At 45.0% G+C, this 127,544-nt stretch overlaps 11 protein-coding genes across 12 annotated transcripts; 5 read left to right on the top strand and 6 right to left on the bottom strand.

Moving 5' to 3' along the window:
* Positions 1 to 14,686: 14,686 nt before the first annotated feature.
* Positions 14,687 to 15,161, top strand: LOC6597288. Its single transcript, XM_002022539.2, has 2 exons — positions 14,687 to 14,788; positions 14,854 to 15,161. Exons 1-2 carry the CDS (start codon positions 14,756 to 14,758, stop codon positions 15,073 to 15,075), a joined length of 255 nt encoding a protein of 84 aa, XP_002022575.1. The 5' UTR covers positions 14,687 to 14,755; the 3' UTR covers positions 15,076 to 15,161.
* Positions 15,162 to 24,825: 9,664 nt separating this feature from the next.
* On the bottom strand, positions 24,826 to 27,756 carry LOC6597286 (circadian locomoter output cycles protein kaput). The gene is made up of 2 exons (XM_002022537.2): positions 26,021 to 27,756; positions 24,826 to 25,956 (listed from the first exon to the last, which is right to left on the bottom strand). The coding sequence occupies exons 1-2, from the start codon at positions 27,377 to 27,379 to the stop codon at positions 24,997 to 24,999; spliced, it is 2,319 nt and encodes a 772-aa protein (XP_002022573.2). The 5' UTR covers positions 27,380 to 27,756; the 3' UTR covers positions 24,826 to 24,996.
* Positions 27,757 to 28,706: 950 nt separating this feature from the next.
* Positions 28,707 to 31,707, top strand: LOC6597284 (ATP-binding cassette sub-family F member 1). Its single transcript, XM_026990703.1, has 3 exons — positions 28,707 to 28,771; positions 28,847 to 30,001; positions 30,092 to 31,707. Exons 2-3 carry the CDS (start codon positions 28,849 to 28,851, stop codon positions 31,705 to 31,707), a joined length of 2,769 nt encoding a protein of 922 aa, XP_026846504.1. The 5' UTR covers positions 28,707 to 28,771; positions 28,847 to 28,848.
* Positions 31,708 to 31,943: 236 nt separating this feature from the next.
* Positions 31,944 to 32,348, bottom strand: LOC113566189 (replication protein A 14 kDa subunit A). Its single transcript, XM_026990704.1, has 2 exons — positions 32,112 to 32,348; positions 31,944 to 32,045 (listed from the first exon to the last, which is right to left on the bottom strand). The coding sequence occupies exons 1-2, from the start codon at positions 32,346 to 32,348 to the stop codon at positions 31,944 to 31,946; spliced, it is 339 nt and encodes a 112-aa protein (XP_026846505.1).
* Positions 32,349 to 32,991: 643 nt separating this feature from the next.
* LOC6597282 (copper-transporting ATPase 1) lies at positions 32,992 to 42,740 on the top strand. The gene is made up of 4 exons (XM_002022533.2): positions 32,992 to 34,387; positions 39,321 to 40,567; positions 40,630 to 41,418; positions 41,480 to 42,740. Exons 1-4 carry the CDS (start codon positions 33,385 to 33,387, stop codon positions 42,254 to 42,256), a joined length of 3,816 nt encoding a protein of 1,271 aa, XP_002022569.2. The 5' UTR covers positions 32,992 to 33,384; the 3' UTR covers positions 42,257 to 42,740.
* A 4,086-nt stretch (positions 42,741 to 46,826) lies between these two features.
* On the top strand, positions 46,827 to 48,161 carry LOC6597281 (L-asparaginase). The gene is made up of 4 exons (XM_026990680.1): positions 46,827 to 46,913; positions 46,977 to 47,191; positions 47,257 to 48,003; positions 48,057 to 48,161. The coding sequence occupies exons 1-4, from the start codon at positions 46,832 to 46,834 to the stop codon at positions 48,093 to 48,095; spliced, it is 1,083 nt and encodes a 360-aa protein (XP_026846481.1). The 5' UTR covers positions 46,827 to 46,831; the 3' UTR covers positions 48,096 to 48,161.
* A 1,576-nt stretch (positions 48,162 to 49,737) lies between these two features.
* Positions 49,738 to 53,112, top strand: LOC6597280 (nardilysin). Its single transcript, XM_026990731.1, has 4 exons — positions 49,738 to 49,892; positions 49,963 to 51,528; positions 51,610 to 51,894; positions 51,954 to 53,112. Exons 1-4 carry the CDS (start codon positions 49,771 to 49,773, stop codon positions 53,110 to 53,112), a joined length of 3,132 nt encoding a protein of 1,043 aa, XP_026846532.1. The 5' UTR covers positions 49,738 to 49,770.
* A 695-nt stretch (positions 53,113 to 53,807) lies between these two features.
* On the bottom strand, positions 53,808 to 59,588 carry LOC6597279 (gastrula zinc finger protein XlCGF8.2DB). 2 transcript variants are annotated; one of them, XM_002022530.2, is made up of 6 exons: positions 58,942 to 59,588; positions 57,450 to 57,788; positions 55,940 to 56,072; positions 55,689 to 55,873; positions 55,036 to 55,615; positions 53,808 to 54,966 (listed from the first exon to the last, which is right to left on the bottom strand). In XM_002022530.2, the coding sequence occupies exons 1-6, from the start codon at positions 58,978 to 58,980 to the stop codon at positions 54,710 to 54,712; spliced, it is 1,533 nt and encodes a 510-aa protein (XP_002022566.1). In that variant the 5' UTR covers positions 58,981 to 59,588; the 3' UTR covers positions 53,808 to 54,709. The 2 variants fall into 2 exon arrangements, with proteins under 2 accessions (XP_002022566.1, XP_026846493.1); XM_026990692.1 differs by lacking the exons at positions 57,450 to 57,788; positions 58,942 to 59,588 and adding an exon at positions 56,258 to 56,438 and having other exon boundaries at positions 53,809 to 54,966.
* A 270-nt stretch (positions 59,589 to 59,858) lies between these two features.
* On the bottom strand, positions 59,859 to 61,929 carry LOC6597278 (glycine receptor subunit alpha-4). Its single transcript, XM_002022529.2, has 4 exons — positions 61,916 to 61,929; positions 61,374 to 61,804; positions 60,795 to 61,301; positions 59,859 to 60,721 (listed from the first exon to the last, which is right to left on the bottom strand). Exons 2-4 carry the CDS (start codon positions 61,798 to 61,800, stop codon positions 60,021 to 60,023), a joined length of 1,635 nt encoding a protein of 544 aa, XP_002022565.1. The 5' UTR covers positions 61,801 to 61,804; positions 61,916 to 61,929; the 3' UTR covers positions 59,859 to 60,020.
* A 2,308-nt stretch (positions 61,930 to 64,237) lies between these two features.
* Positions 64,238 to 106,772, bottom strand: LOC6597277. The gene is made up of 7 exons (XM_026990750.1): positions 106,742 to 106,772; positions 90,675 to 90,723; positions 76,964 to 77,939; positions 73,220 to 73,787; positions 72,856 to 73,145; positions 64,366 to 65,382; positions 64,238 to 64,304 (listed from the first exon to the last, which is right to left on the bottom strand). Exons 3-6 carry the CDS (start codon positions 77,874 to 77,876, stop codon positions 64,427 to 64,429), a joined length of 2,727 nt encoding a protein of 908 aa, XP_026846551.1. The 5' UTR covers positions 77,877 to 77,939; positions 90,675 to 90,723; positions 106,742 to 106,772; the 3' UTR covers positions 64,238 to 64,304; positions 64,366 to 64,426.
* LOC6597275 (nucleolar and coiled-body phosphoprotein 1) lies at positions 98,782 to 101,286 on the bottom strand. Its single transcript, XM_026990751.1, has one exon. The coding sequence runs from the start codon at positions 101,262 to 101,264 to the stop codon at positions 98,892 to 98,894; it is 2,373 nt and encodes a 790-aa protein (XP_026846552.1). The 5' UTR covers positions 101,265 to 101,286; the 3' UTR covers positions 98,782 to 98,891.
* Positions 106,773 to 127,544: the final 20,772 nt, after the last annotated feature.

Raw genomic sequence — 127,544 nt, 5'->3', positions numbered from 1 at the left:
CTATCTATCTATCTACTATCTATCTATCTTCTATCTACTATCTATCTATATTTCTATCTATCTATCTTTCTATCTATCTTCTTCCTTTCTATCTATCTATCACATCTATATCTCTCTAGCTCTAGCTCTCTAGCTCTCTCTCATTGAGACTTCTACTTGAATTTCAATATTTTTCAATATTTCCATTGCATCGGATAGAGGAAAAATCTCTGGTTACATACCGCTCCACGAATGCAGCACTCCTCTCTTCTGCCGAGGGTATCCGTCTCTCTTTTTGAGCCAGAGATTTGTGCAAACAGTTTTTAGCCGCAAAATATACACACACACACACACACATATATATATACAGGATATATATGTTGGTATTGGGAGTGTTTACAACGGTGTGTGTCCGTGTGTCCGTGTGTGTTTTTGTGTCCTGTAGCCATTTCTGCTTTTTGCTTCCTTGGGCGTTTTTGTTTTTTGTGTTTTTGTGTTCCCTCAAGGGGGAAAATGGCAGCAGACCGACCCCGCCTGAAAGTGAAGCCTGGGCCCAACACTAAGCACTCTGCTTTCTCCCCCTCCCCCTCTCCCTCCCCCTCTCCCTCTCTCTCTCTCTCTCTGGGTGTTTCTCTTTCTCTTACACACAAAAAGAGGAAAAGGAAAACTTTTCTACCATTTGGAATCCCAGGCAGACAAATTCAATTTGTTTTCTCCTACAAAATGTTTCTTTCAAATGCCGGCAAGCCAAGGGCTGCCAAGCGGGGGGGGATTCCCGGCAAGGGGCCGGCTGGGGGCGTGGCCGAGAGGGGGGGAGGGAAGTCCCTCAACTATGCAGAAAGCTGCACACACGCTAAAAAGAGGGCAGCAAAAAAAAACTACAAAAAACAACAAATTTTAAACTTTTGGCGCACCAAAGTCCATATACCCTTGGAGAGTTTTTGTGGTTTAACAAAGTCGCATTGCCATAGATCTAAGAGTCAACAATTGGCTGTGGGCTAAGCTACACTGGAAGAGGTAGATAGAGTGAGAGATCGCGATGCAAGCGGGACTAAAATTGGTAGAACTTCGAACAGAGCCTGGAGCGTGGGTAGACTTCCTCTAGACTTGAATGTATTCGAAAGCCAGATGTTCAAAGAGCCCAGGGACAGCCGAGCCATACTTTTCTGATTCTCAAGCAGTGTTCCTCTGTATCCTCTGGAAAAATACGAAACACACTCGTACTCCGTCGAGTGTCATATCATAAGAAGTTTGCTCTAGCCTCCTTATCGACCTCCTTGTAGCCGGTGAGCATTTTTTCGGGTTGGGAAGATGGGAAGAAGAAGAAGCGGAAGCCCAAGAAGTGGGGAAGATGTGGCACAAGAAGCGGAAGATGATGTTGAGAAACAGAAACAGAAACTGAAACAACAACAAAAATGGGAAGTCGTCTCGCCTGTATATATGGCAATGGCAAAAGCAACAAAATTCTGCAGACAACAAAAGGGCAAAAAGTGGGGGGGAGCGAGCGCCAAAAGGAAATGTTTAATACAACAACAACAAAAGAAAAAAAGGAAAAACAGGGAAAAACAGGGAATAGGGAAAATCAATATATTTCGGCAGATACACACACACACACACACACACACAACCAAGGAAAGAGAGAGACAGAGAGAAGGAAAGGCAAACTTCCTGCCGGCGAAAACTTGCGCTTCGCATCGTCCTTCGTCCTTCGTCCTGCCTCCTTCTGTGTATACATACGCAATGTTTGAGGGGCCACACCAAAAACGATAGCGACAGAGCGACAGCGGGGTTGGGGTTGGGTGGAATGCCAGGAAGCAGACAAAAGCAGCAACACAGAGGAAGAGCGAGAGAGAGGGAGAGAGACAGAAGGCTGGAATTGTTGCGCAGTAAATGCCGTTAAATAAAATGTTAACAAACGCGCGAAATATTTGCATTTCCATGAATGAAGCCACGACGAAGGAGACACACAAACACAGAGAGAGAAAGAAAGAAAGAAAAAAGGAGAGGGCAAAAGAGAGGGAAGACAAGAGTCAGAAAGAGATGGCCGATTCCGCGTTCGAGGTAAAATCTTTACGCTTTTTTGGACCTACAATTTTGTGCTGTGTTCTTTCCGGACTCCGGTTTCCGGTTTTGCATGCCTCCGCCCCCAAATGAATTTCCCTTTTTCTTGTTTTCTTGTTTTCCCTCTGTGTTTGTGTGCGTGTACACATGTGTGCATGTTCCCATCCATTGACCCACTTGTTAGGTCAAAAACAAAACCAACAAACAAAAAAGGAAAGCGCTTATCCATTGATTATCCTTTTGCTGCCACCTTTAAAGGACATCCAGTACGAGTATTTGCACGAGTATTTCCTCTCCTTTGCACATAATTTTGCATAATTTAACACCAAAAAAAAGAGCATGAAAAACTCATTTAATTTGATATTTATTTATCAAACAAACAAAAAAAGCAATCAACGAAACAACTTAGACAAATTATAATTTTCAATTCATTTGCATATATGTATGTATCTATAAAAATATTCATTCTAGTTGAGTGCGTTTCTCTTTCTTCAAGAAGAAAGAAGCCTGGGGCTCCGTGCTTGTATGGTAAATACTAGAAAAAATACTGGCTAAAATAACGATACTAGAAATAGTACAAGAAACATATAAAAAAATTCTAGATATGCTATGATTGGAAATAACAGAAAAATACTGCAAAAATACTAAATAAATACCAGACAAACACAGTAAAAAATACTAAATAAATACCAGACTTATACTGTTAAAATACTAAATGAATACCAGACTTATACTGTTAAAATACTAAATAAATACCCGACAAACACTGTAAAAATAATAAAAAAATACCAGACAAATACTAAATAAATACCAGAAAAAAACTTTTAAACACACAAACAAAAATATCATACCCAAAAAAATACCAAGCGCACGAAGCTTGCTACCCAGCGAGCAGAAGAATGCTAAAACCAAACCGAAGACTGCTGCCGCATGACGCGTTAAATAAGCGGTTATTGCGGTTTCCGTAAAAACAATGAATCCTATGACCTAAAGACAGGGCCAGACATCATCCAGCTTGCATTTAAGCCTAATTTGGGGTTTTTTTTTTTAGGAAATTTAAGAATTTTGTCCTCTCATTTCGGCCTCTTTCAAGGGTCCGCCTGTCAAAAACATCCTTTTGTCTTTTTTTTTTGTTGTTGTTTGGTATTTTACCGTTTGGTCAACTGTTGACTGGCTTTTGGAAGAAGTTAAATCAAGCGACACTGATGCAATTAAAAGGCCAGCCCGACTATGAGGGCTGATGGGAGCAAATGTTGGGTGGGGCGCCAAAAGGGAAACCGGGAAAACGTGGTAACGGGATGTGCCCCCAAGGGCCTCGGATAGGGCCGGACCGGACCGGACCGGACCGGACGACAGCGCGACGAGTGAAAGTGGAAAATGAGGAAACACAGCAGTCATGGATACACGGTTACGGTTGGGCGACGGAGACGGCAGCCATCGTGGTCACCGATGGGCAGTGTGTGACAGGATGGGGCAGGATGGGTGTGCTCTGGAAACTGCATGTAATTGCATGGAAAATTAGCTGTGACACCGAAAAGGGGTGTGAGGGCGGAGGCGGCGGCGGCGGCGGCGTGTGTACTCTCCTAGGAGCCGAGAAGCAGACAGTCCAAACAGTTAATGAGGTCCTGGGTCCAGGCAGCAGGTGGAGTCATGCATACTTCAGTTTGATGTGGTCGAACGATCAATAAACATGGCACACTCTTTTGTGAAGAAATTTTCGTGCAAATCTACTACTGTTTATTCGGAACGAAATGGAATGGAACACAGCATGCGTCCTTTCGCTTAGGGGACATTGTGTACGGGGACAGTTTGTTTGGAACGAAATGGAATGAAACGCCTGTTTCTTTTCGCTTAGTGGACATTTTGTGCAATGCAACAAGGGTTAAAGTTTAGTATATCAGGATATCATCGGTGCTCAAACAATAACTCAACCTTTGAGCTCCGAGGCAATGCAATTTCCTTTCAGTGCATTTTCCTCCCACTCCATTTGTCTGTGACGGAAATGTTGACAAAGATAGCAACACAGAACGAGAAACAAAGAGAGACAGCCAGAGAGAGAGAGGGCGAGAGCAAGTCAGAGAAAGCTAGAAATAAAGGAGAGACAAATGCAATTTAGGGGCACAATGACAGAAGGAGAAACAGAGACAGAGAAGGAGATGGAGAGCATTAATGCCTAAGTGCAACGAGACGACACCCTACAGCAGGTGTCGTGTGCGACTGCTGCTGGTGGCAGGAAATTGCCAGGGAAACTGCCTAACAGCCGATGCGGAAATGGAAATGGAAATGCGAGAGCTTTGCCCCCAGTCCCAGTCCCAGTCCCAGTCCCAGCCCCATTGTTGCATTTGCATCTGCCGCCTCGAGGCGCTGGCCCTAATGAATGTCAAATGGATGCCAACGAGTGGCATTTTTTGCTCTCCCATCCAAAAGTTCGAAGTGCAAATGCGAAAAGTTTGAAGAAAGTTCACCCAATCGATGGGAACGATGGAATTGAACGCTTGAAATGACCAAAGTTCTTTAATTAATTAGTAAACTGGATAACTTTTTGGGCCCTAATTGAATTCAGTTCAGTTTTTCAGGCTTCAATTCAACTTTTGCTTCAAGCAAGTCCTTCAAACCGAAATTTCACACTATTTTCCTCACTGTACGAGGTTACCCTAAACGAAAGGACACACACACACACAAATTGGAATTGGAATCCTCCCATCAATCAGTGCGTATCAAGTGGCAGGCGGTGGGGGCGCAGGTGGGGGCGGGGAGGATTCGTGCAATGATAACAACACTCCTGAAACGACAATCAACAGCCGACATTCGACATTCGAGAATGACAACAACAGCAGCGGGGAAAAGCGTCATTCAACAATGAGGAGGGCGACAGCTGTCAAAGCAGACGATAAAATCAACGGCAACAGCAGCTCCAAGAAGGACGAAAGAGAGAGACAGAGGGAGAGAGAGTGTGTGGGAGGAGTGGTTGGAAAGAGAGAGAGGAGAGTCAGAGGTGGGGGCAGAGAAAGGTGGTAAAAAGGGGAGCTAGCAGGAAGCTAAAAGTATGCCAAAGTCGGCTTCTCGTATACCTCTTTTTCTTCGGATACATCAATCGAAATAATCTCACAATCATGTACATCAAACATACAATAATCGTACATGAAAAATGGTTGCATCAATTTTATATCAAAGACGGAGCTTCTTTCATTTTGCAGAGCAATGGAAAAACTCTACTCAAAAATAGCTAGATCCTTACATCATTTGTACATCAATCTAGAGCTTTAAGCAACTCAATCTTTCGTGCACAAAGCAGTAACAGTAGAAAGAGCATTCATCATGGAATGAAATGATATTATTGATGTACATTTCATTCAAACGCATTTGCAAAAGCTTTCTAAATTACATCATGCTTTTTGTACGGCTTTCAATCGTACATCAAGGGCATACAATTTTCCATCAATCGTACATCAAGTGTATATAAAACATTCTATCAATCGTACATCCAGTTAATGCACAATATTCATCAATATCGTACATCAAATGAAAACCAAATGAAACATACATCAAATCGTACATCAAAAACTGATGAAAAGACATTCAATCGTACAATCCACTAGCATTTATGAAACGTACTTCTAGGGCATATAAAAACGTACATTCATTAATCATACATCATACATAATCATTCATTTTACATCAAAAACTGATGATGCGAAACTCAAACGCTTTTTCCAAGGCACAATCCCAGGTTCTACTTATCCGATGTATATAAAAGGTATGTACATCAATCTTACATCGAGTTTAGATGAATATACATATGACTATCTCAAGGCACAAGTCATACCCTGGAATTGCTGCAACTTTCGACCAAGCCATGGTCTCTATTCAACCACAAAAACAGCAACAAATAAAGGGGGGAAAACCTGAAGGAACTACAAATTTTCCTCTGACCAAATCACAATAACAAGTGCGAGATAGAGAGAGGGAGAGGGAGAGGGGGAGAGAGAGCGATAGCTCTCCTCCCCACCTCCTGCTGGGGAAAAACCTCTAAAAATTAAGTGGAAATTTCAAGGGAGGGTGGATATGCCATCAACAATTCTGTAGAGAGAGAGAGAGAGAGAGAGAGAGAGAGAGAGAGGGAGAGGGAGCTCCCATAACGACAACTGGCGGCATGGGGCACTGCCCACCAACGCAGCTTCCTCACCATCATCGTCCATCAGTGGCATCTGTGGCGGGTGCGGGAAAACAGGGGCTGGAACTCCGAATGGAGTTTGGGGGCGGTTGTCTTTAAACGGATTTCATCACATCTCAAGCTCTGAAGCTCTCCGGCTTTGGCATGGCATTCAATTGAATTTATCAAGCCAGAGAGGCGCAAAAGTAAAAGTCTGTGGAAAAAGTCAGAGAACGTCAGGGATTCAACCCTCAGAAAAGTGTAAGGTTTTTCCTGGACGTTTTTCCACCCAGTCTGTAAAGCAAATGCAATTAATCATTTTCCTTTTAGCGCTAGCTTTTTGAAAATAAATCTATTTTGAATATGTACTCGAAACACGGCGGGGGATGCTCGGGAATCGGGGGATTACAAGGGGGACATTTGTTGACAATTAACTGTAACCGATTCGAATTTTCAAAGCCCCTCAGAGCTTAGAGCTCTCACAACTCTATTAGTCTGCCAGATGGAAGGAGAAGGAGAAGGAGAGAGAAGCAGCAGAAGCTGCAGCAAATTCACAAATTGGTGACCCCGACAACGGCCCAGAAGGGTTGCAGCCAGTACAGATGTGCGTGTCCTGCCATCTAATTAGGATCATTTGCATATGGACCTCATCCACACCCATCCCCCAATCCGTCGCTTTGACCTTCTGACTTTCGACTTTCCACACATTGAACGATGGGTGGCAGGGCATGGCGTTTCAGTTTTGCGGTCACTGCATCTAATTCTTTTCTGGTCAGCCGCATGAAAAAGGGTTGCAGCATGAGGTTGCAACCCGATACTGCCACCACTCTATCGATCCCCCTTTCAATGTTTATTTTAAAAGCGATTTGAGGGCTTTAAATTGCTATTTGATTGGGTGGAAGGGGTGTGCAGGATAACGCATCATCAGCAGGGAGCAAGCTTATTTTATATTTAAAAATACATTTTAAATTTCAATTGAATTCAGAGATCTATTGCATAGCATGTCTATATCTCTTTCTATGTCTAAAAATCATGGAGTATATTTGTATTTTTGTACTTTTTCCATCATTTACAGCTTTAGGCCCTTGTGTTATGGTCTTTGGCGTTAAATTATGTGTCGTTATGTGTGCAACGCGTCATACAACAGCTCTCCTCAGTCTGAGAGAGAGAAAGAGAGATGCTGGCAAGCCAGGAGAGTGCTACCTGGAGTGTGGCATAAGCCTTAAGGATACCCGGGAACGTATAGATCGATTTGATCGGGGGTTTTCTTCACTCACTGATCCACCCTGTCTGTCTCTCCCTCTCTCCAATATCATTGCACTTTGGTCATGGCCAATTGACGCTCCACTCAACACCTCTGAGGGCTGGAGAGAGAGAGAGAGAGAGAGAGAGACATCGAAATAAAGGCAGACGAAGAGGAAGAAGTTCAGAGCGGGAGGACAGTGGAATGGAGAGAGTGAAACAATGATTAACTGTAAATGCATTGAGTGCATGGAATGTGGAGAATGGAAATAAATTTGTTTGTTTGTTGTTTGTTTGCTGTTTGCGACAAATGCCAGATGCTCCTCTCTAGCTGTGGCCTCTCTAGCCTTTGTGGGTGAACCAGAGGCAATGATGGTGGCAGAACGACTCCAAGAGCACCAGAGCAGCGACGCAGCAGAGCCACAGCAGCCGTAGGAACAGGAACAAGGAAGAAGCAGCAGAGGCAGAGACAGAGACAGAGGCAGCGGCTAGGGAAGAAACAGCAACAACAGAACCTGCTGCTGGCAGAGGCAAAGAGCAAAAGCAAAAGCAAAAGCAAACGCAATGGAAGCAGCAGCAGCAGAGGGAGCAAAGGCAGCAGCGGCCGTGCTCTGCAGACAGAGAGAGGGCCCGAAGCATCAGTCGCAGCAGCCGAGGGGCCAAGCAGAGAGGCTGCAGCTGCGGGCAGAGCAGAGCGCAAAAGCTGCTGCTGGTGGTGGTGGTGCGGTGGGAGAGCCGTAGGCAGCGCAGCAGCGATTGCTGGCAGAGAGAGAGGGCAGCAGCAGAGGCCAGAAGCCAGAAGCCAGAAGCATTTAAAAAGCGGAAATCAGGCAGACGGCATAAATAAACCGCATTCGCATTCGCATTTCTCGTAGAGAAGCACACACACACAAGTAAACACTTAATGGCTGCATGTGTGTGTGTAAGAGGGGATGTGGGTGTAGGGTGTAGGGTGCGGGCTGTGGGGTGTGGGGTGTTGGGCGGTTTGGGTGGTTTGGGTGGTTTGGGTGGTTTGGGTCTGTGTTGTGTGCGGCTTAAGACACAAAGTGCAAAGTGGAATTTAGAGAGGAAAAACCCCAAGAGGAGCCACGAAGAACAGAAGCTGGAGAGAGAGAGATAACAGTTAGACATAGGGGCGTAGGGTAGGAGGGGCAGGGGGACAAGACCCTCCTCGTCCTTAGCTTTTGCCTGTTGCTAAAACTGAAGAGCTCTCTTATCCCCCAAAAAGAGCTTCCAGAGGTTAAGGCCGCCGGCTCTTTTTTCTCACTCTCTCTATCTCTATCTCTATCTCTCTCTGTGTTTTTTTTCTATGGAAGAAAGATTGAAACTTTTAGTCTTTAAATATATTGAAAAAAAAAAATGTATTTCACTTAGGGGAAATTTGTAGAACCAAAACTATTGGCATTGGGTTAACATAAGTTCGCTCGTTCATTTTTGTTCAGTGAACTGATTCGTTCATTTAGTTCCTTCTTTTTTGTTCGATTCCCGCCCCTCGGGAACATGGAAATCACTGTTTCGCCGCCGCAGGGCCGTACACAGGCCCTCTGCAAACGACGACAATTGGACAAGCTTGGACCATGTGCGATCCACTGGCCATCTACTGGCCAACTTCTGGCCAAGTATTCTTATGAAATAGACAAGGACCTGAAGCTGCGTAAGCCCACCTTTCGACCTTTAAAGGCATCGAGTTCAGATCACCCTGGCACAGTGTCTACAAGGCATCTTCTTGCACGCTAGCTCTCAGAGTGCCACTATCTTGTCCGCGCCGGAATGGTTCTGTTCTCCTGCACCTATTTGGAATGGTGGAATGGGCCTCCTTGTCCTAGTAGCCTTTGTGGCGTCCAGTGATCTTTGGCTTTACTAAATACTCGTCAATCATTTGCAGCTGACCTGCCAGGGCATCGTCACCCAGATGGAAATGGCCATCTTATTCACAAATTAAAGCCACAAAGGAGTTAGCCACGAGTTTCACAATGAATCGCAATCGTTCGAATATAGATATGCATTTCGATCAATATTTAAATAAAACTCAAAGACAATTCACAGTCCCACAATTCCACAATTCACATTTGAAGCACACACTCGACAAGTGTTTGAGTTGTGCCCAAGGGCTGAATGCCAGACTGACTGCCCGCCCGTTTTCTGTGGCTTTTGTCTTTCGTTTGACAATAAATCTGAAAGCTGAAAGCTTTGTGCAACAATGGAAATAGCAAGGAATTTCCGCCAGTCATAGATTACATTCATAGACTCTCTCTCTCTCTCGTGTCTTGGTGCTTGTGTCGCAGATACCGAGCACTTGAAGAGGAATCCAAATGCTCCATCAGCCCGAACAACTTACAGAACTCTACTCAGCGTCTCCTCCTCCCCTTAGGGGGCATCACACACTCCAATGGGAGAGTACTCACCTGAAATTAAAGTAAAGAAAATACGTGAGGTAAAATTAGTAAAAGCTGTGGTTGGGGATATCTGTACGAGAAATGTATCCAAACAAATGTCCTATAAGCAAACAGCTTCAGGCGTCTCAATCCATTTCATTCCTATATATTACATATTCCCCTCAAAAGAAAGTCTGTTGCATTCCACTTCGTTCCATTTTATGGTGGTACAAAATACCCCTAAGTGAACTGACACCTTCGTTTTATTCCATCACGTTTTGGAATATTCATATCTGTATAAGTTCCCCATAAGAGAAAGAACACCTCATTCCTCATTCTCATTCCGAACACTGTGGATATTTATTCATTTGGTGCAGAAATTTCTCATAGAAATAGAAATAGAGGAGGCACCATCATCATCAGCCAACAGCTTAATCGAATGTCATGACCAACTGCAGGCACAAATTGTTATTGCCTCATTATACGTAATCCCCTCCAGAGGCACAGCCACCCTCCACTCTGTCTGTGTGTAATTGCTCTAAGCATTGTTAATGTCATTTGTTGTAGAACATTTAACCCCCAGCAAAGAGAGAAACAGAGAAATACAAGAGCCAAAACTAGAGCATAGGAAATATATCTCAATTGTTTCCGCTGGTGGTGGCGGAGCACCAGGCCAGCACCAGGCCAGCACCAGATGGATAGCAATGGGATTTTCGTTGAATATAATATGCATAAATAAATTAGCATAAACCTGCCATGGATATGCCACCTTTTGTCAGCAAGGGATATTTGCCCACAGAAATTAGTGAGGGCTTGACATCGGGGGAAGTCCCATATGGTTTGCCCTTACGATTCCATATTTCCAGCCTTATTTTTCAACAGATGTTTTCGAGACTTCGGATATGTTTGTTTCCCTTTGGGTTGTTCTCCTTTTCTGTTGTTCTGCTTTGTCTTTCGATCTTTCGGGGTTTCCCTAAAAGGGGGATGGAAAAACGGGCATGGACTCTCGTGTTGACAGGCCATGCCAGGGGCCAATCGAATGCCAATCGATATATAATAAAATGCCAGGGCCAGCCCCGATCGGAACCATCATCCACCCCCAAAAAGATGGCCCTCTCCTTCCTCCGTCGGGTTATTCCACCCTTGGGAAAACCCCCGCCCTCCTCCCAGGGGAAAATGCGTGCCAAAAAAGTGTTAAAAACGCAATCCACCATCGTAGCGGGCAAGGCAATAGAAATCTGCTTTGATTTCTTTATATACTAATAAAAGCAGGACATTGCATGGGTTTTCCCTTCCATTTTCCCATGGGATGGGGCAAATATCCAGGTATTTTCCCTTGGAAATTTCATCGTCTCTTTTCATACTCTGTTCTTTGTGTTTTTTTTTTTAGTTTTTTATAGTATTTTCTGTTTCTATTATTGAAAGATCACGTGTCCCGCGACATGCGCCAGCGTCCCTCTGTCGGTTGAACGGATCTTCGGTATTCTTCCGGTATCTTCGGTATATAAATTATCTATGATCTGGGAATCTAGGATTTTCTGCTATTTTTTTTCAGTATATTTACGGAATTATTTTAATATTTTGAAATATTATTTATGTTATTTCCCAGCTTATAACTGATTTTAAATTAATATTTCCAGCATACATTATTTTTTATTATTTTTCTGCGAATATTTCTAGTATTTTATTATTTTTATTCTATTGTTCGTACTCCTATGTCTAGTATTTATATGGTATTTTCTAGAATTTGTATTGGTACTATTTCTGGTATATTTTTTTTAAACTTTTTTTCTGGCTATGTTTTAAGACCATGGCTGATTTTGTGGTATTTTTTTCTGAAAATAACTATAGTATTTTTGTGGTTTTATCTGGTATTTATCTAGTATTTTATGGTATTCTTTCTAGAACTTTTCCAGTGCATTAAACACTTCATTGCACTCCCATCGTAGCGGGCTTTTATTTTTACGAGAAAAAAGATCATAAAAAGGCCATAAAATACTTTTCCAGGAGCTGGGCGCACACACACACACACGCACACACGTGTCGAGGCTATTAGGCCATCCTTTTTGGGCAAATGTGCAATTGAATGGCAACAGAATGACTTATTCCATATCTTTTGATAATTTTATTGGCAAACTGCAGTTCCATAAAGTCCGGCGAGCACTGCCAGCACCACATTTCATTTCTGTACTTCTGTATGTGGCAGAGAGGAGCCGTCATAAGCTTATTGCAACGTTTAGGTACCTAGTCGACTGCTAAAGCCCCCGATGGGGATTAGGGGATGCAATCCCTCTCACTGTCTACATAACTTGCGGCAAATTCAATTTACAGTCGAGACGAGAGTTGACTCTCCCACGCAGTGCACTTTAGCACGTAGACTTCACCGCCAGTCCCAGCCCCATCCCATGGACACGTACTCCGAAGGGGAGCCAGAGAAGGATGAAAAGATGGACAAAAAGAAGAAGGAAAAGAATGTGGAAAATGTTTATGCAAACAGTTTAAGCCATGGAGGAGGCACAGGGGGCACTAGGTGGCTGTGCAGAAAATGTTGCCATTTCCATGCTAAACGTTATTTAGCGTCTAGTTACATGCTTGTGCCACACGTGGCACGGCATCCTTTGGCAGGGTGTTCTGAGCCGTGGCGCCTCAATTACAGGAGTCCATGAGAGCTGCAGGGGACCAGTGCTACAGGCTGATTGGGTTACATGCTCGTTTTACTCATGCGATGAATACACAGAAATACGCCTCATCCTCTCTTCTTTTCGAGGATTCTCACATCGTTTTGGATACCACTTGAAAGAGTCCTCTTTTCGCTTTGGCTTTCACTTCTTTATACAAAATTGTCGAAAGAAATCTTTGTGGAAAGTAGTTGGATTGATCGTTTTACGTTCAACGCGGGCTTGGGAATTCTCAAACAAATATTTCGGGGCCCTCTCCAGATTTGCATTTAATTATTCCAAAAATCCCATACTAAATCGATGGTTAGACACAATTTAGTTGGAGTTTCCTTGGTTTTTGCTTGAAATATAAGAAAGTACATCAAAAACTATTCATGAAAACATTTGATATCATGAGGAATTATAGAATGTTTGGAATATATTGATCTGTGATCCAATTATAAAAGAGAAATCCATAAGTAGATCGATCTCTGGATCTCTAGATAGATCTCGCCCACTCCTTGGGCTATCACATTCTTCCGTATCGTTCCCTGTGTCATCTTTGGACAAGACTCTCTCCTGTCGCTGTCCATTCGGTCGCTAATTAAATTGATGGAACGTCTGGAGTGGATTAACTTCCTTTCGTATTCCGAGGACCAACCCCCGGCACTTGGATTCGATTGAGTTGAACGTTTTGCTTTTGAGGTTTCCGCATTCCGACTGCAATCGTATACCCAAGGTCAATGGAAATGCGTGGTGCGTGGTGCGTGGTGCCTGTTGTGTGGGTTCAGGGGATGGATGGATGGATGAATGGGACACTTTTCCACCATATCCACCCTCACTCTCGCTACGCATTTGCCGGAAAATAGAAACAACATTTCGTTTCGTTTCGTTTCGTTTCCCAGCACAAAACTAATAATTAAATCGACAAATGAATTCACACCCTTCTCTATCCGAGCGAGAACCCAGAAATTACGATCTATGGAGCGGTCTATCGTCTATGCGCCGCATCCCCTAATATCATTTCTTTTTCAAGGCCAATGACATTGGTCATCCCGTCCGTCCGTCCGTCCGTCCGTCCGTCTCTTGTATTGATTCATTGATGGGTTTCCGAAATTCGTCAAGAAGTGTGAGAGATTCTGTTTCCTGTCTTCGCGACTTTAATCATTCAAGTGGGCTTCTATGGGATCGCTAGAAAACTAAAGACTCGTACAATCATGATTTTCGGCTGCTTCTGATGTTCCGCGTTTCTTGAGACGTCGTGCGGCAGAGCCCCTCGGCTGCTTGAGCCGATTTAAAACTTTTTCTACTATTTGTATGGATTGCTATTGGGTCTCGCGTAACAATCTTCATGTCTAGTATTTTTCTGGTTCGTTATATACATATCTAGTATTTATTTTAGTATTTTATGGATTGTATCAGTGGTAAGTCTTAAGCAACTATGTAATATCTGTTGGTATTTTGTTTAGTATTTTGTAATATTTTTTACTTATGGGATTGCTATTCAATCCTCTTCAATTTCGCAATATTCTTTCCTTCCTTCTTTCAAACAAAAGACCCCATCCACTCAACTGATTTAAAAGCCTGGAACAACATTGTAAGAATTTCTCATCTGTTTGGAAGAGTTCCAGCGACTTCCTGGTGCGCCCACCCGCCCTTTTCGAGGAGTGTGTGTGTGTGTGTGTGTGTGTGTGTGGGGAGGGGGGGGGGCATGCAGCATGCACTGCACACACATTCCCTGGGATCTGGGGGCTCCCTCCGTCGCACCGCGGGGCTAAAACAATTTACGACGCGCAGTCAATAAATTTCAATTAGACACAAAAACAACACAAACCGAAACCAAAGTCTGGGGCAGGGGCACAGGCAGGGGCAACCTTCACCCTTTCTGCCTGCCTTTTTCCGAGTGCATCTGCCCTTCGTCTCTGTTTTTGTTGCATTTGCATTTCGAAACTCCCATAAAATACCAGAGATATACAACCAGAAATCAGAGGATGGAATCGATTTTATGCTAGTTTTTGGGAAACTAAAATTTCACAGAAAGTATGCCCCCGAAAATCTCTCACATTTCTTAACCTTTTTGTCATATATCGTTGAAAAATGTTAGTTCGTAAAAACACGATAAAAGATACAGATCAAAATTAAAAATCTCAGTTAAACTTTTAGTAAATTTTGAACAACAAATTCCAAAACATACAAAATCTTTGCTAAATATTTTCGGTAGAAAAACAAAATAGGCAACATTTTCAGTACAAAAAGAAGTGGAAAAAAGTTTCCATCTACAAACAAAAATGCCCAACAACTCACGAGTGCAATATTTTCCGGTGAGTACAAATATTTTCGAAATTGAAACTATTTATACGTTTCTCCGGTCGTTTGTTCCTTGCAGGGCGGCCTGAACATCCGCACCTGCGAGCGGTATCCGCATCAGAGGCAAACGGAGTTCTACCGCACACCCGAACCGCGCCCCTCGGCCCAGGGCCAGAAGGCGGAACATGACGCAGAACGATTGAATCGTCCACCCGGTCCTGAGGCACCCGTACGGGGTCCCCGCATCCAGCCAGCGCGAACCTCGGAAACACGAGCATTTCGCAATGCCTACTTTTCCTAGTGCGGCGAATTGGCACATCCACCTGATGCTTGAAGAAATGCTTATCCTTTTTGTAACATTCTTTGGAAATGAAGCTTAAGAACGGATTGTTTTTTGTGGTGTTATTTTCGTTATTTCTTGTAATTTCGTTTGAATAGCAAACGATTTCGATGATGCGTAAAGCGCGTCATGCGGCAGCGTTCCTCTGCTAATGGGGCGGGAGTTGGTTTCCATTTTTTTTAGGCATTCACGCGGAAATGCATAAATATTATTTCTGGTATTTGTCGGTTATTACTTATGTCATTCTGAAATTTCGGGTATTATTTGTTGTATTATTGTGGTATTTTTCTAGTACTGGATAACGGTTTTCCTGTATCTTTCTAGTATTTTTCGGTATTTTCATGGTATTAATGCTAGTATTTTTCGGTTATTACTTGTAATATCATTCTGCAATTTCTGGTATTTTTTATTGTATCATTGTGGCATTCTTTTAGCATTGGATAACGGTTTTCCTGTATCCTGTATACAATTTTTTGGTATTATTTTTTGGTATTTTCTATGTGGCATAACTTTTTGTCAGCCCGTTTAGAAATATTCGAATATTCATTGAAAAATACTTTGACACCGTGTGGATGGCGCCTGTCCTGCCATTGAATGTCGTATAGAATCGTGACCTCTGTGTGGGGTTCAAGTAATTAGTAAACAGACATTTCGTGTTATTCCCCCCCGAAAACTTTGGCCATATAAAAATGATGACTTTCATAATGCAGCGCAAAGAGAAGGAGTACAAGGAGGAGGAGGAGGAGAAGGAGAAGGAACTGCTGCAATGGTGCCACCACCCCTCACGTACTATAATTCATATTGTAGTTTTCCCTTCTGGGGCATAAACCTACCCACCCAGAAGGGAGAAGTGGGAGTATTCGTTCAGTATTCGTTATGATTCATGGCTACTACAACAGTAAACTAAATATTAATGACACACACACAGACACGCAACCGAATGTCTGCGAGTGGAGTATATTATTTGGAGGACAGAAAAAGTCACCCTCAAAGGAGAAGGAAACGACGCCTCACGGAAGAGAGGCATTTCGTTTCTTCCTTTCGCCGAACCGAACCTGTGTTTTCTCCCCTCTCCTCTTCAGAGTTGATTTTGCTTCCGATAACCGATAACCGATCGTGTTTATGGCACGGCAGCGTTGCTTTCTACAGGAGTTTTCCCCTATTTTCCACCAATCAAACCTGAAAATGTTTTTCTTTTTGCTTTCTGCATTTCCGGTATTTGCTGGCAGCATCTTGTTGCCGTTTGATGTTTTAGATGGAGAGGAAGAGAGTGCGTGAAGCATCAACAAATTCGCTGTCGGGAGATACTATTTTTAGAGAATTTTCTGCACAGATCTGGCGTTTGCGAGTTCATGGGAGGGGGATGTGGGATTTCAATGGGTTTCAATATTTGGTTTCCATTTCTTGAGCATTTTTTTTGACAGAACTTCTCAAGAACTCCTTCTAAAGGTCGCTTTCGAGCGCCAGTCACTTTTGATTCACGCATTCCTTGAGATGACTCATTCAGTCCACTCAAATATGAATTATTGATTCACATAATGTTTTAATTAGACATTCCACAAGAGGTTTTTATTCAGCACTTTTCCAGGGTTGCATTTGAGTGTTTTTCGAACTCTAATTCTGTTATCCTTCTCTTCCCATTCCCCTTCGTTCCATCAGAGTTTTTAGCTACGGTTGTGCCACGTGCCACCACGGTGATGGACACCGAATGGGTGTGGTGCGGTGTGCTGTCTTATCTGCAACTGCGGCAACTGGCATCTGCGAATTTGTGCCCCTGCATTTAATTGCCCCAGCATTGGACCCCCTTCCCCCCTTCCTCCGCTCGACCTTGCTGCCATGATAATTGTTTTTCTTTAAGCCTCGTTTTGCGCTTCATTTACGAGAGGCGTGGGGCGTGGGGCGTGTGGCGTGGGGTGTGGCGGCGGCCATCTGATTGGTATGGGAGTCTTTTCTGGACTTATATTCAGTTTCAGAGTACTGTCGAGTATATATCAAAATTTATGTACTAAATCATCTTGTGTGGGTCTTTTTCGGATTCTCTTTGGAATTTCCACACGAAAGTCTGCTATAGAATCGAGTATATATTCACTGCTTGATTTCTGTTGGAAATATCATCTATAGAATTATCCACTTAACTTTCCAATTGATTTTTCGTGCTGTATCGAGGAAAATGCATCAAGAAATTACATTCCATTCCCCAATCGGTTGCTCGTTTTGCACGTTTCAGGGGGTTAACTATTTTTTATTGTCTACAAAGGGGGAGCCCCTGCTCCCCCTATTACTCTGGTATTTTTACATCAATCGAATGTGAGATCCGGTCGTCTGTTGGTCAGGGCTTGGCTCCAAAGATTCACATTTTTGTTGACAAAATCGTTGACGCGTAACGCGACACCGTCGGGGTGGGTAGGGGGGTGCAGGTTGGGCACCCCACTCCCTTTTTTTTTGTAACAGAAACCTGTTGCTTTTTGGTTTCGATTTCAATTGAAAGTTCGATCGAAAAGAAGGGATCCCACTCAAACGCCATTCCAACGTTCTAGCATTATTATTATTTTTTTTTCTGTTTTTGCTTGAGCTGTTTTTGTTTATTTCTCTTAAATATTCCGGCATAAAGTCACATGCAAAAAAATGATTTAGTTGGAGGGAAAAATGTGTACTCGGAAAAGTCACGTCTCGGGGTAGTATTCTCTATTTATTTACCGAAAATAGGGGAACACCTTTGGGGCTTAGACATGATCTTCAAACGTTGCCCAATAAAATCGAGACAACACGAAAAAAATCAATTGGAGAGGAGTGCAAAAACAAAACTGAATCCTTGTCACTAATTAGGACTCCACTCCATCTCTCTGACATAGAGTTTTTCTTCTTTGTGTCTCTGTGGCATTTATAAGCCTACGATTTCCAAAATACCCTTTCTCTTTCAAAAATACCACCTTTTCTGCAGGATACAATGGATTTCCAAGCAATTTAACAGTCTTCTTTCTCTCCCTCGCTCTGTCTCTTCTTGCGCTGCTTTAGACGAGTGTGAGAGAATGCAAGAATGCTGATTAATGTCTCTCTCTATCTCTCCCTCTCTCTGTCTTCAAGGCCAACGCAAAAGCTTTGCATGCGGATATGCGGGTGTGTGCGGAGCGGAGCGGGGAGAAACCAAAAACACGATGCGAAATAATTGAATTTAATTAACATGGGAAACAGTGACACAGAGCGACGCACACCGAGTGCCAGCAGCGGCAGCGGCAGCGGCAGAGGAGGAGGAGGAGGCTGTGAGAGCGAAGGAGAGACAGGGACAATCATACATCACTCCACTCCACTCCCATAGATAACTGTTGTTTTCTCATACAATGTTGTCTTTCCGTTTTTTTGTTTTGTTTTTGTCGTAAAAACACTCTTTCTTGAAAAATTTGAAAGTTAATTAAATAAATGTATTTATGTGATATGCAAAACCATAGAAAACAAGTTTGACAATCGCGGATTTCAAAGAAGATCTCTACGAAGATTGAGAATGAGAGTGGTTTGTCCAGAACCAATATCCAGTATTCATAGCTCGGAAACCTTTTGCTACTCTGGCTAAAACTATTAACTGTAATTTGGGATGCATCTTAGGCTGCAATTTTGTGAATAAACAAAATAAATAAGATAGACTTTAACAGATAGACAATTCGATGGAACATTCATCGAATGTTGAGTGCTGTTCAAAGTTCCCATAAGCGAATGGGCCACCAAACATTCATCGAATAATGCTGTACAATTTACCTTGTTTTTTTTATATAGGATACATATGTCTTTCTTTCAATATCCGTTCAATAAAAACCATAAAAAGAACGTGATCCGCAGGAATAGTTCTTTTATATCTTATTTTGTCTTTTGTTTATGAAACTTAACTTTTATATTTCCATTTAAACCATTTTTAAACAAGATAAGAACAAAAATTGAAGTCGGTTTGTATTTTTTTAGGCATACAACATTTTGCTTTATACAAATTTTGGAATCTTTTTGTTTTGCTATATTTCTATACAAAACTGTATACGCTTTCCATCATAATAATGACACAGAAAAAATATATACATATATTCATGGAATACAATTTTGAAAAATACGAAGAAAATATGCAGTTTCAATTATTTTGTATTTCAGGGCTTCCAACTTCTGAACTTCTTTAAGAGAATAGGTATACCATTTGGATGGATGGATTTTTGTGTGGTTTTGGATATAAATGATATGACTCAAGACTCTATAGAACTGAACAAACCAAGAAATGAGAGGCACTAGTTTTTTCTTTATAACTTTTCCAAACCCCAGGAAAAACAATAGTGCTTTTTACTTTTCTTTGCTTTGCTATCTTTTCAGATTGACTTTTAGCACCCCCCACCCTCCCCTGCAGTGTGGATAATATCTGTAGATTTGTTGAAGAATTCTCTCGCTCTCTTCTGCAATCGTATGGTATGTCTTACCTGAATGATAAATGCTGCCAGAAATGCTAAACTCCATAGCCATAAATGTTGTTCAACGGCTTTTCTGGTTGTTGTTGTTGTTGTTGCTGCTGCTGCTGTTGTTGCACGTTGGTGTTTCTGCTGCTGCTGCTGCTGCTGCTGCTGCTGCTGTTGTTGTTTTTGTGTTGTTTTTTGCCTTTTGAGTCGAATTCTAGTTGTTGCTTTGCTTAGCTGGTACAACATTTTGTGGCCGTCGTTTTGGCTTTTTTGTTGTTGCTGCTGTCTGTCGCTTCTCTTCTGTGTGTGGCTCTCTCTCGCTCTCTCGGTAGCTGGTAGCTGTTTGTTGTTGCTGTTGCTTTTGTTTACACTCTGAATTGTTTCGTTTCTTAGTTTCTTTCAATTTTTGGCATTTTCAGCACGAGTTTAGTTTTTACTTTTATTAAATGCATCATTTAAGCAATTTCTTTCGTTTTTAGTTGATTTTTTGGTTTGGTTTGAAATTCGATGGCTTTTTCGGGGGGCTGTCTGCAAAAGAGAGACTTCCAATGAGGTAATGGTACAGGGAGAGCGTGAGCGCGAGAGCAAAAGAGAGAAGAAAAAAACAGCAGTTTTCAAGCTGAGCTTTGGTTTGCTTTGGTTACGGTTGCCAAGCTTTCGCCTTACGATCAGATCTCTCTCTCTCTCTCTGTGTTTTTGCTTGTGCGTGTGTGTAGAATACCCTCCACCCCCTTTTTGCACACAGAAATACATAGTCGTTAATTGAAGTGCACGCACCATCCTACAGCCACTACCGCCCCTCGCCCAGAAACACCTTCAGTCTTTGGCTGACGTCAGCGAAAGCTTTGCTTTTATGAAATATTTAAATGCAAAATAAAAAAGGAAACACACAAGTATAAATAAAATAAACAAACAATTAAAACACTAAAAGCAAAAACCAGTTTTGCAAGGGTATACACTTTGCAGACCCAAAGAGGGTCACATGATTTGGAGTCACAGCTTGGGGATCACTCAAGAAGTAATTTTTGTAAGGAGCAAAAAAATCAAAAGACTTGTTTTTTGTATGCAAAAAATTAACGTTTCTGTTGGCTTTCTAAGCGCCCACACTTAAGACCGCACTTAGTTGATTTATAACCATTAAATACTCCTTTTTGCATTTGACCCAAATCGTCTGATCTGTGCAGGGTATCTTAGTCTTCGGTTTGCCTCAAAATCAGGTCTTTTCCTTTCCTTCGTTTTGTGAAGTGTGGCCTAGGGTCGTGTTTAGGTTTTTTTTTGTGGTTGTTGTCGCTATGCTAAAAAAAAAACAACACCAAAAAGACCTTCAACTTAAGTTTTCTGCTGAGAGCCGACACACAGAGAGAGAGAGAAAGAGAGAGAGCGAGGGAAAGAGAGCAGCTTGAGATGGCATTGCCAGAGATGGAAGATTGCATTGATTACGGCACTGATTGATCTTTGGGATCTCTAGCGTGGAGCCACAAAGAGAGACAGATGGAGAGGGAGAGCTGGCAAGCATTGTTCAGCTATGAAGTGCAGTGAAAAACAAAAATAAAAATCTACCTACAAAAGCTCATTAAAATAAAAAACTAAAACAAGTTTTAGTTGTGTGCTCTCTCGCTCTGCACCAGGTATAATGTTTATTCCAAGAGGAATGGCATCTACAGGAACTACATATAAACCTACTAAAGCTATGGAACTTCAATGGAACCCTTCCTAAATCCCTATAGGCTTCCGACGATATCTGCAAACGGTATCTCCCGACTCATCTCTCTTGGGCCGCTGTTCCTCCACCTGAATGTGGGACAGACAGAACCGGAGGAGACAGACAAGTTTCTGCATTATTATGGATTATTTATCATTCATAAAAAGTTCATGGACTGTGCTTTCGGCATTTCTTCAATTACCAAAAAACAACAAAAACAACCACGAGAGACAGGAAGTGGAGAAATTTTCATTCAAATTCAAGCACACACACACGCACGCACACACACACACACAACTAATGGAACACAGAGAAAAAGAGAGGAAAAGACAATTGCTAAAAACACGCTGGTTGTGGGTGAGGAGAAGGTGTGCAGGCGGAGGAGGATGAGGATGGATGCTGGGCAAATGGTAGTGAGAGAGGGGGGCAGGGCGAGGGTGGGCGCGAGAGAAAGCAACGGCATGCCAAAAAACGACTGCCGCCGGGTTGCGTAGGTGTCGCTACTTCTGTTTTTGTTGTTGCCGCTGCTGCGACGCACTGTAGACCGCACACACACATACCAGTCTGAACCAACAAAAAAAAGAAAACAACTCTCAATTTCTGCTTTTACTTTAAGCTTAATTCAGCGTTGCGTTTCGTTTCTTACATTTTCCAATGCGCAACAACAACAACAAATGATTCATGTATTAACGGGCCAAAAAACCAGGTTGTCTTAACCCTCTCGCGACATCTTGGGATTCAACAAACACACACACCAATATTAGTTGAACAAAATTTTTTGTACATTTTCGCGTTCAAAACATTTCTGTGGTAAACCGTTGAAGACGAAGAAGAAAACAACAACAAAAAAACGTACCAACACGAACACACACAGACGTAACGCGCGCGCACACATACACTGGCATAAACAGCGTCAGAGTCGGTGAGGGGACGGACGGGACGACGACGACGACAACGGCGGTAACAGCAGAAATTTAGAAAAAAATTCGACACTATTTCTGTGCTTCCATGTCCGCGGCCCGTTCATTCATGTTCACATTTGGGGGGCTGCAAGGCCGTTTCATTCAAATCCGCCCGCTGGGAACTTGTTGTGGAAAAGAGGGTATGGACAGCAAGCGAGACGGCCTAGAAAATGCAACGTATGCTACGTAAAGTCCACCCTTTTTCATAATATACCATGGAAGGAAGTTTATAAAATTTCCCCAATGGGAAATTTCTGGCAAAAAATGGGGTATGGACAACAGGGAAAACGGTCCAGATAGTGCAACGCATGCAAGGTAAAATCGACCCTTTCTGCCTAACATACCATGCAGCAAACAATAAGTCCGCCCTCATAGCATATTCTTGATCAAGAACGGTGAGGTGAGGTTCGTACGAGCAATGAAATTTCCCTTCGCTGTATTCGCCTGTTGTTCATACCTTTCCACAGACCAAAGAGAGCGTTTTTACTTATTTTTGCGTTTCAAATATGAGCTCACTCATATTTCAACATGCTGAAACCGTTCATGGCATATCAGAGTCTAAGATGAAGTTCGAATAGCATGATGTTTATGTTGCTGGGATGATATTGATGCCTTCCATGATGATATAATACAAGGTGGTGTATTGCCTGTATTTCGCGTCTTATTTAATATGTTTGTTTTCTATACTTTTCGTTCCTTTTTGTTGCTGTGAAATATGTAACATCAAAATACAAATAATTTTCATGTTGTTCTATTATAGCTTATATTATATCAGCATGTTAAAGAGCGTGTTGTTCCCTACCTTTTATTATTCTACCATGTGTGTTGTTTGGCTGATCGATATTTGTTTGAATAACGATAACGATGAATGTTTATTGGCGCGCCGGGTCTTGGTTTTGAAAGCACAGGTCTATAACGTTTTCATAGGATTCATAGGATTCTGGCAATAAAGCTAATTTGGTTTACAACTTTGATACGGAGAAAAGAACTGAAAGCCCGTTCGACTTAAAATTTAAAATGGTTGCCAGCGCGCCAACTCAGATTTCATATGTGGAATAGTTGTGCTCTTCAGACACGCATCAATCAACTGCGCAAGCTCACCCCGCTCAGAGTTGCTTTCTCGACGGCTGGTATCGATACATTGCGATGTTTCGTGGCGGGCTTTGAGATAATTTAAATTGACAACGAAAAAAAAGAGTAAAAAGTCGCATATATTTATAATTTATTGTTTATTAACACACACTCATTTGTGTGAACTGTTGTTTATGGTAATTATGAATAATTATTGTTAATTACAGGCTATGCTTTAGTTGCTAGAATTTAGCAAAGTTCCTAAACAAAAATGACATTACACAATAATATTACATCGATTTTCACCGTTCCGATACGTTTTACAATTATTTCGACAAAACCAATTACGACAGCGCAACCAAAGAAAAAAAAACAAGAACAAAATTAATATTAAAATAAAAGTATGTTTTTTTGAAACCGAAAAGTGTTTAAAGAGCACAACTCCGTTCCGTACCCAAGGGATCGTACGATTCGCATTTTCAATGAACATTACAATTACGCACTAGGCAAAACGAAACGCTCTAAAATAGAAGTAATCAAAAAAAATGATTAAACTAATAAATTGAGCTACGCAAAAAAATATTTAGTACAAGTTATGGATGCAAGTATTATATAAGAATAACTATAAACATTGAATTTCGCTATAAAAAAAAACACGCACAAAATCAAATAAAAACAATAAACGTGGCCGTGACAATCCCCCTCCCTCCCTTCCCCCCACCCCCCACATTCACCAACTAAACTCTTCCAAAAAAAAAAAAACAAACAAAACAAACAAACGAAAAAACAGCCCATATCTGATAAGAACACCTTCTCTCTCTGCCTCAAGGACAATGGCAAAGGCTTTGATAATGAGTGGTGGTGTGGGGCTGAGGGGGGAGTACGAAAATCAGCCTTGGTCTCAATTTCACTAACGCAACATTTGATCGGAACATTGGAAATTACAAATGAATTGATTATATTGCTTTTTAAGCATACAATGTTGTCCAATTTTCGAGATAATGAACTTGAAAACAAGACTCAAATTTTGAGAGAGATATGCATACTAGTGAAATTCTCCATAGGAAATACTATGGCTCCGGCATATATATTTCGACCATTTCTTTGTAACGTGCCTTTCCTCCTGCTTTTTGTATGGCTTCCATGGCAGACTGTCCCTTAACAGGGATATTTCACTGTACTCCTCTCTATCTTTCTCTCTCTGCCCCACTGGCTGACCCCCCCCGCACACCGACAACACCTGTTCGTTCTCTCGCTCTCTCTATCTCTCACTCTCTCAGTGTTCGGATGAGTATTGCTTTGACATCTCTCTGAAGCCAGGCTTCGGACGTGGGTTAGAGTGAAACGGATGGATGCCTGGACTGGACTGGGCTGTGTGTGGGTGGGTGGGTGGTGTGATTGATGCGATAGCGATAGGCTCGGATCGATTGGCCTCAAATCGATGTTCTAACTGTTAATGAGTAGATATTGGGTGGTGGAGGGGAGGGAGCGAGGGTTCGTGGACCCGAACACTGGACGCACACACACACACACACACTCACACATTCATGCATACATATATACACTATTCTATTTATTACATAACGATGCTAACAAAGTTTTTCTTTTCACTTGGAAGGCAAACAAGCATTTCACAACACTGGACATGGATCTTCCTTGGCCGCCACCGTCGCCTCCTCCTCCTCCTCCCGCGTCTTGCTCCTCCACCACCTCATCCGTCTGGTCATTGCAGCGCACTCGTCAATGCCGCCCTCAGCTGTGTGGTTGTGGGCGTGGCCGGTGACTTGTGTAGCACACTGGGCCTCGCCTGAACAGCGGACTGGGACTGGGACTGGGTCTGGGGATGGGTATGGGATTGCAGATGGAGGTGGAGAGGAGGCGGAGTATTACTATTGGGATCGGGGGTATCCGGTATATCACCGCTGACACTGCTGGCGGGTGAGAGCATCGAGCTGGTTTCCGTCTCGCTTAAACAGCTGCTCAGCTGTCGAATGACCCCAGTGCCGGATTGCTCGCGCTGCAGCTGCTCCTGCTGTTCCTGCTGCTCCCGCTGATAGAGAAACTTGCGAGCAGCCGTCACATTGACCACACTCACCGACTTCGAGATGGAATTCTTTACAGAACTGGGTGCTGGCGGCACCAGGGCCAACTGGTTCTGCGACTGGGACTGTGTGGGCGATGGGGCCATCTCCTCCAGGGTGAGCATGGTGGCTGACGAGGAGGCCGGTGAGCTATAGCCGTCGTCCAGCATGCTGGTATCCATCGGCTGCACACCCCCGGACTCGGACTCCACGCTCTTTTGCAGATTCTCAATGAGGTACAGGACAATCCGTTCCAGCTGTTGGGGCGCCTGGGAGGCGGGCAGATCCGGACTGCTGCTCTGTGTCGGCACGTCCGCCTTGATGATGGTCGAGAACTTGTTCTTCATCTCCTGCACCTTCTGCCGTCCGGCCTCCTCGTCGAGCAACGTATTGACGCACAGGAATGAGTGCACCTTGTTGCTGCCGCGATCGATCTCCAGAAATCCCTTCGTATGCAGGTAGATGAAGCGTCCATTGCGCGACAGCAGACGGTAGCAGCTCTCGCCGTAGTCGCTGTTGCAGTCGTACATCTGCCGCAGAGCCACAATCACCCAGCGGACATCGTCCAGATGCATGAAGCAGAAGGGACTGAGATTTCGCACCTGCAAAACAAAAGAGTGGTTGGTTTGGCGGGATTTTGGGGGGTTTGGTGGGGTGGCACATTACCTCATCCTTCATGTAGCCCGCCACCAGGCCAATCCTTTGATCACAGTCAATGATGCTGCCGTCGATGAGGTGCCGCGTCCGATACTCCAGCTGGTACGGTTCCGGCTGGCGGTAGAGCAGACTGGAGCCGAAGTCCTCGCACTCGGGCGACTCTGCCCGTACACGATCCTCGCGCAGCACACGGGCCATGGCCACCAGGACGATGTCGTTGCCACTGATGCCATGCAGTGCCGCCTGGGCAATGGCATCGTGCTGGGGCAGGCAACCGGTGATGGCCGCCGCTGCTGCTGCTGCCGTCGCCTCGGCCGCTGCCGCCGCTGCTGCTGCGGCCGCTGCCAGCATATTGTTGTTGCGCGACCTTCGAATCAGCTGCGAGACAATTGGATAATTGGCGGCCGCCCCGCCCGTCAGCGAGGAGTCGCTGCGCCGAAAGCAGCCGTCGATCTTCACCAGCTCGTACTGGCGGGTCGCCTCGGCGCGGGTGGAGGCGCGTGCCACACGAATGGTGAAGCAGCGCCGGTCCGAGCGTAGCCTCTCATCGATGGCCGCCAGATGGGCAATGGTACGGGGGCTGGGGCTGCCACGCTGGTAGAGCTCTTCGCAGTCGTCTTGGTCATCCGCTGGCATATCCTCGTTGTCCGGGTCCGCCTCCTCGTCGGCATCCTCCTCCACATCGCTGTCCGAAACGGAGACCGATGTGGACGTCGAGCGGTGCTGCTGCTGTGGCTGTCGTTTCTGCGAATGCGTCGTCTGGCGCTGTTGATAGAACAGCGTCTCGATGTCGCGTGGAATGAGCTGCTGTCGGAGCAGGGCCTGGTCATCCGGATGCGTGATCTGCAGCAGATTCTGCCCATACAGATCCGACTGACAGTGGCCCAGCAGCTGCTCCACGCTGGAGGAGACCAGCACGATCTGGCCATTGCAGGTGATGGTAATGAAGCAGCTGTCGAGCAGCTGCATCAGTGTGTCCGTCAGATGGAGACTGGGATTCTGTGTGCCGGCTGCCGCTGGACTGCCGCTGCTCGACTCCTGCGACGACACACCCTTCAGGCAGAGTATCCTCCGACGCCGTGTGGCCGACTTCCCGAACACATACTGCAGCCGGAGGCCGTGGGTGGCGAAGCGCAGGACGGCCGTCTTGTCCAGGCGGCGCGAGGATTCGGCTGCATGTGGCACCATGGTGGCCAGCTCCTGGATGCTGGCATTGAGCTTGTCCCGGCGCTGCTTTTCGGCCAGATTTCGGGCCTCTCGGCCATTGGCTGCCTCCGAGGCAGCCGCCGCCGCTCCTGAGCCGGAGCCCACGGCTGCTGCTGCGACGTCTACGGCGGCAGCGGCTGTTGCTGTCTCTGCTGCGGCCATTGCGCACGTTACTAGTTTGAGTGTGTGTGTGTGTGTTCTGGTGGTGGTGTGTATGTGTGTGTGTGGGGGTAAATTGTTTTTGCCTTGCTTTTGATTGAAACGTTCTTATGGTTTTCCACCGTTACCCGTTACCCGTTCCCCTTCGCTAATTGGCGCCTTGCGGAAAATGGAAATCGTCACTCTCCATAACAGGATGGGGAGTGTTCTCTCACTCGCACTCGCACTCCCTACTTCCACTGGTACTGCTAGTGCTGCTGCTGCTGCTGCTAGTGCTGCTGCTGGCTGGCTCTCTCTCTCCCTCTCACGATGTTTCTATTTCTTCTATTAGTTTTTAATATTTGATATAAATATACATATATACATACATATGTATATATATTTTTGCTTTTCTTTAAAGTTTTCAAGGTCTCGCTTATGCTGTCGTGATGTTGTTGCTGTTGTTCTTGTTGTTGTTTTTGTTATGGCTAACCACCTTTGCCTACGACCCTCTCTCGCTCTCGCTCGCTCGCACTGTCGCGCGCGCACACCATCAAAAGTCACTCTCTCACGCAACGTTGTACATATGTTTTCTCTTTTTTTTGGGTTTTTTTTTTATTACTGTTTATTTGCCTCAGCTGAGAATTATTCTTTTTCCGTATTTTTCCGCTTTTTTCGTATTGTTGTTGTTATTTTTAATTTATTTATTTGTTAGTTTTTTTCTAGTTTTTGTTGTATTTCTGATTGCGTTGCAAATTTACGTTGTTTTTTTGTTATTGTTGTTGTTGCTTTTGCTGTTAATATTATGTTTGTTGTTTTTGTTGTTGCGGATCGTCGTAGGTGAGTGAGGTAAGTGCTGCTTTGCTGTGCTCTCGCTATCTCTCTCGTATGGCAATTTGAGCTGCGTTTATTTTTACATCACACATATACCACTATTCGCACTAGTTTTGTTTATATTAAGTGATTAATTGTTTATTAAACAATTATGTAGCGCACGACGACATTTGTGGTTGCGTATCGATATATCGATCGATGACATGCGATATGTTTTGCGAAACTGCACTGCCATAATCGGTATCGGTAGTCGGTATATTAAATTTAATTTTCAACGGTATATAGAAATGCAATAAAAGCAATTATTTAAATTAAGCCAATCAAGTAGAAAATTGATTCATCAATCGTATAACGTTATGTGGGCATGGCTAAATGTTTTATATAGCTAGTAATATTCCACGGAATATACAAATCGAGGAATATAGAACTTGAATTTTTGAGTCAGTATATTTACGATATATTTTTTAAATGAGACGGTATATTTCTGAGGGTTAGACAGTATATTTTATCGATAAGGCCACCATACTGCCAGCTGTGCACGTGAAATCTCTGAAACATCAACGAAGCTTTGGATTTCCTAAAGTAAGCGTAATAGTGATCCCTTTCGTTTATTCAATCCTTGTTACGAGACTAAGCCAGCCAACCACTTTCCCACAGATATGTCTAAGGCCAAGGGAAAGAAGAAGGAGCGCTTCGATGACGACGACGAGCAGCAGCCCGAGAAAGTGGTTGTCCACGAGAAAAAGCAGCCTAACAAGAAAGGTGGCAAGAAGGGTAAACGTGGCGGTGGCGACTCCAGCGACGAGGACCAGCTGCCTTCCAAGGCGAGCGGCGGCAACAACAGGGATGCCGAGGATCTGGAAAGTGTGGCCTCCTCCAATCAAAGCCGCCAGCAGCAGCAGCCGAAGAAGGGTGCAAAGAAGGGTAAGAAGGGCAAGAAGAACGACGACTGGAGCGATGAGGATGAGAAGCTAGTGAAGGGTGCTCCTCCGCCATTGGCCAATGATGATGAGGACGATGACGAGGATGCGGCGGCGGCGGCTCCTGTCGCCAAGACCCCGGCCAAAAAGCAGCCACAGGGCAAGAAGAATAAAAAGAACAAGAAAAAGGCTGCCGATGACTTCAGTGACGATGAGGAGGAGCACGACCTTCAGCTGGAGGAGGACGACGATGACGAGGAGGAGGCGCCTCAGATGATAGCCAAGCCCTCGGCCAAGAAGTCCAAGAAAAAGCAACAGCAAAAGAACAAATTTGCCATGAGCGATGACGAGGAGGATGATCTAGAGGATGCGGTGGAGGAGCCTCCACCAGCAGCCAAAAAGTCCAGCAAGAAGCAGCCGAGGAAATTGTCCATCAGCGAGGACGAAGAGAAGCTCGAGGATGAGCCCGAAAAAGAAGTAAAAGAAGATAAAGTCGCTGAGATAATCAGCGAAAAAATAGCTGCCGTTTCACTCAAGGAACCCGAAGTGGTGGAGGTTCCACCCGTCACTAAGGCGGAGCCCGAACCGGAGCCAGAACCTAAGACCAAGGTGCAGGACGAGTCGGAAGAGGAGGCGGAGGCCACACGCAAATCCAGCGAAGAGCCTTCGGAGGCCAAGGAGAAAAAGCTCACGCACAAAGAGAAGAAGAAACAAAAGAAACAGCAGGAATACGAGCGCCAAATGGAGCTGATGACCAAGAAAGGCGGTGCCGGACACTCGGATTTGGATAACAACTTTACCATGTCGCAGGTGCAAAAGACCGCCGGCCAGCAGGCGGCCCTCGAGCATGCTGTGGATATAAAAATTGAGAATTTCACAATATCAGCAAAGGGTGAGTCATCATTCGAAGGTTTCCTATTGATATCGTGATCCCATTGCTGATTTCTCTCTCTCTATCTCTCTCTCTCTGTCTGTGTCTCAGGCAACGATCTGTTTGTGAATGCGAATCTACTGATTGCCCATGGCCGCCGCTATGGCCTGGTGGGCCCCAATGGACATGGCAAGACAACGCTGCTGCGTCACATAGCCACACGTGCCTTTGCCATACCGCCCAACATTGATGTGCTGCTCTGCGAGCAGGAGGTGGTTGCCACCGACAAGACGGCCATTGAGACGATCCTGGAGGCCGATACGCGTCGCACTCAGACGCTAAAGAAAAGCGAAGAGCTGGAGAAACAGTTCGCCAACGGCGACATGAGCGTCCAGGAGGAGCTGAACGATATCTTTGCAGAGCTGAAGGCCATTGGCGCATACTCCGCCGAGGCCAGGGCGCGCCGCATATTGGCAGGTCTTGGGTTTAGCAAGGAGATGCAGGATCGTCCCACAAACAAGTTCTCGGGTGGCTGGCGGATGCGTGTCTCGCTGGCCAGGGCTCTCTACCTGGAGCCCACGCTGCTGATGCTGGACGAGCCGACAAATCACTTGGATCTGAATGCCGTCATCTGGCTGGACAACTATCTGCAGGGCTGGAAGAAGACACTGCTGATTGTCTCCCACGACCAGAGTTTCCTCGACAATGTCTGCAACGAGATCATCCATTTGGACCAGAAGAAGCTGCAGTACTACAAGGGCAACTATTCCATGTTCAAGAAGATGTACGTGCAGAAGCGTCGCGAGATGGTCAAGGAGTACGAGAAGCAGGAGAAGCGTTTGCGCGAGCTGAAGGCCCACGGCCAGTCGAAGAAGGCGGCCGAAAAGAAGCAAAAGGAGACGCTCACCCGCAAGCAGGAGAAGAACAAAACTAAGCAGCAAAAGGACGAGGATGAGGGCCCCCAGGAGCTGCTCGCCCGCCCCAAGGAGTACATTGTCAAGTTCCGTTTCCCGGAGCCCTCGCAGCTGCAGCCCCCCATCCTGGGTGTGCACAACATTACGTTTGCCTTTGCCGGCCAGAAGCCGCTGTTCATCAAGGCCGACTTTGGCATCGATCTGAGCAGCCGTGTGGCCATTGTCGGCCCGAATGGCGTCGGCAAGTCAACGTTCCTCAAGCTGCTGCTCGGCGAGCTGGAGCCCCAGCAGGGGGAGCAGAGGAAGAACCATCGCCTGCATGTGGGACGCTTTGATCAGCATTCGGGTGAGCATCTGACGGCCGAGGAATCGGCTGCCGAATATCTGCAGCGACTCTTCAATCTGCCACACGAGAAGGCGCGCAAGGCACTGGGATCCTTTGGATTGGTGAGCCACGCGCACACCATCAAGATGAAGGATCTTTCGGGAGGCCAGAAGGCACGTGTGGCACTCGCCGAGCTGTGCCTCAGTGCACCCGATGTCCTCATCCTGGATGAGCCCACCAACAATCTGGACATTGAGAGTATTGACGCGTTGGCCGAGGCCATCAATGAGTACGAGGGCGGCGTGATTATAGTCTCCCACGACGAGCGACTTATACGCGAAACGGGCTGCACTCTGTACGTGATTGAGGATCAGACCATCAACGAAATCGATGGCGAGTTCGATGACTACCGCAAGGAGGTGCTTGATTCGCTCGGAGAGGTCGTCAACAATCCCAGTGTGGTGGCCAATGCAGCCGTACTGCAATAGGCGGCCCCAACCCCCGACCATCCCTCCTCTCCGCCCCCCAAACGAATGTCTCAAGCCTAGTCCCCGGCCATGGCTATGGCCTCTCTGTTGATTATGTCGCATTGTTAAATGGATTATCCGCTAGTTAGCCTTTTTATACCATATATAATATACAATTAACAAATTGTGAGACAAACCAAAAAAAATGCTTATATTTTATTCAAAGAAAAATACATTAATTATAGGGAGGACTCTGATCAGCCGCTGCGGTAGAACGATTTGACATTGTTCATTAGATGTGCAGCACCGTTGTAGCCATCCGTATCAAAATCAATGTCCTCGCCGCCGAATTCGATGACCTGCAAACGAAAAAAAGAAACAAATGAATGTTCCATTAGCATGTCTAAGCGGGGAGGGAGACTCACCTCCTTGGCGCGTATGGTATCAGCGCCATGGGGGACTCCAATCACCTCCACCCAAGCACCCTGGGCGGCATCCAGATCGGTAGGCAGATTGATGCGCAGCTTTTGATTGTCCGTGGAATTGGCCAGCAGCGTGGACCCGGCGACACTCTCCACGCGCACCATAATGCTGACGGTCTGGCCGGCAAACTGTTTCATCATGCTGCCGTTGATGATGGAGCGTGGATCAAAGGGTTGCATCATTTTGTTTGATTGATTTTTTAATTTTTTTTACAAACAAACGAAAATTGCTGCGACAACAAGAAAGACCGCCAAACAGTGTGACCAGTGGTGGTACGCGCAGAACGATTAGCCCATTGTCGACCAGTGTGTATATGAATACCCTCCACGCAAATTATGAATCTTGAAGAATTTCAGCGCAGTTCAGGTGAAAGATGCCGTGGTAATTTTGTTGAGTAAAGCTGAAGGAAGAATTAATACTACTATTATTGCTGTTTACCTCACCTTTTTATTCTGTTTAAATAAAGGGGGCTTTTATCGATATATTTGAGGTATTTCTGAGGCTCAGACGGTCACACTGCTGCTCTCTCCTGTGACGAAAAAATGAGTCGTACTTGGGAATGGGCTATAAAAAGGGTATCGACAACAGGCAAAAACAGCCAAAGTAAAGTGCATGGTTCGTACGAACCTCACCTCCCGTGTGAGGACAACATACCTTGAAGTCGAATTGACAAGGTATATTGGTCAACGGAGGTGGATGTCACCTTACATGCGACTGCATTTTCTGGGCTGTTTCGCCAGTTGTCCATACCCTCTTTTTCCTTCCATTATGTAGTAAATATGTAGTAACCGTGTAGGGATTATTATAGACTATAGTCTTCTTTGGTGCCGCGCGAACAAACGGGACCGAGAAGCAACAGCACCAGCTGGTCGCGCTAATTGGAAAATTAAACATGCCTAATAAAAACAAATACTCGAGAATTTTTTGGTGTTTCGTGTGAAGTTTGACAAATTGATAAGTGAGTGTCCAGACGGGAGTTGTACGCAAATTCGCTTTGGTCATCAGCTCGGACACAGACACACACACGCGCAGAGTTTTGTAACAATAGAAGAGTGTCCGCGATAGAGAGTCTGGTCTGTGGGCTGTAAGAGAGAGTCCCGCAATAATTACACACACACAGGCAAAATCAGTCGTGCTGAAGTAGATCCTCCTCCCCCGCTCGGGCAAAGTGAAACAAAAGAAATTTCCAAATAAATTTGGAAATGCGAATGCGAAATGAATGACGAGGAGAACGCCAGTAATGTGCCCAGCGCCGCCCAGGCGCAGAGTACGGAACCAGAGTTGACCAGCCATGCGACTCCCTCCCGTATCCGCCTACCCATTGTGGGCATGACATGCCAGTCCTGCGTGCGGAACATACAGGATAACATTGGCAAACGGCCGGGAGTGCTCGTGGCTCGGGTGGTGCTTGAGGAGCATGCCGGCTATTTTGACTACGACGCCAGCCTCATCGACCCGCCGCAGATAGCCGAAGCCATCGACGATATGGGCTTTGAGTGCAGCTACAGCACGGCCCTTACCAATATCCGGGTGGTGGGCATGACCTGTCAGTCGTGTGTGCGGAATATCGAGGGGAATATTGGGACCAAACCAGGCATCCAGCACATCGAGGTGCAGCTGGCGGCCAAGAATGCCCGCGTCCAGTATGATCCCGGCCAGCTGACGCCCGACCAAATAGCCGAACTCATCGATGACATGGGCTTTGAGGCGAGTGTGACGACGGCAGCCACGGGGGGCAGCGATAGTCGGGTGTCAACCACCAGTCCCGCTTCCTCGCCGAGGCAATCACCCCGCAAAGAGATGATGCCGGAGAAGAAGCCCACACAGAATGGCACGGCCACAGCGATACCCGTAGAGCAGGAGGCGCTCACAAAGTGTTTCCTTCACATACGCGGCATGACCTGCGCCAGCTGTGTGGCGGCCATCGAGAAGCATTGCCGGAAGATTTACGGCCTGGACAGCATCCTGGTGGCCCTGCTGGCCGCCAAGGCGGAGGTCAAGTTCAATGCAAATGTCCTAACGGCGGAGAACATTGCCAAGTCCATCACGGAGCTGGGCTTCCCCACCGAGCTCATCAACGAGCCAAACAACGGGGAGGCGGAGGTGGAGCTAGAGATTGGTGGCATGACCTGTGCCTCGTGCGTCAACAAGATCGAGAGCCATGTGCTCAAGGTGCGGGGAGTGACGGCTGCCTCGGTAACGCTGATGACGAAACGCGGTAAGTTTAATCACAACGTTTAATCCAACAAATACACAAACACACATGCATACGTCATGAGGGATGTGTGTGTGGGTGGGGGGGAGGTGCTGCGTTCCAGTGCGTGTCCACAAGTGCAATTGATCCATTGAGCCTCGATTATACAACAATAAAACCGAGTAGCACCCTCGATGTAGAGCACCTGGCACGCCACCAACAGCCGGGCCACCTGTTGCGTCTTCCTCCCCTCCACCCCCCAACCACCCAATACGAACAGCTGGCAGAATTTTTGTTTGTTTTGTGGCAGCAGCCGCTGGTTCCCACATAACCTCTTTGCCGCGGGACAGACAGCGGCAATCGAACACTGAAATCAGAGCTCTGCCATTAATTGTTTATTGTAAATTACATGGAATTGTTTTGTTTGTTTTCGATTGCAAATGCGTTTTGTTTAAGCGAAAATACATACGTATGTACAAACAAACCCAAGGTGTCATGGTTGCAGGGTGGGGTATTAATTACCCCTCTGCTCTCTCTCCTGCCCAAAGTCTGAAATGAGAGGCGCTCTCTGGCCTGGCAACCTAACACTAAACCGCCTAGAACGAATCCAGATTAAGGTATTGACAAGTATGTGTGCTCAAGTGTGTGTGTGTGTGTGTGTACAGCTATTTGGGTTAGTGAATGCTTGACAGAGTGCGTTTGACAAAAAGAGAGGGCAGCGGGAGCAGCAAAGCAGCCCAGCGATTATCTCACGAGTGAGTGAGAGAAAGGAACAGCAGTCGGAGAGAGAGCTATCAAGCGAGAGCGGATGACTGATTGCATTGAGAGGAGAATGGGTGGGGAGTGAGCGGGACAGTACATTATAACGCAATTAAATAGGATCAAAAAACGATTAAAATTGTTGTTGTTCATTACAAGCCAACAACAAAGCGTATGGCGTGTGTGTGGAGTGGAGTGGAGAGTGTGTTCTTTGTTCCTTTTACTCGTGATTTGGCAATCGAGTTATTGAAAGTTAAAAGAGCCCCGCGCCGCCACGCCCAGCGTCAGACCCCGCGTCAGCGACAACACACGCCAGCGCATAAGCCTTGAAATCAAAAGCCCAACTTTTGCCCGACACAAAGGCAAATAAAAACAACAAAAACAAAACGAAAAAGTGAAAGAGTCTCAAGCATCGTACAGCAGCGGGCAAAATAATTGGCAGCACTTAAGAGTTTTATCCCAAAAACAACCCCAATACATATGTATATATGCACTTAAAGTAAAAGTAAAACCCGAAAGGATGACCACAAAGTCTTTGATATCCCAGCAGATCGATCCACTGTAGGCTATAAATATTATTAATACTATTATTTTGACCCCCACTGTGCGCAACAGTTGCTCTCGAAGTAAAAATAATCGCTCCATCGTCTGGCGAGAAAGAGAGGAGCCTTCTCTTTCTCTTCCGCCCCCCACCTCCTGCCCCTGTAGCTCTTGTTGCTGTTCAGATGCGTGACCACGAAATGAAGCCATTTCCAACATCACTTCCAAACTCCACTTCCATTTGTTCCAGTTCCATTCACCTTCACTCTGATTAACAGCGTTTTTGGAGTCTGTCTCTCTCTCTCTCTGTCTTGGACTTGCAGATTTCTGCTCGATTATGCAATGGCTTTGACAAACTTGGTGTTTGATCCACACATCGATTTCAAATTCTTGTTGCCCCCTTGAAATCCGCTTTGCGTACGTGCGGCGGTGACAAAAAAGAAAAATAATAATAATTTAAAAATAAAAGTAGAGCTTATGTATAGTCGCGTAGAGCAAAAGCAAAATATAATTACGATTGCAATATATGTAACTGGTTTCCATTCGCATGCCTTTTGCGCGCGTAGCGTAGCAGTTGTGGAGCCTCGTCTCCTCTCCTCTCCACTCCCTTTAAGTTTTCAATCTTTTTGCTCACTTTCGTTTGAAGCGGAGTAAAGAAGTAAAAGGGCTAGAAAGAGAAAGAGCGAAAACGAATTATGGAACCGTTAATGGTTAACGGCCTATCCCACACTCACACACTCTTGCGGAGAGCATTTAAGGAAGTCAATCTCTCTCTCTCTTTCAATAGTTTCAACATGGTCTCACTCTCACTGCTCTTGGGTCGTATTACATATGTATGTCTGTATGTTACATATGTATATGCGTTCTAGAGCGTACTTCGGGGTCTTCCAGGATGTTTCTTTCTATAGATATACATAAATCACTCTCTGGCAAATGATCTCATGGGCATAAAGAAAATCCAAACAAATGTTTCTATGTAGAGGTTCTGAGAGAACCTAAAAATAGGATAAACATTTCGCATGATTTTCAGATGCTTTTCACAATGTGTTACAGAGATAGAAACCATCGCTTTTAAACTATCCTTTGGTTATAATAATTCTTTGAAGTTGTAGCATCCCAATGTGGTCCAATCTCTATTCCAAATTGAAGCAGAACTAATCATACTTATATAATTAGAATCGTGTTTAGCGCAAACTGGAAATGTTGTTTAGTTCTCTCTGTTGGGCTTGTTTGCTATTTGTTTCGGTTAGTGTTCCACTTTAACTTGCACTTATTTTACTTTCTGCTTGTTTTCCATCCACTCTGACAGTTCGGTAGTCGGAATTGGGCTTGTGAATTGTTGGGTACAACATATGTTTTGCTGGCGATGCTTATCAGATGGGGCGAGGAGTCGCGGTATCGATAAGGGATGACGACGCTGTTGCTTGGAAACGGGCCGGAGCAGGGGCAAGCAACTTGAATTGAAAATGTTCCAAAATTGTATCAACAAATCGCAGGCGATAAGATGCGAAAATACTTAAACAAACACCCACCCACAAACACACAAACACACACACACACACAGATACGAACATGGAACTGTAATCTAGAGCCTGTTCCCTGCCGGGATTGACATCGGGGTGGGCGATCGGCAACGGAATTTTGGCCTTTGGAAGATTGATCGATGATCATTATCGATGATAATTAGCATTAATTGTCATTCTTCTAATGGAGATAGCAAACACTATAATATCCGTCCAATCGTTCTACGATTTTTGCACACGACCCCCTTTCGTCTGTCTGGGGATCTCTGATTGACCTGCTAATTGAACGATAACGAAGTTATTTCCTATATGTAGTATCTAATATGATTCATGGATATTGTATTATTTTTCACAATATAAATAAAAGAATTAAAATCCTTGCTGGAATTCTATAACTATATTTGACCCATGCTTGACTTGTGATAAAGATTTCATAAGTATACTCTTAGAAAGTTCTAAGAATTCGAAACTAATCGAAGGCTATCGGTATATTCCTTGGATATTGTCAATATTTTAGCCTGGGCTTCAATATCGAATGCATTTAACATTCGTATTCGCGAAATGCTTTACAGGATATTAATAATTATCGATTATAATCATAATCCGAGTCGTAGATAATCGAGAGAATAGATATCCCATGAAGAAACGTTTAACGATGATTATTTCTAGTCAAGAACAAATCTAGTGAATATCGATAATTATCGATTATAATCCGCGGTGCACTAATATTAATAGATTAATATGTACATATATGTTGCACAGAAATTCAAACACTTCTTCTCAGGGGAATACCTGCACATGAACATATCTCATTTGATTTACTGAGACAACGAAACAAAATTATTCGAATGACAAATTTGCTAGGGAAACGGGGAACTACTCGGATTCGTATTCGCATTCATTACGGAACTACAGAGCAGATGGCCAAAGAGATTCGCAATTTCAATTTTATTGCGCTCTGGAAACATTTTAATTATCGACAGCAGCAAAATACAAGCAAGCAAAGCACTGCTGCTGCTGCAGTCAGCCAAGGTTGACAAGGTTGAAATTTTATCTTATCGATGGCAGCTACAATTACAACAGCAACCTACCGATGTATTCCACGAACGGAAAGCGGGCCATGGAGGAGCTTCTGGGCTTTGGAGTGGCTTTCGCTCCGATGCCAGCCACATGACGATGCATACGACAAGTCCCCACCAGAAACAATCTGGCTAGCCATCCCGATCTCAGATCGAACCGGTTAGGCTCTAAGCATGCTCCAGTTTCCAGTTGGAGACTTGGCACTAGGCCATTCCTCAGATTAAACCCCAGTCTAGCACACAGGCGTGTCCATAAAATAGATAACAGCAGCCAGTGCCTCTGATTCTCTGATGAAATTCTAATACTACATGCATATATGTATATATATATGTACATATAGTACGTATGTATAATCGTTTCTGGAAATTATAGTTGCCGTTTGCATAAGATAAGGAACAATAACTAGTGAAAACTATTTAGTTAGTTTAAATACACCCCTTGAATAAATAGGGGAGATTGTATGTAGAGAGTCAATGTGTAGAGATTAATTTTCACAATTCCAATTTCACGGGTGTGACTGTGCTTACTTTTATGTCTGGGACTGTGTGGTAATCGAATGTGCGAGCATGCCAGTTTGTATGCCCATCACTGTGGCGCAAAGACAGGCAACGGATATTAACGGAGATTTAATTCAAGATTTTAGGCCGGCACAAATTTGATGACCGCTAGTGTTATCTGGAGGGTCATGAAGAATGCCCTGAAGACCACCACTGTAGCTGAATTATTTTATAAAAAATAAAAACAGAATATCCCTCTGATTTTTTGAACGCATTGCCATAAAGTGTTTTTTTTTTAAATATATTTTTTTACTATTTTGTATTCTATTATTTTAAAGTTTTGGTTTTTTTTTTGTACTAAGATTATGATAGTGTAATTCTTGTGTACATTTTTGAAAAATATTAAGCTCATTTTTTTGCATATCCACTTTTTGTGACCATGACTGTCAGCAGTAGATAAACAACTGTTTACAGTTTTATTGCCGCCACTGCAGCTGGACACTATTTCGCCCACTATTGTACTCTCTCTCTCTCTCTCTTTGTGTCTTCCGCTAACAGGCAAATTCCGCTACAGCACCGAGGAGACGGGGCCGCGGAGCATCTGCGAGGCGATCGAGGGACTCGGGTTCGAGGCCAAGCTGCTGACGGGCCGCGACAAGATGGCCCACAACTATCTGGAGCACAAGGAGGAGATACGCAAGTGGCGGAACGCGTTCCTCGTCTCGCTGATCTTCGGGGGCCCCTGCATGGTGGCGATGATCTACTTCATGCTGGAGATGAACGAAAAGGGTCACGCGAATATGTGCTGCCTGGTGCCGGGCCTCTCGATGGAGAACCTGGTGATGTTCCTGCTCTCAACGCCGGTGCAGTTCTTCGGTGGCTTTCACTTCTATGTGCAGTCGTACAGGGCCATCAAGCATGGCACCACCAACATGGATGTCCTCATCTCGATGGTCACCACCATCTCGTATGTGTATTCGGTGGCGGTGGTCATTGCCGCCGTCCTCCTGGAGCAGAACAGCTCTCCACTCACGTTCTTTGACACGCCGCCAATGCTGCTGATCTTCATCTCGCTGGGACGGTGGCTGGAGCACATTGCAAAGGGCAAAACATCGGAGGCACTGTCCAAGCTGCTCTCCCTGAAAGCCGCCGATGCCCTGCTGGTGGAGATATCTCCGGACTTTGACATTATCAGCGAGAAGGTAATCTCCGTGGACTATGTGCAGCGGGGGGACATCCTGAAGGTGATTCCCGGCGCCAAGGTCCCAGTCGATGGCAAGGTTCTCTATGGCCATTCGACCTGCGACGAGTCCCTCATCACGGGGGAATCCATGCCGGTGGCTAAGCGCAAGGGGGCTGTTGTCATCGGTGGCTCCATCAACCAGAACGGTGTACTCCTGGTCGAGGCCACGCACACGGGAGAGAACACCACGCTCGCCCAAATCGTGCGCCTCGTGGAGGAGGCGCAAACGAGCAAGGCGCCCATTCAGCAGCTGGCGGATCGCATTGCCGGGTACTTTGTGCCCTTTGTGGTGGTGGTGTCCAGCATAACGTTGATCGTCTGGATTGTCATTGGATTTGCGAACCCCGATCTGGTGCCCGTCGCCATGGAGCACAAGATGCACATGGACCGGAACACGATAATCGTTAGCTATGCCTTCAAGTGTGCGCTGAGTGTCCTGGCCATTGCCTGTCCCTGCGCGTTAGGCCTGGCCACACCGACAGCCGTTATGGTGGCCACTGGCACAGGAGCCATCAATGGCATTCTGGTGAAGGGTGCCACTGCATTGGAGAATGCACACAAGGTACGCTTTTCTAGGGGATTCCCTAGTTTCCCGGTTTCTAAATCATTTCCCGCTCTTTTCAGGTGAAAACCGTCGTGTTCGACAAGACGGGAACTATCACCCATGGCACACCGATGACCAGCAAGGTCACCCTCTTCGTGCCGCCCCAAGTGTGCAGCCTGGCCCGTGCCTTGACCATTGTGGGAGCTGCCGAACAGAACAGCGAACATCCCATTGCCTCGGCCATTGTTCTCTTTGCCAAGGACATGCTCAACGTGGGACCGGCTGCTGCCGCCCAGCAGGGCGGAAATTTCGGCAAGAGTTCACATTTCCAGGCAGTGCCGGGATGCGGCATTCGCGTGAGCGTCTCCAACTACGAGCAGACACTGCGACAGGCCTGCAATGCAGAGCGGATCATCAACTATGAGAATCTGTACCGACAGCATCCACAGAGCTCCATCAATGTGGAGAATGGGGCCACTGTGGAGCATCTGATGCCACAGCGGGATGTGCGCAAGTCCATGGAAGTGGCGCAACAGCAGCTGCTGGCACTCGAGGGCGTTGTCGGCGAGGAGCAGCCGAAGCTGATCGACGGGCCGGAGATACGAGTGCTGATTGGCAATCGCGAGTGGATGCAGCGAAATGCCATCGAAGTGCCGCTGGAGATCTGCGACTGTATGACGCACGAGGAGCGCAAAGGCCACACGGCGGTGCTGTGCGCCCTGAACGGGCAGTTGGTGTGCATGTTCGCCGTCTCGGATATGGTCAAGCCGGAGGCACACTTGGCCGTGTACACGCTCAAGCGGATGGGCATCGATGTGGTCCTGCTGACGGGCGACAACAAGAACACGGCAGCGAGCATAGCAAGAGAAGTACGATCCTACCATTAAGCGTTTCCCTGAATCCTAAGTCATTTACCTTTTTCCCCCACAGGTTGGCATTCGGACAGTGTATGCGGAGGTGCTGCCATCCCATAAGGTGGCCAAAATCCAAAGGATCCAGCAGCACGGCATACGCGTGGCCATGGTCGGGGATGGTGTGAACGACAGCCCGGCACTGGCGCAGGCCGATGTGGGCATCACGATAGCTGCGGGCACAGATGTTGCTGCCGAGGCCTCGGACATTGTCCTGATGCGCAACGATCTGCTGGATGTGGTCGCCTGTCTGGATCTCTCGCGGTGCACAGTGCGTCGCATACGATATAACTTTTTCTTTGCCAGCATGTACAATCTGTTGGGCATACCGCTGGCCAGCGGACTGTTTGCCCCATATGGTTTCACCCTGCTGCCGTGGATGGCCTCGGTGGCAATGGCCGCCAGTTCGGTGAGCGTTGTGTGCTCCTCTCTGCTGCTGAAGATGTATCGCAAGCCGACGGCCAAGACACTGCGCACGGCCGAGTATGAGGCGCATCTGGCCGCCGAGCGGGCGCGTCGCAATGGCTCCTCATCGGAGTCGGAGCTGGACAACCTGTCGCTGCATCGGGGCCTCGACGATCTGCCCGAAGTCGGTGGCAAGCGGCTGGCCTTCAAGCGTTCAAACACTTCGCTCATTTCGAGGATCTTTATGCAGGGAAACGGTGGCATTGGCAGTCACGCGTCGACGGACAAGCATGAGGAGGGACTCCTCGATCCCGAGGACCAGTACGACGGACGCGCCAAAATCGTGAAGAGCCGATACCTGAGCGACAGCACAGAGCTTCAAAAGCTGTGAATTGTACACCCACACAGGCCACAGGACAAAACAAATTTGCAGTGTAATCATTTTTGTAAAGTAAAAACGAAAAAACGAGACATAATACATATGTATATATGGTATATACAACGTATATAGAGTATATAGAGCATATGCATGCAATAATACATGGTTATTGAATTCTTGTATTTACGACAGACTCCATCGAACTCACATCCTATCATCCCTTGGCCTCCCTCATCATTATAATGTTTATATATCCTTCGCTTTTTTTTTTTGTTTTTGTTTATTTTCTCTCCCCGTAATTATTATATGCAAGCATAAGGCCTTCTTTTTTTTTATATATCGTAAGTTATATTGTACTATTTTTAAGTTCATTTGAACAAAGGAAGGGTCGAAAGGCACGAGAAAGAGACATCAAAGACATGAACGATTGTTACTTATTGTTAATTTGCACGATCATTAAACCATTAATTAATTAAATAAATAAATATAAATCAAACACAACAGAAATGGAAAGCATATTCGATAGGGTTTTGGTGGAACATTCTGGATCCAAGAGTAAAAGCGTATCCTTTTTCCTACCGCTAACCCGAGAGCGAAGCATAACTCTCCTGGAAATACTAATGGCATATTCTTTGGACATTTCAAACTCTGAAAAGAACCAAGCGGAAGAGGCGCCCAGTGAACGGAGCATTCTTCTTAGATCCAAAATCATCCGATATCATTAAACATTACTGTTTCTATAGCATACATCCCCAATTTGAATAGGAGAAAACATTCTCCTGGCAGCCAACGTGTACGCCACAATTTTTTTCTAAAGCCTTTTGAGGTTAGGGAGCAGTTCACCCACAGAAAACCGTACCTCTTTGTGACACAGACACGGCGTAAGTTTTTTTATTGCATTCTCCGGACCGATATTCGGGCGGGAGCATCTTTGTTCGGCCCCGTGGCCCCGAAAAACACAGAGAGCAAAGACTTACTACAGCATACAGGTTCAATAGATGAAAGTTGAACCTTTATTTTATTTCTTTGGCAAAGTTGTTTCGTCTATAGAGTGGTTTATTGTGTTGGGTATGACACGTTCACTCCGGAGTAGGAAAATTTGCTGGATCAGTCATCTCTACATTGATGACTTGGCCGTTTTGCATACCCAGCCCCCCGGGTGTGTCCGCTGCCTTGATGATATGCCCATTGTAGATGAAGCGCATGCCATCCATGGTGACATTCCCGCGCAGAGTAGCAGCGCGCATAAGTTGGAAGAACTCGGTAGTTTTGTCAGTAATTAAATGACCAAGCTCAACATTATCAGTGACTACTTTCAAAATAATACGTTCTTGGTTCGACATCTTGTTTTAATTTTCAATTCCAATTTCTAGAAGAAAAACGTGAGCATTTTGTTGGGATTGCCGTTGCGCATGCTCTTCTAAGTGTTTTGCCACTTACTTTGCTATCAATGACACAAAAAAATGTATGCTCCTTCCTCAAAGCGTTGCGTTTTTTCTTTTGTGAAAAATCCAAGCAGGACGAACTTTAAGATGGCGACGTTTGGCTTCGATTTCTGGCACTGGGCACTGGCTTTTGCGAGTATCGAGTGCAACCGTGTGGACCCGACTGTTAGATATTCAGATAGATATCGCCTGAGCCGACTTTTATCCGACTAATTTATTGTCTTCCCTAAATAGGCCTGCTAAGTCAATAGATAAAGTACTACCACTAACCATACAGTATATACATAGATGTGCCAGCTCATACAACGAAAGTGTCACACACTGGCTTGCGTGATCAATACCCCAGAGTGACGTCATCATGAGAGAGAGAGCGCAGAGAGAACATCTTTGCATGTGTTAGTACACACGCAATATGTTTCGACAAAAATATGTGATTGTATGCTTTTTCAGATTTTTTGAACTCTCTCAGGTCTGGTTCTGTTTTGCCACCAGCATGTTTTAGTGTATGGGTGCACATGCATTCTCACGTACTTTGCGTGTGTGTGTTTAGTATTGCTGGCCGCTAGAACTGAAATTTGAGTTTGGTTCTTGTTTCGGGTCTTTCGATGGACTGACCTACCGCCACAAAATAAATGAAGAATGGGCAGGGGGTGGGGGTATGGTACACTAGGGCGCGGGAAATGAAATAAAAGCTGTTATTTGTTTGATTTATACCACAAAATATAAAATATTACAATAATATAATTACACATTTATTTCCTTATTTCAAACAGGATTATTATAAATTATAAAAATTATGCAAACGCCGTCGGTTCTCGACTATATACAATAATATAATTGCACATTTATTTCCTTATCTTAAGCAGGATGATTATAAATTATACAAATTTTGCGTCGGTTCTAGACTTTTTTGTTTATTATAACTAAAACAATGATGTATCTAAATATACAATATAAGAAAATATAGATACACTCCCCGACACTTGAATACGACATACTAAAATGTACACTTTAGGCACCAATATTTCCGGCACAAGCCATAGAAAACGGTGAATTTGAATTTTCCTCAAATCTCTATTCAATTTAGCATAAATTAAAAAAAAAATAATAGCAATATTCATCAAAGTAGATTGAGAAAAAAAATTTAATTGACATAACTCAAATTTCCGCTCCCAAAAAATGCGACACTTGAATACGACATTCACATTGAAAAATTTTTTATTTTGGATGTGGTCGCGACCGGACATTGAATAAATTCTCAAAAATCAATTAGGGTGTCCTTATTACGAGAAAAAAATGTGGGTTATGGTAAGTCCTTTTCAAAGGACGAAAGCTCCACAATAAAAGCCTCGAAGGAAGTAGGTCCATCAATAATGAAAATAAGTGATGAAATTGGTAAAACTAGGTGTGTTCTGAGTGATTTCATAAAGAACGGGTCAAATTATGGCAAAAACATAAAAAACCGAACCAAAATTGCTACTTCCGAGACCTCTATGAGATCTCATCTGCGAGCCGCATCTAAAAAACACGACTAAAACTCGATTTAAAAATCTAAAACTGTACTTTAAGCTAGTGCTAAAATAATAAAACATGTTTTTTCGAAGACTCCACACCATAAGGGACTGTAATTAATAAAAAACCCCTCAACTTTGTTGCATATTTGATAAACTCGACTTAATGAAAAATCAACTGGTCCACGCCGTTTTAGGATCTTGCTCACCACAGAATAATAGCGCTCACACTGCTGTGAAAACTATCCAATTGTAATTCTTCTTTACTCCTCACTTCCTTTACTTCCTTGAGTCCTTATAAATATAAAAAAGAAACCCTTATGACCCTTCAAATTAAAATTTTTGTCCCTTTGAAAATGCTATATAGCGACAGTCTCTACTCCACGCCTATTCATATGCAAAAGTACGGGAGTATTCTAAGTTTTCGTCCGTTGACTGAGGTTTTTTATTAATTACAGTCCCTTATGGTGTGGAGTCTTCGAAAAAACATGTTTTATTATTTTAGCACTAGCTTAAAGTACAGTTTTAGATTTTTAAATCGAGTTTTAGTCGTGTTTTTTAGATGCGGCTCGCAGATGAGATCTCATAGAGGTCTCGGAAGTAGCAATTTTGGTTCGGTTTTTTATGTTTTTGCCATAATTTGACCCGTTCTTTATGAAATCACTCAGAACACACCTAGTTTTACCAATTTCATCACTTATTTTCATTATTGATGGACCTACTTCCTTCGAGGCTTTTATTGTGGAGCTTTCGTCCTTTGAAAAGGACTTACCATAACCCACATTTTTTTCTCGTAATAAGGACACCCTAATTGATTTTTGAGAATTTATTCAATGTCCGGTCGCGACCACATCCAAAATAAAAAATTTTTCAATGTGAATGTCGTATTCAAGTGTCGCATTTTTTGGGAGCGGAAATTTGAGTTATGTCAATTAAATTTTTTTTCTCAATCTACTTTGATGAATATTGCTATTATTTTTTTTTTAATTTATGCTAAATTGAATAGAGATTTGAGGAAAATTCAAATTCACCGTTTTCTATGGCTTGTGCCGGAAATATTGGTGCCTAAAGTGTACATTTTAGTATGTCGTATTCAAGTGTCGGGGAGTGTATATACTTAAATAAATATGCACATACTATATACATAAATGGAATTGGTTTTACATATATGTATTTCAAATCAATTGTCAATCGCGCGCTTTCCGACGGGAATCTGCAAAGTACAAATTTAGATGCCGGTGGCGTCCATACACTAAAACATGCTGGTGGCAAAACAGAACCAGACCTGAAGAGTTCAAAAAATCTGAAAAAGCATACAATCACATGCAAAGATGTTCTCTCTGCGCTCTCTCTCTCATGATGACGTCACTCTGGGGTATGGATAGCGCAAGCCGGTGTGTGACACTTTCGTATAACCACTAACCATACAGTATATAGATGTGCCAGTTCATACAACGATCAATACCCCAGAGTGACTGTATGGTTAGTGGTTTCGATTAGGTACGAATCTACATGAAATAATTTACGGGGAAGGACAGAATTTTTTATTTTTTTTATTTTATGGGTAGCAGGTCTATTAGGTTGAAAAGATAGGTTCAGTGCTTGTTTGCAACGCTTTCTGATCGGTACAAATGTCGAAGTGTCTAAATTTTAAAAGAGTCCTTGTCATCTATACTGGTGGCACCATTGGGATGACTCCCAACGACAATGGTGGTAAGAGGCCTCCAAGTGCATACGGATAGCTCCAGTTCAGTGTTGTGTTTTTGAATCTTTTAGTATTAGTGCCAGAACCGAAAGCTTTTGAAAGGTTCATCCGGAAGGATGTCAGTCTGCATGACCCCAGCCTACAGGTCCCAGACGGCTTCCTGGCGCTGCCCCTGGTAAAAGGTCAGGCAGTACGGGTTATCTACCAATTCATAGAGTACGATCCATTGCTGGACTCCAGTAATATGGCCGGGAAAGATTGGAAACGCATAGCCCAAGATATTGGTGTATGTATTACAAATAAATTTAAATGAAATACATATATGCATCTCACAGAAATCGCTAACTCCAGAGGACGTACGATTTGTTCGATGGGTTTGTTGTACTCCATGGCACCGATACGCTGGCGTACACCTCCTCTGCCCTGTCGTTTTTCCTAGGAAATTTGGATAAGCCGGTGGTCGTTACCGGGTCAATGATACCCATCTACGAAACACGCACCGATGGCAGGAACAACTTCGTCTCGTCCCTGATCATATCCGGCTGCTATAAAATACCGGAAGTGTGCGTGGTCTTCGCCAACAAGCTGCTTCGTGGCAATCGAACGGTCAAGGTCAATTGCAACTCTCTGGATGCTTTTGATTCTCCCAACGCTCCACTGCTGGGCACGTTTGAAGGTGACATAATTATAAATAATTTCCTGGTACGCCCAGGGCCCGGAGCTAGGCCACTCGCTGTGACAGGCGAATTTCAGATGAATGTGGCCTCCTTGAGAATAACTCCGGATATGTCACTGGATTTGATTCGATCGGCTCTGGCGGAGCCCATTATGGGAGTTGTCCTGGAGTCCTATGGCTCTGGTAATATACCCTCAAACTGGTCCGAGATAACTTCTCTTCTACGGAGTGCCGTTAATCGCGGAGTTATCATCGTCAACTGCACTCAGTGCCTGTCCGGCTCCGTAGCAGCAATCTACGATGCTGGAGCAGTGCTTAGCGATTTGGGCGTTTTATCTGGATCGGACATGACTTCTGAGGCAGCGTATACCAAGCTAGCCTATGTCCTGGGCACTGATTTACCGCACCATAATAAGATTGAGGTAAACTGCAAATGAAAGCAATTCACATAATATAATAAAATTTGTTTTTGTAGCTGATGAAGATGAATTTGCGTGGCGAAATCACGCCATGAATGCGATCATCGCAAACCAAAATTATAAAATATATTATATTTTTTGTAATAAATAAAGGGATTTCCCCCTATTTTCACCATGCACTTTAACGCTGTATGCAATATATGTATTTCATATCAGTTTTCAGAAATAGATTAATATTCGCTCCCAGAGAGCTCACTACGACAAGAGGAGAGCGCAAAGCAAGAAATAGCGAGTGCAAATTATTGAGAGCACGAAGCAGATCGGCGAGAATTTTAGTCCAGTTGCGGAACAAGACGCGGAACGACGCTCAATTTCAGTTTTGTATTTAATCACTTAACAAAAACTGCACAATAATACTTATTACTCAATCGGTGGACATGTGCAGCAAGAAAAATAAATGTCTATCAACTAAGAAATGAATTTGACTCTTGATTATCGTGTTTATCTATATTTGTTTGTTCTCTCCAACCAAAGAATGATGGTAGAACTGTTCTAGGGCCCTTTACCAAGCTACTTTGCTTTTTACCCTTAGGTAGAAGTTGTCCCACTTACGCCACCGAGGGCTCTCAAATATCGACAAGCGCTACGAGATATGTACATATATACATGTGTATATTTTTAACATGTTACGTGACTTTGATGCCCATTAGTGTTTATATGATGAAGTCGGGACTTGGATGAAATGCCGCAACTATAGCCATATACATAAATAACCATAATCTATAGCCACAGGCAACTTGCAGGCCTTCTGCCCAATGCCCAACGCCAGCCAATGAAAGTGTTTAGCGTGTGTCTAATTAAAAATGTCATCAACATAGCTTTATAAAAATTAAATGCCTTTTTAAAACGCTCATCAATGAGCATTGCTTTGCATAAATATTGCAAAAATTTGTTTTTCAGTTCCATGAATGCCTTCTAACATACATATGTTTAACTAACAAATCACCCAACCTTGTAGTCTCGCCAATTTTAGCGACTATTTGTCAAGTCAATATGGGATTAGATTAGAACTTTCAATTTAACTGTTAATGAATCATTCAATAAATGCAACTTAAAAGTGTAATCGGTAGCTCGTTAATACCTACAAATCAATATGCCATGTAAAAAATCGAGGAAGAGGAAGAGGAAACAGCATTTTTACAAACCAAATTCGTCGTAGTCGACCTATGAGCAGGCGTCGCCAATTTCCAATTGCTAATTAATAAACCTTCACCACTGTTTCAACACACACACAACCTCTTATGAATTCGAATCAAACGCTCGAACGCTCGATCCAATTTACGGGAAAGTACAAAATTAGTATTTGTTGTTGCATTTCCTTATTTTAGAGTGGCTGTCGAAAGATCAAGTTCAGTGCTAATTTGAGAATTTGATACCCAAAATTAGATCATAGATTTTCGGAATCTAGGGATTTCCCCCTATTCGATACATGAATCCCATCTCTCGTCAGTTTAGGCACTAACCATACAGTATATAGATGTGCCAGTTCATACAACGAAAGTGTCACACACTGGCTCTGCGCTCTCTCTCTCATGATGACGTCACTCTGGGGTATGGATAGCGCAAGCCGGTGTGTGACACTTTCGTTGTATGAACTGGCACATCTATATACTGTATGGTTAGTGGTACTACCATCGATTGTTATGTCAAAAATATAATTTGACTTATATTGTAAATCGGTGAGCATCGGTTTTGAGTACACAAGTAGAAATGGCGGAGAATGTAGACATAGAAAGAGAGAATTTACAAGTGGCAATAGAGCAGGTATTAAGCCATGAAAATCTAGAGACGGACGTTCCAGATCAATCGGAAAACGACAAAAAATCGTACAAGTAAGTGGAAACACATGAGATGGGTAGAGGTACAGAACCTTGTGCATTCCTGATTGAGCCATGATTGCAGGTCCATTTTGCTCCAGAATGGCCTGAAAGCCTTGATCGTTTCGGACCCTGATCCAGTGAGCACGGGGGACTCTGTGGGCTACAAAACGGCCGCCCTTGCCCTGACGGTCGACTGTGGTTCGTTCAAAGATCCGCAGAATTATCGCGGTCTGACGCACGTTTTGGAGCATCTGCTCCACATGGACGGCATCTTCACGTCGCATGTGAAGCAATGTGGGGGCTTCAGCAACGTCAGAGCTGATTGCGAGGAGACGATGTTCTACTTTGAGGTGCCCGAGCTGCACCTAACCTCGACTCTGTTGCACCTGACGGCCCTGCTGATCAAGCAGGATGTCCTAGAGCGCGAGAGGCTGCCGATCATAGCGGATCTGCGGCAAGAGGTCGAGGACTACAAGGCGCAGCGGAATCTGCTGCTGGCCAGCCTGGCCGCCGACAACTATCCGCATGGGCTGTACGACTGGGACAATTTGGCCGAGCTCAAGGAGAAGGATCCCGAGGATGCCCTCGCAGCGATGATCCAACAGCTGCGACGCGACAATTATGCGGCCAATCACATGCACGTATGCCTGCAGGCAAGCCTCTCCCTCAAGGAGCTGGAGCAGATGATCTGCCGCCACTTTGGTGTGATACCAAGCAACGGCATGGCGTCGGTAAATCTTACACGGTTCGATTATCGCACCGCCTTCCGTCCGGAGTTTCACGAGAATGTGTTCTACGTGACTTCCTCGGATGGCGGATGTCGGCTGGACCTGACATGGCTGCTGCCCAGTGTCCGGCAGTATTACCGCAGCAAGCCGGAGGCGTTCCTGGCCTATTTGCTCAGCCAGGAGGGTCCTGGCAGTCTCTGTGTGTACCTGCGGCATCGCCGTTGGTCGGTCCATCTGCTGGCTGGCGTCGATGATAATGGCTTCGATCTCAACTCCATCTATTCGCTGTTCAAGCTGTCGATCCACCTCACCGACGAGGGGTACAAGCACATCGATGGGGTGCTGGCCGCGACCTTTGCCTATATAAAGCTCATCGCTGCCTCGGACGCGGCGGTACTGCGGCCTTTGTATGACAAACAGCAGTTGATTGAGGAGGCCAGATTCCGTTTCCAGACCCATCGTGCGGCCCTCTATAACGTACAGGATCTGGTGCTGTCCAGCAAATATTATCCGGGTAAGGATGTGCTCACCGCCAGGGGCCTCTACTACGAATACAGCGACCAGCACATGTCCGAAATGATTGGATTTGTGAACAAAATGGACTTCAATATGGTGATTACTTCGGGGGATACGTACGTGGGCGACAGCCCCAGCCCCATGCCCGACCAATGGAAGAAATTGTGGCACGAATTCAATCCCATCGAGGAGCTGTGCCTGCCAGAACCCAATGCCTTTGTTGCCGAGGATTTTAGGATATTTTGGCTGGAACTGGGCAAACCGGACCTACCGCCGTGCCCCAAGAGGCTGATGAAGACAAAAATCTGCGAGCTGTGGTATCGTCTGGACGACAAATTCGGGGAGCCCAAGGCCAGTATGTCGTTCTATTTCATTTCGCCGCTGCAGCGTCAGAGTGCCAGGAAGTAAGCGAACACTCCAGCGACCCTCAGCATTGCTTGAACCACCTCAATTCTATCCTATCCGATCCGATCCATCCCCCTCAGAGGTGCCATGTGCTCTTTGTACGTTGAGCTAGTGGAGGTCCATGTACTTGAGCAGCTCTATGCGGCTGCCACTGCGGGCATAAGCTATGGCTTCACTGTCGGGGAAAAGGGTCTTGTGCTCAAGGTGCGGGGCTACAACGAGAAGCTCCATCTGGTGGTGGAGGCCATTGCCCAGGCGATCGTGAGTGTGGCCGACAGTCTCGAGGAGTCCATCCTAAATAACTATCGCGACAATCTCCGGGAGCTCTATTTTTATGAGTTGATCAAGTCGCCGTTACTTTGTAGGTGAGATAAACTGTTTCTTACTCTAGATCTGGAACCGGTATATTCATTTGATTTTTTAGGGACATTCGCGCATGTGTGATTGAGGAGTCTCATTGGCTGACCATCGACAAGTACAAGAGCATCAATGGCATCACTTTGGAGGAATTCAAGGCCTTTGCTCAACGGTTCCCTCAGGAGCTGTACATTCAGGCCCTCATTGAGGGCAACTACACGGAGCTGTCCGCCTGCAGTTTGTTAAATACGGTGATCAGTCGCCTCCAATGTCGGGCCATTTCAGAGCCCCAATTGCTGGAGGACAGTGTGAAGGAATTGCCACAAGGTGGCCACTGCATTCTCTGTAATGCCCTCAACGATCGCGATGCCAACACGGTGATCATGAACTACTATCAAATCGGACCGAATACGATCCGAGTGCAGAGCATCCTCGATCTGATGATGCAAATCCTTGAGGACCCCATCTATGAATATCTGTGCACACAGGAGAAACTGTGCTACGAGGTATACGCCAGAGTACGGCTCTATTATGGCATTGTTGGGTACTCCATTACTGCCTCGTCGCATCAAACGAAAAAGGGAGCCAAGAATTTGGAGCGGGGCATCGATCAATTCCACCACGCGATGCTACAGATCCTCAACAAAATGCGCGACGATGAGTTTTTGCGCTCCAAGGAGAAACTCATTCAGGCGAAGCTCGCCCCTGACGAGAACCTGGCCATGGAATCGGATCGCCATTGGGAGGAGATTATCAATGGGGATTTTCTGTTCGATCGGAATCAACAACAGGCCGATGCCTTGCACAATATCACCAAAGAGGAGATGATTAGCTTCATGGTAGACACGGATGCCGCACATTGTCGCAAACTTTCGATTCAGGTGATTGGAAATCCACCCACCGAATGGGCCTACGACTGGGCTTCGGAAAGAACGAATTACAGCAGCGACGTCTTCCTCGAGACCCATCAGACGCCGAGCTCTGTTTCCGTTTCAGACGATCAATTCGCCGATGGGAGTGAGAATGGGGATGAGAAGTCCACATCATTCAGTTGGGAAGAAAGTCTGTACGAGGATCTGGGCAGTCGACTGAACCTTGTACTTCTCCCCAGAGATGGCGACGATATGCACACCATTGTGGATATTGATGAATTCAAGACGAGCCTCGACACGTACCCACGCAAGTCGATCAGGTTCCAAAATGCCCCGCTTACAGATTTCAAATGAAATGTTATATAACAAAAAAGAGATTTATATATTTATATTTTATATTTAAAAATCCTTCAATTAGAATTGGAATTCAATTGCAAATCAAAAAAAGGCATCTGTTTCCTAGATGAGTACCGGTGTATCTAGATGTTGAGGCACGTGTGCCTCCTTAGGAAAACATTGCAAATGGTTCCTACTGCAAAAAGTGTCTTCAAAAGTGGATGCAGAACGAAGATATATATAATCGTAGCTCTGCAATCAGCACAAGGGGGCGCCATGACGAGCGCTGTTACATTTCTTATGCTTATACTATACGATATGTATTGCTCCCCACACAAGGGAGGGGGCGGAGCGCACCGTTCGTCAAGACTGTTGATGACAGGCTGCAGCCTGACGTAGGTGCGTTTCCAAAAAGTGCGTCATTGCGGAACGATTCAGTGTCTGTTTGTGCGTCAACGTGTTTTCCTTAAAAGGTCAATATACTCCTACGCATCATCGTGACCTCAATGTCGCGGGGGGGGGGGGGGGGGGGGGATCCAAGGGTGTCCCAACAAACTGCAGGCACACATCTACACATTTGCTCTTCTTCATTCAGGTTCTTTTGTTTATTTTAATGTATTTATTAAAAAAAAAAAAATAAAAACACTTAAACTAATGCTTACAACATAAATAGATCCCAAATTTAATCAAATATTGTTTTTTTTTTCTTTTTTTGCATAATTACTATTCATTTTAGGTAATTGGTTTCTGTCTGTGTGTGTGTGTGTGTGTGTTCGTGTTTTTGCATTAAAATTACAATTTAAATGTCAATTCGATTTGTATAGACTGGTTTTCCCCCTGTTCTTTTTCGTGCTTGAAGTCCGTTTTGTCCTGTCTGTTGATCTCCGATGCTGTCAATGCTGCTTGAAAATACCCTTTTGCAGAAGAGGGGGGCGGCCATGAGCCATAAGAACTTTTACAGAGTGAGTTACTAGCACTCAAGGATACACATCCATCTCCCATCTTTATCAAAGAATTACAATTTGCAAAGCCAAATGAAATGGCTATATGGAACTGTGGGGGCAGCGACAATATCTCCGACGACATGTCGTCGGAAAACGTCCTAGCTCTGCGCGGAGATATGTCGTTTGTTAAACGGCGGAGACATTTAAAGCGATATATCTCCGAGCGGGGATATGACGCTTTCAAACGACAAAAGTCCTCCAGAAAGGAGGCAGTTCATGAGCTATGTCTTCGGTATGACACTATGCCGGAACTGTGGCTTAGGACAGATTTCTCTCATCATCTCATTGATTTTACTGCAAAGGGTATTTGAACTTCGGCCTGCCGAAGGTAGGTGGCATTTATGCGATTTTGTTTTTTGTTCCTGTCTTGTGATGCATTTTGGCTTTTCTATTGCTTTGGTTGGGCAGCGGTTGGGAGACAGACACCAAACCGAACCAGCAGCTTGCCGCCGGACTCACAAATCTTGTATCTATGTATCTTTTACATATGGATTGATTTATAGCAAACTGGGGAGGATATGTATTCGGGCTATGGCGCTAGCTACTAGCGGAGTTCAAGCAACTGCGAGGACTGTGCAGGAGGGCTAAGAGAGAGAGAGACTGAACATTATCTACTTGGTGGGTATGAACCGCGCCTTGACCGCCTGGCCCATGGACAGATGTAGATGCTGCTGCTGTTGCTGATGTTGCTGCTGAGCCTGCTGTTGCGCCTGCTGTTGCATGTGCTGGTTGATCTGCTGTTGGATGGAAAGCCCACTGGCACTGCTGATGATATGCTGGCTGTGTAGCGGCTCATTGATCTCAATCTTAATAGCCGTGGCGGCCAAGGTGCCGGTCGTTTTGTTCTTATTTTTCGGCGGTCGTCCACCTACAGAAAAAATAGTAGCAAAGAGAGTCCTTGAGCATGTTGAGATTCTAGCAGGTAACTAATACTTACGCTGCCCCGTCGTGTGCTGCAGAGAAAGCGGCTGGCCGATCATCGCCAGTGGCTGTTGTGGCGACTGCAGCGTTACCGTCTTTTTGGAGCGCTTCGGTGGCGGTAGCTCGTGATGGGAGTGATTTGTGAGCAAATGCTTGGACAGGTGCTGGCGTACGGCGAACGATTCCGTACAGTTGGCCACTGGACAACTGAGATACCGACCCTCGACATGCCGCTGCACATGCTTCTTCAGCAGCGACTCTTGGTTGAAGCTGCTGGGACAGATGTCGCACTTGAACTTGAACTCGTCGTGCATCTTCAGGTGCTGGTCGAGGTGAGCCTGCTGCAGGAACTTCTCGTCGCACTTGCTGCACTCGTAGGGGAAGGCCAGGCCGTGCGATTTCATGTGCGTGTGCAACTGTGACTGCAGCTTAAAGTTCTTATCGGGACAACGCGGACAGAAGTAGCCGCTGACACCGGCATGCGCCTGCAGGTGCTGGTTCAGTGAGGTGACCTGAGTGAACTTCTTGTTGCATACGTTGCAGCAGTATTGTTGCACCTTGTGGTGTGACTTCATGTGATTGTTGAGGTTGGTCACCTGCAGCAATTGAAGGGGTTTTAGAATGGGATTCAAATGCATATGGGATGAGGATATGGATATGGATGCTTACCTGGGCGAAGCTGCGCCCGCATTCGGGCTCATTGCAGACAAAGGGCCGCTCGCCGGTGTGCAGGCGCCGATGATTATTTAGGTTCGTGATCTGTGTGAAGGTCTTGCCACAATCGACGCACTGGTACGGACGATCGTTCGTGTGGATACGTTCATGATTCCGCAGATTGGCCGCCTGGGTGAAGCCTTTGTGTCACAGAAAGAGGAGTCGAATCGGTATTAAGAGTGGTAGGCGGCATAAGACACACTTACCTTTGTTGCAGTATGTGCAAACAAATTTACGCTCCGCCGAGTGGTTCCGTATGTGCGTCATCAGCGAGGATTTGCGCGAGAACGTCTTATTGCAAAGGGGACAGGACCCCTCCTCATTGAATATCAGATCCACCTGTGACGCGGGCAAGAGCGAGAAAGAGAAAAAAAGACGCACATAAGCAGTGAGCAAGTGATTGCGTGGGAGGGGAACACGGGTACGATGGAGTGAGGGTGGGGGGAGTTATAACTGTAAATTTTTGCAAACACTGTTGCACTCCCTCTCACACACACACACCCACACAAACACACAGAACTCACGCTCAACAAGCTGGCGGCCAAAAATATGGACTGCAAGTCCCCGTGCAAATTCAGTTTGTTTATTTCTAATTGTTTTCCCTGTTGCAAGTCTATAATTGTATTTTTTTTTTCTGCTTGATTTTGTGTCGCTGCATGCCACGCATTGCATGCCACACACCCGCACACCGAAAGCGTCAATCGAAAAATGAACTTTTTCCGCCTTAGATTTACACACAGCGCGCACAGAAAACGCTGAGCGTCGACGCTGGCATCGACAGAGCGCAGATATTAATGAAAAAAAGAAGAAAAAAATAACCATATATATATGTGTATAAATATAAATATAAAGGAAAACAAGAAAATGAGCAGCCAAGTGTACAGCAAGTCGAACAGTGAATACCCTCACTATGCGAATGACACTCCACTCGATTGCTCTTGTACTGGCGAGCGGTAATATCTTACAGGGGAACCATTTCATTTAACTGAAACTTCTTACACTCGGATGAAAAAATCCATATTTGAACAAATTACAATTGATAAATGATTTTTTTCACAATATATCTCCATCACGGGAGATGTATTCGTAGAGCATTCGTATGGCGGATATTGCCAAAAAAAAATCTGCAGAGCTCAGTTGCATGGTGGAAAAAGAAAGGCACAAGAACGAGCAAAGAAACGGGGAAAAATAAGAAGTGGGTGAAGAAGAGAAGCAAAAGAAGGAGCCGAAGCGACGAATGTGCAAGCAAATGTACACAAGTATTTCTATATGTATGTATATATGTGTGTACATGTGTGAGGATATTTATGTGCTGCCGCTGATTCTTGTTTGTGTGTGTGTGTGGGAGTAGCATGTGCAGCTATGTGTAAAGAGGAAAGAAAACAACAACGAAAAAACATAATAATAAACAGTCAAGTGCAAGGTGTATCTACGTAAGGTGAGGAATTCCCGCTGTTCTGAGTTACCTATTTTTTTGATCGATCTCTCTCAATATCTTTGTATCAAGCGACGAATAAGGGTATATGGAAAAATATAGTTTACGTTCGGAACGGTATTCGGTCGGAATGCTTCACCTTACATTAATACACCTTGGGCAAGTGCAGTAGGAGTCCCATGTGTGTGTGTGTGTGTGTGTGGTAGGATTACGTTTGTCAACACTGTCACATTCAAAAAGAACCATTTCTATCCGTCTCGCTTTTATCAGCATAAACTTACATCTTCAGAATCGTCCTGCGATTGTAGATTCTCGGAAGAGCTCGATGATTGCATTTGTTGTTGCTGTTGATGCTGCTGCTGCTGGTGTAGCTGCAGCACTGCGACGGCAGCAGCATTACTGCCGTTGGTCAGCTGCTGCGCCACTGCAGCAACGTCGCTATCACTGGACGTCGATGACGATGCGACGGCGGCGGCGGCGGCTGCTGCAACGGCCGCAGATACGGAAACAGCCGATCCGCCTTCTGCCCCCCGCACTGCTTGATGGAAGTTTGAATTGTTTGTCAGCTGTTCGGAGCAGCGTACGCACGTGGGTATGCTATAGCCGGGCACTTGGAATAACTGTAAATTAAAAAAGGAGGGGAGAGAAATAGATGAGTATCCAATTGGACCAAAATGGAAAGTGCGTTTTGGCTTTTTCTTTTCGCTTTGATAAAAACAAAAATGTAATAATCATAATACGTTTTATTTATTGTATCCCTCTCAGCCCACCTAACCAGCCAGGCACCAACACATTTGCTCCCCACCCTACAAAAAATATCAAGCAAGATGATAAACATACGCATACACACATGCACATCGTGCGCTGGCAGCAAAAGTTCAAGGTATAGTAATAAGAAGGTAAGGAATTTCACTAGAGCGTAAACAAATGTTCAGCAGTATAGCGGAACTGCCTCACCTTATATTTAATATACTTTGCGCAAGTAATTTTGTTGCTGTTTTCATTTCATGTTATTTCATTTTCTTTCTTCTTCATTTTGTTATTCTTTTGCTTTTTGTGTTTTGTTTTGACTCTGCCAACGTCGAGAGTGCAGAGGCGTACAACCTGAAATCACTAAAAATGGGGTTTGTTTGGAAGCGGAGCTAGGGGTTTTATGCTGTTGTTGCAACATTTGCTTGATAGCCAGATTCATATTGGATATTGTTTCATACATTTTTTTTGTTACCCCTGTGCCGCTGTCCCTGTATTTCTTTATGTGCGATTGTCGGTGGAAGAGCGCGACGTGTGGGGACAGTGGAACAGAGGTAGGCAGAGAGGTGAAAAGGAGTCAAAGTGAAAAGTAAGCAGGCCAGCGCAGGCAGTGCGCAAGCAAAATGTAAAAATAATATTTTTTCAAGTTGTCGGCTTGAACAACTTTTTTTGTGTCTAAAAATAAATATGTTCGGCAATAGGTTTTTGGGGTCGCATATGTGTATGTATGTATGTATGCAAGTGTGGTATGTACATACATATGTGTGCGAGCGATCAAAATATTTGGCTGTGGATGAGAGACGCATGCGGAAAGCACTGCGCGCGCTTTTCAACCCCCACCCAATGCCCAACCATAAACAGCAGCAAAGCAGTGCCGCAGTAGCAGCGGTTGCCGGCAGAGAAAAAATTCAATTGTTTAAACTCCCCATAAACATTCCCCCACATCTTTGCAAGCAGTGAAAATCAATACTTAAAATTTAATAATTTCTAATTTTACTCTCTTCGCTCCCAGGAAACACTTACCGTTGCTGTTTGAAAGCAGAGTCTACAGATGGTGTCCATGACGCTGCTGCTCCTCCGGCTCTTCCAGCTTGATGGGAAAGGTGTGGGCGGGAGCAGGACAACGTGCAATCACAGATTTGGTTCTCTCACTCTAGCTCTTGCTGCTTTTGTTGTTGCTTTCGTTGCGCGAAGAAGAGGGACAAGGAAGACGTCAACTAAAGTTACCGGCTCGCATTTATTTACTTTACTGTTCTGATATTTGTTTTCTTTCAAAACAAAATTGTTATTGCTTTTAAATTTTCCTCTTAAAAAAAGTGAGTGATCGTTGCGATCCAAGAAATACATATAACTCGATATAACAATAATTCCGTTGTGGGTTTTTTTTTTCATAAAAACAATGGCAAGCTTGCTAGCTGCTCTTCTTATTGCTCTTGCTTTTACTTCTCTCACTTCTTCCCTTTACCGTTGTTTATGATTGCCTTGCACTTGCACATGCCACTGTTTTTGTTGTTGCTTTTGAGTTTGCTCCGTCTTTTTGTTGCTTAATTTGTTTCCTTTTCGGCACAGGGGTTACAATCACAGAAAACAACCAAAAAATAAAAAAAGGCAGCACTCTTATTCCTTTTTTGTATTTTTTTTCATTTACAATTCACGACGAAGTTTGGTCTCCGACGTCGCCGAGCGAACGAACGTTTTTTTTGGGCCCGATGTTATTGTTTCGCTGTATGTGTGTGTATGTGGGTGAAAAGAAAAAAAATGAATATCATATATTTTGTGATATAGTGGTGCTGCTCTAACACACATGATTTTGTATAGTGTCGGCCTTGTCTCAATAACGCCCCAGAGACCTGTTTCCACTCGTTTCCCAACACTCCAAGCGAATGCGCAACAGCTGGGCGCGCAGTTTGAACTGTTTAAAATATATTTTAGGTTAGCAATAAGAAGCGATTATACAAAATATATTGATATAAACAAGGCACAAGGAAGCACAAATATAAAGTATTTTAAGTACACAAACACTTGAAAAGTACATAAAAAAAAACAAAAATGTTATGGAACAAACAGAACTTTTAGAATAAATTTAAAATAGATTTAAACCATCAAATGCAGTAGACAAATGTCCAGAAGAACATGTTGAACACCAGGAAGGCCACAGGGAATACCAAACGAGCACGACTATCGATCCACATGGCAATCTCCTGAGATGTCAGCGTTGTCCATCCAGTAAAATCCATCTCCTCCGCTCCAGCGCCCATGCCAACCCCCTCGGATCGATTGTTGTTGTACATCTGAGAGTTGGCCGTTTCGCTGACGGCGGCCGCTGACTGCCCCGGTGCAAGGCCTCCACCTAGTGGTGGTCCAGCAAAGGCGCTCTCCACAAAGGATATATCCAATTTCTGGCCAGAGGCGCTCATTGCCTGTCCGCTGGTCTTCCGCTTCTCGCTTTTAAAGCCTTCCCGCATTTGGCCCAACACCTGACCCTCTGTGATCGTGGTGATGGGTAAATTTACGGTCAGATAGTTGTTGAAGCCAGCCCCGGCCAGCGAACTGGTGTCCGGCTGGCGCGCCATTCCCGAGAAGGAGCGGGACCGGGCGTGACTGCGGCGACGCAGTAGATGGGGCGACAGAGTAGACTTAAGAATGTGCTTGCTGTTGAGTTTCTTGACGGGCACATTCTGCTTGCGGCGCCAGATGGTGTTCACAAAAGCAAACTCCACCATGCTACCGAAAATAAAGATAGTGCAGCCGAGGAACCACACCTCCGAAACCTTGATGTAGCTCACTTTGGGTAGCGTTTTGCCTGTCAACGAATAGAACAATGGTATCAGATGAGATTCCTCTTGGGGCAGGAACAGCCCCGTCAATGAGCTCACCCTGCGCCGAGGCCAGCGTTATGAAGGTCAGCATGGTGCTTGTTCCAAGCGTTATCCTTGGCGGAGCCTGATCCGCCTGCAGCCAGAAGGACACCCATGATATGGCCACAATCAGCATCGAGGGAAAGAAGTAGTCCATCAAGTAGAAGCCCACCACGCGCGTCAGGTGGACGGTGAAGCTAAGCGAGCTGTAGTTACCGGCAAAGGCGCCATGCCGCAAATCACTGAGATCCGCATTGATCACCGTCTCGTTAGACCAGGAGCGCTGCAGCAGAAACTCGGTAAGGTGCAAGGCCGGATCGTAGGTGATGGGTCGCTTCTGCTCCCAGTGGAGTACCAGCTCCGAGGTATTGTACATCCAACTCTCGAGCACAGTAGAGCAGTCCTGCTCGTCAAAGGGGAACTTCTTCAGGTTCAGCCAGCAGTAGAGCGTGGCCTTGATGCGGTTCGAGACGATGACAGTCCCGTCCGGCGAAATGGAAGTGAGAATATCCTTCTCCGTGGTGCCTTAAGTTCGAGAGAGGATTAATTGTATTAATTGCCCAATAAATGGGCGATATGCACATGCAGCCTACCCACCCAGAATGCTGGAGTCACGCTCGTTGGCCAAAAAGATGTGCGGCATCCAGAGAGAGTCGCGCAGCTGCTGCTCCCCCAGGATGGGCTGCCGCCGCTTGGGGCTGACGTTACGAAAGTTCAGGCGCGGGTCCAGGTAGCGCAACTGCAGCAGGGCGTAGATCTTGAACTGCAGATCGTGGGCCTCCAGGTTCTGCATGAAGTAGATGTAGGCTCGCATGTAGACGTCCACCGGGAGGCGTGTGCCCGTCTCAGTGTAGGTGATGGGCCGCTCCAGACGGTCGTATCGGCAGCCGTGCGTTAGGCGGTCCAGTAGCTGTGTCTGCGACAGGCTGTCGCCGTCGGCCAGCGTGGGGCAGTCTTCGTCGAAGGCACTATGTCCGCCCTGCAGGCAACTGATCAAAATGGAAATAATCAGCGACCAGTTCATGGCGCTGCAACAATTAAACGAACAACAAGTGTGAAAAAGCCACGCTAAAAATTAATTCAACTTTAACGGTTAATTTAATATGGCTGCCAATCAAGTGTTGACTAGCGTACAATACCTATTGCGAAGATGGGAGGAAAATAAAATGAAAAATTACTTTGCTTCCAATAGGTAATATTTACTAAAATTTAAAAATTAATAGTCTGCCAATTTAATAATATTGGTAATTTTGTGTTACTGTTAAGTCCTCAGTGATGCGCCTAACAGCCCAATAAATTCATAAGAGAGCTGTTGCGCCCACGTAGAAATTGCATCGATTCGTTTCAGTAGTGAATAACAGAAACATGTTAGATTGATGTAACAACTAAAGGTACATATGTATGTCTATGTATTCAGAACTCTTGAAGATGATAACAGAGAGTATAACAGAAGCAATTATATCGTTACAGTACTGAATAACATAATCTTGTTAGGTTGCTGTAAGGATAAACAGTCGAAAATCTGTTCTTAACAGCATGCGCATAACAGCACCATCCTAAACGCACCTTACAGCACTATGCTTGCAACGAAGTAGTTTCGCGACCAATTCAAACACGGCTGCACTTAACGCTTTTTATTGAGTTTATTTTGCTGCTGCAGTTGTCACAAATATACATTTACTTAAACATTTACAAAGTTTTTCAAGTTTTCTGTTTTTTGTTTTCCTTTTCTGTATGACTTGGTTTACTATAATTTCTGTTGTAGTTTTTAAACGTTTATTTTTATTTAAATTTATGAATTTGAATCCACTGATAATATGTATGCATAGTTTACTTAATTTCTTTACTTTACTTTCATTTGGGTTTCTGCTTATTGCAATTACAAAAAAAAATCATCCATTTACCCATAGATATAACTATTATATATATACATATATGTATATATATATATTTTGTATATTTATATCATTTATTTAGTACATTTATTTATTTAATTTTACTAAGCTTGAGTTACGTATAAAATATGTGTGTGGGCCTTTTGTTTTTTTTTTTGTCGATAAGGTATATGTATATGTATGGGTTCTGTTCTGGATATTGCATATGTGTAATTGTGTGTTTCTGCTTACGAGTACATACATACATACATATAAAAGACGAATTTCTCTATTAATCATACCTATATATTTATATACTATATTTAATTGCAGTTGGAAATGTTTGGGGAAAGCTTTCACCAGAGCGAAGATTGAATGAGAAAGAAGGAGAGAGGGCGAGAGGGTGCTTTCTCTCCATCTCTGTTGCTCGGCTCTGCTTTTTGGGGTGATGGGATTGTTTTGAGCACTGGCCAAACCACCAGACAGCAGCCTTGATTTGTGCCGGATCCCACTGATAGACGCTTGACACTTCTTACTTTTCAATCAACAATGGAATCTATTCGGTCAAACTTCTGTTCTTTAAGATAGAGGTTCGAGTAATAAGTAATTTGAAGCACTTAACCACCTACTATATGCTTCTGCCATTCACATATCAGATCAAATCAGTGCACAGATCAGATTTGCATATCGTTTGGATCGTTTAACAATATCAACACTCGTTCAGTATCAACTTTCCATGAAAATGATATTTTCTTGTAATGCATAATATTGATATTTGAATACCCAAGGATAAGCTTAGATCGGGATCGGGGCAATCATGATCTGAACCACTGAGAGAGCACCTCTGGCCAAATCCTATTGTATCTGATTTTGTATTTACTTGTAGTATAACGTTTATCTTAATTCTTATTGGTTTTTGGGTTTTGTTTTTGCCTGGGCCTTTTTGCAGTGCCCCTAACATTGACTAGTTCTTTTTTGTATTTTTGTATTTTTTTAGTATCATCTGCTTAGGAGCTATGGAAATGTATCTTCCTTCGACCCAATGCCTATATACAATACATTGATAGTTCTGCTTATGATCTATGATCTCCGCTGTTCCAGCGGTAGATGCCAATTACACGGGGGAAATTCCTTATAAATTTAGACATACAAACATCCAAAAAAAACAAAAAAATAGTCCAACACACATTTTACATTCGACATCGACATTCTCTCAACCCAGGGACTATGTCTAAGACTATGTCTAGGGACCTGTGTCTCGCGCTCTCTCTAAAATACTGAATTTTCGTCTAATACTTTCTTTCGTTGGCTTTGCGGCCTTGGGATCGCTAGATCTAGATCCTATCCACCTGCGTCTCTTGCAGCTCAATCTCCGTCTCCTCGGTGAGGGTGTACACGCCCGAGGCGGCCGCCTGTGATGTTGTGGGTGTATTGAGGACATCCAGCAGCGGGCTGTTCAGTGAGGAGTAGCCCAGGGCCGAGTCGCTGCCATGGGCGATGCAGCTGTTGCTGGGCGTGGTCACCTCGCAGGAGGTCACCGTGGGCGTGTAGGCGGGGGCAGGGGCCAATCGTGGGGCCCCGTTCGGGTCCATGGTCAGGATGGGTACCAGCTCGTGATTAACATAGTCCTTCAGCACTAGCGATGTGGGTGTGTCTGAAAGAAAACGAAAGGATCGACCCAGATCTATTTGGAATCTAAGACTGTGGCCACTCACCTGTTACCAGGGTCTCTTCGGTGGGATTGCGCTGATAGAGATGCGCCCGTCTCTCGTAATGTCAGGAGGAGGCCGGGACATAGTACTGGCCAGCATCATCGGGTCCCAGGTCCATCATGGAGCCACCGGAGCCAGCGCCAGCGACGATTACAGGTCCGCCTGGGGGCAAGCCGGTGCTAGAGTTAGCCAAATCGGTTTTCTTGAAGTCGACAACAATGCGAATGCGATGGACAATCTCCTCGTGGATGACGTTGAAGCACATGGCCGTGAGGGTCATGCCGGACATGATGTACACCGAACAGAACCAGGTGGTGGTGTTCGACTCCCGCCGCAGTCCCGGCAGCATGTCTCCGAATCCGATGGTAGAGAGGCTCATGAAACAGAAGTAGATGCCATCGACGATGGGCCAATTTTCCAGACGGTACAGCACCGCGGCACCAAACACAATATAGATGATCATCATCGAGAAGCAGAGGAGGATGGGGGCCATGATGCTCAGGCCGTGCATGGAGCCGCGCGACTCGCTGGCGCTCAGCGAGTCAATGTCGTTCGGCAGGGATGTGGGGGGACCGCCAGCAACGCCGCCGCCGCCACCGACACCGCCAACACTAATGCCCGACAGTCCGCCCGAGGAGTTGGACACCGAGGCCACCGTCGCCGGCGGGGCACCGCCCCCAGCGGCCTCTGCCTCCGCCTGCTTCTCGGGCGTGGTATGGTAGACATCCCTCACGTAGTACGGTTCCTGCATTGCCGCCTGCTGCTTGCGTAGCTCCTCCTGCTGCCGCTTCCGCCGCATGCGCCGCTCCTTCTCCGCCATCCGCTTCTCGTCGTAGCAACAGTAGCCGCAGTTCGAGCACAGGCAGCAGCACAGAGCCTTCGAGAACACCTCCCTGGCGATCTTGGCCAGGATGCTGCCGGTGCTGCTCAAATATACCAGGGTCAAGGGAATGCCGAAAAGTGCGTAAACCAAAGTCACGATCCTGCCCAGAGTGGTGCGTGGCGCAATGTTGCCATAGCCTAAAAAAGGGGAAACAAATACAATTAGATGTGTGTTGGGATACTTCTAGTCAAAGTGGTGTGGGTTGTTTCTTGGTAAATAGTTCTGGGAATGGCTAATAGCCGTTTTTCACCGCCATCTGTTATTAGTGGTGATAGTCTCGCCGATAGGCAGAAAAGCGCACAAATAATCGAGTATTCCGACCAGACTCACCCGGTTTTTGCCACCACTAGGCCCGCCTTGTCTCCGGCAAGAGAAAATTAAATCGTTGCAAGTGAACTAACCCGAAACAGTGTCAGAAGCAGGCCAAGGACCAAGCAGCGCCACTAATAGCAACACTAAAGGACAACCTGCGGCAGGACTAAAGCTGACTACAAAGCACAGGCTCGTACAAACTGGCGCCAGAACTGGTTTCCAGGTTCCGGGTTTCGCACTGCACCGTGGACATCTTCGCGCTTAACCTCGAGACCCTCTATTTGGCTGTAAAGATCGTGGACATCTATCTGACCCGCGAAATGACCAACAAGCAGATTCCACAGCTCTTGATCGAGGACGGGGGTCTACAGGTACGACGAACTGGTCGAGATGGAGCGCGAAACGCGGTGCATCATCGACTACATTCTGATTGCTCCGCTGTCCTACGGCCACTGGCATTTGTACGCCCGATGTGCCAAGGTTCACATACGGCTACATACGGGAGCTGTCACTGATGGATTGTGCCACAATTCGGCGTAGCCACAGGCCTGGACCTCGACTCTCGTCCATTGCAGGGGCTTACAGCTGCAGCTGCCCCGCAGAAGGGGGCCAAGTGGCCCTGCAGGGCTCACCTGCTCAGACCGTAGTTGATGACGCGCAGCTTCAAGCTCCATACTGACCATTTCGTCTTGGTGCCGAATAGTCTCCTCCCATGAAACAATGACTGCAGGCAATTAAGAAAGCAGTGGGGGCTCCTCTGCTCCTCAATGTTGATCACATCGCGGAGCAAATAGAGATGGCAAAAAAGGGTTAACAGATTGCTTCAATATCAGTTCACAGTTGAGCTGTGCAGACCCTGCCAGACAGAGCCGAGCGTTTAGAACTGTCCCCAAAAATTCGAATGGGCAGTATTAAAGTCTTGAACCTTTTCATGCTACACATCTCTCGCAGTAAAACTATTCACAAAAAAATTCACAAAGTAGGCTGATAGTTAAGTGAAGCTATTTGTCGTATAAAATCTATAGTTTAGGTTCTATGTGAGAAAATACAAGCTTTAGTATTGTATAATTTGCATTAGCATCGGCATTTTATTCGAAAGAATTTCCCGCTTGCCGATTAAAGCATTCCTATCGCTTTTTACCACACATTCATTAGCCAGAATGTCAATTTGAATGGCTCCCGTGGGAGATGCGACTTATCGACATTACCCAAATGAACCGTAACCCTCTTCGTGCCATCGCCATTGCCATTGCCTCTCCATCTCAATCTTAATTCCTCTCCGGCAAAGGCAATAAAAATTCTTAACAAGCTTAAGGCAGGCAATTCCCTGGAGAGGGGCATGGTTTTAGGTTTGGTTCTCGGAATGTGGGTGGCTCTTGAGCAGGCGGAAGCACACACACTCTCACACACAATCGTCGTTGTCGTCGTCGTCAGGTGTCTGATGCATAAATTTCGAAAATTTCTCAATTTTATTGTTTCCTCTTTTAGACGGGATATTATGTTTTTGCAAAGAAGTAAAAGTGTAGAATGTAGCTGATGTAGGAGCTAAAAATCGTTGATTTCCTTAAGAGACTGGGACTATTTCTTTTTTCAGAATATAATGTTTTTTATAATTCCAGATTTTTTTGATCAAATTAACCAATAAATCCCAGAATCCCTCGTGGGGAATGGCTTCGAGTGATGGCCTTTCGATTATGGGAAATTTAAACAGCGAATGTATTGTGCAGCCAAGGAATCTGCAAGGGTATCAAAAGCTTCGACCCCCGATGGAAGCTGGGCTTATATTTTTGGATATTTGTGTTTATTTATCGGTTTCATTGGGAGTGTCTTTGAGTTTTTTATGGACCAAATGCCGGGTGGCGGGGCGTGACCCCGCCACCGTCTCCACCCCTCAATGAATCGAATCAATCGAAGGCGGTGCGGGAAAATCACATGTGGATAAGACCACACGAGCACACGCCTGGAGGTCCTGTCACTCTCACATCCGGCAGTGGAGAGAGAGAGACCGAGATGGAGAGAACCTGCAGAACATTTTTGGGAACTGTAGCTGAAAGAGGAAGCGGATTTGGTGAGAGACCCTGGTTACCATGTAATTGCGTTGACAGCAAATTTAAATGAAATCCCAGCCCCCCAACACACACACAGCCCCCATGCCCAACCAGCCCCTCAAGTCCTCTCTAAAGAGCCAAAATGTCAATGTGTCACAAAGCAGACGACAGCTCCAGCATCCATTGCCCCCAAGCCCTGTTCCTTCCTCGTCCTTCCCAGCACAGTGATCCATTGTATGATGGGGGGGAATAAATCAAAAGTGGCAAAGATTTTTGGCAACATTTTGCTGATTTATTTGAACCACGGTGCTGGGGAGCCGAAGAGCAGGGAGTGAAGAGGTTGGGTTCCGAGAGGAAGTGTGGCAACAAAAGACCTTCCCCATCCCATCCCATCCCATCCGATCCGATCCCATCCCATCAATGCCGGAGCCAATGCCGATGCCAGCATGGGTGTGGGCTAATAATATTGCCATTGACCCGACTCCGACTCTGGGGGGCTGTGAAATTCAGCTGGCGCACTGTCAATTTGCTTGCCTCTTTGGGAGCAGAGTGTCTGTGGCAGGGTTTGTGTCTGTGTGTGGAACAGCATCTACATATTTTATTGAAAGATATTGAAAGATTTCAATATTGACAGACAGCACAGCACACACACACACACACACACACACACACACACGTATTACGTATGTAGGGGTGTGGCCATGCGTTTTCGGGTTGAATGATTTTCATCGCTCGTCCGGTTTTTTGTGTGTTTGCGTCCGAAGAACCCGCTAATAGCCATCGCTTTGCTACCCCGCCAATACAGAATGTAGGCCAGGATGAGGCATTGCCGTTTTGGGGGCCCATTGCTGTAGGCCAAATGCAGTCCATCGAGTGATTTGTGATTCGATGGCCAGGTCCATTAGGAGCTCGCAAGTGAATTATGTGAATACATATTGAATACATCCACATATATCACTATATCCATAGCGAGCCTTAACATTTATCTGCTTACCTTTTTATTATTATTAAGCTTATATCTCAAAAATGTAAGCCCAAGAAATATACGAATTTGAATGGTGGAATAACTGTGAAACTCATGAAACTTGAATTAAAATTTGTTCAAATACCAATCATTTCATAGTAGCTCCAAACATTGAAGAACTCTCAACGATTTGCAGTATATTTTCAATATAAAAGGGCAGTATTTCTTCAAGTTTTAGCATTTTCAAAAAGCATCATCCACAGATCTCTTAAGGATTGTCAATAGATGGTAGATATTTTTCTTGTAATTTCCTGTATCATTGGGGGTGTCTAAGGATACACTAATTGATACATTCCATAATCTTCTATCTTACGTGCCTAACTATTTATAGTATCTCTACGTTTAAAGCATCTACAGAATGTATTGCGCAGCTTATCGAGCGCACAATCGAGGCGACAATCGGAGCCCAAGTGCTCTGCTATTACCATACTGTGAATCGAATTTCAATGGAAGCCCGGCCCCACATTTGTTCCCATTATGAATATCTGCTTCACACACACAAACAAAGATCAATTGGGGTACCAGCGATAGGAATCTATCGGATGGATGGGCGGGGGAGGGCGCCATCGATCGATTAGGCAAACGTATATAAATCGCACCGAATGCGAGTGTGCGGACAATAACCATGAAGCTAAGCCGATAGGCAAGTGAATTATTTATCGAATATGCGTGCAGGCGAGTAAATACCATTACCACCCCACCTTAAATAAACGCTTCCCCCCACCCCTCTTCCCCCATAAACCACTAGTCCTAATCTGCTTCTCAGTGGGGTCATGGGGGGTCCTCCACCGAGACGGGGAGATTCCTTACTCCTACTCGCACTCGTATCGATATGCCTCCTCGCACACATAACGCCCCCGAATGGCGAACGGCGAAGGGGCATAAAACCGAATCGCCTTGGAGATGCGCAATTGATGATAGTGGATGTGGAAATGGAAATGGGAATGCCCTGTGTGTCTGTATATATATATATATATGTGTGTGTGTGTGTGTGTGAAAATGGAAAATGAAATTTAAAATTATTTTGCAACTAAATTACTTGTCTTATTGCTGTCCAGGGGATTGGCCACGTTCCGGGGGCCCTATTTATTGCATCAGCAGCGTCAGAGGATGCCTATAAATTCGCATTTATGCCCAAGACAATCATAGCAACTCCACGGCTAGAAAATAGTCTGAGCCTGGAGCCTGTCGTTGAGTATGGGACAGGTTGGTACCCTGGTTTCAAGACTGGCCTAGCTTTAGGCTTATGTTTGGGGGCTTTGAAAGGTTTGTTTACTGCAAACATAGTGGAAAACAAATTTCCAGTGCTTCTAAGTTTTCAAAAGAATGATTCTATTAGCCATTGATTGCATTTCAATGAAAATAATTCAAATTTATGCTAGAGTCCAGCATAAACATCGATGGTTGATTCCTCCTCAGGCTCTCTTCTCCCTAAAAATATTCATTCTCCATGAGGAGGTTTTGGTCGAAAGAAGGAGAGATCTATACAACAAATAAAAACATTTTTTTACTCAATGAAGTTCCATGTCATGCAGCAAACCATCACATGCTGTCTATGAACGAGTACAGGGTATTTGGTATCGGATACTGCAGTGAAGTGGCTTAGTGGTCCTTTGGCCAGAAGCTGGACCAATAATCATAATCATATTGTGTTGGGGTGCCTGGTGGCCAGAGAGAGAACAATGAAGCCCCTCGTGGTTGGAAAAATACACAACCCACAGAAAACAATAATAATAATCATAAGCAAGGACAAGGACAAGGACGATGAAAAGGACGAGGACAAGGGCCAGTGCGAGTCGGCAGGAAGGCAGGAAAGCAGGAAAGCAGGAAAGCAGGATGTCATGTTAATACAAATGTCCACCCCAACAGTCTGCTGACTAACGCAATTGCAAACAGCCTTCCCACGCCGCGCCCCCGCCCCGCCCATAGGACTCCCACGCCCTAGACCCATGGCCTAGACCCTATCCGGCGTCCACCGCCTACCATTCCCTATATTTGCCTACATTAGAGCTTTTTTTTATGCTCTCACGGAAAGGAACAGGAACCGAAAAGAGAGAAACAGGAGAAAGAAACGAAGTCCAGATTTACGGAACCCCAACCATAGGATACCCTACCTATACCTAACCTATATATTAAAACCTACAATTTAAAATTATTTCCCGCCAAATAGGAATTTGTATGATAAAATCTACTGTAAACCTTAATAGGTTAATAATAAGGAAATACTAACTATTATGAGATACCAGGCAGAAACGCCACCGACCGAGGGGCACTGCTGCATGACAAACACCACCTATGCTGTAATCTTCTTCATAGATTTATGAAGGGCTCAACTATTAAAAAGTCTTCCCAGTTCAAAGATTTCCCCCAACAGAGCTACTTTATAGGCAGTGAATAAATTTGCATCAACTTCAAAGTATGGAGACTCCCCTTTTTGGAAGCGGAAACTAAACACCAGAAACCCTCTTCCGTTTCGTTCCCAAATACTTGTCCAGATCAAAATGCCCTTAAACAAAAGGAGAGTAAGTGGAAAATGGAAAATGCAGTAGAAAAGTACATAAATGTGGAGGCACAGAGCAGATGAGGAGGCTGTGGTGTGCCAGTGTGGGTAATGATGTGCTCTGGCAATGGACAAGGGGCGGGAGGGTGGTTGGGTGGTGAAAAGTGAAGGTCCTGGAACCTGGAGGACCCTAGTCCTATATTTGCTTTCTGGCCTTTTTCGGGGGCAGCAACTTTTTTGGCCAAGATCAGCACAAAATTTTTGCAAATTTTATTTTATATGATTTTCACAAGTGGAAAGTCGTGTCGATGTATTGTATCTATCTTTACATAGAACATACCCTATGTGTGTGTGTGTGTGTGTGTGTGTGTGTGTGTGTTTATGTGTGCTTATTTGTGTATGAGTGTGTGGGGGTGGGGCTTGGGATTGGGGGTCTAAGCAAATAGCCTCGTTTGTTGTTTTTCTCTATCAATATTTGACTTTCGGCTTGGGGTTTCTTTTTTTTATCTCGGGCCTACAGAATTACCGCTCATATATATGTACATGTGTGAGTAAAAGAGAGAGGGACAATTGATAGAGAGAGATAGATAGGACAGAGAAAAACGCACACGGCAGCATTCGGCAATGGAAGAAGAATGCATATGTATGTATTTTTCCTGGGAAAATGACAACTGGTTACCAGGGCTGGGATGCTAGAAGGGAGCTTAAAAGTTTCCCCCCGAACAAAAGACCCAATATTTAAAATCAGACAAAATCAGGCTACCGTTTTGGGGGCATGTGGAACAATGATACAGGGTCCTGCCAAGAGGTGGGTGTTGTTGCCTCTGACAAAATGCCAATTGAAAAAAATTGATAAAAATCTTCTGTCGATTGAAGTCTTATCGAATTAGTTTTTGTTGTGTTCTTTCTTTGGGGCCAACGAGAAAGGTAGGCAGTCAGGCAGCTTGGGAGCTCGTAATGAAACGAGCTTTGAGCGAGTATCGATTGCATTTTGGATACGAAACGAGCGAAGCAACAAATTGTGGCAATAACTTTTAGAGCATAAAAAAAGAGCCTGGAATTCAGAGTAAGCGAAACGAAAGAGCTCCAAAAACTATTTAGGCCACAGCCTGATAATCGACGGTGCTTGTCTCCACTCGATAAATAATCGTTATGCAGCTATCGATAACGATAAGGCTTGAGGCCGCACCATCAATCCATTAATAAGTGGAGTTTTTTGGGCCCCATCATCATCATCATCAGCCTCTCTCCAGCATCCTCTGCAGTATTCCTTGATGCAACAGTGCGGACTGCCTGCATTCCCTTCATCACAGTGGACTGCATCCCGCAAATGCACTGATGCGATGGTGTCAAAAGGTGTACGCGGGTCATGTCCTCTTGCTATGGCCATAACCCCTATTCCCTAGCCCCTGACCCCTTTCTCTACTCCGTTTTCGGGCCCCGTATATGGCCTTTGGTTCGTTTCGTATCCTGCAACACAAGAGCACCACACTTTGGGGCAGGCACCATTCGCCATTCAAGTAAAACAAATTTCCGTCGGGACGGAACATCAAATTTATGGCCGAGAGCCAGAAACCAGAAGCCAGAGAGGCACAGCCACCCATTGTTTCTATCTCTCTCGTTCTCAGGACGGGGCAAACCCCGCTCGCCGTCTCTCCCCCCTCCACTGTCGCTGTCTGTCTGTGTGCAAGCAGAAGGCCATCCATGGTGGCCATGTGGCACTTACCAATTGTGGTCAAAACGGTCAGCGAATACAAAAACGCTTTGGCAAAATTCCACTCGTGCGGAGGGCCACCAGTGCCGCCGGGAACCACTCCTCCGCCTGCGGCACGATGATGATAAAAGTGGGTGTGAAGTAGAACGGCTTCCGTGGCTGGATTGTTGCCGCTGCCGGAGGCGCCACCGGCCCCGACGCCTGCGTTGGCCATATCCTCGTGTGATAATTGCAGCATAACATCCTCGTTCAGTCTCTTGATTAATTGGTCCTGAAACTTGGCTATTTCCAGTGCTGCCAATCTGTACGGGCGAACAGAGGCAGAGAGTGAGAATGTGCCAAAAGGAAAAGAGGGAAAGCTGCTACTGCGACTTACTTTGTCCAGTTCTCCTTGTAGAGTATATTGAGCGATACGGTTATGTCCCAGATATTCTCAATGGTCCGCTGCCTCACATCGTAAGTATCCGGCGAGATTCCCAGTCCGAGTCCGAGTCCAAACTGCGGCATTCCTCCAGCATTCTCCTGCATTTCTGCCTCGTCTGCCACATCCACGCCATAAACAAAGTCATTCGATGATGCTCCCTGTGGGGCCATGCCATAGGAGGAGGTACCACCGCCATGTCCTGGCAGCAATCCCTGGGCGGCAGCCACTGCTGCCGCCACCGTGTCATTGTCCACAGTGTGTTGTCCTGGTCGATGATGTCGTTGTCCTGCCTGCTGCTGCTGCTGCTGCTGTTTCTGCAACTTCTGTTTCTGCTGCTGCTGGTGGTGCATCTGCGGCGACCTTTGCTGGTGTGGCGACTGCTGCTGCTGCTGATAAATGCCATTCCCTATAGCACTGCCAGTCCCAATCCCCGCAAGATTACGCTTGGTGCTTGCCAGTGTGTGCTGCTGATGCAGCAGCGCCGAGTCCTCGTTCTCGATGGTTAGAAATATGAAGGAGCCTGCAACGAAAAGGAAGGAAGCCAAAAACATTAGCATCATCATCATCTTTATCACAAATGCAGCATCATGGTCTGTCCCTGCCCCTGCCCCTGCCCTCTCCATTCTCTTCAGGCTTCGGGCGGCAACAAAAAATATGAGCAACGGCATCTCATTAGTTTCTGTTATGGATACCCTATCCAAGGCCCGAAAGGAGAGCAAGGGACGGGCGTCTGCGTAGTCTCTGAGGTGTTCTTCGGTTACTGATTGGAACACACTTCTGCTCCTTAAACAGGGGCACTCTCTTCGAGATTTTTATCAGCAAAGAGATGCTTGATATTCGCCAAAATGAATATTAGAAAATATAGATTTAAGATTATGCGGCCCGGCCTTGTTGCCTGTTCCGTTGATGATGTTTATTCTTCTAAAGAGGTTATTGCATGCAATGCACAGGAGGAATAATCTTTATGAATCGGAGCCCCCAAAGATGCCAAAAAATGGCTGGAATGGCATAGAAGTAGTGGAGTAAGCGAGTGGCTTAGTGGTTGACGAGTAGACAAGTGTCACAGGATATTTATAAGAGTTCGAAGAAACTAAAGGTACAGCTGAAGTAAACGTTGTCGGACCTAATCGTACGCCTCACTCACTCATTCATTGTCTGTCTGTGTGTGTGTGTGTGTGGGTGGGTGTGTGGCACGCCTCTTCAGGGCAGGGGATGGTGGGTGGGTGGGTTAGGGGTCTAGGTCTATCATGGGTGACATGGGTTCCCCCAGTATCCCCAATCGATGCTCGATTCCTGTCCTTTGGGGGTCCTTTCGTGTTGATTCTTGTCACTCATTTAATGTTAATGCATCGCCAACTAAAAAACACATTCATACATCATTCACACAGAGATTCACACTGATTCACACACACACACACAGACACACACACAGATGTGGCACACATTTTGTCAAGTTTTTTTTTTGTTTAGAAAAGTTTTTCCTGCTCAAACATTTGAGGAAAGTTTGCGCCTGAAAATGATGTCGGATGTAGGGGCGATGTATGCTGAATGATGACTCCTGACGATATGTCCCCGGCGGGAGCTCTAACACATGTCAAAGTTAAAAATAATACAAACGGGAAGGATGCGGAGAGTGGAGCACCGAGTGGGAAGTGGGAATGCCAAATGGACACAGGGGTCTGCGGAGAAGAGTTCCCCAACTGCTACCCTGCTATAAAAAAGCATCGCTATTTTCTATCAATTATTCTAGGGTAGGAATACAAACCACAAGCCTCGCATCCGCTGCTAGCCAGGAAGCTCTTTCTTTCCCACGATAATCTCAACCATTACTCATCAAATATCAGTTGAATATTCAATCAAGGATCTCTTCTCTGTCCGTCTTGGTTTCTTTTCATTCTGTTCCATTTTCCATACACCTTAAGCGTCTTCTATTCGTATTTTTATCTGGCTGCGGCCTCCTTCCAGCTCAGAGGGTAGCGACAAATATGACCCCCTCAAGTGACTTGGCGACTTGTCATTCTTGATGCTCTCCCTCTGGGAAACTTTCGCTGAAGCATTAAAAGGCTGGCAAATGGGTTGAAGGCTGATGTTGAAGGTTCGACCAAAAGCCAAGTATCCGTCCGAGAAGTAGAGGGAAAAATGTCACCGTACAGGACAAGCAGCATCAGAGGGGGGGAGGGGGAGAGAGAGAGCAGCTGTCATGTGACGTCACCGGCGGACGCATCTCTCACGCACGGCCTAGCCAAAAGTTGAATAATTGTTTGTGTCATTTTTGATGATTTCCTCTGAACAAGGGATAACTTTTTCCGCCCAGCTGTCGCACACACACACACATAAGTGAAAATTTTCCGATTTGTTTAAAGTATTTCCCCAACACACACACACACACACACACACACACACAGACACACACACATACGGGCACACCCGGACACGGCATATGTCGCCTTTTTCTCTATGCCGCTATTTCAAGCTCTTGTCAAAACAGCCGTCACCGTTGGAGAGCATTAGAGCGCGACAACAGAGAGGAAAGGACGAAGCGAAGAGGCAGAAGGAACCAAAAGTGGAAAGAGGATACGAAGGAGACGAAGAAGCAGCCGAAGACGCTGGAAAAGACTGAGATGAAGTAGTATCCGGAAACGAAGAAGGAGAGCTCGAAAGAGGGGCGAGAGCAGGGGGAGGTGAAGTCAAAGCCGCCAAGACAGAGATGGAGCTGCGCGTCAAGCGTTTGTCGGCTGATGTCGCCTTTTGGTTTTCTAATAAATATGACAGCGCTCAAAAGTATGCTATGCTACGAGAGAAACATTCACCCACTCGAACACACACGCACACTCGCCACACTCGTGGTAGACATAAGTTTTTGGCTCTGCGGCGGCCATTTTGACATTTGTTTGCCGGCATCCGCACACAATGCTCCACACATCCGCATCCGCATTGGCTGGGGGTAACAAAATGATTAATTAAATTTATCACGTTGTCGTGCGGCGGCGTTCCACCCACTCTTCCTGCTGTTTTTGGTTAATTTAAACGTCGAACTCTGTGACAAGACACATTAAGCATCCACCATCGCAGTGGCTGTATCTGCAACTGTTTCTGCAGCCATAGCTGTATCCGTATCTGTATCTGGCACACACTCGGCCGTGCAAAACGACAGAAGAAGTCACGTTAATTAGGAAAACAACGAAATGGCAGGAGCAGTCAACAGACAACACCCCAATACGAATGATATATGCTTCTTGTAGTACTTATTATTGTACGCGTATATCCTTATTATAGTATATCCTCCAACATGCGAATACGAATATAGGACCAGAAAATATCGATCAGCTTTTGCTTCGGATTCAGAGTTGAGACTGTCTGTGAAGTGCACAAAGTATTTTCATTGTATATTCAATGCTTTTCGTTTAAATAAAGAGTACTTCAAGGATAAAGATATATTTATGGGTTTTCTGTTAAATTCTTCTGTAAAATTCTGCCTTTTTCTGGACTGCTATGGCGCAATAGTATAGAATGTTTCGTAGGCGTTCATCAGCACTCAGAACACGAATGATGACTCCTGATACACGATACAGTTTGACTCCTGCCAATCACCAAGCAAAAATATCTTCTACAGCCATTCCATGGCTAAGCCCTTAGATCCCTCTGGATTAAGTTTTGATCGAGCCGAAAGTCCCCTCCGTAGACGGAAACACTTACCCAACAATGTGTAGGCCAGAAGGAGCATGCAGATGCCCAGATTGGTGAGCAGCGCCGACCAGACTGTCTGCGACTTGGGCTTGCGCTTCTTCGACTTGGTGGTATAGCCCGGCGGAGGCGGTGTTGTCTTCTCGACTGGTCTGGTGTTGCGGCCACCCGATCCAAAGCAGCCGCACCAGCCGTGGCGCCTCCGATGACGCTGCTGTTGCTGTTGTTGCGCCTGCGCCTGCGCCTGGGCTTGGGCTTGGGCCTGCGCCTGGATCGAGGCTGCTGCTGAGGCTGGTGGCAGCGACATCGATGGTGGATGGTTGGGCGGTGGTCCGGCGGAGGCCATCAACTGGAGCGGCAGCAGCTTGGCGGTACTCTTGAGGGTCCCACAGTTGCCGCTGCTCATCGTTGTGGTGGGGGTGGGGGTGCTGGTGGGTGGGATTGGGAGTGGGAGTGGCATTAGCTCTCCGATATAGTTGACGCTGGGAGGTGGAAGAGGGTTTGGGTATTTAAGGATTCCCGCGGGCGGCTGCTGGTGCTGCTGCTGTTGATGCTGCTGCTGCTGCTGCTGCACTAGTGCTTGGCCCTGGCTCTGTGTCTGAATCTGTGTCTGAATCTGGTTGGCCACCTCGATGTCTTCCAACGACGGCATCGGCAGCAAGGGGGTCGTTTTGAAGGTTGTGGTCGAAGGACTCGTTGTAGGCAGAAGCAATGGCAGCGTCCCGCTCGTGGCGGTCGGTATACTGCCCAACCCTGGCAAGATTCCAATAGAAACGTAGCTGGTGCCGGACGAAGTCGGGATGCCGCCGTACGAGTGCGTGGACGGAACAGTTGCAAAACTGTCCGCAGTCTGTCCGGCTATAGTACTTTTTTGCGAAGGTAACGGCGGCCCAGACTGCATTTTTACTGGTTGGTCCGGAACCATCTTGCATTTGGTGGCCGCGATTTTTGAACCCTTTTGCCTCTTTGGCGATATCCTGTGGTTTATCTGTCGAATAAACAGAAATCAAGTTTTAGCAATTGTTTCTAGTATATGCATTTCTATTAATTTAATTAACAATTAGAATTAGAATCAACGATTAATATGTGCATGAGAGGAACAACAATATGACTATACAAAATGTTATCTTGATTTTCACTTCTTTATTCCTTATTTAAGCTTCCATTTGGTCTCCAGCCACTGAATGCACTGAGCTTTGTTTTAAATGTATCATCCGTCATGCAGCAGTGCCCCTCGGCTCTGTAACACGATGCCTTTCCTGTCCCTGGCAATGCCTCTCAGCGTACAAAAACCCCCGATTCTGGGGCTTACCACCGATAAAGCCAATCAGAAACCCGGCCCGATTTAAGCCCAATGAGAATGTTGTAAAACATAATCATAATCCACTAATGTTTTGGGATCATATCTGTGGAATATACGAAATAGTTTGTGTAATTCGGGCATGTGCAAATTTCATATTAATTTCTAATTACAAGATGTGAATGTGCCTTTCAGATGCTACAGATGAGTGCCATTTGAATTTGAATTTAAATCAGAGGCTGTGGCCTTTGAAGTGCTCAGTTTACAAGGGCTCTCTGAGCTCTCCATTAGTTTGGCTCATCAAAAGCATTAATTAACAGGCACTAAAACATCGGAGTCAACCATCCGAATGGGGCATATGGATGGGGGCAGCTACGGCTGCGAACAGGGGCTGAATGGGGATCATTGGATGGATTCCTGTACAGTGCTTGTACTGAGCAGGCTGCTGAAATCAGAATGCTGTCGACGTCCGCATTAATTTGCACAATTGAATGCTTTCCATTAAGTTGCAATTGCTCGAAATTAATGCCACAAAACTGTAGGCATGGGGCACGGAAAGTGGCAGTGGCATGGTCTTTCCTAAGCTGCTTTGGCAGAATGTATCTGAGTTCCTTGTCATTGATTGAAGCTCGCTTTTGATTGATTGAAGAGCAGGCGAGCGTGGAATTTGTTTAGTTTTCATTTGAAATTGTGTCCAGGAGGCTTCTCCAAGGCGGCAGGAGACAGGGGGCACGAGGCACGAGGCACGCAGCTCAAACTGATTATTAGCCCGCTGGGCATGAAAGAATGGCGAGGCACGCAGACAGGAGAGGCAAAAAGAGCGGGCAGGAGGAGGACTAGGAGGCAGAATGTAAGTGAAGCAAGAAATTGCCAGGAGGCTGGCAAATAGACGAAGGTGTGGCAATTAAGGACGCTCTATGCGAGTGCTGCATATTTTAAGGCGCTTGACTTGTTTTTCCTCTTTGTCTTTCCTTCCCTCCCTTCCATCTTCCGCCCACTTGCACCTGTTCGTTTGCTCTCTTGCGTTTCACTGCCGCTGCTTCGCTTTGCTTTCTCTTCTGTTTGCTGTTAGCTTCTGTTGTTTGTTGTGCGTCGACAACGAAGGCGGCTAAAAGGCCGCCAGAAGTGCCTTAGAAGCGAAAAATAAAACAAAAGCGAAACGCAAGCGCGAAATTCAGCTCAAGTGCAGCCATACACACATTTCGTATGCAGCAGAAGGGCGTGTCAGGCAAAGGGGGTTGTGGCATGGCTGGCATGGACTGGCATGGACTGGCATGGCTGGCATGGAATGCCAGGTGCGAACGTATCTCAGTTTCAAGCCAAGGCCTTACCTTCAAAAGTCCGTGCCCTCTCCCATGCCCAGCAGCAGGAAGAAAAGACAAAGGGAATGGAATGCCAACAGGCAATTGGCCAATTTGAAACGATGGAATCGGAACAAAAGACAGAAGGTGGCACAGAGCGGAAGAGGAATAATTTAAGCAACAATTTGAAATGATGAAGTGATGCCATCGAAATAACTATCGGAATGCCTAAGCATCAATCTATCGTCGTATCTACCGATCAATGTCCATCGATCGGGCATACGCGTCCATTAATACTCGCATATCCTTGACGCTTCGACACTGCTTGCTCATTCCCGTCCATTTATCGAATTGATTTTCAATTTTTGCCAGTAAACTGCTTTTTTTTTTTGAGAGTGTAATTCCATTTGCACATGATTTTCGATGTAACAGCAACAGCAGGGAGCAGAGAGAAGGGAGCAGCAGGGACCAGGAGCTTGTTGCCACAAAATCCATGCGGAAAAAACCCACTCTACGCGCCTCGCCTCGCCACGCCACACCATGCCACTCGCCACTCCACTCAATAGCGGGCATTGCGATCAAAGAGCAAGAGAGAAAGAGAGAGAGAGGTATGAAAACATCGCGGGGATTAAGAATCATTTCCTGGTGCATGCCCCAAGAGGATAAAAGCTGAACATTAAATGCTCGCTCAAATGAGATGAAAACAGATGAAAGCAGTACCAGGACCTGCAGCAGCAGCAACCGCAGCCATAGCCGCAGCAGCAACAGGGAATCACAGGGGGCACGTGGCATCGATGAGAGGCAGAGAAAGACTTTCGGGTGGGGCGGTCCAATATTTCAAACACGCGTCGAACGCATTTCCCGGCCCCGGAAAACGGTTACAGCGGAAATGCAACTTTGCCCCGTTGTTCGAGTGTAACTGTAGTTTATGTTTGCCCCAGAAGCCCCATGCCTCACACTCTTTCTCACTCCCACTCCCACTCTCGCTCGGAGTCCACTCTCACGCCCATCACACGCACATGGACTGCTGCCTCTTCCTGTCCCTGCGGCCATCACACACATGCCATTCTTTGTGGCAAGAACTATCAACAGAAAGAGACAGAGAGAGGTGCAACACGAGGTAGAGTAAGACAGGGACAGAGAGAGAGAGAGAGAGAGAGATAGAGAGTGGCAGAGTGGGACAGTGGAGACCCGCATAAATTGCTTTTTTGGGATTCCCATTTTGTTGTTGTTTTTTTCGGGATTCCCATTTCTACATGGTTGTTTTTTCTCCGCTTTTCCACAGCTTTGTTTTGGGGATACAGGCGTCACAGATACAGATACAGATACAGATACAGCTTCAGCTACAGCTACAGCTACAGCCGGGGCTCCAGTGCCCGCCTAATGTCTGCTGCCTGTTCGTTGTCACCTCTGCTGCCAGGAGTCCTCCTGCCCCACTGCGGCCCCTTGGCCTCTGCATTCTTTTATTCCCGCTGTTGCTCTGTCGACGAAGGGTATCCCGATTTCGACATGAACTCTGCATCGCAGAGAAAGGGCTTCTGCTTCAGCTTCTGTTTTTCTTAAAAGATGGTAGTTCTGGTAAATGTGTACTCGACGCGTCTTTCGGTTTGCCAAAAGACTTCAAATCATCGCGAAAAAAACCCTAGAACAATTTTTGATGTTCTTATAAATTTGCTTTAGCCTGTAAGTGTATCCAAAGCTTCGCCCCGCTGTAGCCCTTACATTCCCTTTCTGTGCCATTTTTTGTGTTTGCGCTGCCCGATGCCTTTCTTTCCTGGCTGGCATTCATTTTCTTGTGCTTTGTGTTTCACGCAGTAAATAAAGATGGATGGATGGACGAAGGAATGAATGGAGTGACGGCAGTGCCAAAGGACTACCTCCTTTCGGCTAAGCCAATAAGCTGGGCGTGGCAGCATCTTGGATTCAACAGAAAGAGAGACGGGGAGAGTCCTTAATTGGTTTGTCGTCGTAAGTGCGTTTCTGTCTCTGGAAATCGGACCTCTGGCAGAACCTGGAGAATGTCGCTTATTTTTGGCGCTTGATGGGCGGACCTAAAGGTGACCTAAAAGCCCATACATTTCATTCGGGATTAAGCTGATTTATCTCTGAAAAAATTGGCTTTTGTAGACTGAAAACTGCGCTAATTGGTGGAAAGCGAAAGTGCAATCCCATCAATAATCAACAGATTCCATTCGAAAACTAAGGCCAATTCGTTGACTGACCAACATTCAGGTAATTCAGTAAGCAAAATATTCGAAACACGATTTGTAGGGCCTGTTTAATGATTTAATGATTTTGGGCATCATTAACCTAACCGATGCACTTGATGAAAGGATATACACAATCCTTTTGTGTCTCTTATGAAATCTTTTCTGATGAATGCTCTTTGGCTTCTTTCTCCTTTCTCATTATAGTATTTTCTCTCTCCCAGTCTCTCAGTCTCTCTCTCCATTTCTCCTTATTCTCTCACTCTTTCTCTGACCTCTGTGAAGATATTTCAATTAAATGGGGCTTAAACGTAATTTTTATTGGCCTTTTCTCCACTTGTGTTTTCTCGCCTTTGCTTCTTGCTTTTCTTTTGTCTCAATTTTTTGTGCCCTTTCAGAGGGTCCCATGTTTTTAACAGCTTTTTTGTAAAATTTTAGTCTGCGATGTAGAAGATTTCATTAATCGATTGTTAAATCGAAGCCACACGATTAAAACCGATCCGTAGACCTTTATTTCTGCCAGCAGGCCATATAATGGTCGTAATCTTAAATATAGAATGACTATATTCCATATAATCGATGTGCCTTTTATGCTAAAGTTTTTTCCTTTGTCCGTATATTTTTTAGCTGATTTTCGCCTGTTTTTTACTTCTATATTCCATAATCCCCCCCTTATTTTATCCTCTATTTGCCCTTCTTTTTACTCTATTTTTACCTCTTTTTTAACGCTCTTTTTAATGCATTAATTGTGCTGTTGTTGTTTCTATGGGGCTGGCAGCAGTGGGCGTGGCAGTGACTATCATTTGTTATGTGCGCGTCGCCTTTAGCGATGCGACGACTTTTTATGAGCGGCTCATTTGAGTGGGTGGCAGGGTGGGAGAAGCCAGTGGAAGGTGCAAGGATTCACTGTTCTTTGCGGGACTTCTGCTTGGGGCATTAAATTCGTATAGATGCTGCGCATCGTTAGCTTGCGTTTCACAAAAAAAACAAAAAAAAAAAACAGCAACAAAAGACACAAAAACCAAAGGACTATTGAGCGAACATTCGATATCCTGGAAAGGGAAATATACATAAGGCTTTTTTAGGAGCCCATAGAGTTCTCCTGTATAATATAACAAAACCAGAAAATAACTTAACCTTTGTGGATGATAGGAACTGCAAGACGAACCATTAGACCAGTCTGAGTGTTTTCTGTCGAGGCACCCGTGACGTGATCACGATACCCGGTATTTGTGTGTACAAAAGGAATAATTGGGAAGCTTTTAGGAAGCCCTGGGAAGGAGCTGCTCCAAGCCTAAAAGTTCATTGAAATATTCTAGGGTATACCTCTATAGGAAGTACATCTCTTGGAGCGGTACTGGCATACTATCATCTAAAATTATTTAAGTTCTGTTCGGTTCTTAGTTCTGTTCTGTAATCGACCTGGCAATGCCGTGTAAACCTTTTCTTCCGAAGTTCCTAGTAACATCCAGATCGGAAACGAACAGTACGGTTCCCACGATTGGGATACCAAAGAACATGTTCGATTACTTCTTGAGTGATATCACAGGTATGGTAGAATCTCGTGGATATCATATCTAAATGTGACTGGGTCGAATCTACTCTAAACTGTGGTTTGGGCTTTGGCTTTGCCTTTGGGTTTGTATTCGTATGTGGCTTGTGTGTGTGCCTGTGTGTGGGTGGCAGCTCAAAATGGTAATGGGAATGGGGGGCTCCATCGTCGTCGTCACCGTCAAAAGCATCAGACGCTTCCGGGCGACGAAAATATTTGCTTAATGAAATTGTATGCGCGCGAGAATTTTTGTGTGAATAAAATTAATTTCAAACATGAAACACGGAGGCCGACAGGAAACGGGTTGGGGGCCACGATTTGTGGGCCTGTGGATGGGGCTGGGTGATCGGGGTGTCAACGAGTTTATTCCTCGAGATTAAGATGCCTTCTGGCTTATGGAATAAAATGTGGGGATTGTGCGCTTGTCTCTGGCTCTGTTTATGGGGAATCATCTTCGCTTTTACGAGTATATGCTTTATATTTGGGCCATTTCCAAGTGTTTGCGTTTGCGTTTGGGTTTGTTTTTGTTGGCAATGAGATCTGTTATTAGCCCCCTCCCCTCCCCTTCCATTGTTTTTTGTGAATTACGAAACGAGACGATTATGGGAAATCTTTATGGTTATGGAAATCATTATATCATTATTCTTGTGCCTTCCAATGATTTCTAATGATTTCCGCTTTGAGTGCATCGCCTTCCGAATGGCCTGGGCGTGGTTTATTCATTCGATTTCGGGTATTTGCATTGACTTTGAATAACAAAACTGTTTACCCGCGCGAATTGCAAATGGAATTTAAGCAAATTAATTGCATTGAAGAGGTGCTGGCTTCCGTTTTTGTATGGCAAATGGCCCCCAGGTGTTGGCCACAAAACACATTGCTAAATAAGCAATTGTTTTTGGTGTTGCAGTTGCAGCTGTCGCTGTCGCTATTGCGGTTGCTGCTGGGTCAAGGGGTAGGCGATGGGTGGCAATGGGGGGGCGTGTGTTTATTGTTGGCTGCGATTTGGCTTTTGTTGTGGACGGACCAATGTGTTTGCTTTTCACAGAAAATCACAAAGAAAGAGCACTGGGAGAGAGAAAGAGATTGAAGAAGAGAGAGGGAGAGAGAGGAGGGCGTAGAGAGCATAATGAACTTATTTCCAACCAAATATTAACTTTAACCACATACAAAATGAGCAGCATATTAATCAAACAACAAATTCCTTCCCTTTTCATGGGAGACATTGCGTATACGCAATATTTGACTGGGAGTTCGGTAAATTCCGTCTCTCTTGAGCCTTGAATTTCATCCAAGGGAACAGCTTTTGAGTGGAAAAAGTTGAAATAAAGTTCACGCAGAGCAAACAGAATAATTGCCTCCTTGGATAATAATTCAATTAAGTGGCGCAAAGAGGCCTGTGATTAAATTCAGGAGAGATTCGAAAACCTGAAAATCGTCTCTCTAATTGCTCTGGTACTTACCCTGATGAACGTGGCAATTGTCGAGCAGAGCACCACAATGCGCATTCCATAAGGAAACTCTTGCTTAAATGTGAATAATGTGTGTTCATTCCTTCAATCTAAATCTCAATCTCAGCCCTTACCTTAACCCCTTCTGAGTTTCTATAAAGAAATCTCCTATCCAGCAGCAGCTACTCCAGTCCTTGAGTGGCATGGCTGCACGGGGGCACGGGTGCATAGCTGAATGCAGCTGTGTAAATGCCGGAAGTAAGAATTACTTTTTAAATTAGTTACAGAGGTAGAAGCTGCAGCCGAGTTGGTGCTCTACTGGTGCTACGGGAGGGCTATAGCTTAAGGCCGTTTCATTTAGCCAGAATGTGCACCGCACCGCTCCCTCAACTCCCCACTCTCTCTCGCACTCTCAAGTGTTGCAAAGCGGCAAACTTTTGCCACTAACTGAGTCTGTCTGCAGTTCCACTTCTGTTTGTACCCCTCCTTGGCCTCCTCTGCCTCCTCGCTTTTATTTTTACTTACAGAATTTACTCTTTTTGTACCCTCTCTCTCTCTCTCTGCCCCTGTCGTTTTTCTATTGTTGCTCAAAGCTCACGTGTGTTGCACTTACACGAAAGCCAAATTGAAAGTGAGCATGCCACTGAAGTTTGTGGCAGCCAGGAGCCAAGAGGTTACAGTGGCAGAAGGGGGACATGCGAGCAAACAGAAAGGTCAGACAAATGTGTTTTTAATTGTATTTTAGTTTTTTCCGTAGTTTAAAGTAAACGCTTCCTGAAGGTAAAGAGAATGAAGGATGATCAAAAGGAAAAAGATAATTGACAAAATGGAAGGATGATCTAAAAAGAAAGATGATCTGAACCAAAAGCGAAGTAGCGTTTAAGAAAAACTTAGCAACAAAGAAATATAATTCTCTTTCCAATTCGCTGAGTGTCCATCTGTTGAACTGCTTGCTGGGGGTACAGTGAACTGCTTGCCAAAGAGGGGAATCGAATCGGCTCGAAGCAGTTACAAATTCCCTTTGTACACTGCTTGTGAGTCCTGCGATCCCCAATAACTGAGTTTCTTAAGCGACCAACTGCCCCACCTTCTGTACCAAATGGCTTCCACAGAAGTCAACCGTTAAGCTGCTTGAACTGTTCGAATATATTCCGCAAGCCACTTGCATAGCCCCTCACAGTTCTTAAGCCACTCTGAAGCCACAGCTGAAAACGGAAAGAAACTCTCGTTCGAACTGCATTCCATGCTGGTTCCTTTACTTTTTGGCTCTCTTGTTTAAGCCTGGCTTATTTCAGTCAGTTTAAAGAAATCTCTGTTGAGCTCTCCATCGATTTCAATTGTTAATCATCGCCTGGAGTGGAGTTACAATAATACTGCCATAAGCATTTGTGTAACTATGATTAGCTTTGTCTCTCCTCCTCGCCTCCGTGCTCGCGCTCTGGCCACACACACACACACACTCACACAGCCTTGCCCCATTCTGCGGCCTTTTCCGACCAGCGGTCTGTCTTTCTGTCTGTCTGTCTGTCTGCCATTGGGCTACTTAATTACGAGCCAAAAGTGTTGCAAATGTCGTTGTCCCTGCTCGTTCACCTACCGCCAAACCGCCAGACCCCTACAGACTTCGTCTGTATATTGTCCTCCCCAGCCTTTCTGTACTCTCATTGCACCCGGCAACCCCTAGCAGACCCTTCAGTTTCTCCATTGCCTGCCATCTCCATCCCTTGTCTGGTGTCCGGTCTACAGACCACAATTATTTCCGTTTTAATGCTGCCTCTACCTCCACTTCCACCTCCGTCTCCTCCGCCGCAACTTCTTGGCCATTTGCTCGTCTCCTTTTTGCTCCTTTTTATTTCCGTTTGGTGTGCGCTCCCCTCTCTCGCTCTTCTCTTTTTTTGCGCTAGTGGGCGTGTCGGATGCTTTTAGCGTTTTAATTAAATTTGATGTTGATTGAACTTATGACTGCCGCGAAAGAGTTTTTCTGAAGTTTGGAGAATCTGCTCCTGATGTTGCCCCACCATTCAGTCTTTTCTCTGCCACTCTGCGGCAGCTTCATTAAACCGAAAAGCATACTATGTGGCTGCATAGAGCTGCTATTAGTGGTGGAGCCGAGGCGCCGCCCCTCCTAAGCACCCGCCTGGCGTTTGTCTAAAGCTTAATGCGCGCCACAAAGTATGCAACGAATTTGAATTTAATTTGCAATGCAGTGGAAAAGTCCCCCTCTTCCTCATCCCACCCCAATGCTTTTGACTTCGCCAGCACGTGCGTGCGATCGGGTATATATCTGCCACAGAAATGACAGTTGTAGTGAACCCCCCCCCCCCCCCCCCCCCCCCCCCGGCCCCTTTGCACACCTCTCATCGCAAGCTCTTCTTCTTTTCCCCAGCAAAGGGTGGAGCGTCTTACGTGTCAGTGGAGCTCCACGTTCCATCGCCCCATCGCTCCATTGATGTGTGCTTGCCAGTTCCTTGGGTTGCACTTTTTCTAATTCTGATGCAGGATCTGCTTATGCCTTCAGTGCTGCGGCTGTTCCCACAGAACCAAAAGAAAGTATTGGGGAACCACTGACGCTGCACTTTCACCGGACACGCTGCTGACACGTTGAGATTGAGGCTCTGGCTGTGGCGTTATTTTTTTACTGTTTTTTTTTCGGTGTCATGCCACTGGAATTAGTAGAGCAATTCTCTTCGGTTGAGTTTTCAGTTTTCCAGCTCTCCAGCTCCCACCGAACTCGAAGGCGGTCGGTCGGTCGGTCCAGGTCGCCCAGGCGGCTGCTCTAATGAATTTGCATTTTTTATAAATCCCCATTGATGTGCTCCAGTTCTGGATTCTGGCCAGGCGATTGTGCTGCACTCTTCATTCATACCCTTTGCTGCCGCGCGAGAAAGGTATTTGTATTTTCCGGACAAGTTTGTCCCGGAAGATGTTTAGAGGGTATTTCCTTTTCGAATATTCAAAAGATTTGTACGAGAACCAAAAGAAAGTATTGGGCAATTATCTAAAGGAAATGGAATAACCTTTAGCGAATATATCTTTAGGGATACGGGAACAGACTTCTGCCCTGAATTACTCCCAATATATCCTAGGAAGAAAATTTCCGAATATTAAATACAATCCATCAATCTGCAAGGGTATTTAAAGCCTTCATCAAGCCTTCAACGTAGTTTGCGTTTTGGTGGCTGGCTCGTTGCAAGCTTGTTGCATTCAATGTGTGTCATGGGGCATTGTGCTCGGGGCGTGGCATGTGAACACGCCTAGTCGGAGTATTAGGGCCATCTCAACCTTCTCAGCCCTTGACTGATGGACACTGAGTGCTGCTGCTGGTGCTGCTGAAAATCCAGGCCTCTCTCTTCTTTTTTTTTGAGCCGGCCCGAAATGTTTGGACGTGCTTGCAAATGGGGAAATGTGGAAATTTCGTGCTCAATCAAATCAAAGTCAGTGGCACCTTTGAAACTTTCGGAACGAAAAACGAGTGACTGCTCTGTTTGGCCATGGATGAGGAAGAGTTCTCGGACGTCCCAAAAGACTCATGAATATAGCTCGTATTGATTACCAGAGTATCATATACCTATGTATTTTGGAGCCCTGAACACGAATTTTTCTTCTAATTTCAAAAAACCAATATGGTTGAAAAATGGTGGAAACTTTTTTGAAAATCTTATCTAATTTGCTTAAAACTTGTCACTCGGGGGCTTTTGGAGTCGCTGATTAAAAATTTAATGTCAGTTTTCAAAAATTAAAAATGGTGGAAAAAAAAACCTAACGTGATTGAGCAAATCTGACTTTGCATTCGTGTTTTGGACACCAAAATACATAGGGATGTAATACTCTGATCAACCGCGCACGACACTTTTGTTTTTTTTTTTTTGCGGGACTGTGATTGAAACTGCAAAACGAGTGGGTGGCAACCCTGGCCATAGTTGTTCAGAGTTAATTGGATGCATTGCTTGGGACTCTTGTTCTTGTTCCATCGACCGTCCTCGACCATTGGCATTGAGAATGGCATTGCCCCAACGGCATCATTAGCCTCTTGCCCCAAAAGTCTTAAACTCGAATTAAAAAGGGTTCTCTCTCGCTCTCCTTTTTCTCTCATTTTCGTCTGTTTTCTCCGTCTGTATTTCTGTGGGAATTCCCCCAGTGGTACGTGCCGCCCGGCTCCTTAGCTTAGCGGCGGCATTAACTACAAGTCGTTATTATTGTCTAGGGCATTCATCGGCCACTGTGACTGCCACTGCGACTGCGACTAACCCAAATAGCTGTAGCTACCTCTCTCTTTCTCCCACTCCCCATCTCTTTCCATCTCTTCCACGTCCATGTCTTGTGTGGCAGAGTCAGAATTCCAATTTGTATTTGGATTTTGGATGGGCGTTAATACGCACTGATGACGCTGACGAGGACGACGACGACGACGAGGACGAGGACGAGGACAATGTTGATGCTAGGGGATAAGGACGAGAAGTCCACTCATGTGTGATTGCTTCTCTCTGTTTGTATGTGTGTGTGTGTGTGTGTGTGTGTGTGTGTGTGTGTGGACTACGGGAATCCTTCAGTTCTCTACTATGATGTTCAGCTGCTTAGAAACGCTAGAAAGATCATCTCCATTAAAATTCTGTTAAATTATATTTTACGTGTGGTATTTGCAGCTTATCTTAGAAATCCACTTTTGCCAAAAAAAATATGATTCCTTTTTCGCGCATATTTTGTGAAACTTTCACTAAAGAAAGCCCTTTCATTGCAGGATGTCAGCCCTGAATACTGGATCTATTCAATGCCTAAAGAATTGTGGCCACACACATGTATGAACATATTTGTGTGTAGGTGCATGCCTCCTCCATCTGATTGTGTGCGACATGAACCACAGGGGAAATTAAAGATACATTAAATGCCCGCCAGCCGAAGGAAGCGAGTGCCCAAACCGTGCTCATTCTCCTACCGAAAGACATGGTGCCATTGCCACGCCCCACCACTTCTTTTGGCCCCAAAGCTACTTTCAAGTCTTATGGGCAATTTGTTGTACTTCTGTCTTCCTGTCGTTCTGTCTCCGCCTCTGGCATTTATTGTTCGGGCATTTACTCGTGTCCGGGCAGGTCGCCCGCTCTGCCGTTTTGGAGGCGGCCAGAATATTCCACTAATTAAATTATCGACAAGTTTTGTCGCATAAAAGCAAACTGTTGCCCCCGAGTGCCGAAAATAAAACGAGTGGCAGCAGCAGCGGCAGCAGCAGAGAAAAAAAAGAATTAGATGGAATAAAAGTGGCTGTGGCACAAGTTTAATCAAAGTTTTTGGCCGCTCGATTTTAATGAGGAACTTTTGCACATAAATAGAACTTAATTTTCTATTACTGGACTACCCACCTAGCCACCGGCACCAAGCCCCCCCGCCGCCACTTCAGCCCAGGCTCGCTTTCATCGTTGAACAAAAGCTCAATGTCATGGCTGGTGGCTTAGTGGCGCCCGGGGGCTGGTGGTCTCCCAAAAACACTGTCGCCAGACCCAGAGACCAAATATATTGCTCGGCAAACTTTTATGTTTTAATATTTAATTAAAATTTTGTGTAACGTTTTGTTAATGAATTCCTATTTGACGCGCCGCCGCTCGTTGCACGTGTCGCGTCCTGGCCACAGGCTCAACGGCCATCCGGTTCGACCCGCCCCTTTCCTCACACTATACCCTCCACACTGCCCCATCCTGCGCCTAGACCTGAATTTATTCACGTTTTTTTTCCAGGATTTCTCTCTTTTGTTTGGGGCAGGGGACTAGAGATGTGCGCCAGTGTTGGGCAGCTATAGCCAGTGATGGTTAACAAAAAACCTCATTAAGGGCAAAATATTAAGAATATTGCATATAGAAAAAAAATAATGCAAAGGATAGAAGAAGTTTTATAATGTTTTGTAATAACAGTGTTGGAAAACTTACATGGGTTTTTGGCTTCCGAAAGTTCTACACTTTCTAGCGATACAAGTATCTGAAAAGACAAATACACTGGGTGATAAATAACTCTACAACATAACATTTGTGGTAAATAATGTTTATAGGACAGAATACGGAATGCGCCTCACCATCAAGATAATATCGTTATAAAAATATCCCTTTGTATTCCCCCTTGTTCCATACTAAACCAAGTGCTGGTTAACGTAGATTAAGCTGAGCTTAAGGTCCCTCTCAGGTGTCCATCTCTATCATCTCATTGCGTGTTGGTTTCCGGTCATTCGTGTTTTCTCTTTTTTGTTTTTGTGTGTGTCATGTTGTATTCCTTTTTTTTCTTCTTCTTTTTTGAATACCCAAAGGTATGGTAAATTTATGAAATGATTTTAATTAGCTCAACGCTTTTCGTTGTTTCGTTGTTGCCCCCGAAACACACAAACACACAGGAGGGAAAAAAACAAGAGGCAGCCATGGATCCAGGCCCTGGGATGATGGCTGCAGGGGTCTTCAGTGTTTTGACCATTTTTATGCCGCTTTAATTTGAGGAATAGGACACACAAAAAAAAGGGAAAGTTTTCGCCTGGGAAACAGAAAATCTGCCATTGGAAAGCATCAAACATATAACAAAAAAAAACCAAAAATATCCGGCACCAGCATTAAAAAACGGGCGCTAAAGAAAGCGTATAACATAAAATCAACTAAAAAGTTTTCATTGTGGCAAGCTGTAAAGCTGCAAATGGGGGGCAGGCAGTGGTCGAAGGGAGGGGCACATGCCAGCATAATGAGCAATTATAGAAACAACAAACAAGAGCGGTAAAAGTTATGACTGCGACAGCGACAGCGACGACGCTTGTCAAAAGGCTTCCCTATCCCCATCCCCATCGCCATCGCCATCTCCATCTCCATTCCCACTCTATCCATAAAAGTTTTCTGTAATATTAACTGGTTCTGGGCTCTCGGTTCGGGGCGTAAGATCATTAACTATGGATATGTTCTGGGGGATGTTCCACAAATTGAGTTGTAAACTTTGTTCGGGAATTGCATGGCGAAACGCCATAGTGTCGGACACTGGTTTATTTATTGTACTGCCTCGGAGCTTAACATTCCTTTGAGAGCAATGGAACTTAGTTTGGTAACTCTACTTTCGGCTAGTATAAGTTAGTTATAGATCACGTTTAAATAGGTAAGTATATCAATTATACTCCTGCCAGTCCTTTGGCCATAGAACCTATAGCTACATGTATATATTTTTAAGAATATCTTAGGACTAAGGCAAAGTTACTTAGGAAGCAAACTTCTTCGCAATATAAGCAGCATTGCCAGGGGTAGAATTGCCGACTTTAGAGTCGGAAAATGCACAGTTTTATAGGGGATACACCTGAAACTGAAACTCAAACAAATTCTTTCGTTGCAAACAGTGTGGCAGTGTTTGAGGAATAGTTTCCCAGCTGTCAGCTAGGGATCTGCAGCAGTTTCACAGCTGTCATACCGCTTCGCTTCGCTGCGCTTCTCCGGTAGCTGCCACTCTTCTGCCAGGCTTCCGCTTCCACCCCGCCACAACTGTAGGCCCCGACAGCATTTGAGCGCATTAAAAAGTTAGCAGATTTTTTTCCCAAGCCCCAGATCCTGGCCAATGGCCATTCCCATGCCCCGTGGAGCAGCTGGACGAAAGGCTTTATGCGAATGATGAAAGTGAAATGTGTAAAACCGCACAAGCCCTCGTTTCGGACTCAACTCTCGGTCAAACAGAAGCTTGACTGCCTTTGCCAGCTAATTGCAACTAAAAAGCTGCTCATTAAGCCAGCAGGACTTCCCACAGGACCCCCCAGGCCCACTCCGGAACGGCACTCCCCGGAATGGTGCTAAATACAATCAAATTAGTTGTTTCCGCTTCTGAAATTATGCGACTTCCGGTCCGACAAAATGCTTTCACGTGTGTGTCTGTGCCAGTACCTTTTATTTTTTTATTTTTATTTTTATGTTTTTTTTTTCTTTTTCATTTGGAGCTTCCTTTATTTTGTATTTTGTTCGTTTCAGTGCCTTCCTCTGGGTCATGGGGCGTGGGGCGAAACGTCAGCAGATTGTCAATGATTTCAAGCTGGGGAATACTTGGGTACAGAAACAGGGAGTGGAGAGAAGGGGGAACGGATCGGAGGCAGTTTAAGTTAATCCGGTGTGTCGCCGGTGGAATCTCTCAGGACAGATAAAGCCCGGCCATTCGGAGGCAAAGCGATTTCGATTGAATTGGTTCTATAACAGTGACCCCAGCACTCCCTCGACCAAGGTTGTGTAGGACCTAGAGCCTTGAATAAATACACACTAAATATTGTGGAAATCCCAGCTGGCGAGCGAAGCAATGAAAACGCTGAGAGCCAGTGCCCAAGTGATCGAAGCTACCAAAGTCCTGCCACCGGGTATATTATCAAATCAATACATGGACATGGAAAGCATCGATTGATGGATTATAAAAAAGATGCTCATATGAAAAAGTCACTAAAAAACCACTTGAGAGGCAAGACAAGCCCACAGAAAGAGCGGAGGTCAAAAGCTAGTGATTTTATCATTTAAAAGTGAGTACCATGGAATAATCATATGAACATTTGGGCATCCTACCCTTACGATAAGAGACAACAAAAAGGAGGTTCGTTTTATGAATAAGATCTGAGCTCGCAGAGCTCCATAGCGGAATACAAGTATGGTGATAACCATTCCTCCTATAAAAACCTATGATCGCTCTACAACCGGTCAAAATATTGAGAAACTCCGGTAGGCCGAAAAAAGGCCTCGCACCGGGCTAGGCGACCTGCTTGGGGATCTTGAAGGCTCTCGGTCGCTCTTTCCTTCTCTTAGAAATAAATGAAGGTGCTACATTAAACTCGCAATTGAGTTTCGTGATGAAATAATGTTTGCACGTAAATGGCGGAAACTCAAATCTCGAATCTGCAAGAAAATTGCAAAATATTTTTGGTAGAGATTTTGCAGATGTTTTTCTGTGCTGCGCTCTGCTGTGCTGTGCTGTCCACCTGGTGGGCATATTTTGCATACATACGAGTATGCGATGTGTGTGGGAGATGGCAGGTGGGGGGCGGGAGCCGTTTTTCGGCTATCTCTCAGCTGGGAAACGAGCCATGAGGCAGGGGCATGAGGTGAAAATTAGCGTGCCACACAACTGGCTGCCTGCCCCGCCTGCCTTCCCGTCGTTTTTGTTGTTTAGTCTGGCACAGTTTTGCTCCCATAGAATGGGGCCCACGGTCAGAGAGAGAGAGAGAGAGAGAGAGAGAGAGAGAGAGAGGAGCGCACTGGCACTGGAACAGGAACAGTCACAGTCACAGGAACAGAAACAGGCATTTGGGGATTTATTTGCATTTTACTTTTGCACTGCTGTTGCAAATAGTTTTGCCGCAATCTGTGTCGTCTCCTCCGCTGGCTGTACCTTTCTCTAACTGTCTCTGTCTTTCTCGTGTTGCGTTTGAAAATTTATGAACTTTTCCATACAGATATTTCCATTTTTTCGTTCCTTTGGCTTTACCCCCCAAACAACGAGTCCACGTACGGGACTAAGCGCTTAAGGCGCCGTCTCTCTCTGTCTCTTCGTCTCGTTTTGCATCTGTCTCCCTCCCCCACTCGTATTCTGTTGTCCATGATGCATGACTATGTAAATAGACATTTTTACACTATGAACACAGTTTTCGGCATATTACAGAGTCAGATTTTATTTCCCTCCTCCGTCTGCAAATTTGTTTGTGCACCGCTCGCTTCTTTTACTCCTATTTTTTTAATGTTTTTTTTTCTTTTTTGCATAATTTTATTTGTTAACTTTTTGAATTGCTTCTACCGTTGAGAGGCCACTCTTCCTCTTCCACTCCCACTCCCACTCCCACTCTCGCTCGGCCTTTCTCTCAATTATCATCTGTCTCTATCTCTTTGCATACTTGATGAGCTGTGAAAATATGCCATGTGGACGGTCCAAAATTGTGTATAATTTACGTTGGCAATTCGTTTTCATGGCAAAGAGGTCAGACGGGGGTCTATTTGTATCTGTTGGAGCTTGTTTTATCCACTGGATATGTATGTGGCTAGGGTAGATCCTAGATGAGGCACACTTTCGGGCATTCGACAGGAATGGGCTTGGGTACGTTCATTGTTCTGGGGTCCAGGCAGTTGAGATCGATCAATCGTTATATGGGTTGATCTATAATTATCACTTTATTTTATACTGAATAAATCAGTATTTATACATATATATCGAGAATTATAATGAACAGAAATGGCCTTGGGTTTATTGATTGTTGAGTTGTGGTTGATCGATATTTATCGATTAATATTTTATATTGATATACTGGTTGTATTTATCATTACTAGTAATTATTGTATTAGTTGACAAATATTTAAATATGTGCCGCCATGTGTATGAAAATAATTCATATTAAAATTTGTATTGAAAGTGCAATCAATGCTGATTTTGTAAGTAATATCGATAGGGCTTTCAATTAAACGCCTAGCAGAATGCTTGAATAATTGGAAAAAGCCTTCAATCCAGAAGTCGTCTAACCGTTGACGTTTCATTGGATCGGGGCAATGAAATGAATAATTCGAAATGCACACTGAATCGGGGAAATCAAATGGAAATTCGTTCATAGTCGGATGCAAAAGTCCTAAAGCGACGTGGCAACTGTATGCTGTTTTTTGTACTCTTTTATTTGAATGCATTTAGACCGCCTCCCCTCCTGCATACACCCCCGCCCCGAGCGCTGTGTGTGTGAAATAGAGCTAGTTATTCGCCTGTCGCCTGTTGATATATTCATGTGAGTCCTTTATAGTGGCTATATACGCGTACATATATGTATGTGTGTAGGTATATACTCTAATGGATATGTGATGGCAGTGAGTGACAGTTGGGGCGGTGGGGGCTGCGGTTGGGTTCTCGGCTTTGGGGTTGGATAATGGCAGAAGGCGTGGCCAGTGCCCTACTGCGTAATTATATGCGCACTCGGCAATATTCAAATGAAACTTCTGACTAAACATATTTAATCTCTGGCCGAATCTCATGTAAATTTCATTGGGCAATGCGATTGGTTAATCAAATTGAATCCTTAATTATGAATGAACGAGAATGCAGCTGGCATTCGAAACCCGACACCAAAAGCTTTCTATCGCATCATCCGCCCAAGCAGTTGACATTAAGCGTTCATATAAATTATGCATTATTATCCAACACTGAACACTGAACACTGAACAATGAACGCCGAACACTGTCGTGCTGAGCTTGAAAATATTTATTTTAATAAATTAAATGCAGTTTTTCTGCATGCAAACGAGCGCATCAGCATGCATTTTTTACGCATATTTCAAAGGAGGGCTGGGTGGTGTAAGATAGTAGGAGAAATGTTTTTTATAAACCACTCCGCCACATGCACTACATCTCCTGCCGTTGCCGTTGCTGTTGCCGTGCCACCGCGGTGCACCGCCTCGTGCCACCACCTCATGCATATAGAAATGATATGGAAAAAGGCAAACATAAATTACTTTTATATTTTGTCGCTATTTTTATATTGCCAACACTTGTGCGGAAATTGCACGATGAAACGACGACGCTGGACCCCAAAAGCGGAATGGAATGGAATATAGCAATACGATGGAGCTGGAGCTTGGAACCTGGAGCCTGAAGCCTGGAGCCTGGACCCTCGTAATGGAGCCGGGCAGTTGCACAGCAAAATTGCTCATCCCACCGCGGTACTCTGCATTTTGTAGCCAACGGTAATATACCAGGGGTTCCCCCTGTAACACCACTCGCTGTACGAGTGCCACTGCCACCCCGTACAAACACAGAGCGAGCTCTGGATGTGGATGCTTTCCGCGAGAGAGATATGCGAGCCACGAATGCGCCATATTTCAGCTTGAAACAACACAAAAAATTCTTATATATATATATGTATGTATATAAAAAAAACCACATACAAAGCTATGTGTCGACTTTTCGACTAAAGGAATACCCGCTATTAGGGAAATTATCTGAAGAATCATGTAAAAATGTTACAATCGAAAGAAAATTGCATCCAAGTTGGAGTTTGTTACTAGCAGAACCCAGGCAGAACCCAGACAACACCTAGGGGACCTAGGGAATGCTTTCTTCTCTCCTACATTTACTTGAGTACAATATACCCTAGTGTTCTATGTTGTACCCTGTACAAAGAATAACCAGGAAGATGGGAAATAGAGACAGCGACAGACACAAAGATAAAAGGGAAAGAAATAGTGGAGAATTAACAAAATTATGTTTCTTGTGCTTTAAACTGCCGTTGGCCCATTGAAAATTATTATTTTGTAGATGCTTTTTGCATCCTCTCTTTTTCCCTCCCCCCTGCTGGCTTCGTGCGGCAGACATTAAATTTATTTTATGCTGATTTCACTTTTGACAAACAAGCTAAAGAGGCCAGAAGAAAGTGGCAAGGAGTGGGGAAAAGAATGGAGAGTTGGGAATTGAAATGGTCGAGGAAGTGGTAGCTGAGGAATGATTTAGATGGCTAATTTTGGCAAAGGCAACTAAAACAAGACATAAAGGACATTCCAAAAACAGGAAGTCACTCAGCACAAACAAAATAGCAGACAGATAGAAGAGTAGGAAAGCTCAAAGGAGAGCTTAGATAAAGATAAAACTGGAATCACCCTTGGGGTATTGGATGATTAAGTACTGAACAAATATTTTGTTGTGGCCAAAGCCGAACAAACGATATGATTTGAATAGTTTTTCGGACATGTCCGATCACTCCTTCTGTCTGAAACGATGCGTTCAACCAACCAATACAAGTCTCACGCCCAAACAAAAGTATCCAAGATTTTCAGAACAGTCGGTGACAGTCACCAGTCAAACAAAATAAGTACACATATGTTAAATACAATGATATCTTTTAATGCTTTGAAACGAAATCTATGCCTCTATTTCTGTGACGTTTCCTTTCACGCTTCAAACGATTCGAGCCGTTTCGTTCCAGTGCATAGGCTCAAACAAAAGGAGATATCGAGCAGGGAAGTGATGCTATGGGGAATTCCAAACGATTCCAAAGAGATTTGTGTATCCCGGGGCAGGTCTAGTGAATGGATTAAAGGAGCTATAATCTTGAATACGTACGAGTACATTCTGCATTCCCTGGCAGGAAAGTGAACTTTCACTTGAATAATCGTCGCTCGCCGGCGAGTTATCTCGCACTTTAAATACGTTGGCGAATTTTAATGAAAACGTCCTTTCAACGCAGGATAAATTATTCAAAAGTTTGCTTCTGCCACAGAACGGTAGGTCGGTGGTAGTGGCAGTGGCAGAAGATTTTCTGTTGTTGTTTTTGCTATTTGCCTGCCATTCTTATTTTTCACCTTTTGCCGCTTGTGGAAAGCTCTCTGTGTCTCGCCCACTTCGCCCCTTTTCCTATGCGATGCTGTAGCGCTGTCCGATTTTTGCATTGTTCGCCCCGGCACCTCCGGACAGCAGGGTGGTGAGTGGTGGAAGGGGAGGGGGAGGGGGAGTGGAAGTTGGGTCTGCGTTTGGGGCAACATCGCAAGGCCACTGCCTGCCACCTGCTCTTTTCTGGCAGCTTCTCGCTTTAGCATCCTGTTCATCCTGTTTTTGTTTGCTGGCCGCTCGTTCGTTTACGAGTGCGAAACTCTTGAATGAGATTCATACACTTCTCTTCTCACTTAACTCCCTCTTCCAGTCCCTCTCTCTCTCTCTCTCTCTCTCTCTCTCTCTCTTTAGTCGGGAGTGTCAGTTTGACAGAAATAGCCTGCAGTTTGGTGTGACTGTACTTTTTCCTTTCCTGCACCGAGAACTGTTTACCGACAAAGGATGAGAATTGGATCATAACAATAGTAGGTTAAGGATTCACCATGCTGCAGAGGTTTATCTGCCCGCAATCCTAAATTCAACACTTTTGATGTGAAAGATCGCAAACTGATGGAGGAAACCTGCACAAACCTTATGGTGGGACTGTATTTAGACACATGTCATCGTACACCTACATATGTCCCCGTATATGCCTGAATTGCGTAAGATTTTAAACTACTTTCAATCTATCCCAAAGAAAAGTAACACTTTTATGTGCCCAAAATATGCCAAAATATTATTCTGAATAGAGGCATCTATACGATAAACATTATGAACAAATCGTTAAAGAAATTTGAATAGTAATTTGAAAAGTGTTTGGGTGTGGTGTGATTTTAAACGCTAGATTCGGAAGATACATCAGAAAGACTTGATAACGACAGTGAGCTCTCCGAGCTTTTATCATAGCCAAGGCGCACAAGGACGGCATAGTCGTCTGGTTCACTCTCAGTATCCGATTCGGAATTTACCATCGGCTTATCTGGCATCTCAGTTTTTGCTCCAGTTGCAGACTGCAGATCATTACATCCAGCTAACGAGTTTGAGCTGCCCGAGTTGAGTTTACAGCCAAAGCGCTTCAGAAGGTTATCTATTTTTAATTCGCTGTCGGTTTCCGATTCGACATCCGATTGAATTGGCATCGGTGCAGCTTTTATCTCAGTCTTTGGTCCAGTTGTAGTCTTCGTTCCAGTTTCAGCCTTTGGTTCAGTTCCCTCTTTTGATTTAGTTGCAACCACAGTTTTAGTTGCCTTCGATTTGGTTGAAGCCTTCGCACCTGTTGTAGACCTTCCTTCAGTCATAGCCTTGGATGCAGTTGGAGGGCTTGATCCAGTTCCGACCGTAGTTCCACTTGAGACCATCGATTCAGTTGCAGGCTTCGTTCCAGTTTCAGCCTTAGCATCAGGTGCATCTTTTGATGTATTTGCAACCATAGTTTTAGTGAAAATATATCTAGTTGCCTTCGATTTGCTAGAAGCCTTCGCACCTGTGGTAGCCCTTCCTTCAGTAACAGACTTGGATCTAGTTGCAGGGCTTGATCCAGTTCCCGTTGCGAATTTCGATTCAGTTGCAGGCTTCGTTCCAGTTTCAGCCTTAGCATCAGGTGCGTCTTTTGATGTATTTGCAACCATAGTTTTAGTGGAAATATATCTAGTTGCCTTCGATTTGGTAGAAGCCTTCGCACCTGTTGTAGCCCTTCCTTCAGTAACAGACATGGATCTAGTTGCAGGGCTTGATCCAGTTCCAGTTGCGAATTTCGATTCAGTTGCAGGCTTCGTTCCAGTTTCAGCCTTACATTCAGGTGCATTTTTTGATGTATTTGAAATCATAGTTTTAGTGGAAATATATGATCTAGTTGCCTTCGATTTAGTGGAAGCCTTCGCACCTGCTGTAGCCCTTCCTTCAGTAACAGACTTGGATCTAGTTGGAGGACTTGATCCAGGTACAACCACAGTTCTAGTTTGAACCTTCGATTCAGCTGCAGGCTTCGTTCCAGATTCAGCCTTAGATTCAGGTGCCTCCTTTGATGTAGTTGGAACCATAGTTTTAGTTGCCTTCGGTTGAGTTGCAGCCTTTTCTTCAGTGGCAGTTTTAGTTTCAGGGTTTGATCCCGCTCCAGCCATAGTTCCAGGTGGGACCTTCGATTCAGTTGCAATCTTCGTTCCAGTTCGTTGTGCCAGAACTGGCTGTTCCGATTCAAGCGCAACCTCCGAATTTGTTACCGTATGTGATGACGACCCATCCTCAGAATCCGTTGGCGATGCTCCATCCTGTAAGGCATCAGCATCAACATCAGCTTGAGCATCTTCAGCGTCCTTAGTGTCTTCTTCTCTATCGAAGACTATTGGAATTGCCACTTCCACTGTGTTGCACTCTTCGGTAGAGGTCGATTGGTACCCCAGCTGCGTGAGGAGGGAGCCCGACAAGAGCTCGTGTACGATTATTTCCATTTGGATGCCCTGCGCCTGGTCACCCTTCTCTTTGGGCCTCTCCAATAGCAGCTGGATATCCAAGTCACGCAGGATCACGAAGTCGTTCTTCTCATAGAGAAAATTGCTGGGTATCTGGCTGTCCACGAAGCTGCGCGATTTGCGTATCATGCTAATCGAATTGTTGTACGAGCCATTGAAAAAGGTTATGGTGTAGTGGAACGGCTTCACAGTCAAGGGCGATGCCAGCCAGATGACAAGGAGCCCGGAACCGTCGTTTTGGCTTCCTTCAGTCTTCTTCCACTGCTCCTTCGTGTTGCGCATCCTGGCGGAAGGCAGTATGTCATGCCACGAGCTCTTGCTCACCATTATCATCATGGGCAAGTAGTCCTTGTACTTCTGATGATCTTGGTCCAAATCGGTGTTGGCGACGCACAGGTAATGGTGCCCTGGAGCGGTCTTCGGGTGTTTGTATATGCCACCGAACTGCAGCACGCCGATGCACTTTGGCACATCGCACTCACCGAAGCCCCGGGGATCGGGGAGCTTCATCCGTATCGGCTTGCTTTCATAGGCACTGCGGAAGACGAGGTTCGGGTTCCGGGCGTGATAACGGCGCAGGTGCGACATCAGACCCGAGGGGAAGACATATTGACTGCAATTGGCAATAGGACATTGGCCCGGATCGCGCGACAGTTGATCCAAACGCTTGATGGCCTTCATCCGTCGCTCCTGCTTTGTCGGCCTCGGACTCGTATTCGGTCTGTATATGGTAGACATCTTGTTTCAATGTATCAAAAAATAAATATTTTGAATAAAATATTTATTTTGTTTTTTGGGAAATGTTGTAACTTCAACAAGCAATTTCGTACTGACCTAAATGAACACAAGTTCCATCTAGGCGACAGGATAACTGACAGACAGTACCGTTCCATGGCCAACCAACGTGAAAAATGATGATCCAAATCGATATTCGAGTACAACTATCCCCAAAAGGGAGGCCTGGCCTGCTCTGTTGCTATCATTCTGTACTGAAGGTGGTCTCCACTTCGACTCGGTAACGAGGAGCATCATACACTCATTGTCGCTTACATTTTCTCGCAAACTTGTATGTACTTTTTTTTCTTTTGTTTTCTTTTCTCTCATCTCATTTTTCTTATTTTCCCCGTTCTGGAAAGAGTACGAGGTCCACTGTCGTCTGTATGCTGTCCGTTGTTCGCCGGTGTCTGGCGTTTGGGTATCTCCTTTCGTACTCGTACATATTTTTGATTAAGCATTCCCCAGATACGAATTAAATCAATAACTTTTGGCCTGCCAAACAAATTGAATTCAAAAGTTTGGAACGGGGTCGATGGCAATGGAGCCATAAAACAAAGTGGGTATTCCCACTTCCGTTGCCCTTCCGCTGGACCAATCGACCGCTGTATACCCTGTATACCCAAGCGACCGAGGGGCGCTGCCGTACGATGCGCGAATGGATAGAAAAATACCAATGGATAAGCTTCAATGTATATTCAATCTAAACTATATTCTATGAATTCTATAGTGTAACTTTGAGGCCGCAACCTTTTCCGCTCACCACTTAAATACCATTCATTTACGAGTGAGTGTATTGTAGGGTAGCAAATTGACCCCGCCCCAAAGGCACTTTTCCAGGGAATGGATAGCGCATAAAAACGGTTTGTTACCTGTCCGCCCCCATCCTCCTCAATAAGCGTAATGAAACGTAATTTGAATGGCTCTTAAGTGGCTTTCGGGTCAGGTGTGTGTACCGGTCCTAGGATCCTTGTGTGTGTGAGTACATGAATATGGGGAGTACTCGGGGCAAATCGAGTGAATATCGAGCAGAATGCTGACCAAAATTAACTGCTCCACCGCATTCGGTAGCCGGCGAGAAAAAGTGATGTGAAAGGAGCAGGAGACCGAGGGTCAGCAGCAGCGGCACAAGCAGCAGAAGGAGGAGATATAGAGAGGGAGTCTCCTGTTCGATTTATGGCCCGGATAATGCAGGCGACTTACGGGCGTAAAAATTATGCAGCCACTGCATTAAAAAGCGCTGAAAGTGTTGCAGGACGCAAGCCAAAATCCCGAGGCATTAAACGTCGAACAGATGGCATCAATTTGTACGCAAAAAAAAAAAAAAATACGAGCAGCGAATGAAAATGGAATGGAAAGAAAAGAAAAGAAAAACGAACGAAATGCGATGCACAGAGAGTGGAAAATCATGGGTGAAAACTTGGGAATTCTTGGCATTCGAAACCCGAAAGGAAGGCTACCATTAAATTCATTAAAGATTGATAGTTCTCCACATACGTACGTACATATGACGGCTATACTAGTATGTATTCGATCTGCTAAATACATATTTGGAATGGGAAGATAATGATGCCGATCAAGAACATACTCGTAGACCACTCCGAGGATATCCATTACATTAAATTCGAGTGCACAAACATTTCCCGGCCAATGAATAGCCCAAACACTCACTTGACACTCACACTTGCACTCGAATAGAATGGTGGGGCAAACAACAATTGACCGAAATGCGAGTAAAATGTTGAAGGAAAACGATGCTTCTCTCTGGTCTCCCACTTAGCGCCCGAAGGCAGGAGCAGGACCCGGAGCCGGAGCCGTAGCCGGAGCACGGGCCGGGGCTGGGGACGGGGCCGGGGCCGGACGCGAACCCATTCCGGCAATGTTGTAATGTAATGTAATGCGCGTGCTGCCAGAAAAAATAAAGAAAATGAGGCGTCAGCCGGGAGTCAGGAGAACGGGGTCAGGAGTGGGGGGGACAGGACGTTGGCAGCACAAAAGCCAAAAAGTGGCATAAAAAACGAAATCCTTCTTCTTTGCTGGTTCTTTTCGAAGCTCGAATGAGGAGAGGCCAAAGAATCGAGTCCCCATCGATGGGTTCAAAGTGTTGGCGAGGTCAGTGGAGCCCTCATCCCCTCCCCCCATATGAGTGCACTCTGTACATGTACATATCTGCCTGTCTGTCTGGCTGTGCGAATGGGTCTGAGTGTGAGTGCATTTGCCCCACACGTTCAATATTTTATGGTGTCGCTTACAGGCATCGGAGGAGCCAACGAAAAAAACGAAAAAGGAGCAAAAATGGTAGACGGCAAAGAGGCTGTGACTGGGCTTTGGGGAAAACGGTTCAAATTACGCAGACTTCGAAATTAATATGGAAAGCGGCTGCTGAATCGGGAAAACCAAGCCAAAGAGAGTCCACTTGGGGTTGAGCAGGGGTCACGAGAAAGAGTAGACTCCCGGAAGATTACGTTGGAGAAGGAGCCCACTCACGGGAGGGTAGCAAGACGCGGCTGGAGAAAGTATTGAATCACAATTTTTTTTGGAAATGGCATGGAGTGAATTTTCTTGTTGGGGAAGAAAGAGTGTTGATGCACGCGGCCACGCGGTGCCATCTCCAGCAGAAACTAACCCCCCAATTTCTCCCAGACATGGATGAGCAGGTGGTGGAAGGGAGAGCGATGGGGGCGTCACATGAAGAATAGTAAGGAGTGCCGGAGCTGGACAGCCCGTGCCTTCGGTCAATTGAAACGGTTCAAAGAACGCCATGGCCTGCGGTCTTTCCCCTCTCTGTTTTTCTCTCCACTTTACAGTTGCGTTCTTTTCTCACTGCTTTCGTGTCTCGTTCATTTCGTTTCGTTCTCTTTTTGGTCTTCTTGATATATATGTATTTTATTTTTTTTTTTTATCGACACGCTCATATAAATTTCACTCTGGCAAATGGTTTTTATTGGCAGCAAAACCCACTGACCCTACTGACCCCACAGCAGCCCCCAATCACCCAATCGCCCAGACCCTACCCCCGGTGGCAGGGCCGAGGCTCAAAAAGGTTAAATTTGGAAAATTGGTACGTGATTGGATTCAAAGCGCAAAATAAGTGCGTCAGATGGTTTGGTTCCCTGGTTTTGCCTCCTCTTTTCCTACTTATTTCACTTATGGGAATGAAAATAAAACAGGGGTCTGGGTGTGGGGATGGGGATGGGGATGGGTGCGGGTATGGGGATCGAAACGGTCTTTTCTTTTGGCACGCTGCTTGCCTCGATTTGTAATAAGAAATGTGTTTTCTTATTCGCCAGGAAACTCGACAACATCTATGGGGTATATTGTGCTCGAAGATCTGTATCTATGATCTGCATCTGGTAGAATGAACTTGCGTGAATTTAGAGGTACCGCAAACTTGCCAGACACGCCACAAATATGAATGTAAAAACCAAATCAACGGAAGAATCGAATTAATACAACTGGTAGTATAGCAGAAGAGCAACCCAAAGGGTATCCTTTAGTCGCTTGTAGTTGATTTTGTGGTTTTGAGGTTTTGTGTGTGTTTTTTTTTGTGTTTCTTGCCCCTTTTTGAAAAATTAGAACTTTTGCCAGAGCAAGACCTCAGCGAGGACAACACATTCGGGCACTTGGCAAGGACCCAATATACGAGTATCCTGCGAGTATGCATATACTACATAGATGCCGTATTTGCTGGCTTGCATACAGCACATCGGTGTGCGACTGAGTCCATATCCCTTAGCCCTCCATAAGTTTAAGTATTTGTGGTCTTGTGTTTGATTTCTGACCATAAAAGCGGTCATTTGTCTGTTGGCCAGAACGGCACAGGGAACTCAACTGCCGGGGGAGTCTGTAGCTAATAAGTGGATATTGGTATTTGGACATCCATCGGGGGGAGACGCCATGGCGTATGAGCAATATTTCGATACCCTTGCGTGGGCTGGCGTGAGAGCATGGCGAATGAGAGAAGCAGATTGAGGCATAGTAGTGTTCTCTAATATTCAGAAATATAGCAATGTATTAGTTCTAGAAGAGCACGCTTGAAATCATTTTTTATTTGTTGAACTTTGTGTATAACTTTTATTGCCAGTCCATCAATCGAAAATTCAACCGTAATTCATCTTTATTATATAGAAATGCTTGTATATGTATTCAGTGTAGTCTTAACTCGAGGAATAATCGGTCTTACGCGGGCTACTTGTCCGGAATCAATAAACCAAAAAATAATAACAATAATAGTTGCTGTCCTCTGATTATTCATTTTCATCTACCAATCACAATTTTATTAATTTTAATTAAAAAGTCATCACAATATTTTTTCTGGAATTTGCATTCTCGGATTCATGGATGTCACGGATGTGCCTTCATTCGCGTGTACATAGCACCATAGAGCATATGCATGACAATTTACAGATTAATCTGTCAAAATGGCGCTGTTTTCCATTCTGTAACTGCTTGTTGTCATCATAATTAATTGGCATTTATAAAATGGCGACGGCGCCAGAAAATTGCAATGCGAAAATGCAGTGGAGCCCCAGATCTCACTTCTGTGTGTGATTTTGCAACCGTCCGCAGCGCCATGTTCATAGAATCTGATTGCATTTAATCACATAATTGCAGCTAATTAAAACCGCAAATATGTTCAGTCGCTGACAACATCGATGAATGCTGAATGGCAATAGAAGTGCCTGCATATACTAGTGCTCGTACCGGTACTCGTATTCGAACTCACAGTCTCTGGGCTGGCTGCCTGAATTCAAATTTATTCAAGTAAGTATTGAGAGTATTCTCGAGGACCTGCTCGAGGCTCTGGCACATCATTAAATCACAGCAAAAGTTCACTGCAAATGCATTTCATTTGAAAATCGTGACCCCCGGACTACCGCTTGCCGCTTGCCACTCTGCCACTCTGCCACATAGTGCCACTCACAACATTGCAAATCAAGAGAACTGCCAGAGGCGGCTGTCAGAGGAACTGACTGACTTTGAGAGGAATCGCAAGAGCATATCAAAGTTAAAGTTAAAGATCGACCAACAGATACTCAGCAGCGTACCAAAGAGTGCCAGAGAGATGATGGGCAACTGTTATACAAGTTTTCGATCTTTGAGATGCATTTTAAATTTGCCAGAATCCCTGCGATGTGACTGGGGCTAGACTATGTCTCGGAAAGTAGATTTTGCTAGAAGACACGACTGTGAGGGAACTTGAAGAGGAACTGTCTTATGAATAAGATATCAGCGAATTTTGTTAGCAAGATGTCTCCAAGACTATGCTGATACTAAGGAGAAATCTCCGTGATGCCTACCAATTACTCGCCAAAGTTCACTGGACCCATGTGCTATCCCTTGAACCGCCCCCTTTGCACTACCTCCAATTAGACAGGTGAAATCGTGTTTATATCATGGGGAAGATATGAATAGACATGCAGTAGAGGTCCAGGACTCACCTAGAGTGCTGTCGTTTTGGGCTGATCCGGATGTGGCTTGGCTTCGGTTTTAGTTGCTGGAAAACATAAAGCTGAAAGGAAAACGGGAAAACTTTAAATGAATAAAGTGTCAACAGGTGGCGTACGAAAGGATTTCATTTGCAAGGAAAATGCATTGTGCTTCTATTTAATGTACAGCTTATACATAGATACATGTACATATATGTAAAATGTGTTTTTAATTTGTGCACCACTTGCTTTGTCTTTGGTTGAGAGTAATCCCTTTTTGCCTTAACTAAATTGTACTCTTTGTTCGACACAGCCTTTCCTCTTTCCCGCTGCTCTCTCTTTTGGTTGGGTTTGGTTTGTGGAAAAGCTTTTTGTGGCAAATTTAATTTCGGTTTGGTTTCCTTTGGCAAATTCTCTGATTAATTTAAGCTCTCTCTAGTAATGCATAAATTAATGTTAAATAATGGCAAGAGTGGCAGCTGCCAGTGTTCACACAGGGCCCAGAGAGGGGCACGGGCATACAGTGAAGAGTGGCTAACATGGAGCAGCAGTAAGCGAATCTGAACTGAATCAATATACTTGTGAAATTATCGGTCAGACAGCTCTTCCCTTCCACTCACTCAAACACGGGGGCACTGAGCGAAACGAGCGAGCCCAACAGGCAGCAGAAACAAGTCCAAAGTGCGTGTATTTCTCCCAGTGGAGCATCAATTATAAAATTTCAGGACGATGAATCGTGCGATGTGCGAAAAGGTTCTTTCCGCTTCATCGGTCTGATGCAGTCAGCCAGCCATTCACTCATTTACTCATTTGCTCATTACAGCCCAGCTCCGACATGCACTCCAAACAGCCCGACAGACCGACAGACCGAGAGCCCATTGCATGTCTTTCCAACGTGCCATCATTCATCATGGTGCTACATGGTTCATGGTGAGATCCACTGACAATTTGACATTGTTTAGAGTCTGACATAGACTCCGATGCTCACTCACATTTCCGAATCATTTCACTTACGGCTTGACACGAAAATGTCGAAAATGTTCTTGTTCAGTTTACTCTGCACAATGAAAATGAAATGGCAACATGGTTAAGTCTTCAGAAACTCATTTAGCATTCATGAAGCTGGAAATCATTCGATTCGAAACTTACAGAAACTGCTTTTACATTCAGAGTTTAAATGCCATTTTGCCCGCCAATTAACTACAAATTGGTTTTGACTTTTATGATCTGTTTGACAAGTCTTTCTTTTGAATTGGTTTTACTATATCGGATATCTTAATCGTTTTCTTGCTTCCTGTTTTTCTTTGTGTGTGTGTGTGTGTGTGTGTGTGTGTATGCTGTTTTCAATGGTTAACCTATGACAATTTCCAATGACAATCAAATTTTGTGGCACAAAACATTTTTATATCCACTTCTGTGGTCATATTCGTTCGCCACACAAAAAGCAATAGCTGTCCTCAGTCCACAAACAGAAAAATCAGTCCCCCAATCCAGAATATGGGACTCTATTCTCTGTCCTTCGATTGCCTGTTGCTGATGTGGTTGGTTAGGCCCAATCAATTAAATCTAATGATATGAGATTGTAGTAGTATTGTTTTTGGCTTTTTTCTTCTTGTTATTTTTTGTTGCTATCGGCTTTAATTGTTTCTCCTGCCACAGACCCTGCTGTTAATTTGTTGTTGCTTTGTTGATTTGTTGTTGTGTATCTGTTGGTGTTGCTGATATTGTTCTTTTGTTACGGACTACGCACATTCGATTCTGCTGTGTATTGTTGCATCTGCTGTATCGGTGCTGTGTACAGCTGCTATTAATTTGTGCTATTAATTTTTTTAATGTAGATAGTATTTGCAATATGTTTTAGCTTTACATGATGTTTTTGGTGTGTACGAGTGCATCTGTTGTTGGTGAAACGTATTTGTTTATGTAACTGTTGTTGGTGTATTTAATTGTTGTGTTCCACTGTTGTTGAATATGCTGTTGGTGTAATTGTTTTTGTATTTAGCTTTCAATACCATCGATGGCGTAACTTATTGGTCTGTTGTTGTTGAAATTATTTTGTGTAAATAATTGTTGTTGGTGTAGTTTATTTGGCCATACATTTATTTGGGTTGGAATGTTATTGGTGTAAATAAATGGTCCAAAGCTGTTATTGGTGAAGCTCAAATTTGTTGCTTCAGGTTTTGTTTTTGTGCAACTGAGGTATTGTTGAACCTTACCATACGAAAACAAAGCCACTTTACGTTGAGAGAAATTGAATATATGGATTCATTCAATTCAACTTTGACTTGATATATCTTCAGATATAGCCATTGTTTGGACATGTGCTCTATTCATCCAGGGCTACAGCTTTGTTTTTGTCTCGTTCAAAGAACTCGCAAAAGTTTACATTTGGCACACTGTGCAATCGTGAAAATTTCCTACGTTTTCGTTCGAAACTTCGCCAATGCTGTCACTGCTGTTGGTGTCTTTGGTTTTTCTTTCTTTCTGTTTGAGTAGCCCCACCAGAATTGGTGGGGCTGCTAATGATTTGGAAATGGGTCTGGAGACTTTCTGGCTTTGGCAGTTAATGCCACTTAATTAATAACAGCAATGAGATGTTTACTGTTCTATTTGCCTTTCCCTGTGTGTGCCTACAGTTTTTTCCCCACCGCTCTTCCGCAACGTTCATTTGCCTAATGATTTCTGTTTCAAATTGTAATTTCATTTGTTGTGCCATTAAAGTCTTAAGTGCCAGAGAAAATAAATAACTAAGCATTCCCTACCCACAACTCCCAGCCTCAGCCTTAGCCACTTTCTCAGCCTCTTTTGTATTCAAGTGTGACCAGGCGGACAAGAGTAGCTGAAGTGTCGGCGATGGTAGAGGAGGAGAGCAGAGATGGGATTGAAAAGCAATAGGAATGTGAGTGGAATTCAAAAGGAAATGCATGCTCCTACATTTATGTATATATAATACTATATATTGCATTGTAGAACATCGAATAGCAGCCCAAAGTCCTGAAACCTGAAAAATTTGCATAGAAAAGCAAGGGCACGGATGTAAAGAAACTCCTCCCCAACATATTCTCCCTCTCTTCTCCTCTCAATTGAGAGCTGAGAGTTGGATGAGATGCCAAACAAAACTGCTAAAGGAGCCCCCCATATCCCTTTTCTATATTACAATTGCAGCTATACGGAAAAGATGAAGACGAAGCAGAACCACGACCAGGAATAGGAATGCTATTAAATACACAAGGGAAGCTACTTTTAACCCAAATCTGCGGGCATAAAAACCATCCAGAGCAGAGCGGGGCACATGACTGGGACTGGGTCTCGGACTGGGGATGGTGCCGCCAGTGGTGTGCCAGTGGTGTGCCAGTGAGTGCCAGTGGAGCCACAGGAGCAGGCCACACATGAGCACAAATACATAATGCAGCGGTGAAGCGACGGAGCCATGTGGAGCCTTGCCAAAGAGGCATGGGACTAACCCCACGGGTAGCTGTGGCAGCGACACTTGTCTGTGGCACAGTGGCAGTCTGGCAGGCGTCGTCTAAGCTTCACATCGATATATAAATGCCCTGCCGGCACAGTGGTGCAGTGCCTAAAGAGTCCGATTAATACTGGAGAAAAGAAACCACTTGTGAAGGAATGGAATCTCATTTGAAAATGCAAAATTTTTCCCCACTGTTCTGTGCGCTGTTCTGACTGCATTTTGAGGCACTTTGGCGGCAATGCCTGGCGGCATTCGCATTCGCATTCAGCCACCAACTGGAGGATTGCTCGTGTTGCAGCGCCGTGATTAAGCCGCAATTTTTATACAATATTTGCATACGAGTGTTGGAGGTTGCGGCTGTGGCTGTGTTTGTATTTGTGGCTCTGTCTGTGTCTGGGTCTGTGGCGACCACATAATGACATTCGCCTTTTGCCACACAGTGTTGCAAGCTGACGACTACGACGACGATGACGATGAGGACTGGTGGTCCGACAGTCATATAATACAGACACTACAATATGCGGATTATTAGGCATTATGCATATGTCTCTATCTCTATCTGTCGTTTTTTGCACCCGAGTGCCCAAACTCTTACCGCGCACCCCTCTCGCACTCTTGCCTCTCCGTTTTTAGGGTCCTGTCTGTGGGTTGTGGGTCCCTGGCATTGTGTGCTAACAATTTCTATTCAGAAAAGTGCGCTGCGCGTATGTGTATGTGTTCTGTGTTCCGTGTTCCGTGTGTGGCATGCAAATTTATTGTGTACTTTTGCCGCCAAGTTTTGCGGCCCCCCCGTACCACATTGGGAAAGCTAAAGTGAGCTTTTGATTTTGGATTTGCATTTGCCAGGGCATGCCATCCTTAGGGTTCCACGAAGTGATTGGGGGGCGGTATTGGGCGGGAGGTGGCCCCTGTTCTTTGGGCGGTACAAGGTCTGTATCATTAGCATCGCATTCTGCTGCAGCTATTTGCCACATCAGGGGAGTGTGAGAATTGGGTACTTATAGGGGGTTGCAGGGGAACACAGTTTCCAAATGATGCAAAAATATCCAAAAAACATCCAAAAGGAAACCTTCTTTGCTTAAGTACTATTTACAAAAGTTCACAAATATTTCAAATATTTCCTTGACATTTATAGCCATTTTGAAGAGTTTCCAAACTTTTCCAGGAAAATATTTTTGCCAAACTTTCAAAGCAACATTTTATCTCTGCTTAAAATAGTTGTTATTAATTTTGGATAAGTTTGTGTGAATGTCCCAGGCTTTTATGTACATACCCTTAATTTCCAGAATATCCACAGTTTAATTTTCATTCCATTTCGAGGGGGCTTTCATCGCCACTGCATTAGTGAATCTGCCTGCACATTTTTAACGCAATCTCCGATAGATCCCCGAGCCTTAAGCTAATGATTGTCTGCCTTGCTGGCACGCCCCCCAACTTGGCTTTGAGATTTTTTCATTTAATTGGTTTTTTGGAGGCCACGCTGCGTATACGCAATGCGAGCACACACTTTGTTTCAATATGCATGTACCCCTCTTGTGATAGCTCCTCTTTCTCTAACCCGCATATCCGCACACACACACAGCTGCTTGGGGGCTCAAAGTCACTTAACCAAATAAATTCTTGCACAGGAAAAAGAAGCGTGAGAGAGGAACACAGCGCGAGAGACTGTGTGAGATATGGTGGGGATCCAGCTCTTTTTACCCCTCTCCTACGGTCCGCCCACTTACTGATACCCTTTTTAGAGGTGGGTGTGATGACTTCCACAAAAATATGTCCATTAATAGATTCATCCAAATCTAAGATCTTTCCAAAAGTTCCAAAAAACTTACTAAATGTTGGTGCGCTTCCACGATTGCCTAAATACCTTTTATTTCCGAAATCGTAGCTGACTCGAATACATATGTATCATGCTATAGTAAATGCACTTTTATACTCTTCAGCAAATTCCCTAAGAGCCATGCGCTCTGTTTCCACATTGGATGGACCACAGCATCACAGGTCGAAAGAGAAGATATTTTCATGAGTTTTGTTGGATATCCAACGCAATTGGACAAGGAACAATATATCTTCTAGAGAGTGTCTAGATCATCGAGTACTCCTGAGCCTACCCTTTACATTTCTCCTACTTTTTTTTCACTGTCGCTGTTGCTCAAGTATTTATTTTGCTTGAGTACGCTACAGTTTTTAAGTTTGTTTGCACTGAAAACTCAAGGCACAACTTGCAAATATTCATTACAAACAAACACACACAGACACACAGGCACACAAACGTACACAGGACGAAGCCTGGCTGAGGGCAAAGTGGAAGGAAGTAGTCTCTCTGCCTCTGCCTCTATCTCTCTTTCTCTTGCTCCTTTGCTGCATCTCTTTCCCGTTCTTTCGACAGCGCGAACTTAATGTGATTAAAATTGTATGGCTGTCGCTGGCTATGGCTCCTGGTTTTTCCTTCGGTAAAGGAAAACGGAACAGTTTCAGGTCCGACAGACGAGGCTGTCCCTCCGTCACCGTGCCACCATCCCACCGTTCCTCTGTGCTCTGGCATCTCTGGGTAGCTGCAGAGAATGTTTGAAAGATCCACACAAAAACAGTTCGACGTAGCGATACCCCGGCCCTCAAATTCAACTGAAAATTTAATGATGCTCGAGAACATTCATCTCTCTGTTGGCGATATTCGAAAATATAGCATACTTTCTTGGGCGCTCCCATTTGATCAAAGCCTTATGAATAAGTAATGTCTTTATAAAGTTCATACATTTTTAAGGAGCTCGACTTGATTGAAATCCAAGGTATATATCAGTAATACTCCTCCTTTGGATGGATATCAGTATTGGTAGTCGATCAAACCTTCGCAGTTCCCATCTCAGAGCTTTCTCTGTGGGTGGTGTGTCGCGAAAAGTGCCTTCTGTCGCATACTTTCCCGGGGAATCGTATGGCATATTTCTGGTCTGTGCGCTGCACTTTAAGGTACAAAACAAAAGCAAATCGTTAAAAGCAAGCACGTGCAATAAAAACAAAGTGTGGCAACTCTGCCACACCGTCAAAATAGTGACTGCCCAGGACACACACACAAACACAAGCAAAAACACACACAAACAATGTGTGCCACAGACAGGGAGCCCAGGGCGAGTATGGGGCACTGGCAGCGCGGTGTTGTGGCACATCTTAAAGCGTGAAATTTATTTGGCCTTGCTTGATTTTATGTTGCGTTTATTTCGCAGAGAAAGAGCGAGAGCGGGAGACTCTTAATGGATGCTTAAATAAAATTTTAAAGCATTTCAAATTTAGTGTTGAGTTTTAGTTTTTGTCATTAGTGTTTTGGCAGGCGTTAAATATTTAATGGCCGAGACAGCGACACCAACAACAACAGCAACGAGAGTGTTTGCGTTGTTTGGATAATTAATATGGCAGCACCATCAACATAGCACCACTCTGAGGTTTGCTTCTGCCGAAGGCCTTTCCCAGCCAGGTTTCGAGTGATGTTTCGAGGTTGAAAGCCAATTAATTGCTTTTGGTTCTTGTTGGGCATCGAGAGGGCTGCAGCCACAAGTGGGAGTACTACGAGTGTACTGCGAGTGCCCTTAAAGTTGTTAATATGTAGGCTAACCGTGTGAATAGTAGCTGATTTCATGCCATTTCATGCCATTGTTTCATTCCGCAGCTAAACAGTTTTCGTCTATAATTAAATAATTTTCAGGAATCCAGACAAGACAAGAAAAGAGCAAGAATCACCTAAGAATCCTAATCCCATAAAACAGTTGCCTCTGATTTGCACTGAGCCCCCACAATGAGGGCCTTCATTCTCTTTCGCCTTCTCTTCAAATCGCTCTTAAATTGAAATAAATTCTCTGTTGGCTTTAGAGCTAATTCACACGTGGGATCCGAACAATTTGTTGCCCTATTGGAAATGTGGACGGACTTACTTTTTGAAAATGAAATGAGCCTTCGGCTTATGCTGCTGCTGCTGCTGTCCATGCGGCGGAACCAATGGATGCCTCTCGAATGATGGATACCCTTTTGATACGAAGCATATTTTAGTGGGAAGTGTAGAAGCCACTCGATCGTGTAGTCATTGCCATCCCCATAGCCCGATAGGCAGCCCCCATAAACTGAATAATTCTTAGTCAGAAATCCAATTAAGTACGTATAAAAAGCTGGTACTACCCGCTCTGCTCTTGATACCCTTCAGCCAAGTACTTTGTCTAACAACAGCTGCTGCTGCCACTTGTTCTTTTTCGTGGCCAAAACTTAATTTTCCAAGCAACTTCATCGTCTAAGATGCGACATTTTTCAATGCCTGTACCCTCATTCATTCATTCATTCATTCATCCCCTGGCATTCAGCCCCTTGCCGCTGCTCTGGGGCATCACTGATTAGCATTTGAAGCGAATGCTGGATGCTGGAGGATATGATGTTGATGTTGAAGCTGCTGTTCGCTGCTCGCTGCTCGCTGGTTGGGCCACTAATTAGAATAAATCTAAATTGCTCGTTCTGTGGCAGTCAACGTAATGACTTTTATGCGCATGCTTAAGCTCGCAATTATCCACAGCAGCAGCCAAAGATTAAATCGCGACAGCAACAGCAACAGCAACACAAGAAACAAAGAAGAAAAGCCCATGCTTGGGATACCCTACAAGATATATTCTTGCAGATGCAGACTTAATTCATCGAAAAAGTGCACACAAGTGCAGAGTATTTCAAAGATCTAGATAGTCTTCATATAAAAATATATATGTACTTTCTTGGCATTGGTATTGGCATTGGCATTGGCATTGGCGAACATCTCTGCCAAATCATCATACCCTCTGCAATGGCTGCCCTGTCCACGCCCAAGAAATCCCTTTTATTGATACGCTTCTTTATTTTTAGGTTGAATCATGGCCAAGAAAAGGCAGCTCTGTCGCAGGTCTGGAGGGGATGCTGCATGGTGCAAGGATGGTGTGGTGGAAAGGCTTAAGACCCACAAAAATTACAAAGCACTCAATATGCCACAAAGGGTTGCAGAGAGGGGCCATGGCTGGTGAGGCCGTTGGCTGTGGTGGCTTAAGTGAGGCATAAGAAAATAATTAAAAACACAAAAGAGCCGAACACAGTTTCAGTGGGCCCTAAACCGAATCTTAAATGCTCTCCCTCTCTCCCATTCTCTTTGTTGGAATTCGTTGTCTTTTTACTTGGAAAAGGCGTCATTTGTATGTTCTATAAACTGTGGTCAAGGTGATATCCTTCGTTAGGAAACAGCTCCAAGCCAAGTGAGATCCCGAAATAGCGTATACGCCATGGTGAACAAAAAGAAATGGTCGTTTGCCAGCAACATAACAGCTCCTGGGCGGAAGGATAGGGTATGGTTATGGCCCCGCTTTTGTCAGTGGCAAACAAGAGTCAAAGTCAAAGCATGGAATATGTTTGTCAGTCACAAAAAATACAACAAACAAAAAACGGCTTGAAAAATAAAATGGGAAATGTGAAAAGGCAAGCGCCAAAAGTAAAATGTCAAGCGAAACGAAACGAAAAAAATGCAGAATCAAAAGGGAACAAGACCAGGGGCAAAGGCAGCAACAGAAGATGCAGAAGAAGAAGAAGAAGAAGGCCAACGCCAAAGCAACAAAAGGCAAAGGGACTTGGAGGCTGCCGCTGCCTGATTTTCAAAGTCACTCGGCAAATCATAAATTTCCCACAACCCACACAGCGGAACACAAGGAAAGGAAAAATAGAAGGAAAACCAGAGAAAGAGACACTCGAAGCGGACTCGGACTCGGACTTTGGGTTCGAACCCACAAGTGGAGCAACCGCACAAACGGAGGATGCCTCGGCAGTCAAATCATTTTTCCACTGCATTAAACGAGCTGCCCCAAATGTTAACCTTACAATTGGCATACTTATTCCTCCTCCCCTCCCTCTCCACCATGTACATATATCGGATTTATAGGACAGGGAGAGCCTCAAGGATGTGCCACATATGCAAACTGAAACGAAACGAAACGAAACGAAACCAAAGGAAAGAAAGACGAAATTAGTGGCAAGAACCCACTCATGGCCTGACACTTGCCGCTGACCGGGTACAGTTCGGGGGACACTGGGCGTCGGGGGAGTCATGGTGATGATGCCAGTGGAGATGCCTATCGGCCCATTGTCTAAGCGATTTCGTGTCGAATATCTCTTGACCGAAAACCAAACCACATCCAGAGGCTGTCCACTTGGCTGCCTGCCTCGAGAACGGAACAAAGACCGATACGAAAGGAAACGAAAGAATGAAATCATGTTAAGAAAATGCCTTTTTTCCCCTCCCCCCGTCAAGTGTTGTCGCCTCTTGAACAGCCGTAATATTGCAACATCCATTGTCCGGTATATAAGAGGCCAGAAGAGAGCAGAAGAGGAACAGGAGAAGCAGTATCAGGAGAAGGAGAAGGGATTCCTTGAATCCAAGGATAGATGTATTGAGTACGGAATAAACAGTATTCAAAAAAGTTTAGTTTACGTGAAAAGATGATGGGATTATTGTGCTTTTTAAACCGTTTCCAAAACAGTTTTTAGAGTGTTCGAAATTAAAGAAAGACTCTTTGTGGCATCACAAATCCATGCCATTGAAATGATTTCGGAACTGATTGGATGGACGGGTGTGAATGGGGGCTTTGGATGGTGTTCTGGGGGTGGCTGTTGTTCGGAGACCGACCACAAATAAGTATTGCCAGCCGCATGCCAGCAAAGGCAAATAAGTGATGCATTTTACATGTGACCAGAGCGAATGCAAGTGCAAACGCAAACTCACGAATGTACGAGCACTCGTACTCGTACTCGAACTCGTACTTGTACTCCATGAGTGCAGGAGTGGGTGGCAAATGTGGCAGTGGCTGTGGCAGTGGCAGTGACGAAATGGGGACACTGAGTGGAGGGACGAGCGGCGGCGGCAATCTGTCAATGCAAGACATGCTGTCAGTGGGCGAGTGGTTGCGGTGGTTGTCTGGGTGAGTGGAAATGCAGGAAAATTATTTGCTATAACGTAATTAACATGATTTATAGACGAGCACACAACAAACAGCCAAAGGAGACAGCAGGGCAGCAGGATACTACCCACAGAGTGCTGTAGGTCTCCCTTTGTCCCCCTCCATTACCATCTCTCTCCCTCTCTGTTGGCCATGTTTGTGCAATCGTCTGTCATGCAACGACAACTCCAATCGACAGTTGAGCTGTAGCATTGTGATGGGCTGCCTCTTTCGGATCGGAGCAGCGTCTGGAGCGGACACCACACTCAGACACTCAGACACTGGGACGAATATGTTGTTGCAGCACTGCGGGTGTGTGCGTCTGTAATTGATTAATTTATATAGTGCGAAAAGGGGCGTGGCTAAGCCAAAATTTTCATATATCGAACGAAGGATATTTGCTCAAGATATGCCAATAAAGATACTCGCACAGGAGGGAGACAGAGAGAGTGACATTCAGGGCATCGAAAACAGATGATGTACAAATAGTAAGATTGAACGAATAAATAGTGGTAGTAGAACCATGAGGAGGGGCCAAAGAATGGGGACAGTATTCAATCATTGAACCATTGAGCAAATATCTGCACAGGAGATGATTGAAGCCACAACGAAACCCCACGAACCGACGGGAATTTCCATTAACAAATTCATATTCATACTCGTGCATATTTCTCACAGTCTTGGCTTTCCACAGATAACTATTCGAATATACGAGCATGTCATACGAGTATGTGCCCCCAATTCGTGGAATATGCAAACTATTGCAGTAATTTTCCGCGATTGACATAAATGAATTTTGATTGTCTGTCGATGTTGTCATTTGGGGCGGTATTACACATAATATTTACGCACACGTACAAATGCGCACACGTGTGAATACACCCGAAAATACACTCAAAATCAGTTGATTCCGAGGTATATTTGCAATTCATTAAACAGCACTCGAACCAAATCAATAAACATAACATTAAAGAATGCACATGCCAAGCGTACGCGCATATCAGCACACACACACACACACACACACACACACACACTCGTATGTGCATACATGTATTGCAGAAATCGAGTGCACATGTCTGGGGACATGGTACGGTAAGCACACAACGACGGGGGACAGGGGACATGGTACAGGGGACATGGGACAGCAGGTACAGTAAACACACGAGCAGCGACAGGGGGGCACTGCCAACTCCAACTCGAATGCAAACAACGGTGGCGCCACGCCAGCCACGCGGTGACGAGCGTTTCTGCATACAAATGGCGTATTAATTGGTTGCACTCACAAACTACTGAATGCACTCACTCGCTGTCCGATGGCAATTGCCGGCACTCATTCATATTCATTTGGGTATTATTCATACCATTTTATGATTGCAGCAGTTCCAACTCCCAAAATAATAATAATTTATATCTCCTTACCTCTTCGTTTGCTTAACGAGTGCTCAGGCTCTATTCATTGGCTTTCATTAGTGACCATTTGGTATCTTTCTTTCTATTCATGAAAATCCATTCACTCGATTCGGGGCATATCCTCAGAAAACTGTATGCATGAAAACCATTTGACACTCGACCATCTATCATTCATTTCCGGCCATCAGCCGGCGTTTCGGCCATCACATGTCCGCTGTCGGCCATCATCATGTCAACTTGTCTGAATGAATATCTTTTTTTGCTCTCACTCTTAGGCCCCTTACTCCACTGATAAAGAATCCAATCTTTTTATACCCTTGCAGATGCAGTGTAGAACACTGGGAGAGACCTCAAAGCGGTAGAGTCTTTCCAGGGTATCTTGAGCTTCGCCTTCCGGCGTCCGCCTTCTCCTCTCCAAGTCACTCCGAAACTGTTTCCAGCTCCTCCTCCGAGAAGGGTCCCTGCCTAGTTAATTGTTTAACTTTGGCTTCAAAAACTAAAACTTGCCACTGCCACTGCCACTGCCACTGCCTCTGCCCCAACTCTGTTGTTGCTCTTTTCTGCCTTTTTTCTCCCCTTTTTTAAGTTTTCTCTGTCTGTTTTTTGCAAACCACTGCAATTAATTTCGAAACAAAAATTTGTTGCTGCTGTTGCTGGCCGGCGGCTATTTGTTTCCTTGCTTTTTGTATTCTACGTACGATTCCCATGTATTCCCATGCTCTTCGCTCCTTTGGTTTTTTTTTGTATTTTGGTTTCCTTCACTCTTCTTCTCTCATTCTCCCTGTCCCTCTCCCACTGTTGTTGTTTCATTTATCTTTTTTTTATAGTTTTTTACTTTTGTTTTTGGGTTTTCGTTACTCTTTATTTTTTTTTATTTTTGTGTTTCTGCTTCGCTTGCCCCAATTTGAAAGCAATTTTTTTCAATATGACACCCCCGAGCGTCATGTGATGTGAAAACTAAAACTAATGCCGAAGCGTTCTGTATGCGGAGCCTGTGTGCACATGCTTTTCAGCAGGGACTGTGCACATACTTTTCAGCAAGACGGCTCATGCTCCTATACACTTGCAGAGGGCATAACAATTTTGGGCGAAGAATGAAGAACATAATGCAACGTGTGAGCTGTTTCGAAAGATACTCGTATTTGATATTTGATTAAATTAAAAATTCGGCATTGGCCACAAAGGGATCTCAATCGGTAGCCATTATCTAAGTTCAGAGAACTGAATTGATGACGGGGCTGTTGTTCCTCGATAGACAACATTCCGGCAAGGTTTTCAGCCTGTAGGTATGATTACCATAACGGATGGATTACCATAATATTTCTAGCTGACATCGGAACGAAATTCAGGTTAGAAAATAATACCCTGTTTTAGAGATACATTTTAAGTTTGATAAGATAATTCAAGGAAAAACCAAAGCAACAGCAGACCAACTGTTATTTCTAGCGTACGTTCCTTGTTGGTGTTGGAGTTGATGATGGAGTTGTAGTTGCTTTTGGAGTCGTGCTATTGCTGGCTTGTTGTTGTTGTTGCTGCTGCTGCACAAATTGCTTAAGCCACATTGTGGCGCCTCATGTGGGGTTGAGGGCCCTGCGGTATGCTAAGATTTATAGCTGCTACTGCTGCACTTTGTTGCTGTTGTTGTACCTCCAGTTGTTGTCGTTAGCGAAACAATTTTTGGAAAGTTTTCACCCATGTGTGAGTGAGCGCATAGCTGTGTGTTTTGCCAACAGAGAAAAGTACATAAAATTAAAATTATCCACGTGCTTGCGAGTTCCTTTTTTTATCAGAAGAAAACAACAACAACACCAACGATAACACCAACAAGGAGTCAAATGCTCCACATTGTTGGAATGCAGTTTGCCACAGGGGCGAGGCGCCACCACCTGACGACAAGTTTTCCACTCACTTTAACTGGCAGTTTTTTTTTTTTGTTTTCCCTCGTTTTTTTTTTTTTACTCTGGTGCATGTTTTATTGTTTTTCCAATTTATTCACCTTGTTTTTCCCACATTAATTAAAGATAATTCAATTAGTTGTTTGTGTCTGTAATGCTCGTGACAACAATCTGACGCTGCTTTTTGCTTTGTGGCATGTGGAAAATTTTAATTCAATTGCAACTTTGTCACTCTGCCATTTTATTATTTTGTGACGCCATTGCGTCATTCTGCCATACTGCCATCGCCAGGGCCGTGGGGAGCCTCAACAGGAGTTTTAATAAATTATTTTACGAGTACCATCGCCCGCGCTAATGGAAATTGCTTGTGATTTTCCTGTTATCATATTCTGCAGTGTGAAAGTGATTTGCTTCGAAGGAAATCAACATTTCTAAAATCGAAACCTCTCTCAAAAGACCTTTTTCCCAGCCACACCAGCCACTCTCACTACACCAACAGCAGAAAAAGTATCCAAAATACCAATGTACACCAATAAAATTCCACAGAAACTAACATTAAGGGTACGTTTGGCACTCCAATGCAAAAGATGCAACAGATGCCGCCACGAACGACGCCCAAATTGAAACTATTTAAGCCAGATCAATGTGCAGCCCATCAATCACGGTGGCGGCTTCGTCCCCATGAGGCAAGTCAGTGCCATCGATATGCAAAGAAGAAGACCACCGAACAGGTGGCAAGAGAAGAGACGGCGGTTGCTGCTGCTCATTTGGAAGTGTAACCAGAGTATTAAGAGTATCTTATATCAACAACGAGCTAAGTAAAGACTCTTTCTGCCAGGCTAAAAATGCATTAATCTTGAGAGAGAGTGGGGGAGTGGGGGAGAGGGAGAGAGACAATATCCAGATGTGGGCTTCAGCTTAATGTCGATGTCACTGTCGCGGATATTGCAATTTGATGGGGTCTATGCCTCCCGCACACTCAACGAAACCAGTCGGTGCATGCTCACCCACTTTTCTCTGCATTTCCCCCACTTCATGGGGGACTTTTTCGCTCAGTGTAACTGGCAGCAACCGCAGTTTCTTGCTTGAGAGCAACAGGATGGCGGCTTCTGGAGTTCTGTGGGGTTCTCGGGTGTGTAAACAAAACCCGACCCGCACTCGAGACCTCACTTCAAGCGACTCTTCTGACGCTGGGCCTTCCCTCGCGAACGTTAAAGTTTACTTCCCCCTATATATATATTTTTTTTCTATCTTTTGCGGCTCTTCAGTTGCTTTCAATGCAATGTTGGGTGGCAATGTTGGGGAGGGCAAATGAGGGGTGGAGGAGGTTGGCTGAGTGGTTTCGCTGTGGCTCCATCGCTAGCTTTAGACTCCGTCCCCCATCCCCTTGCCACCATCGTTGTGTAAATAGTTGGAGCACAACGCGGATGCCTCAAGATAAATGCGCAACAAATGCAGTTTGTTGAAGTCAATTATTGTTTAAGTAGCTTAATTCGTGACTCACGATGGAAGGGATGGAATATCCATCCGGCAATATGGCAATCTGGCAATCCGGCAGTCCGGCTATCCGGCAGATCGGTGTGGCAGAAACTTGTAACTCTTGTTATTTAATTAGTTCTTGGGCCATGATACATTCAAAATTAATAAGAGATAATGTAATAGGAATTCCAAGCATCGACAGATACAAGTGATGTACAGATGGCCACACAATCGATGCCACAGTCCTCTTTAAAAGTATTCCCATCCATGTCTATACCTAATCCCAGTGCCAGCTCCACCCTTGGACTGTTCTCAAACTGGAGTGGGCTAAAACTCTTTGGAAAAGTTTCTGATTTTCTTGGCCATTCTTCTCGGGGGCAAAAATCTCTTAGTTGCACTGCCACCACTTTGTGCAACAAAACTTCAAACACATGGGCTGGGCATGGGCATGATCTAGAGACAGAAATGCACTTTAAGTCGAAGTAGAAGTACTTTGCAGTCGTCACCTACCCAGGGCGCTGCTGCCCCTGCTATAGTTAGTGTTGTGCGTGATCTCGACTCTTGGTTAGTTTTTGTTAGCTAAAAGCAACTCATGAATGCAAAGAAAAACCCGCAAAAGTACTTAAGAGAACGTGCAACAAAAGTCGTTCGGAGCGGCTTCTTGTTGCAGCTTTAAGGCGAGGTCGAGGTCTCATTAGCGAAACGAAATGAATCGTCTGGGGGCCAAAGTATTGATAAAGCCGGAGAAATTAATTCAAATGTCTTATGGCCGGCATAAATTACGGCATCTCTCCACAGTTAAACGCAGCGAGTGGGGCAATAAATCTATTTGTTTATACCTGACATCTGCCCCACCGCGGAACCACTCCCCGCCCGCTCCGAACATTTCGGCTCTCGTCTATCTGTCTGACTTCGATGAAATATTACACTTCATATGGCGTGCATTTCATTTGCTCGTAATAAACCCTCCACACAGACGAGAGAAATAAATATAAAAAAAAATGAATAAATAAAATAAAAGTGATATAAATGAAATGCATGTGGGAGATGAGCGCGTGACTCGCTTCGTTTGCGGATTCCACAGTACGGGTATCATTTCAACGGAAATATCCATTAAATAGCATATCTTCCATGGGATTAACTCTCAGCTTTTAAAGATATTTTACACTGAGAGAACACACCTATATTTATGTAAATTAAACATTCGGTGAAACCAAAAAAGTTCCCTTTGATGAAATATAAATACAAATTTCAATGTATTTATACGACCCATATTTAATCTAAATATGTGCATTGGATATATTGTATTACACTGGTAGGAAATATATATAATTTAAATATAAAATAATTCAATTTAAATATGAAATTTGTTTAGTTCAAATATTTTCATACTAATGTCGAAATGTACATAAGTGCGAAATCACTTACCAATTTCATATTTGCACTGGCATCAATATTTTAATCTAAGTGTAACTATTCGGGGCTCAGGGCTGTGTACATCCATATGTATGTAGCTTATGTTTAGCTTTGAATCACGCGGGCATCTCTGGCATCCAGTCTCCCGGCCACCCGGCCACCCAGCCCCCAGGCAAGCGATGGGCCCAGGTGGCGTATATTTATTTATAGGAAAGTTATGCACATATGTAGTTTTGTGCTCAGTTATATTTCAATTCAGATTTGCTTCTATAATTCATCAAGTCGGCAGCTTTTTGCTTTTCTTTTCTCCTCCTTTTTCTCTTTGGGCTATCGTTTTGTTGGGTTTTTTTTTTTTGAATTATTGATACGGCTAAAAGTATTTCGCTGTGTGTGTGTGTGTGTGTGTGGGGCATGGGGCATGAATGTCTTGCATAATTCATTATGTATGTATGAGTGTGTGTGCTGGCCCAATGCGGATGCCTGTTTAGGCTTACGAGAGTGGAAGTCGTACAAAAACAAAAAAAAATGCATAAAAATGCGAAAACATAATAAATTCGTGCTCAATTTTCGTTAGTGGATTATGCCATATAACACACTTTAGCTCCACAGTTTTTAGCATAATAAAGCAGTCGCCTGTGAAAAGGGGTGGAACAGAGAAGGGAGGTCCCCCAGTATGTATGGGGGAAGTAAAAGAGGCTGGGGGCTTTGGTTAGGACGCTGCTGTTTTAGCGCTGCTTTGTGCCACATCGTAGATAAAATTGACGCCGCTTCAGCGCTGCTGTCTGGTTCGTGTTTGTGTGCAGATAAAGATACACATACAAATACTCATGCATATGCATATGGATGTACGTATCTGTACGCGTACATATGCATACATTCGATTCCAATGGGATTCGGTACAATATGCAGATGCTGTAATATGATATACATATATCCTTGGGGCCCTTGATGGATGGTTCGCAAAAGAAATGGCTTGGGAATCTGGATATCTGGATTGCATGATCACCAGGCAAATTAGCCTGACTTCGTTGTATTTTTCATATAAAATAATTCATATAGAAATAGATAAATCGATATTTAATCTATTGTTTCGGATGAATGAATGCATGATGTGTGGCTGATCACTAAGCCATAGGACAATCGATGCATGCACAGAACAATGCCAACAAATCGATTAATAATCGATTGTAAGCCCGTCTGAAGTACATTTGAACACGGGTTGATTAATCGATCCTCCGATGCTTTGAGTCTTGTCAACTCCGATCTCCATTCGGTCTGCCCAACAAGCCCCGACTATTCCCGACAGATGGGGAGGGGGGCAGAGTGGGGCATGCAACCCACTGGAGCATTAATCCTAATTGGCTCAAGTGGCAGGCCCTTCTGCTCGGCTGTTGCTGTTGTTGCTCTTCGTATTTCTCGCTTCACAATGAAGACAGTTTTTTACGCAAAAATGTTGCACGCGACGCGGATGACAAGCGGCAGAGTGGTTGAGGGTCCGACCCAGTGGTGGACTCGAATCCAAATCAAAAGCAAATCTTGTTACGACAAATTTCAGCCACTGTGCGGCAGAGTAGAACAAAGGCCGGGACGAGAGACGAAAGACGAAGGCCGAAGGCCGAAAGCCGAAGGACGAGACGTGGCTTGGTGGCATGGCGGAATGGTGGCAGCCGCAGAATGTCTCGCTGCACAAAAAGAAATGCGCTTCGCTAAACACAATGGTTGTTGTGTGCTGAGAGACCCAGTGGAGGTGGGGGTGGGGCCTGTCCCACTAATTTAGTTAAAGGCAGCCACGGTCCAGGCTCAAGCTCCAAGCAAATGACATTTAAAGTGCAGCGAAAAGTCGCTAACTAGCACGCGGGCACAGGCCGAAGGACTCGACCAGAAATTAAATGCAAATAGTATTTACAAAAGCCAGAGAATAAGTGCTGAACAATGCGGCAAATGGGGTCCAAAGCGTGGGAGGCCGGCGGCTGCACAATGCACTGAGAGAAATGGAGATCTTGTGGCGTCTTGCTTTGATGATTGATTCCTTTCAACATGATGTTTTATCGTCAATAATCTCAATATCTGCCCACATTCTATGCATTTACTTAAAAAAACCAAGAATTCGTATGATAAAAATTCGTATGATAATCCCAAATGATAGATATATACCCAGATATTGATATTAAAATGTATATTTTTCCTATAATTGTATTTTCAGAAATGTTGTTCCATCTTCCAATATCACTCCAAGTACTCCAGAATAGCTCTGTTGGGGCCAAGTCACAACCCTCTTCAAAGACCACGTAATATACTTTTCATAAAGTGTCTCAGCCTTTCTTTCAGTGCATCAGTCGACAGGAGCCAGCGGGCCAGCAAAAGCCACTAACAAAATTTGCTTTGTTGCCGCCTGTCGCTTGTCGAGTGTTTTTGGCTGTTGCTGCCGCCGCCACCGTCGTTGCCTCCTCAGCCTGTTCCTGTTCCTGTTCCTGATGTTGACGCAAAGACTTGGGCTGGCCAAAAAAATAAAACCGGAAAAACTCACAATCAAATGCCCATCCTTGTCCGCACCTCCGCACACTCCCATACCCCCGCAGGCCACGAGTCTGGATAACTTTCTCGCAAAGGCTGCTGCTCGTGCTGTTGTTGGTGCTGCGAGAGCCACAAAATGCGTGCATTCAACTGCATGCCAACCCGAGGCCCGAGACGAGTTTTTCTTTGGCTTTTCCTCTATGTTTTTTGGGGGGAGTTCGGATATGTGTGGTACGGTGCGGTGCGGTGCGGTGTGGTGTGGGGTTAGGCTGGGTAGGGATTTTTGGGCAGATCCTTGTGGTTTTCTTGTGATGCTGCTGCAGCAGTGCTGCTTGTTGCCGGTGGCCTTGATGCTGATGCTTGTGTTTTGGTTGCGTTTGCTCGTTGTTGTCGCTTGCCATGAAAATTCCATGGCAATTGAGTCAATTTCCTTGAATGGCATTCGAGGGAAATCGCTGTCAGTTTTCCACGCAAAGTCCCCACGTCACTCTCTCTCTCTCTCTCTCCCTCTCTCTCTCTCTTTCACGCTCTGTGAAACGCTCCAACTAATCAAAAAGAAATCAAAAAAATCAGAAAATGAAAACTGATTTCATATTGAATCACATTTTATGTTTTGGGGGAAATTCAATTCAACTATTTTACCCCCAAAAACATTTTAGGAGGCATGAACAAAAGTTTCTCCTCCCATACTCGTATACACAAGGACACTCACTCATACATATGTGTGCTTTTGGCATTTAATATCCTTTAGCGTTGATGGCGTTTTTATTTCTTCATCTCTCTCAAGACGTTTTCCTTTTTCTTTGAGTTCATTTTTTTGTATTTTTTCTTTCATTTTCCTTGGGTCTTTTTTTGTCGCTTCAACTTTTTAATGATCTCTCAAATTGCTTATTTCCTCTACACACACGAGGACGATGCTGGCGCTATGTCGCTATGTCGCTCTGTCTTTCTGTCGCTGGAGCTGGAGCTGGAGGAGCAGCAATTACGTCAAAGCATGTGTTAGAGGCAGGCACTTTTACGCACGGACCAGGACAACGATGTGGATAATGATGAAGTTTCCGCCTACTCCTGCTCCTCCGCTCTTCCAGAGGCGGCAGTGTCGCTTTATTTATATTGACACGTAGGGAGGGACCTGCGGCAGCAGGAGGAACATTTCTAGCGACACTCTCCCGCCCCTCCCCAACTCTCAAAAAATTGTAACCCACATGCACTCGAGTGTGTGCCTCATACGAGTATCTGTGTGTGTCTCCATGTGTGCATGTGTGTGTCTCTCGTTTGTCAAAAGGCAGCAAAACTGTTGACATAACAATGATTACACGCCTCATTAGTTACATTTCATTGTAGGGAAATGGCAAGGACTCGGGATAATAAGCCCCACTCCCCACTCCCCACTCCCCGAGCCCCCAAGCCAAAAGCGGAGGATGTGCCACATGAGTGGAGGGGAGGTTCTTCCTCCTCCCATTCTAAGCTCTGCCGAGAAGTGCGGATGTGGAAACTGCATTTGCTGGGTAGACGGCAGGCTTAGAGAAGTGTATGCCGGAGTCAAAGTTGAACGCTTTCTCCATTGTCCGCTTGTGGTATGGGGAGCTTTTAATGAACCCAACGAGAAGAACACGTTTACACGTTTTTGAAATAATAGGCCTTCTGGTGGA

The sequence above is a fragment of the Drosophila persimilis genome, unplaced genomic scaffold, assembly GCF_003286085.1.
Source record: "Drosophila persimilis strain 14011-0111.01,24,50 unplaced genomic scaffold, DperRS2 tig00000606-arrow-arrow-pilon, whole genome shotgun sequence".
Taxonomy (NCBI): Eukaryota; Metazoa; Arthropoda; class Insecta; order Diptera; family Drosophilidae; genus Drosophila; species Drosophila persimilis.
Note: the sequence above shows the minus strand (reverse complement) of the source record. Positions and strands in the feature narration are given on the sequence as shown.

Bases quoted from the DNA above. Each gene is read 5' to 3' on its own strand.
- LOC6597288 (XM_002022539.2), top strand. From the start codon at position 14,756: ATGCCCAACAACTCACGAGTGCAATATTTTCCG. The intron at 14,789-14,853 runs GTGAGTACAAAT...TGTTCCTTGCAG, and splicing joins CACGAGTGCAATATTTTCCG to GGCGGCCTGAACATCCGCAC.
- LOC6597286 (XM_002022537.2), bottom strand. From the start codon at position 27,379: ATGGCCGCAGCAGAGACAGCAACAGCCGCTGCCGCCGTAGACGTCGCA. The intron at 25,957-26,020 runs GTAATGTGCCAC...TTTGTTTTGCAG, and splicing joins CGGGCTACATGAAGGATGAG to GTGCGAAATCTCAGTCCCTT.
- LOC6597284 (XM_026990703.1), top strand. From the start codon at position 28,849: ATGTCTAAGGCCAAGGGAAAGAAGAAGGAGCGCTTCGATGACGACGAC. The intron at 30,002-30,091 runs GTGAGTCATCAT...TCTGTGTCTCAG, and splicing joins TTTCACAATATCAGCAAAGG to GCAACGATCTGTTTGTGAAT.
- LOC113566189 (XM_026990704.1), bottom strand. From the start codon at position 32,348: ATGCAACCCTTTGATCCACGCTCCATCATCAACGGCAGCATGATGAAA. The intron at 32,046-32,111 runs GTGAGTCTCCCT...TTTCGTTTGCAG, and splicing joins ATACCATACGCGCCAAGGAG to GTCATCGAATTCGGCGGCGA.
- LOC6597282 (XM_002022533.2), top strand. From the start codon at position 33,385: ATGAATGACGAGGAGAACGCCAGTAATGTGCCCAGCGCCGCCCAGGCG. The intron at 34,388-39,320 runs GTAAGTTTAATC...TTCCGCTAACAG, and splicing joins AACGCTGATGACGAAACGCG to GCAAATTCCGCTACAGCACC. The intron at 40,568-40,629 runs GTACGCTTTTCT...CGCTCTTTTCAG, and splicing joins CATTGGAGAATGCACACAAG to GTGAAAACCGTCGTGTTCGA.
- LOC6597281 (XM_026990680.1), top strand. From the start codon at position 46,832: ATGTCGAAGTGTCTAAATTTTAAAAGAGTCCTTGTCATCTATACTGGT. The intron at 47,192-47,256 runs GTATGTATTACA...CGCTAACTCCAG, and splicing joins GCATAGCCCAAGATATTGGT to AGGACGTACGATTTGTTCGA. The intron at 48,004-48,056 runs GTAAACTGCAAA...TTGTTTTTGTAG, and splicing joins CGCACCATAATAAGATTGAG to CTGATGAAGATGAATTTGCG.
- LOC6597280 (XM_026990731.1), top strand. From the start codon at position 49,771: ATGGCGGAGAATGTAGACATAGAAAGAGAGAATTTACAAGTGGCAATA. The intron at 49,893-49,962 runs GTAAGTGGAAAC...CCATGATTGCAG, and splicing joins AACGACAAAAAATCGTACAA to GTCCATTTTGCTCCAGAATG. The intron at 51,529-51,609 runs GTAAGCGAACAC...CATCCCCCTCAG, and splicing joins CAGCGTCAGAGTGCCAGGAA to AGGTGCCATGTGCTCTTTGT.
- LOC6597279 (XM_002022530.2), bottom strand. From the start codon at position 58,980: ATGGACACCATCTGTAGACTCTGCTTTCAAACAGCAACG. The intron at 56,073-57,449 runs GTAAGTTTATGC...CCCGCGTCACAG, and splicing joins CGCAGGACGATTCTGAAGAT to GTGGATCTGATATTCAATGA. The intron at 54,967-55,035 runs GTAAGTATTAGT...TTTTTTCTGTAG, and splicing joins GCAGCACACGACGGGGCAGC to GTGGACGACCGCCGAAAAAT.
- LOC6597278 (XM_002022529.2), bottom strand. From the start codon at position 61,800: ATGAACTGGTCGCTGATTATTTCCATTTTGATCAGTTGCCTGCAGGGC. The intron at 61,302-61,373 runs GTGGGTAGGCTG...CTCGAACTTAAG, and splicing joins GCGTGACTCCAGCATTCTGG to GCACCACGGAGAAGGATATT. The intron at 60,722-60,794 runs GTGAGCTCATTG...ATTCGTTGACAG, and splicing joins AACGCTGGCCTCGGCGCAGG to GCAAAACGCTACCCAAAGTG.
- LOC6597277 (XM_026990750.1), bottom strand. From the start codon at position 77,876: ATGGTTCCGGACCAACCAGTAAAAATGCAGTCTGGGCCGCCGTTACCT. The intron at 73,788-76,963 runs GTAAGTGTTTCC...TTTTCGTTGCAG, and splicing joins TCTGGCCTACACATTGTTGG to GCTCCTTCATATTTCTAACC. The intron at 73,146-73,219 runs GTAAGTCGCAGT...TCGCCCGTACAG, and splicing joins TACAAGGAGAACTGGACAAA to ATTGGCAGCACTGGAAATAG.
- LOC6597275 (XM_026990751.1), bottom strand. From the start codon at position 101,264: ATGTCTACCATATACAGACCGAATACGAGTCCGAGGCCGACAAAGCAG.